The 144,179-nt window shown below is 35.5% G+C and overlaps 1 protein-coding gene across 1 annotated transcript; it reads right to left on the bottom strand.

Annotated features, from left to right (window-relative positions):
* Nucleotides 1-61,989: 61,989 nt before the first annotated feature.
* NETO1 (neuropilin and tolloid like 1) lies at nucleotides 61,990-128,242 on the bottom strand. The gene is made up of 11 exons (XM_085220695.1): nucleotides 127,389-128,242; nucleotides 123,863-123,916; nucleotides 122,209-122,346; nucleotides 113,970-114,218; nucleotides 92,384-92,425; nucleotides 92,150-92,277; nucleotides 80,161-80,389; nucleotides 68,029-68,142; nucleotides 65,264-65,822; nucleotides 64,096-64,170; nucleotides 61,990-62,895 (listed from the first exon to the last, which is right to left on the bottom strand). Exons 1-10 carry the CDS (start codon nucleotides 127,414-127,416, stop codon nucleotides 64,110-64,112), a joined length of 1,602 nt encoding a protein of 533 aa, XP_085076821.1. The 5' UTR covers nucleotides 127,417-128,242; the 3' UTR covers nucleotides 61,990-62,895; nucleotides 64,096-64,109.
* Between the last annotated feature and the right edge of the window lie 15,937 nt (nucleotides 128,243-144,179).

Below are 144,179 nucleotides of genomic sequence, written 5' to 3'. Positions count from 1 at the left end.
CATGTTCAGCTTTCTCACAGCTACTGCCAAGGACATGTTATCTCCAAAAACATTCCAGTGTGGTGATAGTGAATGGGGTTTATTCATGGAAGAACACCAAAATCAATGCGTCAAAGGTAATAGCTCTCCATGGAGTATGTATGGAGTATGTATGCATACAATAGACTTTTTTTTTCTTCTCAGTGGCTTTTCTTTTTCTTTTTTCTGTTTCTTAATATCTGGATGATTGTTTATAATCTACAATATATAGGATTTAATGAACGTGGAGTTTAAGACTACCTCAACACTGTGCATTCAGATCAGATCGTGCTTATGGCTGCTGCACAATGAAAATCTACACCATTCAGTTGCTATTATTAGGGACTTTGTCTGCTCTCTATTACATAGTCTTAGGAACACACTAGTCAGAGCGAAGTCAGCTGCCTGCGCCAGGCAATGGAGAACCATTTTGCCAAACTGGTGAGTCACAGCTGCAAGGCAGAGGTTTCACCTTTTAAAATCAGTCTCAAGAAAACAAGAACTCAAGAAATAATGTAGTCCTAAACCAAAGCCAAAATAAACCATAAATGATTGTTATGATCCAAAACTGTACAAAAGTGGACTATAAAGTCAAAGTAACTGAAAGTAATGTACATCTGTGAGTGTTTTTAAAGAAATAGTTCTTGATGTGTTGAAAACTATGAACCTACACAATCACAGTTCAGTTGATGGCTGGCTGCTTACACAATATGATTGTTTCTTTATTCTCCTAAAGGGATTTTAGGTATAATATAACATACTTAAACTAAACAAATACAAATAACATGCAAGCATCACTCCCCAGGAACTACATGGCAGAGGAATGATTCTGCTACTTCCCGTTTTTGTTTTTGTTTTTTTTTTTTTTTTTTTTTAATTTATTTTACAAACATGGAGTAGAAATTTTAAGAAAATGCACCCAAACCAATACTGTTTTTCAAATCTGGAGAAGCTTAATCTGTTTTTCTGCATTATGCAGTCTTTACACCGGAAGAACTATTGCTGCCAGGCATATCTCCTTTCCAACAGTTTCATTCTAATAGTGTGTATCATCTTTTCATAGATCTTCCCCAGCTATAATCAGGTGAGTTATCTCAGAAAGACTCAACTGTTCTTTACTAACTAGTATCCCATGGACTCTCACAGGGGGAAAACAAAAGAAAAACAAACCAAAATGAAAAAATCCATGGTGAGTTATGCTGGTATGTTGTCATTTTATACAACTGAGTGGAAAAAGACAATTGAATTCCAATTCATTGAATTCATTTCATTCTAAATTTATCCCAAATCCTCAGTTTGTTTTAAAGCCTACATTTTTTGACTGGTGATGACACCTACATCCTTTAATCAATATTTTTCTCAGCAATAAACATAAAATATAAACTGGATAACTGCAGAGCCTATATGCAGAAAATAAGGGCATCACTGTATAAAGACAAACGTGCTTTGGAGTCAAGGCTCTCTGGGTTGCAGTTCACCTCCATCCATCCATCCTATAGCTGGCCCATCTATAACCCCTAGCCACAAAGAAATACTCTAAATCTTCATACACTGCAGCTGATCTCCTATAGGATCTCCCTCCCTATGCACGCACACACAGACACCTACACAGTTTTTGAGTAAAAGTAACACTTTGCTCAATCTCTTCTCACTCTATCCTCCTACAAATATGATCAGACTACAGGTAAAAAAAGTGTTTCACTTGAACCTTGTCATTTGCAGAAACGGAAATATTTCAAGCACCATTTGCATATCTCTTGCAGTGGGTGGAGAATGGTTGGCAGTGCATTAAGTTTCAACATTTGTACATTTTTAATAATAAAAAGGCTATCTCATGCAATGGGAAATAAAGAACAAAGAATCACTGGAAGGTTTTTTGATTTTTTTTTTTCTCCTGAATTTTTATTTTTTCTCATCTCATTTGTAACATGCTATATATTTAAGCAAAGTGAATAGTTGATACTTATGCCTTCTTACGCAGCCTGTGGCAGAGGATAAAACTCATCTTCATGGCTCTCTGATTATGGTTACAGCTAATGGTCCACACTGCTAATAGATTACACTCTCTGTTTGGAACTCTGTGCTCCCATGCAGAAAAAAAAAAATCATTAGGCAGATAATTAAGAACTAAAATGTCAATTTTCAATAGGGGATTATTACAAAGCATTTACTACTCAAATGCATTTCTACAAGCAGAAGCATTTCTGCAGATCAAATGAGATAAAGATAAAAGAAAGCTGTTCCTTAAAATTAGCTAATTTGGATGAACTGCATTTTTTATTCCATTGTTCAATTTTGTGCGCACACATCCTGTAGATAAGTAGCTAGAATACTGTGATTTCTCAACAACCTGATATTAATAAAGAGAAAGAAAAATTAATTTGATGCAACTTAAGACAAAATAGAGTGGAAACTAAGACACATAAGTCTTCATTTACATATATATGAACAGTTTTACAATACTATAGGTTGCCCCCATATGTGGTTTTTGTTAGTCCGTTCTCCTTGAGTAGACGTGGGAGGAGAGTAGTCTTGTACAAACATCTATAAAACATGTAATATCATTCTTGGGATTAATTGCACTCATTTGACTTCACATTGTAATTCCTGTACTGTATCTGGTGATAATGATTCTTCTTGCTTGTAGAAAAGGAGCAAAATGGCAAAGAACTGGTAAGTAAGGTACAGGAAAAGACCTGTTTTTACTTTCCAGATAAAGTTCATTTTCTTTACTTTTATGGAAGATGTATTCCAACCTCAGTTTTTGCTGGTATTGATATCAAGAGGTGCTTCCCTATGAGCAGAGAGCAATTGATGACCATAATTTGCCAAGTAAATTAAATGTATGTGAAAGGTACCAGCTGGCAGCCTCAGGGCTGAAAATATTATTCTGTTACAATTTACAAAGAATTTTCACATTTAAAACTGAAATAAACATCGGAGTTTCAAAAGTTCATTCTCCCTAGTGGAATACACTTTCTTCTCATTTCCCTCTGATTATCTATAGATTAAAAATATATTTTTTTTAGTCTAAAATAATATTATTTTCCAAATATGCAATTTATGTTCTAATATTGCTTTCCCTATAACTGCTCATTACAAAACAAACAAAAAACCCACACTTTTGTAATCAACGAGTCCTCTCATTTAAGACAAGACTCTCAGAGAAAGCAAAGAACGTGAGTTAAAATTTAATACAACTTTTCTTTGCATTTGTGCCACGAGACATTCTGCAAAATTCACTCTCTCTGCGATAGTCATCCATGAAATTAAAACATTTTTACAATCTCCTAGAACTTTGACACCTTACATTTATTTGAGCCTTCACGAATAGCAAACTCATTCTGGAATTGCAAGTACGAAGTGTCCAAATATAAGAGATTATTACTTTACATCATTGTTTCAAAGCTTGCTGGAGACACAGATGAACAAGTTCAAGCAAGTTCTGGGCAAGGGTTGTGAAATCTTTGTCTGAAAGACACAGATGGACAAGGCCAGGGGCAACAAGAGAAAAGTAAGCCGTAGCTTAATGGCCATGAAGCAGCCTTTTGTGTGGGCTTATCTCAAGGAAGAGGGCCACCTCTGGAGGTGCTGCATATGACTCTTACTCTAGCACCCAGGAATACCATGCTGGTAGAAGAAGGATAAAAAGGGAACCTACAACCATGAGGTACAGGTTTTCTGGCAACAGATTGGTCACGAAGAAGAGGTTTCTGACATGAGAAGCCTCATGACCTGCCTCTCTCCCTCCTGGACTTTCTCTGTGCTCTACCACCATGCTGCAGAAGAACAAGGGTGTCTGCCATCAGGTTCGTCACTACAGAAATCCTGCATGCTGGGTCTCTCCTGGGCCTGCTATCCGAGACCTGCTGCTTCCTCCCAGATTGACTCCAAAACTTCTTCCTGGTACCTACTTGCTGCCCAAGGCCGGCCCCCTGCTGCTTTTGCCTCAGACCTTCAAAACATCGTGCAATGGGACTGCTGCTGGATCCTGGTGGTGACTATCCCCACTTTACACAATTCTTGCTTATTTCCTATCTTTTCTATCGTACTCCTTCCCTCCCTCGTCTCCCCAGTTAGGATTTATTATAAAATTGGTTGGACCAACATTTGAACCATTGTTTCTTAATCTCACGCTGGGTATACAGATATTAAAAGAACCTCATGTCCCTCCTATAGATTGGAGCAAGACACTAAGTATGAAGACTACTCTGAAAATAATATACATATATATATATTTTAAATGTTGACTCACAGCAATAGAGGAAAACGTTGGTGGTATGGCAGTAGAGGTTGGATTTTCCTACAAATATCCTACAACGTTTTGTTGCTGTGCAATAGATGGCTGCAAAGGGGCAGTCTGACAAAACAGTGTCTGACATGGAAGATATGTCACTGAATTCCTCCATGCAGAGAAAAATTGTACTCACTGATATTCACAGAAGTTTGCCAAATATTTGTGGAGATCAAACACTGCTGGATGTGAGCACAGTGAAAGTTGGCAATGTTTTCCTAGCAATGACACCATCATAGCATCTGTGAAACAGTGGATCTTCTCTGCTTGTGCATTATTTTTTTTTTTTAATGAGCATAGCATATAGGTTCTTATTCATTGGTGAAGAAAGTGCATAGCTAATGGTGATGACTATGTTGAAAGACAGGGTTTTATAAGCTGAGAATTTGCTCTATCCAAAGTGTTATTTAGTGTTATTGTGCTTGCTGTGACTGTTGCAGGAAGTAAATAGACAGCACTACTTTCAGAGTAATCTACACAGTATCTCTCAGTATCTCAATTTTAGTCCTCTTTTATTTTTTATTTTTTTTAGGGGGAGAGGTTTGCATAATTTACATATATTGCATAGGGCCAAAAAATATATATATATTTTTTAAATGACACTTTAGTCAATTGAAAATAGCAATCTCACTTAAGCAATACACTTAAAATCTATTTTAGAAAAAGTATGTAGGGGTCTTTGTTTTCTCAGCCACTCAGAACCCACGAGTAACAAGTTAACGTTTGGTGACACTTTGTGAACAGATTTCATTAAGTGATACAATGAAGAAATTATTGTTAAAAATATATATAGAAAGAGAAATGTGTCTGACAACTCTCAATATTTTAATTTGGAAAAAAAAAGACTAGGCAGTATTTTTTGTCTACTCTTTGAGTAGAGGTAGATAATGCCAAATAAAGTGCCATTAAAAATTAAGAAATTATATAGGTTTCTAGTGACAGTTAAGTAAATTCCTACCATACTTAATATAGATCTCCTATCTCATAGACAGACAGTAACAACTATGTTCTTCTTTATTGGTAACTCAGACTTAAAGTATAAAACCAGCAAGATGACTCTCAGAAATAGAAAAATTTCTGTGAGAAATAGAAAAATTTAGCCTTCTTTGAAGTAAAATTTCAAAGCTTTTAAGATATTAGGACTTTAAAAGTCATTTAGAAAATGAAAAGAGAATGAAAAAAAAAAATCTAGAACACAAGCTAGAATTTTGTTCTGAGCTTCCACACACCCTAGAGCAGAAGTAATTAAATTCCTATTACATACATTGTTTTCATCAGCTACAAAAAACAACAGATGCACATACAGAGTCAATGAAAGGATAATTGCAAGTATCTTAAATCAAACCCCAAGCATCTGTGGCTGATACTGTCATATGTTATGGCTGGTTGGCTTGGTCTGATTTTGATAGCATATATACTGCTGGTGGGTATTGGAGAGTAGCTCATCTGCACGGGAAGCTTAGACATCTAACTTGAGTATGTATAAGATAGAAGATTGCAAAACCACTTACTGCAGCAGAATCTGTGTCCATTCTGAAATAAAAAGCAATATATTTTTCTATTAATTTCTTTACCCATTCGATCTCAGACCTTTGTTTATATTATTACTAGCCTTCATCTCCCCTTCCCATTCTCCCCCAAGTGAATACTGGCAGGATAGGACATCAAGGCTGCTGTATCAGTATTTAGCAAGGATAATACCAAGGAAATGACATTAAAACTCTTACAAAACTCTCTATATTAAGTGCTTAAATCTGATTGAAAAGATGGCAACTCCTCCTCTTATACACTACTCACTGTTTAAACTCATGATCTAGAGAGGCATTACTTTGCTTTTGAATACAGAGAAATAGCTGCACTTATCTGGATTTGAGCTTTCCAATTCCCGCTAATTTGACTTGTTTAGTATCACACTTTCACAAGCTTCTTCTAAGAATTTTTCATGGCTTTGAAAGGCTCCAAGTTACTGAAAGAGTTCATAAAAAGTTAGCGTGAAGTCCTGCAATGTGAAGTGGAATTAGCCTACAATTAAACTTTCTAGCTTACTGAGGACATATTCAAGAAAGAGTTAATTCTAATTCTGGAAATTATATACTTAGTCCCTGAATTTGTGGATGGAGAGCTTCTCCACAACAAAGATGTTACCATATTCAAAACTCTCTACCAGAAGGACTTTAAAAACACACCGTGACTAAGATGGTTATTATTAATCTTTTTGTCTGGCTTTGCTATGTCTCTGATTTCCTTTTATATTTCTTCTTCCTTGAGATTTGTTTTCCTTTTATAATTCAGTGATGACAGTTCATAACTATAATTACCGTACTCAATTTTTTCCTTTTTTTTTTGGGGGGGGGGGGGGGGGGGGGGGTGTGGGGGGGGTATTACTGTAGCACAGCAGAGATGTGAACTAATAGAAATCTCAAGAAGCAAAAAGATGATGAAAATTGGCCTGCTATTTTTTGTGCTCTATATCTGTACACTTTTAATTTTTAAAACAAATTTACTTAGCATTCAGTAACTTAAAACACCTTTTCTTTTGTAGGACTGCATCCTTTGAAGCTAAATGAAGTGCAATTTATACACTAGGGAAATTTTGGGGGAGGCAAATTTCATTAAATTCCAGATCAGAAAGAATTCAGGGACAGCAGCCCTAGTTTAACAAATATATTTGACTTTTCCAAGGATAATTGAACAAAGTGACAAAGATATAGTTGACATTATTCTGTTTAGACTTCTAAAACACACCTTACATTGCACAACAGAGAAAAGCCATTTTGAAAATAAAGTCTCTTGAGGTTATAGGAGGAACAAGAAAAACTGGAATACGGCTAGAGGAAAGATGATCTGTGATTTATGCAGTAAACGTGGGCTAGAAGACAGTCATTAGACCATATTTGTTATTTATTTATTTATTTTTTACATAGCTCCCAAATCTCTTTTTTAATAGTAAACTGTAGAGTTGGTAAAGAATATTAATTAGTTTTTAATCCATTTAGAATACGTTAAACATTAGTAGCCTTATTCTAGAGCCTGATGAAGCTAAGTAATCAAAGTCAGCATAAATCAATTCACTATCAAGTGTCAATTTATCTCCTTTAAAAATTCTTATTTCATCTGTTATCATAATATTTATGGTGAAAAGTCCCAATATTATACATTTTTACTACCTATCTTTAGCTTCTTAAGTTAAAAAACAACCCAAAAATTAGTGTTAATGACTGATGTAACTGTATAACAGAAGTTAATTCCTTGCCTGATGCCAGCCAGTGTTGAATTACACCGAACTGTCATATTTTCTTGTCTTTACATTAGTGCAGAACTAGAAAAAAATAGACAAAAGTTTAACATGGTAGGAAAAAAAAGAAGCTGGAGCAGGAGTTCCTCTTCTTGAATAGAATCATATTTCAGAGTTCTTACACTGGTTTTAACAATATGCATGGTTTAGTTGAGCATAATTTAATCTTGCTATTTTGACAAACTGGTTTTCAGCCGCCTGTTTTGGAAGGAAGTCTGTGACTGGCTCAAGGAATCTTGAAAATAAATGCTTCATAAAACATTTCAGCCTAACATGCCTAAAACATACTGAAACAGTGTGGGAACAGATGATGGAAAAATGAAAAGGTAGTTAAATTGGGATTTTTTTTTTTTTTTTTTTAACCTTAACAACTAACATTCAGCTACTAAAATGAAAGTTGCAGTGAATTAAAGTAAAAGATTTAATCCAAGGGCTTTCTTTCTTCTACATGATCTAATAAACAAGTAATTTCAAATATTTTTGCAGCCACAGTAATGAAACAGCAGGAATTATTTGGGAAATGAGTTTGTTACACGGGGGTAGTTTGTAGATTAAATGAGTGTGAAAGTTAGATCTGCAGTTTTTTTCTGACAACCAAGTGCCTTGGGTGAATTGTACAAGGATAATCTGAATAAACATCATAAAGTACTTCAACTCAACATTATTTTTTTTTTTCTTCATTATTAGTCAGATAACTTGGCACAATACACTCCTTCAACAGGAACTTCAAGTTTTGAAACTATTAACAGAATATAAGTTATTTATTAATTTACCATATATCAGGAGTAATTTGGCAACTGTCAGGTGTCACTGAACCATAGATTAAAATACCACAGTTGTACCCAATGCCTTCTGAGCAATCTATTTTAGACTAGAATTTTTTTTCCACAGACACTTATTTTATCTCTATTAAAATCAGAAAAGACACTTCAGCTGCTTTACTCATTTGTTATTACTCTGTCTATAAGCATAACTCTGTTTTGTATTGACTCAAAGAGAAGTCTTAGTATGTCCTGACTGATTTTGAAAGCACACTAACATCCAACTATTTTGCATAAGGGATTTTCTCTGTATGTGAAAACCAGCAACAAACCTGGAATGAGATTCTGGAACAATTTTCTCATTTTGTTACTTTTGGGGGGTGGTGGAATCAGAAACAAAGTCACAATAGCAGCAAGATGTGGTTATAGGTGGCAACAGCCTATTTCTTCAGTATGATCTCAACATGGAGACCGTTCCTGTTGAAGAGTAGTGACTTGCTTCTCAAATGTTTGCTAGACAAAGTTTGGTGGGTAAGCAATTTTCATCATGTGTAGAGAACAAAAGATAGGCTTTTCTAGCTTACCCAATGCTGAAATTCCACATTTCAGCTTACAGTTACATGAGATGGAGTAGTAGAGAATTTTAATGCTTCTTCCATTCCTCTTGTTATTCCCCTATAGGATAACACTAATAGCTTAGAAACTTTGAGGTACTTCAGAAAGCAGTATAAACATCAAAGATTATCTGACATTTCGCTATCACTTTTCCCCCTGTCATACCAGGTCAAGTGCTTGAAAGAAATTCTAGGAAAATGTACTCAATTAAAAAAAAAAAAAGCTTCAGCAGAATGTGATTTACCCCAGGAGAGAAAATTCCATTGTGAATTTCACAAAAGGCTATGTCCCTACAGAGTGTCCCAAGTTAACTCAAGCATGAAGAGCAGATGAGGCTATCACAAAAAAGGCTGTTCTCTTTTGGTGAGCTGAAAATTCTAGTATATTTAGTTAGAAATGTTCAGTAATGTGTTTTCATTTGCTTGAAATATTAATGTACAAACATTTTTTCCATGAGAAAATTAAAAGAACTAATCCCCTATGAATACCAAATTCTGAGTAAGATGCAAGTCTTTTGAACTACCATTGAATTTAGAAAGGAATGTTAAATATCACAGAAATTGATTGCATGGAGTTTTCTCAATTAAAAATACAGTTATAATTAATTGTTTTTCACAGAAAAAACACCAGTTATAGACAAATAACAGTCTTTAACAGGAAATACCAACATTAATTTGTATTAACATATAAAAACCACTCAAAACAATTTCTATTCAGTACAATATGATCTTTTTGTTTGTTTTACCTTATAAAAATAAGCAACAACAAAAGTCAACCAAATATCACCGCAGAAATGTGGTATGGCATACTGAAAGTCTAATTAAAATTGACTAAAATAAACGTGAAAAGAAATATTTTTTTAATAGATAGTTTAACCATCTGAACAACCATTTACAATTTTTTTTTCCTTTTTGTAATTTTTTTTTGACAGTGTTGACTCCATCTCACTAAAAAATTGTAGTGTAAGAAAGCATTATTCATGGGGATGGAAGTGAGAAATCAGACAGTTTTATTCAAGCCAGTATATCTTTGTAGCTTACTACATTATTAAGCTTTCAAAAGGCAACTCGCAACAAAACCCAGATCTGAAAGTTCTATGGATGAATAAAACTCACATCCATTTTCTATTGAATCAGCTTGATAAAAAAAAAAAAATTAGAAGTTTAAACAAAAAGGAAACAAGACCAGGAAATATTTCTTCACAAAAATAAAGCCATCACTATATCAGTGTTAGTTGGCATAAACGGTGTTATTCTTGTTTATCATCACCAGTTTTAACTCTTAAAAATATACCTTACTTACGTGCTTGCATAGAGGAAGTTCATTTCTTTTAAATAACTACTCTTGTAAGTATAGAAAGGATAGAGTCAGTTTGTCGAGGAGTTCACATGCATTTGTATAGTTACAATGTCATTTCACTTTTCAAACTAGCAATGTAAAGTTATTAAAGATAGCGATTAAATATCACATTTCAGTGATATCTTAAAAGACTAAAAACCTAACATACATCAGGTCTTCAGTAAATGGGCAAAAAAGCACAGCCAATGTCAACGCATCATCTGTGAGATATATCCAAATGGTAGAGTGCACATTAATAAAAGGTGTAAAACATGAGAGCTTGTGAGAATAGAAGACAGGTTGAATGGGTTAACTATGCAGTGATGACCACACCATCTAGGTGACAGTGAATACCAAGCACGAACCCCGACTGACCCCATAATATACATTTTCTTCATGCGAAAAAAGCAAGCAGGTAGCTCATCATCACTGATATGCAGAACTAAATTCAGAAGTACTTTCTAACATGCTGTGCTCATTAAGGAATCAAGCAATACTAACAGTTTTTGTGTTATTTCATACCACTTCAGTTTACATATCAGCAAACACGGTTTCTGTCAAAAAAAAAATCACAACATTTGAAGACATTAATATTTGTGGGATGAGCTGAATGATCATTCTAAGTCATAAATTTTTGAACAATATCAGAGTAGGACAACTGGACAAGAAATGTCATGCTAAAGGATAAATGCTGAGTTCACACCATAAATACATCTACAGGTATATGCTAATATGCTGGGGAAGCATTAAGAAATGAATCCAGTGAAAGATAGCAGGGTAATTAGTATGTAGAGAACTAGTTATTTTGAGAGTCCTCTTTTTCTCATGCTAAGAAAGTTATTAATATACCAAAGTATGGTAGTATTTCTGATGATGGACAACTCATTTTCTCTATTACATTGCAATGTTTTGTTCCTGTCTTTCACAGTGTTTGGCTGGCTAGTTTTAAGATTTAATATTTGCTGTTATAGAAGCTCTACAGACACACCACAGCTCCAGGGTATGAAATGGTTCGTAAATGTTTGAAAAAGGATTCCCGCCTCATTGGTTTTCATAATGTATCACTACTCCACAAGCAAAAGGTTATCCTCTTCTGGCACTCCCAGAACATATGACTGCTAAGAGGAAGGATAACAGTCTGACAAATGGGCAGATTTAGTTAGGCAAATTTATGTTTCTAGCTCTATTTACAGGAAAAGTTTGTGTAGCTTTTGTTTTCTGTTTTTACTTTTTTTTTTTTTCCCCCCTTTCCATCTCAAAGTATGCCCATCCTGCAGGTGTACTATGGATTTATATTTTCAAAATAACCCCCTTGGAGATCCACAAAGCAAACAGATGGAAAGCTGCCATGTAAAGGAAAGAATAAAGGTACTTCCATATTTTTTTGCTGATGGAAATGATGGCACTTAAAAGCTCTCTGTCTATTTTTATGTCATACTTTATGTTCCTTCTTTTATTTTTTTCTTCCTGTACCCAAATATTATCATTAATAAAATGGCTCAGATTATGGTAATACAAAGAGATTAGTAGGGGAAGAAAATCATCCTTCCATTTAAAGAAATGTACTTAGGAATCCCATAAAGTTGTGTTCACTGCTTTGTATACATCTGATCTGATTTATTGGCCATTCATGTACAACAGAAGACACAACAAGAATTACACTTCTGAAACAGACATTGGCAAAAGAGCTGTGAGTATGGGAATCATAGTGTCTGAAATACTTAAAATTCATGTTAGCATTCACATCCATATTGAAACACATACATTAGAAAACATATAATTGACTGGAAATATAGTTTTTATATATATAAACAACAACAAACACTAGCACAGAAAAAAAAAAAAAAAAGGCTAAATGTCACAGAGTTAAGAAGATCAATCTACACCCGTGACAGGGGGACAGTAGGCTCCTGGGCCACCCTGGCCCCACAAAATGGGAAAGAAAATGGAAAAGGGATAGGGAGATGGGAGCTGATTCAAGGAAAGAAAAAAAAAAAAAAAAAATATAGCAGCAACGATCTATGGAGGAAAACTTATTTTACTAACTGTGATATTGGAATGCAACTTAACACAGTATAATACAATCTCATTGAAATTGAGACTAATAAATCAAATAAAACAGGGGAGAGTTCCCAATACTGAGTCAAGCCTGAAAAGCTTGGAACAGCTAGGAAAGCACCTGTCAGCACCCACTGCAAGACAGTAAAAGACTGCCCCACCCAGAAGGCCAGATCTCAAGACTTACAGGATGTACAGGGACAGGCACCTGGAATTGGAGCATTAATACTTAACTCCCAGCACACTATATGATGCAGAATACCAAAAACCAAAAAACACAAAACCATGACACTAAAGAAAAAGTCTCTGGATGGCGACACACTCCTTGCTATGTAAGGAGGCAGGGAAAAGAATCCCTGGGAAGAAAAGAGAAATAGAAGCATTAGGGCAGGGCCTTAGCTCGACAAGACCATAAAAATAGACTGGAGTGTAGAAATAGAGACCAGAGACATAACACATAAGACGAGAGAGAGGCAGCTCTTGCTCACAAGACACAAGAAGTTAAGGAAAATAACAAATGCTTAACTGCAGTCTTACCGTTTGGTAAGACCAATGACTAGTTATCTAGTTTTTCTGTGTCAGGAAGAAATTAAACGTACAGTTTAATCTGTAATTGAGAAAGATTTTTAAAACCAGCAAAGCCCTGAACCTTCATAGAAGTACATCAGGAAATAGCAACAGTAGTAGAGCTCCATGTTGGATAGGTTACCTGGCAGCTATACTACCTCCAGAATCTAAGACATCTCTTAGTAGCTAACATACTCTGTGCGTACACTCTTTGAAATAAGTTTTTTAAAAAACATTCTTGGAAAGAACAACACATCAAAACATTTTTCTAGTAAAAATATGTTTCTCAGGACAGCTGAATCATTATTTTACTACTAAGTGATGGAGTTACTCAAATTTCATAAGCAGAAAGAGTCATATGGCACATTAATATTACACTATAAACCAGAATTAAAAAGGTAGTAATCCTGATAATTGACTCAACTGAATTATCAGATAAAGTGTTAAGTTAGATAAGGACTGTGAGTAGCAAAATGGACACAATTTTCAAATGTAGATACAAAGTGCAGAGATCTATCTTATAGTATCTGATCTGCAGGTACACTACCACTGAACCATCCACCACCTTTTTCTTGTCCGAACAGTCAAGGGTTTAACTTCGCCATATGACTGAAACCTGAATCATCAGGCTGTGGGTTACAGAACACTGCTATACTTTGTATTATATCCCTTGTTGTTGTCTTCTACATGCCCTACATGTTCCAGAGGCAGAATCCACATTAGTCCAGCACAGATCAATGTGAAGGGCTGATCTTGAAGGCAGAGATCAAAAGAGAAATTATAATGTTCAAAAAGTGATGAAGCACAGGCATGCCAGAATTTTGACTAATTAAAATATTTAAACTAGCCATATTTGATGGATTAAGGAAGATTGGAATTATCTCTGAAAAAATTTCTGGTAGAGGACTAGACACGAAGGTTACGTTCACATCAGCACTTAGGTAACAGTGAATCTACCAGGTGAAACAGACAGTGCTAAGGATTCAATATCCACACTACCTGTGTCACACAGAGGTTTATATTAGACTTGTTTAAGTTTGGTCCTGAGGCTTAATTTCCCAGTAGTTATTGAATGGCATTTAGTGCAGCCCTAAGGCACATCTACCGGATTAGCTTCATCTGAAGGAAATATATCTCATACACTCGCATGATTGCCTCTCTCTGAGAAACCAAACAGTTTGAAAAATAGAACTTTGCTATTCAAACTGAAATGCTAACGTAGATGCATGCAGCAGAAGTAGATTTTTTACAGACAAGTTTACAATCTTAGTATCTTCCTATGACTGAGAATGAAGAGAACTCTGCTTCCTCTGAGATATCCAAGAAGGTTATCCAATACAATTTTCTCCTATTATCTTCATTCATAGACTCCAGCCACATTTAGCTTGAGCCAGATTGAGGAATGTATTGATTTGGCAGCCACAATTTATGATAACAAACATTGTTTTCTCTTACAGGAAGCTGACATGTTTTTCTCTGATGGAAATGGAATTACAGAGAAAAAGATCACTCATAACTCATTACATCTTCACAACAATTAATGTTTCTATAGACCTTGAAGACAAATTCACCATATACACTTCAATATATTTAAACTAATTTTGTTTTACTCCTAAAAATAATATGATTCGTTACCTGCAAGATACCAAGGGCATCATCCGCAAATATATGCCTATTTCCATACACAAACTTTATGTCCTAGAGTAGAACACATGAACTATAAAGACCTAGAGAAATTCATGCTTGTACTCTGTAGGCCTAAATAATAATCCCTTATCTGTAGTTTAATTTGTTCTCTACTATAGCATATATTCAAGGAATTATCTGAATATCTATACTAGATTAAAATTTATCTAAAAGCTGTAGCTGTCTCCTCATCTGCTCTTCAAATATGCATATCCAAGATATATTTTCTCAAACTTAATGGTCTAAGTGCCCCACATAATCCACTACAGTAGTCCATGAATCTACGGTTGCTCTCCTCAACTGCTTTTAATTTCTATTACAGAAGATTTAAAATAAGTTTAAGGATTTAAACCTCACTTTTTGTTAACATCTTCCTAGAATTCAGTTTGCTATCTAGCAAATTTGCACGAAAGGATCAGATTTGATTTGGTTTTATCGGTTCAAGAGTGAAAGCAGACTGAGAGACAAAGTTGTGACACAGTAATCTGTACTATTTTATAGAAACTAATTATCACTTTTGTCACAAATTCACATGCACATCGAACAATGCTTATGTCTATCCCTTTCACAAAGTAAAGACAGGATGAATTGCTCTTGCCCAGGCTTTCTTAATAGGTCTAACAATAGCTTTTAAATCCATTGTAACCTAAAATAATGGTCTCTAAAAGCAGACTGCTCCTAAACATAAAACAACTATTACATTTAAGAATGAATCTTTTCTTTAGAGCTATGCACAAGTGGTTTTATGTTAAGATGTCTGCTTTAGCATGGTTCCTCAAATCTATCTTACTGAAACACACGTATGGCAATAAAACACAATGAATTCTCTGTATATACATGTAGACATTTACATTTACGTCAATAAACAAGGTGTATAAATGCAAGCACTTTAAATACATCTGAAAGCACACAATTACTGAAATGTTTTCTTATTTTTTTTTTTTTAACTTAATCAACAATTTGAAAAGAAATGCATTAGCATTTACTTTCTGATGTTCAGCAACAAAACTTTTGTTTTAAAACAAAATACTGCAGATTAAAACCTTTTTGGAGCTTAATACATTAAGACCTAAAATTTTCCAAATATTTATGACTTTTAGCCCAATAACAAAAAGTTTTACCAAGAAATACCATTCAGTATTTATTTCAGTATTTCCAAATGTGTTTCTGTTTCTACTCTTTATAAATATCAACAAGTAGTTACAAAGAGAAGTTACGATACAAAGCCAGGAAATATTTTAAGAAGCATGTTGACAGTATCTTATAACCACCTGTGCCCTATATTCCTGTGCAAAATTTCTGCACAGTTAGACTAAGTCAAGAACAGAAGTAACATACTTGAAAGCAGTGTATTTTTCCTGATAAAGTGTAAGATCAAATCAATCTTTTTCTTTTATTGCTTTATAATGAAATATAATTGCATAGCTAGAACATTTTAGTTTAAAAGTAGTTCTGAAAAACATTTTGTAGCAATGAGAAAATTCTTCAGTATTTTAACTCCAGGGACAAAATTCCAGTTCCATTATAATCAAATCTTCAATTCATTTTATCAGAGTTGAAGTTGCATTGTTCTTTTTTGCTTATATCAGAAAAGAAGTACACATTTCTTAAATATATACTTAGAATCTTTCTGTAACACGCTGTTGTGATAGTTGTGAATACATACCAGATCACCTTCTAATCAGTTGGAAGGACTGGCCTTTTTGTCAAATAACTATACAGCTAAAATTGTTTCCATTCGCTTATTTTTTTTAATTTTTAAATTGCATATTTCTATGCAATTTAAAGTAAAACACAAGAAAGCTACCCAATTAATCTAGCTTTTCCTTATTATACATTAGCTTTGAATAAATTTTGTCTGTGCAGAACTTGTTCATATCTTAAGAAAGAATTACTTATCATAATTGTTTTTAGGTGTGCTTTTCGTGTCACTGAATTCTAAAAGCCTATGGTATTTTACAAATATCTTAAAAACAACAGCAAAAAAACCTCCAAGAAGTTATGTATACCTTGTATATTACTATGGAATTTATTGCTGATTTTACATGACTCTGTCTTTCCTCTATGATGATTTACAAACCTTAAAAGAACTGATAGGTGTTGCATCTAAGATGACTATACATTTATGATTTGAAACAAACATACTAAGAAAATATATCCATGGAGGGATTTCTATCTTGTGATTAACTTTTGATGCAATAGTACTCAACTGCCTGTCTGATGGGCTTTTATTACTTTCACTTCTTCCTTTCAGAATATCAACATTTCTATAACGAAATAACGTAGTGAAAAAAATGCCAGGGATTTAGGCTTTTTTCTAAATTGTGCTAACTTCCACCTGATTTCAACAGAAAGTAATTTTTTAGCCAGTTGTGTTAAAAATGTAACATCTTTCTTTTACCTTTAAAAAAAAAAAAGAACAAAAACAGAAAAACAACCAAACAGAAAACCATACTCTTTCAGGAAATACATTGTACAAAACAGATCTCAATAGAGAAAACAAGGAAGATGGAATAAGGACTAGCTGAGACTAGCTCTCAGTTCCTTGGGAGTGGTTTGGGAAAGCAAGATATGGACAGTCAGCTGGATTATGCTGAAAGCAAAACAGCCTAGAGAAATCCAAGGAAAAAGATCTGCAGGATGGTGACCATGAGGAAGACGGAGAATTTCTTTTAACAGATCTTCTCCCAGCTGTGTTAAAAGAAAAGGAAGTTTTTGAGTTAAAGAATTGTCTTTTGATAGTTTTCCCTGCTGAACTCAAATGAAGAGTATATTCTCTGAACATTCTCTCTAAATAAGCAGATTTGCACTACCAAAATACTCAGGTGAACATTTTCTAACAAACTATTTTATCTTCATGTGTTTGAATATTATTCACAAAGAAATAGAAAATGTGCTTTAACATATAGCCACCAAATAATTCAGGTTGGAGAGACCTCTGGAGGTTATCTGCTTCAACCCTCTTTGTGGAGCAGGGACAGTTTAAGTAAGGTTGCTCAATACTTACATTGCACTTCATCGTAGCAAAAATTTTCCTAATACGCAAGCATAATTTTATTTGCTATCTCTCATCCTGTCACTGTGCCTTTCAAGGATGAGACTGGCTCCATCATTAATTATATCTTTTATTGGGATATATTTGAATGTAGCGTCTAGGTCTCTCCCCCACCTTCTCTGTTTTAGGATTGAACAGAGCCAGTCTGCTCAGCTTCTCCTTGCATTTTATGTGCTGCAGACCCTTGATGTCCACAGTGCTTCTCTTCTGGATCCACTCCAGTATGTTCATTTTCTTCATATACAGGGAAGCCCCTAACTGGACATCACCACAAGAAATCCATGACAAAAGCTTTCCTGAAAACAAAGTCAGCAACATCTAGGGCTCACCCCTCATACTGCCAGTAATTGTAGTACAGGACACAGCCATATTGGCCAGGCACAGTTTGCCCTTGGTGAACCTCTACTGGGCTTTTCCAGCCATTCTTGTGTTTTCTGAGCTTGGCTATGGCTTCAGCAACTGTATATTAACAAACACACAGGAATAAATCAAGGAGCACAATTTCCTTTCAGCAGGATGGTATCCTTTTACATCTGAGAATGCTTCCCCCCCCTTCTTAATACAAAGTCTGTACATTATTTGGAGAGAAAAAACTCTCCCTATTGCTAGAGCTTTATATTTCTGACACAGATAAAAAATATTTTAAAAGTTCAGCTAAAACTTCGCTCTAGCCTCAACTGCTCTAAGCACTGCTCTCTTAAGATTTTTTTTTTTTTCCCCCTTCACTATAAAAGTCATTATTTCTGAGATCCTGATATCCATTTAATGTTTTTTTTACCTGGAACAAAAAGATGTTCCAGACAAACCCTACTAGCTTGCTCACTAAATCAAACAACAAAGTAGGACACATTATTCTGACATACATTGAGCCTGAAGGGTACTGAAAAGCGCACCTCAGATTTTCCTTTTACCTTCCAATTAAATTAACTGACTGAGGGTGTTTTCTTTCTATCTGACAATAGTGCATATTTTATCTGACAATGTTTGTTTTGAGAAAACCATAGGGAAATTCCAGTTTGGAATTTTTATTTGTTCTATTCATAATGGACTCTGGCTGCTACCTTGCCTCATAATTAAGTAAGCTGTCAACATATATTGTAGTCACTAGAGAAGGATACTCTGTCAATACTTTTCCCAGATAAAAAGCACATTAGAAGCATCTGGTTAAAAAAGATGGATGCAAAGTGAAATTTTCAGTTTCCCGCATGACCATTAACAATGGAAGTTAGTTAGTTAGAATCTTAGTTTTTGCTAAATCTACTTGAGAATTTTGTTACTTTCTTCAAAGCAGATCAGTAACTGAAGAACATTACATTAACTATTAGATAAATTTCATTCTGAAAAGTACAGTCTGGTATCTGTGTTGGGATGGGAAAATGGTTTTGTTTTTTGTAAGGTTTTTATAGGAATTTTTGTTTGGAGAAAAATTAGCAGAAGACCAGATAAACTGAAACATATTATTACAATGATACTTCCTAATTCTTAGCCTAATGTCATAGAATTGGCCATCTCAATATCAGCAAATAAAAACAAAAATGATTAAAATCACCACCTCCAAAGCAAACTTTGTCCCAAAATAAATAAATCAAGTAGCAAAATGAGAAAGTATAAATAAAAAAAGATATTGGAAGCTGAATGCTTCATTCCCTAGTAAATAAATAAACACTGTTTTTGAGTCCAACAAGCAAACTAAAGCAAGATTTATTGGTGTTCTAAAAGGGGTTCTGCCTACAAGGCAATAAGCTGAGTTCAAGAATCACAGCAGGTTAATGTAATTACCACATAATTGCTTATCTTGATTGGTCAACACTTAGAAAAATGCTGTAGCAAAAAAATGAATCTTTCTATTCAGCATTATCAACACTGAAACTTTTTTTTTTTTTAAATAAAAGTATATTTTAATGATCACAAGCACACAAACCAAAGACCTGAGTCTCAGCAAAACTGAATTATCTTCATTAAAGTATACCCTAGAATTATCGCAACGATCTACCACTGCAGAGAAAATGCCTCTAGGAAATGGTATACAAATGAAACAAAACATCCAGTGTCGCTTCTGTAATACTGACATGAAAGAATACAGTCACATTTAGTACTTCCACCACTCACAGTGGGACAATATTTTCCTGTAAATTTTACAGAGTACTTATCAACCAAAACATGTCACACAAGTCCAATTAGAAATACAAATATTCTTTTGCTTCTCTGAATAAGCATCAAAAATACCAGAACTCTGTCTTTTACACTCCGCTTAAACATATGAAAGTCTTCCCTTTGCTAAGCTTTCCAAGACATTGCTGTGTAATATATTCAGTCACTGCAGTATTAGAAAGCCTTCCAAATACTCTATCATTTAGTAAGAGCAGAGGAAATTAGAAATAGATTTTTACCATTCATTGGATTTTTATGAATCCAAAGAAGTCAGTGAGATACTTTAAGTAAATCCTTCTACAGAGTTCTTATTGATAACTAAAAAACGCCTTGGCTGCACCATGCTAAGAATCAAGGTAATAATTCTTGAAGTGAATTTACCAGCTAATATAAGCATATTAAATTGGTTTGAGAAGATACAGATTAAAAATAAATAACCCTACACTCAAACACACACAACACCCAGATATAAGTTTGACCTACAAGATATTTTAGACATTCAAAATCTGAAAAATGAATTATCGTGATTTTATTACTTACACTAGTATCAGATTCATATTTAGCAAATTTAGCACCTCTGCCAATGTACAAAAAAAATCAGCATGAAATTCAGTGTAAGGCAGTTGTACAGTCAATGAATAGACAAACATTATAATTAAGAAATATCCAGGAAAGTTAGGCTAAGTAAGATTATCTCAACAGGAAAATAAGAAATAGAAAACGCTTACCAATGTTGTAAGCTCGCAATATTCTCCACAGGGAGAGATCTCCAAGAAGAGATCCTTCCTCAGTAGCAGTCACACTTAGATGGGATCTAGAAGAGGTGGAACCAGGCTCCACCCATTCCGGTAGCAGAGGTGAATTACCTTCACCTGTGCTCCCGCGGCTGACTCATTGCTTGCCTCAGCTGGTCAGTCAGAGGTTCAGGCCATGATTCAGCAGTTCCCATACAGGCAGTAAAAGGAAAAGGAGCCCGGTGAATCCATAGAGTAAGAGAATGGCTTGGGTTGGAAGGGACATTTAAGTTCAAATAGTTCCAACTCCTCTGCCATGGGCACTTTTGTCATACAGTAGGTCAGTTTACCCAGGAGTAAGGCATTTTTAGGACCTTCTTTAGGTCCTTTAGAATTTACATTAATGGCTGTATTTCTGATGAGTATAGGTGGTAAAGCATCTTCTATGTAGTTTAAAAAATAAAAAGCTTTAGCTGGCTGATGTAATAGAATTTGGAGAGATTTTTATGGACAATTAGCAGCCATTATTAATGGCTGCAAAACAGTGTAACAGTAGACTGCGTACTGAACAAAACATATAATTGTTAGACTTATTTATGCGTGTTTCTTTTCTCTGCAGTGCTCTATGGATCTTAACTGTTTTTTTTCCCCTAATTAGAGCTTGATCCAGAAGAAGTGCTGGAAATTGCATTTTGACATTTTAGATTCAGGTTGATTTGCCTTTCAGAGTATAAGCTCAGTCACAAGGCAATGCAAATTATTCAGTAATAACAGAAAAGCATTACGTTAATTCTTATCTTAAAGGTGTTCACTTTTGAGCTAACTTATTTTCTTTCAGTAACTTCTGACAAAATGATTCATCGTTAAGCTTATATATTATGAAAAAACGATGAAAACAGGAAAATAGCTTACAATTGATTATAATAGAAATATTTATAATTCTGTACTAATTCTTATGAAATACCATTCCATAAGATTCAAGGGAAAAATGTATAAGTGGATGAACATGTATTATAGCAATCCAAGAAAGATCAGAAGTCATTTTTGTTTAGTAGATTCCCTTACAAACCAGGAGACTGAGTAAAGCCAGTACAGTGTATGTGCTTAACATCATCTGAAATAGTCCTTATTCCAAAATGGAGCAATGCCCACCAACCCTTTGATTCAAAAATAAATCTGGTACTGGTTTTCTTCAAAGATCACTTGGTTCCTATAGTCAATATATAGAGGAAATAGAAGACCACTACAAGACTTATAACTTGCAAGAACTGTTAACATAATCCATTGTGTTCTGGTGTTGTTTATCGTAATGTAAGATCTAATTTATACAGGGAATTCTAACTCACCACCTTTAAAGTAGTGAGTTAAGCTGATGCAACACTCCCCCCTTAGTTCAAGTACTTTCCTTTACATCTTTGTACATAGCCTTTCTCTGAGGATTAAAAATTCCAATAATAATATAATGTCACAACACTCCAAAGTCTTTTCCAGAGCAATCTTTAGACATAAACCATCATCTCTTCCTTTGAGTTATTTTCACTATCTCATAAATGCCACAAGTATTCCTGTATATTAAATGAAACGTGTAAGTGAAATCAATAGATTTTTACATTATTAATTTAAAATACTTATCAAAATTGGAGAGTAAGTTCTATAAATAAGCTGAATAGAAAGTTCATATTTCATAATTCATGAATTATAAATAGCCGTTGTAGAACTTAGTAGAGCAACAAAAATGGAATGGACAAGATAGCTATCCTTCATTTCAGGACTAAGCTCCTAAGGAAACCCAGGAGACTGACATTCATGATTCACTCCAACACCTCATTGTAGCAACAATGTTGTTGAGTTTGCCTTCACATTTTGTGGCTTCATATCTTCAGAACAGATTTTATGAAATAGGTAGCAGCTTGCATGTTTCATGACCAAACCATTCAATACTGTTTTCACAGTGTATTTGTAGCACAGTGTGAAGTTGTATATTAGAAAGGCTGACATGGATTTACTTTTAATATACTTTTGGATACCATCTTTAAAGGTGTTGAAAGCAAGAAAACAGAACTTTTAGCTTGCAACATTTCTCCCTCTCTTTTCAATGCAAGTTCAAAGAATGAGAATTTATAAACTCAGTATTACGGTGCTCGATGGAAGCATGAACATAATTATAATTAGATAGTTTTGAGAAGGCTATTTCACACACTTACATCTTTTGGCTCCAGAAAGTACTAAGAACTCACTGGAATGTTATTTTAATAAAACACCTAATTACTATGAATTACAGGGACAATTTTTTTCCCTTTATTTCTTCTGTTTCTTATACTCTAAATAAAAGAACTAACTTTCAGCAATGGTTATAAATGTTGCATTAAGATATTGTAGCAGAAAGCAGCACAGACATCAAATAATGGCAATTTACATACTAAGTTAGGCAAAGATAATGAAAACAAAAGAATGGCCAGGACATTCTGTCATGAAGTGGAAAAATTAAGATCAGCACCCAGATGATCATCTTCTAATGTCCTGTTATGCTTATGACAGAAAAAGAATGAAACCTTATAACAAACATCGTTAGTCTAACTATCAACACTTAAAAGCAATTGTATTAATTAAAGACTCTGTGGATGATGTTTATTGCTTTTTCTATATAAAGCTATATGACAATATATCTCTTCCAACATGACATTGGCAATATGCTCTACATTCCCTTTTATAGTTTTTTCAACTATAATTTTCTTGATCATAAGAGGAGACGTTTTTAATGATGGTATAATAGGATTTTAGACAGCTGTAAGACAAGGCACATTAACCTTGTATCATATAAATGTTAGCATACCCATTACTGTAACAAAAAAGATTAACATTATAGAATTTAAATATATGCATATATATATACTATCTAGACTGATATAAGTCACCCATATTTGCCAGAGAATAAGATTTCAAGATCTCAACTATCTTTGGAGTACCACTATTAAAATTCTATGACAACATCCAAAACATTGTTATTCTCATTTCAATGGCAGATTTCTTTCCTCCCATCCAAAAATTGTCTGTGATATTTTTTCCTAATTAATAATAGTGGCCTTAGCTCTGAAGATGAAATGGAGATTGTAATTATAGAATAAATCTGATCAAGCAAGTTAAGCCATCATTCAGTTTTATTCGGGAACCATACAAATCTGCAAGCTCAAATGTCAAATGAATACTCAGACTAGTCAGATGCTAAAGTCTCAAGGTGCTGTCTATCAAATTTAAGAGTCTATAGAAAGAAGTAAAAGATCACAGACACAGTTTCGGTTTCTTCTAAAATTCATCATGCTTACAATTATTTTTGGATCCCACAGATTATATTTTGGGGAACAACATGAAAAGGTGCAACAAGCAGATTGTAATGTGCACAGAAAATAACAATAAGGTAAAAGGACAAAACCACTCTTTATAATAAGTCCCACGCAGTCAGAAATGTGTCAAAAGACCTCAAGCCTGAATTCAGGAAAACAGATCCACAAAACAGACCTACAAAACTGTTGTCATTTGTTTCTGAATGACTGAAATCACAAGGAATATTTCCTTTGGTCTGGGAAATAGGCAAAGGAATGAAAACAAATACAATACTCAGGGTAGAAATATGGAAATAGTATTGCCATTGCACAAGGATCCCATGGGGCCTCCAGAAAAATGCTCTGCACAGTTATGTATAGACAAGGAGATCAAGTTGGGATAGGAGCTGGGAGGAAAGCCACCACAGACAATCTAATTCATAAGACAAGGTTTTATCTCTGTCTAAGAGAATAAAGCCTGCAGATGAGATAATAAGCCCTGCTGAGATTTTCACTTCCCCTTCAGAAACATTCATGGTATTGCAAAACAAATATAAATTGTTAACAACTAAAAATAACCAGATAGGAACCACCTTTGAACCTCCTTGTGTTCTTAATCAGTTAACTGAAAGACTAATTTAAAAAGTGAGCAAACAAACAAACAAAAAAACAGGAGTTTTTCTGCATGGCATTCCTTGTATTCGAATTAAAATTCCTTATATATAAGTTAAATTCCTATTCCATTGCTGAGACTTTATTACACAGAAAACATAACTTCACTGACTGTAGCAGAGCATTTCGTTCATCTCTTCAGCACAATTACACATAGAGAGCCTCTTGCTTTTCATAGTGGAGACAGAAAAAGAGTGAACACTAGCTACAAAGAAATCTTTGCACGATGGAAACACTTTGGAAGTTAAATGCATTTAAATATAGCTATCCAACATAGACATTAAGCAAAAGTAATGATGTTGAGCAACTTAGCCTTTTTATGAGACAATTTCAAGAAACAGATTCTTAAAATTGTAATAAACCAGGTTTAAGTAATGAGTTAAAGAAATTGCATTTTACACTTTCTTGAAAAACAAGGTTATTCTCAAGTGATTTTGAAAGCAAAAGAATAACTGGTCCCAGAAGTGCCTTCTACTTTTGAGGAACATCTCTTTCTGGGTATGAAAACCTCCCTATATATTTTCATTTAAATGTAGGATCATAAAATATTAGAGTTGGAAGGACCTTTAAAGGTCATCTTGTCCAACTCCCCTGCAATGAATAGGGACACCTACAGATATATGAGGTTGCTCAGAGCCACATCCAGCCTGATCTCGAATGTCTCCATGGATGGAGAATCTACGATCTCTTGGGGCAACTTATTCCAGTGCTTCACCACCTTATCGTAAAAATCATTTCCCTTATACGCAATCTAAATTTCCCGTTTTGTCTTTGTCCTGTCACCACAGACTCTGCTAACGGGTTTGTCCCCTTCTTTCGTTGTAACTTCCTTTTAGATAACCATTGGGTCTCCCCAGTTCCTTCTTTTCTCCAGGCTGAACAGTGCAAGCTCTCTCACCCCGTCCTCACAGAGAAAGTGTTCCATCCCTTACATCATTTTTGTGGCCCTCCTCTGGATGTGCTCCAACAGCTCTCTAACATATTTTGTGTATCAATTACCTAGAAATCTTTCAAAAGGGAAAATTTTCTCTTGCACAATAAAAGAAATGTATTGAGGTGGATATTTGTTTAGCAGATCAGTGATAAAAGTGGTGTCACTCAGCATTCTATACTGGCCCTGGTGCTCTTTAATACTCTGGAACATCTCTGTTTTGAAGAAAAGTTGAGGGAACTGGACCTGTTTAGCTTGGAGAAAAGAAAGCTCCAGGGGAACCTCATTGCATTCTTCCAGTACTTGAGAGGAGCTTATAAACAGAAGAGAGACCAACTTTTTACAATGTCTGATAGTGAAAGGACAAGAGGGATTGGTTTTAAACTAAATAAGGGGAGATTTAGGCTTGATGTTAGACAGAAGTTCCTTACTCAGAGGGTGGTGAGACACTGGCAAAACCACCCGGAGCACCTGTGGATACCCCATTCCTGGAGGTGTTCAAGGCCAGGTTGGATGGGGAACCAGGCAGTCTAATCTAGTGGGTAGCAGCCCTGCCCACAGTAAGAGGGTTGGAACTGGGTAATCTTTAGGGTGCTTTCATCAATGACATCAACAGTGGGATTGAGTGCATCCTCAGCAGGTCAGTAGATGACAATCAGGCTGTAGAGCATGGTTGACACACCAAAGGGATGAGATATCATCCAGAGAGACCTGGACAGGATCCAGCACTTGACCCAGGAGAACCTCATGAACTACAACAAAGGCAAGTGCAAGGTCTTGCACCCCGGTCACAGCAACTCCCATTATCACTACAACTGGGGGGACAAAAGGATGGAGCCCAGTCCTGTTAAAAAGGTGTTGGATAGTAAGCAGAACATGACCCAGCAACATACTCAGAAAACCAATTGTATTCTTGACTGCACCAAAAGAAGCATGGTCAGCAGGTCAAGGGAGGTGAACCTGCCCCTCTGCTCTGGTGAGTTTACATCTGGAGTACTGCATCCAGGTGACAAACTCTTTAGCAGAGTCCATGGTGACAGGACAAAGGGAAATGGTTTCAAGACAAAATGGGAGATTTAGATGGCGGATAAGGGAAAAGATTTTTACAATAATGGTGGTGAAGCACTGGAACATGTTGCCCAGAGAGACTGTAGATGCTCCATCCCTGGAGACATTCAAGGTCAGGCTGGATGTGGCTCTGAGCAAATTCATATATCTGTAGGTGTCCCTCTTTACTACAGGGTTATTGGACAAGATGACTTTTTAAAGTCCCTTCCAACTCCAATGATTCTATGAGTTTATCCCAGCATTTGGCTTCCTCTGTTTTGCAGATATTTTCTCTCTGCAAGATGTTTTCACTCCATATCCATACAAAAGAGGAAATTTTCAAAGCATCCCTTCAAAATCCCTAGTAGCCCTGGGACTAGTACATATAACAAAGCAGATCGTACTCTGCTGTACAGAGCCACTGCATCAATTAATCTCATTCATACACCTTATTTTTGCAGACTTTATTTTCATTATCATCACTTCTATTTGCAAAGTGTTTTGGGAAGCTTAGCTGAATTTACAAAAAGCTCCTATTTTTTTCTTTTTTCCCCCTGAAAATGCTAAATATAAGAGGGGAGAGAAAACTAGAACATCTGCTCTAATTGGGGACATACTTTGTTATCTATTGTCTGTCAAATCTAAAGAAATTTATGAACAATTGCTTTCTCAGGAACACCTTTCTCTATTTGTTTTTATTTTTTCTTCCCTCCAAAAGCTGTTTTTTTTTTTTTTTTTCTCTCGCCATGAAAATAATAGGGAATAAGAACAACCACATACACACAAAAAAAATCCAACCACAGGCTAAGTCTGTTATGCATTAGTTTAAATCAAACTTCAAAATCTTGTAGCCTACAAGTGTTACAGTTTAAGTAAAATTAGATTACTGTCTAAACACTGAATCATTTATGAGCACGTTACGTAAATACATTTACATTTTGTGCTACATTTTTTGCATTCGGCCTAAAATGCAGCACTGGAGTTTGCCAAATTAAATTATCATTTTCTGAAATCAAATTCTTTGGATAATTGAAGTTACTGTTGGATAAGATGAGAATGAACTCTCTAATTTTCTAACTAGTTTCTAGATCTTAAATATTTTTACAATTTATTTCAAAATAAACCATAAAAATTAGTCACATGATAACATAAAATCTCTATACCTATTTTCTCCACAATTAAGTACCTTCAGATAAATGTTATTCTGTAAATTCAGATGAGTAAGGCAGAACTACCTAAACACCTGGAAAGGGATATAAATAAAATATGATAGTAGCTTGTCACTTGATCTGAGATCATATGGATATGAAAACGGAGTTTAAATTTCTTTTCATTCAGGTTCTTAGAAATTATGCCTAGTTTGCACAGCAGGATTACTGTAGCACTTCAAGTTTTCCCTTCATTATATGGGTTTTTGATAAAGGAAGATCATAACTACTAAGAAGAAGTAAATGTAACTGTATATAGAATGCAGTTTTTATGAATTTGTAGACAATTCAATGATAAGTCAGAGAAACAAATAGTATTCCATTAGCTTAAACCTTTGCAACTTACCATAAATTTCAGTTATTAAGTTTCAAGTGCTGATGGTCTTAAAAAAAAAAAATATATATATATATATATATATATAAACCATAAACAACTGGTATCAACTAGATATATGCTGATGAAGTAACTGGCAGTTGTTCTGTAACACTAATAAGAAAAATTTTACAGCTATTTTAAGGAAAGAAAAGGAAGAGAGAATGAAAGCTACAGACAAAACATAGGTAGATGAAGAATTTAGACAACAAAGAGAAAGATCAGAAGCTGCAATTGTTCTAAGAGCCTGTGATGGATACCTTGTGAGAGGTCCAAGATGTTCAGATCCTTTTCTGTAGTGAGCTCCCCAAAAAGACTGAAAGACTTTTAAATTCTGATAGTCCAATTTTATTAGGCTATAAACCAAGGTAATGAACTTCAGCAAAGAAAATTCAAAGTGATTTGGACATGGATAAAAGGGTTCATATCTAATCTCATCCGTTGCCTCACATGTCCTTGCAAGTGAGTCTTGCCTCCAGCAGTTATTTTAATCAATTAATAACTTTCTGAGCTGCACAGCTTCAAGAAGGGGCTTAGAGAAGTCCTTCCTTCTCCACCAAAACTTGCCTCCTCCTGCTCCTTTGAGCAGCCTTACAGTCTTACTGTCTCAACTGCTGATAACCTTCCCTCGTGCTCTTTCCTGCCACCTGCAATCTCCTCTCTCTTCTGTATTTGACGAAAACTTGTAGCCACTAAAAGCAAGCAACAATCTTCCTTTTAAGTGGCTTTAGATCCAGTTTCTAAGGAATTAACACAATAAGGAATAATACTACTATTCCTAGGAATTAACAATAAGGAATAATATTATTATACATAAAAATGGAAAAGTCCAAATAGCATTTCTCGTGACGGCTGTCTTCTTATTAAGTTGTACATTTTATAGCAAAGAGGTATCAGAAATAAGACACCAGATCACTTATTATTTTCTTAGAATATGAAAGTCAGATACTACCTTTAGCCAGTATCCCCATTTTCCAGGAGCACCAGAAGAATTTCATTAACACTGGGGGATGGCATGCTTTACCATGTGCAGTCCTACTCACAGCCAAACTAACAATCAGTCAAATTCAGTTTGCAACTCCTCTCTGTAACATCTCAAACACTCTTGCCAGGTCAGAAATCATAGGCGATCTAATAAAAATTACTTTCCATCCCCAAAAAGACCTTCACGATCTTTATTCCTCATTGACATTAAATACTACTTTTTGGTTCTCTCTGGTCATTCAGATGGCCTTTTTGTCTCCAAGACTCTATAGACAGACACAGGAATGCCATGCAAATCCTGACACAATCTTTCAGATGCATTTCTGGTCTTACCAATGACAATGAGGAAAAGTAAAAAAAAGCCATTTCCACATGCAGTGCAAGTAGTGCCAAACTGATGAAATATAGTTAATTATAAGCATTGACAAAGATGCAGATTTTTAAGAGGGAATCCTCTGCCTACTTAACAGGAAAAAACCAGACCAGCAAGTATCTTTCTGTGCTTACAGATCTAGGTTGTCATATGTTTTCTGATGACATTCCCAATCACAGGCTCCAGAACTGATGGGGTTTTGTAAGGAACTGAGGGATGGATCACATTACAAGGTCAAGGTCTGCAGTACAAACACTTCAGCAAATGCTGATATATTCCTCCTGAGAACAACTGACTCCTTGACTTCCTTGCTAATGGGCACTTAAAATGCTTCTAAGAGACATAAGAGTTAACATTTCCCCACATGCAGACTATTCATTTCTAATGTATTTCCTCCTTCTGCATGATCAGCTTGGAGCAAAGGCAGCTGTGTGGAAACACCTGACACCTTTCCTGAGGCTGGAGGTAGAGGAGAATATGGTATGCAAAATCCTTCCTAGTTTTTTTTGGTTTTGTTTTTGTTTTGACATAGATTTAACAGAGGCATAAACTGAACTTTAAACTTGTAAGGAGACCAAACACAGTGAAAATAGGATATGTTTCACAGTTCCATAGAAGGCAGTGATGAAAATCTTCCCCTGCTGCATTTTGGCTATAGTGAAAACTACTCATCAACAGTCTTGGTAGCCAAAAATGAGATTTCCTACTCACCACAGATATATTTGTTTACCTGCAGCTCTAAACCTTTCTAAAACTAAATCACCAGACAATTAATTGATTTATCAATGTTGTCCGGGAAGAAACTTAATTGCTGGAAAGTAGAAAATATGTCAATAACATTACCTTGGGTCAGACAGTGGCTTCATATGGCATGCAACTGGACAGAAATTAATTTATGCACATACAGATAAAACCCAAAAGTATCTTACAGAGAAACTGTAAAACTAATAAATATATGATAGGATAGAATTGCCTTATACACTACCTTAGAACATAAATCATAGAGTAGCTTAGGTTGGAAGGCACCCCAAGGATCATCAAGCTCCAACTCCTCTGCCACAGGCAGGGCCGCCAACCTCCATATCTAATAGTAGAGCAGGCTGCCCAGTGCCCCATCCAACCTGGCCTTGAACACCTCCAGGGACGGGGCATCCACAACCTCTCTGGGCAGCCTGTTCCAGCATCTCACCACTCTCTCTGTGAAGAACTTCCCCCTGACATCCAATCTAAACCTTCCTTCCTTCAGCTTAAAAACAGTCCCCCTTGTCCCATCAGTACCTGAGAAAAAAGTTGATTCCCCTCTTTTTTATAATCCCCATTTAAATACTGAAAGACTGCAATGGGGCCCTATAAGAAGCTGTTGCCCGTAGAGAGCCCTTGTTGGAGCAGAGGAGTAGTGTGAGGAGCAGCAGCAGAGAGGACAGGAAAGGCTTCTACCCCATTCTCCTTCCACCAGCCCTGTTTGGAGGTAGGGAGGAGGATAAAGAGCTGGGTTTGAAGGAATAAAGTTGATCCTGTAAAGAATGGAGAGGAAAGCGACTTAACTTTGTATCTCACCATCTTACTCTATTCTTGAATGGCAATACATGAAATTAATCTTCCCCCAATTAAGTCTGCTTGGCGTATGCTAGTAATTGAACAGTGATCTCCCTGCCTTTATGCAGACTGGTGAGCTTTTCTTATCTTTTCTGCCTGCTATGAAGGGGTGTGAGAGAGTGACTGGGAGGGCAGCTGATCAATGACAGCTTGTCACATCTTTACTCCCCCTACCCAAAAATAAATAAATAAATAAATAAATAAATAAATCAAAACAGGACCACCACCACTGTATTTTTCTTTTACTCCTTTTATGCATTATATAATTGTTAGGCTCAGAGTAAATCTTATGTAAACAAAACAAAAATACTAACTGTTGGAACACAAAACAGCTTTAATGCTCTATAACTATAGAACTTTAAGACATTACTATCAATTTAAATTGCTCATAATTCATAAATTGTTCCTTCAATGAAATTACCCCCAGACCTGTCTTCCTTTCCCTGTGTCTGCTACCTAATGGCTGGCTTGGCAGCTCAGTTAAGTACTGTCTGTAATGGGAGCATTTGCAGAAGATAACAGCTCCAGCAATAGAGAGGGATGGGCAAAGGAAGATAAGATCCTTATCGTGTATATTGTCTTGTAGCCTGGAAACCTCCCGTGCCATCATACTCCTTTAAATTTCATCCTTGAAGTGGCTAAACACATACAAATATGACCAATCCTGTTGCACATATCACAGTTAAAAAGCTACACTGAGAGTTCACTGCCTACTCTGCAAAGAGACTGGTCCTTATTCATCATTTCATTCTCACACCTTGTTAATCACTCATGCACCTGCAGCTTTCTTGGCTGTGGCACATCACATGCTTTAAAATAGCTCTTACAGGCAGTCATTAAAATCAAACACCTGATCCCATCCATCTCTGCAAACAGGCCCGGAGGCATTCACCACATGGCCCTCAATTGTAGGCCTGTGCACTTCATGCTTCAGTTTAGTGTGAAGAGCTTCAACCCTATGCATACGAGAAACATCACATGGCTTCGGGTGATCAGCAAAACGCCCGGCATAACCTTCAGAATACGTCCATGATGTAGATAATGTAGCATTTACCGACAAGAATATTTCTGGTATCCTGCTTATGAAAGTAATTGGCACCCTCTGGTGGTTTGTCGTTCTTACTGCATGTCATGTAACTCCAGAAGTAAGGTACCAGTTTCTGTCCTAACGGCAAAATCACTCACAGATCCTAGGAAAAATGACAGAAACTCTGAAATTTGAAAATAACTACTCTACATTAAACTACTTAGATTTCAATCACCATGCTCTTCAGAGCCCAAGATGCTTAGAAAAAAGCCATTCCTCTTCTCAGTACTGTTTTTTCAGTACGCTTTTTTTTTTTTTTCCTGAGGATGGCGGAGTGGACATAAAACTTCATGAATTCCCTAATTTTTTTTTTTATTTTATTTTATTAATTTTTGTTTGGTTTTGATATGTTGAAAGTTTACATAACGTGATTGGCAGCTAAAATTAAGTCAAGCAGGAAGATAACTGCAACAAAATCTTCATGGGTGACTTCCTTACCCATGCATCTTTTCCTATTCTACCATTAAGATAGAATTTAAACCCATTTTTAATTTTATTTATTTTTTTGTTTGCTGGGGGAGGGGGAGGGGAGGTGATGTCTTGACAGTAGCAAATATAATTTCAATGACAGGGCTAGTCTAATTCAAATTTCACATTGGTTTGATTGACATGTAGGAGCAAGGAAACCAGGTTTACTGGTGCCTACCCAGTCATGCAGAAGATTATATAAGCTTCCCCAAAGCACTTGTTCATAGAAAGGGCAACACACAGAACAGTACACATCACACGTCATGCTATGAAGGGCAAAAAGGCAAATATTAGCAGACCTGGGGCCACATATGCCCTCATTCTTTTCTTTATGTCAATGGAGCGTTATTACTGACAATACTGAGAATGTCGTGACCATTACAGCACAAGAACTAAAGGACTAAGATGATTGATTTTGCAAAATCATATATTTCACAGCCACTGCTTCTTATCTGTAAAGGTAGGAGATGTAGTTTATTCAGTGCTGTCTCAACATCTATTTCAGCTACTTAGTAATAACTGTGCTGATGTACCGAGCAATTTGTTAAAAATACATAACTTTCCTGTATACAACAAAATTCAGAGGACCTGTTAAGTTGAAAGAATTTTCTTGATATTTTCCCCATTAAAAAAGAAAAAAAATACCATAGTACCAGCCCACTGTTGTAGCTTCTGATGGAAATTCACTATGCCATGCTTTGCCATTTCTTTTAAGAAAGGGAGCAACTGAAGAGAGAGCCATTTACTCCCCAGTAGAGAGATCCAACATATTTTGGATGTTTTCACATATGGACAAATATTTAGTTCTGTCTCTAGTATTTTCATCACAATATTGAATGATCACCTTTAAGAAGAGGTGGTGAAGATTTCTATGAAGAGAAGACTCCTACCTCCACCTCAGAATAAGCAAAACTGATACAAAGGGTCTTGTGCAACGTCACATTACCACATAGCAGTAGGAATTTGATGCAGATAATCTTATTTATTTCCTGTGAACACAATGATCTCCCACTAAATTCTGAAATCTATACTGATAACTAAAGGCCTTAGATACCTACATTAAGAGAAACACTCTCCACTTTGTTTTCTGAAGCTCCATAAAACACACACACACACACACAAAAAAGTCAAAAGGTGTCAATCACATAGGTTAGTTTCCCGATCAAAGCAGAGCCAACTTCAAAGATGTTAAGGATTTGTAGTTGATCAAGATGTATTCAACAGTATATTACAACTTATAAAATTAATGCACTGATTCATAGAAAACTATTCTCTTCCCTCTTCATTAACACATTAACATTGTTCCCTTTGGAAGGTATTTTGCTAAAACAGTATCTGAAAACACACCATGTTTAGCTTTTTTTTTTTTTTTTTTTTTTTTTAAATCACGTTTTAGATAGTAGAGAATTATTTACTTTCTTTTTTCTTGCTCTGTTCCAGTGGTGACACTTTCTTAAGCCACAAAAATGAAAGTTCTGACTAAGGAGCATCTGCAGGGTTACACAGAGCCACAGATTCCAGCAAAGTATGATGCAGCAATAGCACTACTTCCATATCAAATTATTAATGAAGTATTCATTGAATATTTTTAAATAGAGAAAAAAATTCTTGTTTACATGATGATATGATGTGAATATCCCCATTTTTAGTAACACTGTTTTCAGGTGAGCTCTCCAGTTTTTATTCACAAAGATTATGTCAGCCTCCCTGGTGGTTAGTAGTATAGCTGAGATAGGTTTAATCTTGTCACCTTTCACCTCAAGAGGAGGAGAAAAGGGAAAGTAGACCTTGTTTAGCAAGGTAATAATTTAGTTATTGATTTCAACAATTCAAAGATAGTTATGTTTCCACCACAACCTAATTCTAAAAAAATTGATTGGTATTCATTTAAAAATCCATGATATAATTTAATCACTAGCAATGTAAATATGCTATTGCAATATTAACCATATAATTACAACAGTGTTTCTTGGACTGGGAAGCTTTCACTAATTCTGCACTGATGTTTACACTGATGTACAGAAATTTTCTTAAAATATTAGTTTTTGGGGTACTTCACAAAGAATGGGGTACTCAGAGTCAATTAGGTCAACAGGGAACACTGCAGAAATGTAAGTTAAGACTTCCAGTATAGGCAATATTATTTTCTAATGTTTGTCACACATTTTAAAGTCTTTTTCCTGTTTTCTAATGAAAATACATTATTATTTTACTTTAACAAATAAAGAAAATTTAATATACTGTTAGTCATATTTTTTTTGCTATTTCAGACTTTCATCATAATAAATACGCTTAATGCTGACACCATCTGTAGTTATCATAGTTATTTAGAAATGAAACTCTGGTCCATCATTTTTACCTATTACCTACTGAATTTAGATTTGAGTATATAAAAGTGAATGACTCAAAAATAACAATCAACATACACAATACAAAACATAAAATCATTATATTCATAACACTTATAATTCTTTTTTGCAGACATGTTAATAAAGTAACCTTTTATTCAGCTGATAGATGTAGAAGAAAAGAAATGCTAATACAAATATTTAAACATAAGAAATATATGCCATGCTGTCATTTGTCGTATTTGAGGTATTGCATTCTTGCACTATTAAGGAATGGAGATGTAAAACCTATTTTTCAGAAGATCCTCAGTAATGCAAGGACAAGCCACCTTCCCCTGAAAGCCTAGTAATTAGCCTTTTACCTCAGTGTAAAAACAAAATAATCCCAGTCTAGATCATTTTTTCCCCAAATGGGGAGAAGAGGTTATAGAAACTGTCTTTGAACCTAGAGAATCCCATACAGTCTGTAGAATCACAAAATACCCCAAGCCAACAAATTAGGGTTATTTCTAGATGAGAAGAGGTTGTTTGACGTTGTTAATTGTGAGTCTGCTGCTTCCCAGGAAAAAAACAAGAGTTAGGTCCATGTTTTGTTTAGCAGATAACCACACCAGAGCAGTTTCACAAACGGAGAAGAAATTTTGTAAGGCATATTTATATGTTTTAAATGTCACCTGTACAGTACCATTACACACATCAGAGATCTCACTGATTAGTATTACTCTGAAACTGCTAATGACTCCAAATGTAATTAAAGGTAAGATGGGCAAAGAACTGTAAACTACATTAAGGGCTGTGTTTAGAGAGAACAGCTAGTTCAGTAGTGGCGCTGCAAGCAGAAAGGATTGGAAAGCCTGGTCGACAGTGACTGCTATCAACAGCTGCCAGTTTAGAATAGACACTCAAAGCTGTCACCTTGCTAAGTTTGCTCTGAGTTTGTTGATGACAGTTTGGTTGTTTGGACTGACAATCTGGAGAGCCACAGCCTAATATAGGGTCTGCAAGAAAAATAAAAAAAATATTGGAAATCCTCGATGTTGATTTGGTTTCACTGTCTGTTTTTGTTTGTTTGTTTTGTTTCTGGAACTGACAGCAGATACAAAATGAACAACTGTTTCAGATGCCTGATAATTTAGATTGTAGCTGACTGTAGAGGGGGCACTAGCATAAATTCAGCTCAAACATCTGCAGTGCCAGCAAGGTTTGTGCTGGTCTGCAACTGACAGCAGCTATGATTAAAGCCAAGGGTGACGTAGGGATTAAGCATATAGATGATGTCAGTAGACACATCTGGGCACAGGTGGGCCTATAGGTTACAGAGTCTGAAAGCAATATAATTTTAGGATTTATCCAGGCAAAGTTCACTGATCAAGTTTTTATTTCAATTGCCTCTTGGCACAAGTGTTTTCACAGGATGACAGCATAGGTCTTGATCCTGTTTTATATAAATCAGATTTAAAACTGCTCTTGGCAAACTAAAAAAAGGTCACTGTAGAAAGGTGTTGCAAGCTAGTTTGTGGCCAGACCAAACAGAGAATTGCAAGCTGGGATAGATTCCTCAATTGTTAAGTATTTTTTGAGGAGAGAAACGTATGAAGCAAAAATAAATAAATAAATAAAATAATAAAAAAAAAATACACAAGGTTAGCTGTTGTCTCTCCATGAATATGATTTTCACTTGCAGATTCCATGATAAGGAAAATGACTTTTAAAGTGATTGTGACTTGGAAAAATATATGTAGTTCACTGCAGTGAAGATCTTGCTTTTCTCTGCACATTACAAAAATATTTCCCAAAGTTTCTAATTGCTCACATTGAAAGTAAAGAATTAAAAATGTACTTATAGAATGTTTATCTGAAAACATAACGCAGGGATTGGCATACACAAGCAGAAAAGTCTGGAAATATCCTAATTTTGAAGTGTTGTTCAATGAAGAGTTCAAAACTCCCACACATTTTGTGTGTATATACACAAACAGTATAGTAAGAGGGAGATGTGTTACTGAAAGAGAGGAGAAGGGAAACCGGATCCTATATTTTTCCTTAGGCTTCCTCCTTTCTCACTTTTTGTTTGGAAGAGGAAGAATTAACAAACAAAGCCAGATAACACAGGATATTTTTAAAGTATAAGATTGTCTATAGAAAGACAGAAAAATATATATATTCTGAAGCCACTTGTAATGAACAATCTCATATATTTCCTTAGATGAGTCACAGAAAAGCGTTCATTTCACAGGCTAGCCTAGAAAGTCAGTGGTGTGCTACAGCAATTAATCTAAAAGCAGAGAAATCTGAAGAGAATTTTAAGTTTGCAATTTTTTGTGTGTCTTTAAATATTTTATGAGTGAGGTTGATACTTTCACCTTAAGCACTACCATAACCATAATCCAGCCTAATTAAGTAACTGTCTGATGCTCCTAAGGTTGAACAGGTGAGCAGAAGAGGAGTCCCACTTCCCTCATGCTGGTGGCATGAGTAATTTGCAATTATATTTTTCTAACCCTTTGCTCTAGCTGGTGCTTGAGCAAGGAAGAAACCTCACTTACCCTTGTTCTTTGGATGATTAGTAGGAGAAATAACAGCAAACAACCATGTATTTTTCTTCTCATGTATCATCTAATATCCTGAATATCAAGGCTGTCCATACACTACCTTATAATGTGAGAGTTTGCCATCTTTTAAGAAGATCTATGAATCCATGGGACTTGTTATAAGGAGCATAGACTGCTGGTATCTCATGTATCACTATGATTTTGGCAAGCAGATGCCAGCAGAGTAGCATTTGCCTAGGGAGGCAGCTATTCCACATATATTGAGTTTCAGGTACTGTCTATATCTAATGCCTTTGATTGCTTTGCCTGCACAAGGCCTGGTGAAACCAGATTTTCAATTCTCACTTCATTTATGTTTCCACCACAGTTTTAGAAAGGAGACAGAGAAGGGATGTAGATCCTTTTCAGCTGTTGGCTTTTCTTTTTAAGAAAAAAATAAAGCAAATTCCTTTGTATTCTATTGTTTGAGGTTGGATTAAAAATCCTATTCAATGAAGTTTTGTCAAATGAATGAAATTTTGTCAAAGTACTACATTCTGATGAATGCTCTTTTTGAAAGGGAAGATAAATATATAATCCTCTTATGACTAGCAGAGCATTTTTGTAGTGATATTTGCTCGGAAGAAGGTTTTTGAAAATTAGAATTATTTGTAGGTGAGAACTTTGAACCAAAGAAATTGTCAGGTAATGACTATCACTATTTTTCCAAGTATATAAATATATCCTTTCTGCACCCATCTATGTGGGTGTACAATTGTACAACTAGACCAGAATATAAAAAGGAAGATTTCCTTTGGAGCACAGCACCTTTTACTTCAAAATTCCCTGAAAGAAATGTTGTGTTCAGAATTAGTTTTAAAACAAGTTCTAGTTCTTTGCCATTAGGTGTCTCTGTTATCCTTTGCAAAACACCAATGTGGCATGATTTTTTTTTTTTCAGTGTTTCCTAATCATGCTTAAAGAAGTCTGTTTATCCCTCTTGCTTATGTTTTTATTAGTGAGAGAGCGCTTGCATATTACTGTTTTCAAAGGTGTTACTGTTAAAATACATAGCTCAATTAATGAGATGGGTGAATTTAGCTAAAAATTTGCTTCCCAACAAAGAGAAAGAATTTCCTTAATACTAATTTGTTGTAGTCAAAATAAAGTTCAAGCCATCACTAAAAGTAACTGTGAAAATGTTGTTTTCCCTCCCCCCCCTCAGGAATTTTATGGATGTCTTCCCTCAGTCTTTCTTGAGTGGAGCAAAAGTGGGAGATAAGGTCTTACAGTGATAAGATATTAATTGTCTCTTGAATCTCTATACCCTAACTGCCTCTGAGCTATCATTTAACTGTGGACTGGTCTTCTAACTAGAATGTAGAAAATTCAAATTTTCTCCACTTTGTAGACTTCCAAACTTTCTGAATTTTTCTAGAATACAAACTCCTCATAACTCTATGCCAGATGTCCCCACACTAGCACGTGCTTCAGAGAATAAGAGTTAAGAAAATAAATGAGAAACAAAGAGATAGTTAAAAACACTCAGCAATGTCTGTTATCTTACATCAAGAGCTTCATCAAAGCTACACAATCAAAAGAGAAACCTTTGAAAATACCACTGTCACAGGGAGACAGCAGACACCAGAATTTTCTATAGTGATTTGTACTATCCAGGTAGTAAGGAAGCCTTATCTGCCTAATTAGCCAAAGACACATGAACTGCCAAAGCATTATATACTTAGCATATGCCAGCAATCTACAGTACTTTCAGAAGTGCTTATCTCGAAGAGAAGGATGAATTACATACTGTCCTACATATATTTATTTCAGTCCTCCTTGTTTGGTAGGGTTAATACAGATCTTTGTAGTCAACATTGACACTGGGATCAAGTGCACCCTCAGCAAGTTTGCAAGTGATACCAAGCTGACATACTAGAGGGAAAGGATGCCATCCAGAGAGACCTGGACAGGCTTGAGAGGTGGGCCCATGTCAAACTCATGAAGTACAACAAGGCCAAATGCAAGGTCCTTCATCAGGATAATGGTAGTCTTAAGCACAGATACAAATTGGAAAAAGAATGTCTTGAGAACAGCCTGAAGAAAAGCACTAGAGAGTATCAACTCATGAGAGATTCAACATGAATTGGCAATGTGTGCTTGCAACCCAGAAGGCCACCATATCCTGCATCAGCAGGTTGAGGGAGGTGATTCTGCCCCTCTATTCTGCTTTTATGAGATTCCACCTGGAGTACTGTGTCCAGTTCTGGAGCTCCAACACAAGAAGGATATGAAATTGTCGGAGCAGGTCCAGAAGAGGGACATGAAGTTGATCAGAGGGCTGGAGCACATCCCCTCTGAGTACAGGCTGATAGAACTGGGTTCTTCAGCCTGGAGAAGAGAAGGCTCCAGGATCTTCCAGTAGCCTTCCAGTACCTAAAATGGTACTTTTCCCTAAAGGAAAGCTGGGGAGAAACTTTTAATAAGGGCAGGTAGTGACAGGACAAGGGAAAATAGTTTTTAAACTGAAAGAAGGTAGATTTAGACTAGATATCATGAAGAAATTCTTTGCTCTGAGGGTGGTGAGATACTGAGACAGGTTGCACAGGGTGACCGTGGATGCCCCCTGCCTGGAAGCATTCAAGGCCAGGCTGGATGGGGCTTCGAGCAACCTGGTCTAGAGGGAGATGTTTCTGTCTATACAAGGGGGTTGGAACTAGGTGATCTTAAAGGTCCCTTCCAATCCAAACCATTCCATGATTTGAGGATTGAGCTAAAATCTTTACCTATCTCAGATAACATGAACAAGATTGATACTTGAATAGACTTTGCAAAGTCTTTTTCTCAATTGATTCTGGTACAATTAAAAACAGCTTTCCCCTCTTCCCCTCCCCCCCCCCCAAAAAAAAAAACACCACCAAAACAACACACAAACTTACAAGCATCTAGAAAATCCAATTTCTAATTTGTAAAATAAAAATCACATTCAGTGATAACCGAGAAATAATACATATAGAATTCACAAGATATGTTTTTATGAAAACCACATCTCCAGGCTGAATCACATTTTAATGTCAAATGAGTGCATGGTTTACGTTGAAGACAAACAGCTTAGTGTGCCATCTGTTACTTTTAATAGCAAACAAACAAGACTAGTTGTAGTTAATACTGTTGATGTAAAATATATGAGAGAGATGTTAAAAACTGCTCAATGACAGATATAAACATGCTTTGAAATACGAATTAGTTCAAGCAATCCAATGTGCAGCATTTACCAGCCAGCTGTTCTTAAAAGATAAGGCAACATCAGAATTTTAACAAAACTTGCACCAGTCAAATGCAAGCTCACTTCACCAACCCACAAGATGATGGAAGAGGTATTTCCTATGTAAAACACATGTTGGACGACAAATTCATTTCTTTAAAAACCTCAAATTTAAGGGTAATAATTACATCTTATACAGATTTGTTGCACCTGACAAGTGTGAAAAAATCCTCATGAGTGTATATATCTTTAGAAGAGACTCCAGTGAAAAGTTGATGACACTTTTCATGGAGATGTCCAGAAAAATCCTCATAGCACTTCTCATTTTATGCCTAATATAAGATCATAGAACCGTAGAATCAAAGAATGGATTGATTTGAAAGAGACTTTAAAGATAATTTTGTTCTAACATCCCTACCACGAGTGAGAAGACTTCCCACTAGCTCAGGTTTTCCAAGGCCCCATCCAACCTGGCCCTGAACTTCTCCAAAGATGGAGCATCCACAGCTTCTCTGGGTAGTCTGTTCCAATGCTTCACCACCCTGTGCAAAGTTTCTTCCTAGTGTCTAATCTGAACCTAACTTTTTTCAGTTTAAAGCCATTCCACCTTGTCTTATTACAACACTTCCCAATAAAGAGTCCCTTTCCATTTTTTTTTTTTTTTTTAATTTTTTATTTTTTAGGCTCCCCCTTCGGTATAGGAAGGCCACTATAGGGTCTCCTTGGAGCCTCCAGGAGGAAGAACTCCCACTGTCAGCACATCTTCACACGAGAGATTCTCCAGCCATCTGATCACCTCTGTGGCCCTCCACAAGATCTGCTGTTACTGAGTTACTTCTCAGTACCTACGCTGAATACTGGTCAGTAATAGATGTAAGCTACATGTTTAAGTTCACGTAGATCCATTCATGCTTTGTCCAATCTTGCCTTATTTTAATGGAGTTCTGAGTTCCTAAAGTATTGAGTAAATTGATCTTCCCTAAATAAAACAGCAAAGAGCTCTGTAATGCCCTCAGCAGATATGCTGCAAATAAAATTCTTTCTGTTCATTTGGCAAGGGCTAACTTGAAATTCTTGGTGGGAGGCATAAGGTAAATAATAAAATGGAATTCAGTAATACTTGTTTTTCTTTTTTTTCTATATCCATAGATAGAAAGTTACAGAGACAATAACCTCAAACAATTAACAACAGGATGGTATTTTATGCACAAATGTATCATCATAAATCCTGCTGTCAGCAACGACAGTGACCATAGCCCATTAGCTCCTTGCAGTTTTTTATTACTATAGCATGACCACACTATATCAAAAGGAACACAAATAAAATAACCTTGTAGAAAACCAATCTGCCCAGAATTCTATTTGTGTTATCTGGATTCTATGTTTGTTTAAAAAATCATACATATGGATGTCTTCCAGGAGCTGCTGCTTTAGATAATAAAAAGTTGATGCATTATGCTTCTGATCAAAGGTAATTTCTTTACTCTTTACCTGGTTATCTTTAGCTGATAACCAGGAATGAATACTGTGTTTAGCACAGATAAAATTTCTCAGGCGTAAGTGAATTAGAAATAGTAATTTCAGTGTTAGCATTGCGTTCAAAGAGGTTTTAAAAAGTGATTAGCAGAGGGCTTTTCATAGACTTACAGTTTTCAGAAATGCACGGGGTTTTCTTGGTCTTTTTTCCAGGCCAGAGGTTTGTACCAAGACATATCTCACTGAAGTAGTAACTATGAAAAAACTACAGAGATGTTCTGCAACTGTACTAGTTTAAATATCTATGCACGGACATGCATTCTGCTGGGACATAACTCTTTAAAGAGAATGCAGTCATCCTTTACCTTTGAAAGAGTCATTGAGTTTAGTGAACAATGCTATAAAATATTTATTTCTTTAATTATCTAAGATAGTGGCAACTGCTTTTGATGCAAAGGAAGTCCAGAAGTAAATGGCATTTGAATGAGTAAGTGGATTATTCTGTGGTCTGCTTGTTGGTTAATTTATACACCAGACATAGCTTTTTATACTTCATTTAGACATATTTCTTAGTTAATTATAGAAAAAGATGTAATATTGTTCTGCTGGCTAGCAGAAATTGCCAGAGTTTTGAAAGCATTAACTGATGAATAGGAAAAATGACTATGTAGAAAAAACAGGTTCAGATAGATTGACATAATAAAAGTGAAATGAACAGATTCAGCTGATAACACTGTTCCACCAGCTTGTTTTAGAATACCTAAATCCTTCTAGTAAATGCAATTTTCTTTCTTTCTTTCTTTTTTTTAAATACACCAGGGTGCTTGATATTAGAGGATTGAAGAATGATTGCCATTTTATTTGCAAAGAAATGCAGAAGAATGGCTCAGCTGACACATGCATTTATTTTTTTTTATATATATTTTTTAAACTCTAATTTCTAAAGAGTAGGCAAGGCAGAAAACTTGCCATCCAGTAAATGTCTGCAAACCATTTATGGCTCTAAACATCCTAATGTTCCTTGGTTGCTCTCACAGGTTAGTCCAACTCTAGGAGGAAGACAGAAATGAAGGCAGAAAAATCAGCCTGCATTGTAGGAACCACTTTATGCAAGAAACAAAAAAGTAAAATATTTTCACCCTTCTCAGCTTAGAAACTGTTGATCACAATTTGTCATTAAAGGAAAACATGGATATACTGGAAGGACTCCAGTGGAGGACCATCAAGAGAAAGGACTGGACCACCCTCCTATGAGGCTGATAGTGCTAGGACTTTTCAGGTCAATACCTGAAGGGAGGGTGCAAAGAGGATGGGGCCAGTCTTTTTCCAGTAGTAGCAAGTAGCGGGACAAGAAGAAGTGGGCACCAAGTGCAGCACAGGAGGTGTCCTCTGAGCACCAGGAAGTTCTGTGCTGCATGACTGATGGAGCATTGATGCAGGTTGCCCAGGATCTGTGGACTTTCATCCTTGGAGATCCTCAGAACTCACATGGCCATAGGCCTGGGCACCCTGGCTGGAGCAGAGGTTAAAACAAACAGACCCAGAGATCCATTCTAGCCATTCTAGCCTCAGTCATGATGCAGTTCTATGAGTGTGGATCTAGAATTTTAAACATTTTTAAAGTGTTTAGTTATGTCAAGATCTTTAAAAAAAAAAAAAAACACATTTCAAAGAACACACTTACTAGTGTCATCAGAATACTTGAATACTTGACTGGTCTATATTAGTCATGTCATTCATTTCCTTCCAAGTAAGTGGAGAGAAATAACTCAGGTGAATCATCCTCCATGCATTTCTTCACACTTGCTTTTGAATGAAATTACTCAGCCTCCAGAGAGGCCTATTCTTTTCTACTGATTGCAAAGGGAACTCAAAAAGAATGCAGGTAAACAATATGCAGAACCAAAAGTCCATTCCAGACTGATATGGAAATCAAAGAAAAGATTTCTGCTGGTGTAAGTTGTATTGGGCCTCCAGCTGTCAGCTGTAGAACTGCTGCCAACGATTAGCCAGTAATAATACGCCTCAGCAAAGTACATATTTCTTTTAAAGCTACAGTTTCTAGAAATTCTAGAAGCAGAATTTCCTGATCAAGAATATGACTTGTGCTCATTCACTCAAGAAAACATTCCTGTCTGGAATCATATCTGGCTAATTCCACTCTGAATTAAAAAAAAAACAAAACAAAAACCACACAAAACCAACCACACTCAAAAAACAGAACTACACTGAAGAACTTTTACGTTTATTTCAGTCTAAAGTGAGTGTAAATATCAGAGGTGAAATCTGGCCTAGTTGAGCTCAGGGAGTCCTTTGACAATGAGTAGAAGAGATGTTTTGCCTTAGAAAAGGCCCTCTTTTTATGAGTTAAAATCTCAAATTACAAAGAATAAATGGAATAACAATACATCACATACAAACAGTTACCCGCCCATCTTATAATTCCTTCAACATCAACATGGACTTTCAGTTAGGTTCAAGGTGTAGAAAATGCATTTTGCAGGCATTGCAGTTGTTCAACAGCAACCAGAGGTAAACCTGCTATAGCAATATAAAAAGATGCATTGAGCAATCAGTGAAACGGAAATTCAGAAGAGCTTGCAAAAGTTAATGCACACCACTAGCTGATATGATGGAACAATCCGAATTTAGTATTTTTCTCTTTATGAGTTCTAATCATAAGCTTAAATACTTTTTAAAGTGTAACGCAAACAAGTAAAACTTCTGAATATGGAAAAATTATATGGATTTTTTTTGAGCATTTATCTTGAAGACATAGTCACATGTCTCTTAATAGACAACTTGCCACCTTCATTAATTTTCAGAAATCAATTCTCATCTATAGAGGATTTGCAAGCAGCAGAAAAGAGTTGTTGCTTTTGAAGCAAAGCTCAGTTTTGTAAATGATTTATTTCTGAACTTCTTTGCAGATGATATGCAGTAAACAGTCTACAGTGACAACACTATGATGAAAGCTTTACATAAAGAAAATGAATTTATTTTCCTGTTTCAAAGTGAAGGGAAGATTCTCTGGCACAGTACCTTTCATACTTGGAAGTCATTCACTTCATTAGGGAAATTCATATTAGCTCTGAAAAAATTGTAATGAAATGTGTAAGAGGTTGTCTGAAGAGTATTTTACGTTAAAGATAGAAGTTCAGTTATCATACAAGAAGACTGCTCTGAATAATAAAGTAACAGGTAACTACTCATCACGTTACAGGCACAGATCTTCACCTCAAGCAGAACTACACATTTTCTAGACAGGTAACAAGGTGGTACCTATTTCAGTGTACCCATTGCATGGAACTGGAGCATAGAATTGCGTCTCTACTGACACCATATTCAGAAGTTATTAGGTACATCTGAGAACCATTTAAATGCAAATAGGATGTGAGCTGTTTGTCAGTGACTAAAAATAGTCTTCCAGGCAACTGCCTTAGTAATTAAAAACCATCTGGTATCATGAAAGTATATAATACTGTCAGTAAATCCGCAGGCCAGAAGGATGCATTTGCTCTCTTAGAACAGTAGAAACACCTATGTTATGTTAGAGCTCTGACAATTTATATGGAAGATCAGACCCATCTTACTATTTTTTTCCCCAAGTTGCTCCTGGAAAATAAATAAATGAGAAGTGTAGAAGAAAGACTGACATAAACAAACAAACAAAAAAAAAAAAAAAGGAATTTAAGAACATAGATAAACAGATAAGTACCTGAGAGAGGGAAGGAGCCTTTTTGAAACCTTTATCTCCTTTTTTACCTGGTAAAACTATGAAAGAGGTAAAGGAAAATGTAAGATTGGTACCTTACCGCTTAAATCCAATAGAATTACACTCTTGATTTTTAATGTGAAGTACGTAGAAGTGGATATAAAGTAAAGTAACTTACCTAAAACCTCTCTCTTCTCTGGCTCATTTTAGGATTTTATGTTTGCAGACACTAAAATGAAAGTATTCTAGTCTGTTAATCTAAACCTGAAGTTTTTTTCCAAGCTAATATATCCTAGAGAATAACTGATAAGGTTGTTCTTTATGAAAAACTGTAATAAGAATATCATAGCTTCAGTGCTCGTCAGGAGTGATTAAGATATTTCACATTGATAGTTTCAATAGTTACAGGAATAATAGGAGCTACTTATTATGATTCACAGGAGGCAGTCCTTATGCACAGTGAAATTCTTTTAACAATCAGATTTGTGTTTTTTATGCATCAAAATAAAGAAGTAGTAGTAGATCTACTGCAAATCTGATCAACCTGCATAGGACAGAAGTTTAACAGAGTCAACAATGCAGGCTATCAGGCTAGTTTTACATCATCTGCAAGTGATGTTGGATCCTATACCATTACACAGCTTTTTCTGGGGCTTCAGAAACTGAAACTATTCCATATCTAATTTTTAGATGTGTCAAAATTATCTCTCTAATTGCTGTTTGTGTAATTTATCAAGTATCTTCTTTCAAAAAACTTTTCTTAAAAAAGAATGTGCCAGAAATACTAAAGCTAAGTCATTCAAACAATGAATAGCAAGAGAATCAACTGTGTGTGGGAGTGTGTGCCTTTCTATCTGTATATCTCTGTGTATCACATTTCCACAGCTCAATTAAGGAGAGGTATTTCTTCTTGCATATTTAGGTGAGCATGGCAACTGAAATTTTCCTCCAGGCTGTCAAGACTCAGAATCTCCTGCATGCATAGTTTGGGATATACCAGCTCTGAAAAATGAAACTAATTTAAGGTTTGAGACTATCACATGTGAATCATGATTATTCTTTTTAACCTGGTGTCTTACATGAAAGAAGAAGCCTAGATTTGGCTTCTCTTTTAAGTTGCACCCCTGTGTGAATAAACAACCTTGTCACTCTCTAGTGCTCAAAGATGCATCTTCACATGAATGTTCTATAGCCTTATTTTAAATATACGTAGCAATACAGAGAAATCAGTAATGTTTGACAATATCTACGCTTCATATAATACTCCTCCACGTAATGATTACTTAAGAAATTAATTTCCCTGTCAGCACCCATTTTTTCTTCTTCTTGTACATGAATTATTTTCCTACATGTTTGAATTATTTTCATGACTAAACTTTAATCAACGGAATAACAAACCCCTATAATCATTCAGTTCTTTGTAGTTTAATTGAATTTATTTGCTCACTTATCATCTATAATGATTTTCTAGTATTCAACCATTTAATCTCTATTCTCAGAGAACACTAAAACATGAATTTCATACACGAAAAAAAGCAGCAAGATATTCCTGATGCATCTGAAACAGTCATGGTTTTATAAACATGCACAGCTAACTTCCAAAGACACTTAAAAATAAGAATGTGACAACTTTCTGGCAGTCTCTACGAAGAAACCACGAAATGCCAGATAACATGCAAAGTTTCTGTAGAACTCTCCATCTAACCTGGAACAATATGCTATGTACCACACCATCAACAGCATTTGACTGTCCTATGGAGCTACAAAACTGCTTCAGAGAAGTTCTTTCCAACCCCAGGCAAAATATCCTTTGAAATACCAATAAGCATAAAAAGGAGAAAAGTTGACTCACTATGTTGTTGATGAAGTTCTCTAACAGTAGAACACTCCTTTTCATAAAGCAACCTTCATCCAAGGGACATTCTCCCTTCAAAGGCTAGCCTCTAAATGATCAAGGCAGGAGTGGACCCTGGCTCTACCCCTTCTGGTTGTTTGAGAAGCACAGTAAATTACTTGCACCTGTGCTTCCTGGGCCAGCCATCCCCTTCACCAGGTGCTCAATCATCAGTTCAGGCAGTGACAAAACAGATTCCCTATGGTATACTTGAGTGAATTACAGCATTTCATATTTGTATGTTACCTCAAAAAAAAAAAAAAAAAGGGAGGGAAAAGGGAGAAGGAGAAAAGGGAAGGTGGAAGATGGAAATGATCAGGTTGGATGGGGCCCTTGGCAGCCTGGTCTAGTATTAAATGTGGAGGTTGGTGGCCCTGCCTGTAGTGGGGGTGTTGGAGATTCATGATCCTTAATGTCCCTTCCAACCCGTGTCACTCTGTGATTCTGTGGGAAAAACAAAAAGAAGAAGAGGAAAAACAATATAGGAAAGAGAAGAGGAAGTAAGGCAAGAAAAATTGATTTGTTTTAGGAAGGCTTCAAAAAAAAAAAAAAAAGGGAAGTTTATTGACATCCCTATGATTTGGTCACTATTGAATTATTGCACTATGTAAAAAATACGCAGATTCTTTTTTTAAGCTGAAGATGCAAGTCATAATATATAATTTTTAATACAACCCTTCTTTTATAATGTCATTCACATAAATGATCCTCCTAATCCCCATTCTTGCTTGTAAAAATGGTTTCCTTGCATAACTTCTTGCCAAAGCTGATGAAAAGCTGTACTCTCCATATTTTAACCTGGCTTTACTTAATTAAAATATATTTATATGTATGCCAGAAATAATTTTACATCGTAACAATGGAAAATATCCAAAAATATATAAATATATATTTTTAATATTAAATACTGTTTATTTATGTATTAATATTTATACATAAAATAATGTTAACAGTATAAATGGGATCAAATATTGCCACATCAACAGAGAGATGAAATATCACAAAGAAATCAAGTTATATCAATGATGCCAATTAAGATACATTATTTGACTATAAAGTTTTCTGTGAACTTTGTGTTAAATGGTAAGATTAACATATTCTGTTTTTAATAGGAAAAGACAAGAATTATTTCAGGGTTCCTCTGTATAATTCTCTTTCCAAGACAAGTATTTCAAACAGCTTCATTTCCCTTAAAGTCACACTGTAGTCAGAGGACTCCCACTTTATGAAAGGATTGTGGAGAATGCAACTACCCCATATGTACCAAGAATCCACCCTTTAAAAATCCATTTGCCATAAATTTTGAATATTGTCAAAGATTATACTACTCAAGCGTTATTCCTTTCAGAGGTGCCAGACAGAATAAGAATTTCAGAGACATGTTATTCCTTTCTCTGCATTTCAACATGTCTAGGAGAAAAATACTGAACTTTCTGTTAAAAAAAGACAAATTTTGTTTGACTTTTCTGAAAAGTACCAGAAAGTGATTGGTTCAGGCTATTGGCCAGAAACTCCTGTGGAAGGACAAAAATCAGAAGTGTCTGGGTTTGGGACAGATCTAGCAGAAATCTTGTGGGCTCCCTCTTCCTGTCTTTGCAACTGACTTATTTTGCAGCCATGTTAATTGTAAACAGACAGTGTCCAAGCCCTCTCACTGTTACAATGACTTTTGTAAGTCCAAAGACTTTCTCAACCACATGGCTCTTGAACTTCCAGCCTTCAGTACAGGATTTTGTTGTTCCTAGTATCATACGGAGACAGAGACAGATGTAAATTATATGCTCATATGTAAACATGTATTTTTCAATTGTCATACTTTCACAATCAGTAGAGAGAGAATGTGGTTTTGGGGCACAGTTCAACACATCTACTTTAAACAACTGAAAAGTTTGTTAGATTTTTTCCACAAAAGTGCCTATAACATCTGTAGGGAAAATCTTGAGCAACTAGCTCAGATGTTAAGACTGTTCTGCAGATGTATAAATGAGACATTATATAACTAAACAACAATAAGAAGCCAAAAGCCCTGAATCCATTACCCCAGTCTTTCATCTGAGGATTTTATTCAGGATTTCACACATTTACATGGTTTGAAAGAGATTTTGTTTTTCCTTTGAATATATATCTGTTCAAGAGGTAGGGGAAGATTTAATTTCTCTTCACACCAGGAAAATTCTTTAAACTTATTCAAGAAAAAAAAAAGAGAACTCCATAATATTGTTTTTAAGAAAATCCTTAATTGTCCTTCAGTTTTGTAGCATGCCTAGATCCTTTTCATAGAGATAAGCATTTTGAAAAGAGTGACTGAGATTTTATAGTAGTGATCCGTGATTTTACATTAGTACTCATAATGGTTACTTTAGTTTTCATTGCAGCGCTTGTGAAAGAAAGTAAAATCTCTAGTGATATCATAGCTTTTTATTTCAGAATATCAAGGATTCACAAACTAGATTTCTGAGAATTTTAAAATTAAATTCTCCCCTCCCCCTTGGGAAATACTTAGAAATGTATCTTCATTGTTTCTCATAATTTATCAATTTATTATATGAACATAAATTCAGTGTTCTTAATGTAAATAGCAAAGCTTAGAATTTAAGATACACTTGCCCGTAAGCAATGAGCCATACCCATAGCCAGTTACAACTGTTAGGTCTTCAGCATCTTAGAATGCCTCTTGATTACAGCAGACTTTTCCTGGGAGTCTATCCTTTCAGGAAGTAAAGGCCTGATCCAAACCCCGCTGAAGTCAATGGAAAAAGACTCCCATTGACTACAATGGGCTCTGGATCATGCCCTAAGTCCAATCTCTTCATTAATGCAGGATTAATAATAAGATGGCTTTCTAGTACCATGGAGTACCTAAAGTCCCGGCAATTTCAGCTGAACAATTTCACTTTAGACTGCAGTCCACTAAAATTTGAAAGATGAAGCTGAAGTCTTTTTTGGGTGATAAGAAAACATTAACTGCGGTATTTTGATTTCCTAGTTGTAGTCAAATTCATCAGTTCAGTCAAAATCCTTAGGCATCCTGAAAAAATAAGTGAAGTCAAAGAAAAATATATTTTTCAAACCATATTTGTTTCAGAAACATAGTATAGACATTGATTTGATCAAGGAATGGATGTAAGGAGAGATCAGTAGAGTCATATAATAAAAAACCTATTGTACAGTTAACTACATACGAGTTTTAGTTTCATTTCTTTTTAAATTAACAGACAATACATGATACAAAGATTGTCATAGTGTTTTCTCAGTTTGTACAACAAAGCAGAATCAGTTCACAATGAGATGAGCAGAAAAATATTATCATTACAAAAAGTAATAACACCTTTAAGTTCTCTGAGCTTGCAGATGTGCATTGTGAAATGTTATATTAATACAGGCTTTGACAAACAGTAAATGAACAGAATTACTACAGAACCATTAAATTAGATACAAATATACGTCTACATTAGGATCAGTTTTATAGAAAATAAATATCTGAAACAAAGGTCTTTTGTGCTTTTCCTGCTTAAAATTTATTTTTCTGATAAATCACTGGATGAATCAGACATTCCAAAGGAACCCTAGTTACCCATTGCTAGCATTTCACTAAGTTTCTACTAGCAGTATTTATTAATTTACCTTGCTTATGCATACAGACAGGAATGACTCAGAAGTTGAAATATTTTCATTTTTTAATCAGTTGGTAATGGTACTGCTAAAATATACACAGGAGACAACTACTCATCTTTTTGGCCTTGCACACAAAGTCTAAGTCATTAATTGTAGTGTAAAATCTTCACATAGACCAAAGTTATTATTTTCATCTATGTACTTAAAATGAAGGCAATACACATTAATTCATATATAACCCAGGCATTACTACTGGTACAAGGCACAAGAACCTTGCAAGTACACAGTCACTAGAACAAATCCAAATGAATGTACAAAATTTTTCCCTTCCCTTTTTTCATTCCATCATTCAGGTAGATATCTATCTTATTCATTCAAGAATGTTTTCAGAAGTATTGCTTGCCCCACATCTCCTCCTTCACTCTCTTACCTGAGTCTATAGTCCCTTCTATCACATCCTTTTCACCTATATTGTCACTCACAGCAACAATGCCACAAATTGGATCAAAAGTCATTACTTATAGTTGACATTGATGTAAAATAATAAGCACTAATCGCACAGGTTTATAAAGAAGAATGAAATGATAAAAATGTAATGAGGCTTCAGAAATAAACTTGAGTATCAGTACTATTAATCTTGCTTTCACAATGGGAAGAGAAAGAGCCTTTTTTTTTTCCCCCCTCTGGGGAGCATTGGGGAGAAACAGAATTTTTATTTACTAAATGTGTTTTATTTTATTTTTTAATTAAAAGAGTAGAGAGAATGCACTCTTGTTCTCATATTCCTTACTTTTCCAGTTCATCCTCAGGCAAAACACATTTGGTAGATTAAACCTCCACTAGAAAAGTAATGTTCACAGTTGTGTTTTTCTCTCTTTAGAAAACAATCAACACTGAATCATACCCTGAAAAGTTTTAAAATAAAATTACCTCCTTCTACATACAAACAAAGGAAATATTAATTAAAACTTAATGAAGGACAGAAGAAAAAGCAATAACAATATTAAAAGGAGAACAGAAGGAAACATTCACCCTGAGATACTTAATATTTTAATTGGTTATTTGGAAGAAATAAGAAATGTTATGATTCTTATTCTAACCTTATTAAAGTGAGAGGCAAAAAGCCAGTGAGTTCAACTGGGCCAAGATGAAAATCTAACTGAATGAAGAAATTACTTCAAATGAAATGTTACTTTATTCCCTCTGTATTCAAATTCTAGAAGAAAAAAAAAAAAAAATTGTTGAGACCTGGATTGAAGGAAATAATTACTTTGGGGGAGAGTAACTTTTGAGTACGAATTTATTGGCAGTGCTAGAAACTGTTGAAATTGGCTGCTCTATAGAAGTATCAAAAACCTGCCCTGATCTGAGCTGTCCACATTGGAAGTCCTATTTAAGGAAATATAAATATAAATAATAGGAAGTCCTATTTAAACACAATAAACATTGAACCTTTCTCTGAGAAATACATAGGTTTAGTTGAGGACAAAGGGCACATCCACTCGTGCTTATGGTGCCTTCTGCCAAGTGGAATTTTTTGTAAATTCACAAAAGGAGGACCTGCTCAAAGAAACATTTACTCCCTTTTCCTCTATGCATGAGAACTTATTAGCTCTTCATGCTGAAGCACCAGTAATAATAGACAGAGATAGAACCTATTTTTCTCTTACCATCAACAGCACCTCCAGGTCTCCTTCCTCCAGCTGCCACTGGGTGTTGACAAGCATTTGACCTTTTTTACCTGTGGGAGTGACTAAGCTGGTAAGGGGAATGGCTACCTAAGGCTGTTCAATTTATTGGGGAACAGTCCATTTTCTGTCGTGACTATGTTCCATGGCTCAGAAGCAGGAGCTTCCAAATTCAATTACAATAGCAGAACTGAAACATGGAAGGATGCAATATGTGAGCTTCCTTTCAACCAGAGGGTTTCAGATATAGTTACCTAAAGCTGCCAATTCAAATAACAGGAATAATGAATTATTCTTCAGTTCCAGGAGAGACTGACTTATAAAAACTAATGCAGTCAGATAAACATTTGAGAAAGCAAAGGAATGTCAAAGAGAGAATGCCAGTCTGCCTCATATTGATGCCAATAAAAGAAGTACTTCTACAGAAGAGGGGCTTTATTTTAAATGCTTAGCTTTCCAGTATATAGTGGAATTAAAGAGTACAACAGATATGTAGAAACTTTTAGACAAGGCCATTCCCTTCACTACTGTCACTGCAGTAGCACTAATTTGGAGCACTTCCAAGTACCCATAGCTCCCTTTCATTCTACTCTACTTATCCCAGTGAGTATTCAACCCATATTAGATCTTCTTGAAGCAAGATTCACCTTCAAAATATTACATATATTTGACTAACCGCTTTTGACATTCATCTAGAACGATTAAAAGGCATAAAAAATTTAGCAAAACACAAATAAAATGATTTAGTTATGATCTGGTAGAACAGATGTTTTCTAAGAACCATGGCATTTTATCTACTTATTTTTTTCCCCCAGAATAAAACACTAGAAGCATCCTCAGCAAGCTAACAAATAAATCTTTTAAATTTATGTTCATCCTCATAGGATTTCAAATACATTTTGTAATGCCAAGCATGAAATGTTCTGGAAATGGATGAAAGCCTTCCTTTCTATTTCTCAGTCCAAATTCTGTGTACAATATCAGTCCAAACACTTACAGCATTAACTTGGGAACATTTGCAGTTTTCAGCAATCTGATCACTGTTTATTGCTATCTGGGGACACATAAGCCCTTGTGTTCATTCTGAAGTATCCACATACCTGTGAGGTATGCATACTAAATGATGGAAATTATCCCATATTATAAAACTTACTGTATATGTCAGCATATGCTCTGCATTTTACAAATTAGTCTGTATTAAGCTCCACTACATGCATGATATAGGGGAAATTCATGCCTTTTCTTCAAACTTGACATTCTTGAAAATTTTTAATCTGGAATTTATTTCCTGTTGAAAACAGAAAAGGCAAAATGTTGTAATATTCTCACGCCACGTTCATTGAATTTAGGAATTTGATAAAATTTAAATAACAAGCTTGGCAGAGACTTACATAAGCATCGTTATACATCACGATCACAAGCTTGTATCAGCACAAAATTCTCCCCTAAAAACACATCACCCAAGCAGCAGATTTTGCTATATTCATTACTATTACCATGGAAGAAACAATCTAGATTATGCTTTGTTTTTTCCTTTCGCCTTCACAATGTATTTTATCACTTTAGACATCCCTGCTCTTCAGAACTGATTGTACACTGCCTTTTCACTTAAAGGTCCTTTTCAGAGTTCTGTGGATTAGGTCCTTGAATGTGACCTTGTATTATGTCATCGCATTTTTCTCCTTCAAACAATGTATCATGTCAACAGTACTGGCTAGATGCCATAGTGCAATTTTTTTGCTTGGCACAACAGGCATTCCATTGCGTAGTTTCCTTTTCTAAAGGATTTACTAAAAAATGTAGAGCAGAAACTGAGCTCTCGGAATGAGCTTTCAAGTGTACCTGGGAAATGAAGAGAGTTTATAATTCTTAGAACTGTATGAAACAAACATAGTTAAAAAGTTAGCAGCCAATGCCAGTCAAAATCTAAAATAAAAAAAGTAAATGCATTAGAGGATTTGCAAACTGTTCAACAGAAATAGAAGCATCTCCATTTTATGGTATAACACATTAACCGTAAGCATAATGTACAATTATTTATTTACTTACCACAGTTGGATTTTTTTATGCTTTTTTTCTTGGAAACCGTCTTTGTTTTCCACTTCTCCTGTCTCTACTTTGCAAATGAGGATAATTTGCACTACATTCAAATGCAGGAAATATAACTGTAGTGTAAACCTTGGTGATTAGAAAATTAGGTTTTTTTTTTTATCCCCTAGTATTAGGAGGAGCCATGCAGCTACAGTACTGATGTTGTTCTTCACACTGAGAAAATATTTTAACAATGTTCACATGCAAAATTTGTACTCTGTTTTAACCCAGGTGATCTCATCACTGAAAAGTCAGTCCCAAACAGTATAGCAGTTACTGAGAGAGCCTTAAAATATTCCTAAATCTTAGGGGAAAAAAAATAATTTCTCCTTAGAGCTTCATGCTCAATTTCAGTGTCCTTTGAATCAATGGCATTTAGAAAGTAATAGTTGAGATATAAATGTTTCTGAAGAATGCAGCCAACAGGGTGTCAGAATGTAATATGAATTTATTTTTTTTAAGTATTAGAAATATATTAACTTAAAATAGAGATAAAATTAAAAAAATAAAAATATTTCATTTTAAATTTAATTAGCTATTTCCAATTTAACTGTTAAATTATACAGACAAATGCAGACAACGTAAATATCTTTATAGATGAAGCTTAACTAGACCAAGTTCTCCAGTGCTCACTAACTTCTGTTATTATGACCATAACTAGAGGTAGGATTTACACTGCTACCAAAATCGGCAACAAAGACCACCATATCTGTATCATTACCCCATTTAGAGTCATCAGCAACGAAGAGTCATGAGCTCACCATCACAGATTGTATGACAAGATCCTGATTCAGAAATTAGCCAAGAAGTCAAGAACTTTGTTAGTAACTTTACTGGATACATCCTCCTCAGTGCGTAGCAGTTTGAAACCATATTGCTTACAGTTAAAAAAAAATAACCTCATGTTTAGATACATTTTTCATCCTAATGCAACCAATTGAACAGGAAGAGCCTGTGAAAAGTCTGTTCAACTAATTCTGAGAGGTAGAAGAAACATTCATTTTCTCAAACCAGCAAAAATTTCCTAAATGTTCTCTTTTTTTTCTCCATATACTCCAAACAGATGTGTGTTTAAAACAACATGCTGTATAAAGTTTATGTTTTTCAGAGATTTCCATAAAAGCTTGTGCTGTTGAGATTTGTCTTTTGATCAAAGCTAGTTGAATAATAAAATCTGAGAGAAGTAAAATCATGAAGATTTTCTAGAGTATTTTCTTATGTTTGTTTTTATGCACCTTGGATCTAATCATTTTCCAGCAGTACATTAAGTGACTCAGCTAAACTCTAATGAAATCTGATAGCACTTCTTAAAAAAGCCATGTATTATATCATATCACAACAAATATTTTTTTTCATTTGAATCATCCATTTGACAGAAGCATGTTTGCATTAAAAAAGAGGAAGAGAAGTAAAACTAGGAATTCTAGCTAAATTTTGAGAGAAAAAAAGCAGATTTGAACAAACAAGCTCTTATAACATTAAGGTCACATTAACTTTTCTCCCTTCTGAGGAGAACTGAAAGTTTTCCCAGTTACTCCCTTTTTAGTCTCCAATGTGATGATGAACTTTGTAATAGTACTCTTTATTACCAACTAAGTCAAAATGCTCAATATTTGCCGATGCTGTTGTAGACTTTTCACCAATAGACTAGAAGTTAACAAGACTTGTTATGTTACTAAAGTTACACTCTAATGATAACACAAGTGTCTGGGCTTGGAACACTACCATGAAACTTAGGCCACAGTTGAATACATTCCTCATTCCAAGAAAGCTGTAACATACCATTTCATTACGAAGAAGATCAAACCACGTCATCCCACAGATGTTTTTTTATACCAAAACATTCAGCAGAATGTGGGAGTGAAAAAGTTGTAAAGGAATTAAAAATTTTTCCATTGGGAAGGAATACTCAAAATACAAGAACCTACCTTTGAATCAAAGAAAACCATTGTTCCTTCTGGTTAAATTTATTATATGGCTGGGGGGTTAGGATTGTATTTGCATGGTAATGAAATACTCCATCTCTTAGTCTTGTAACTGTTAAACTTGTCATTGCTGCATTGGTCATTGGGAAAATCACTTGCTTTTGTTTATTATGCTCTCTTTCAATGTTTTACTTTATTTTCTAACTTACAATGGTCAATTACTCATAGAGGATTCTTTGAATTACTGATTTGTTAAAGTGCAGCTCACCTATATCTTCACTGACTTTGAAAAGTCCTTTAACACTTAGCAAAAATTTGAGGACTGAAGTTGTTTATCCCTAATGTAAATTGCATTTCACTGCAATCACTAAAGGCAGTGAAAGCCATTCACTTCCAACAAATTGATTTTTTGTAATTAAAATTTTGATTGAACAAAGTGAAGAGTTATAATGTGGATAAGGCATGAATTAGAGCCTGCAGTTGTATTAGCAATACCACATATGCAAAGTATCTTCATTTGCTGATGCAGCTGTTACGGCTGGACGTTCATTTAACCAGATATCATTATTGAGGACTTGTGCAACCTCTCTTCCCCCCAAATTTTTTGTTTTACAATCAGTTCAGCAAGCACCATTGCTCCATTTCACATCCAGTAACTGCTAAATTCCAAAGAACCACTTTCCAGTGAAACCATCTCTTTATAAATAGTAGAATATGTTTACTCTATCTCTCACTGGAGCTGAGGAGGATGTACTGAAGAAAAGTAAGCCTAAAAGGACAGAATAATAAGATACTGAAGAACATTCTGCATATGGCAGCATGAGAATTTTCCTATAGATCCAGTAAGTTCTTGTCTTCCTATACTTGTGTAAGCAGCTACTAAGTCCTTTCCAGAGCACTGCAGTCAGTACTCACAGTTGTGGTGCTCCGCTGCTTGGAATAAAACAGGATTGCACTGCAGTCTTCCATTATCTGAGAATGAAGAGATGCAATATTTCTACATGGTGTTGGTCTGGCCTGTTACTTTGAAATCAGAATAGTGTTGTTCCCATTTTTTATCATGAGCAGCTGGATTGTTCTCATTGTGGTTTGTTGTTTGGAGGAGTTGGTAGCTTCCCTATACTGACACACTGATGACACTGAGAGATTCCAGATCAATGGGACTCCTTTTTCTGAGAAAGAAAACGAAGGGGAAGCAGCAGTTCCTGTTTCTCCTGGTAGCTGATGTTCGTGCCTCACTGCTGACAGCTCCGCTATGCCACATGCTTGCACCGCTATGCAGCACAAATGTGTTTTCCTATACATGTGAAGGAAACTAGGATGGTGATTCATGTTGTGTGGAGGAACATACTCTTACAAACCCAGCAAACATAGAAGTGCTTTAAGCAAAATCTGGTTCAACAATGGTACAGATGTCTTTGGAAGAAGAAAATGGGTGGAGATGAGATTCTTTTTCCCAGTACACTGAAGTATGCCTTTTGCAGAAGCATGCATGCCAGCCCAGAGGTATATGGCCCAGACAACACTGATGCATAATCATTAAGGAAAAAAAACAGTATTCCTAATAAAACTTTACCCCAGTCCTTCCCAGTACATCTTAACAGATTCTGTTGCTCTGTACAGGGTAATGGTAATTAAGATATGCTATGATCACGTTTTCATTTTGCTGCTTCTGGACAAAAGAAGGTTAAAATGGCTCTGGATGAGATAAATGGGGATGAGTCAGCTGGATGAATGAATAAAGTAAATCCAATGAGCTAACACAGGATTTCAGCATTTTCAGTGAATTTGGAGGAGAGAAGGGATCAAATTAAATGAGAACAGAAGTGAAACATCATAGTGAGAAAGGTAAAATGACCATCAGAGTAAAGAGATGATACTAATGAAAAGGAAGAGAAGTGGAGACCTGAGTCAAAAACTTCACATCAAATGCTAAGTCAGGAGTAAGGAGGTAAGAGACTCCAAGATCAAATAGAAACTTTAATATTTAAAACATTTTTGAATGGTCCAGTTTTCCATCTTTTTATCATTCAGGTCTTCATCTCTGCTCCCTTAACTCAAGTGCCTCTCTGTGGTAGCCAGGAGACTCCACATAAAGAAAGTAGAAGACAAGAAAATTATTAAGTATTATTAAGTATTACAGTTCCCTTTTGGATTTGAACACGGACAGTATATTTACTGGGTGGCAATACAATTTATCTGTGTTGTCTGCAAATTTGTGATAGGTTGTGAATTACAACACTTCATTTGCATTCCTTGCTCTGTTATTTTTCCTTGTTTCTTACTTAATTGAGTGCCAGTAATCTCTTTTGAGGAAGAAAATTTTTCCAAAAGGAAATCATATCTACTTGGTTCAAAAGAGCATCTCCAGAAGAAAAATTGGATAAAAACAGAAGAGTAAGCTACATAAACTTTTCATATATATATATATATTTCCAGCTGTTGTTAAGATTAGGAAAAGAATGAACAGGTTTACATTGGGATGGTTTATGAAAAGGAATTCTTGGGATTTTTTAATATTGATGCAGGGATGTATTTGCAGACTAAAAAAACCGTATTTCCTGCATTGGAGAAAAATGAGTAGGAGTAGTTCACACATCATCTAAAAAGAAAAGTAAATACATAACTCTACAGGCTTGGAAAGTCAGAACAGAAAAAGATAAATGTAATGTGGCAATGCACCATAATTACAAAAACTCGTCTTTAAGACAAATATGTAAGGAATGAGCATACCATGAGCATGACTATACATCACACATATTGCATCCACCAATCAAATCAAAATGTTCTAGTGACTTTTGGTCTTGGTTTTAGCATTAGGCAAACATGAAGTAAAATGCATGAAGCTATAATTCCCAACTTATCTAATCCACGGTTTTTTATTAAAAAAACTTTTTATTATTAAGTTTACTAGTTAACTGAGTTGTCAGACAAAGCATATTAGCTGTGTTAATTCAACAAGACAAGCCTTTCCATAGAATGGAGAAGGTATGGAGCTGGTAAAACTTTTCTTGTAATCTGTGTTCAAATACCAGTTGAGAGCATTCATTTTATGTGAAATTGAAAATCTTGAACTGCTTTCTGTTCTTTAAAGAACTGGCTTTGTGATAGTAAAAAATACTTATAGGAAAGGCAAACTGTTTATTTTCAGCAACAATCCCCTTTGTTTTAATGTGATGAGTTTTATATATATCAGATTAAGATATCTCACTGTTATGTAACACCAAACAAAATCTATCATTATTGCTTGCAATATAGTGGATATTATTTACAGAGACTATGCACAGAATAAAATCTCTGAAAAACAAGTCTTTCTATTTAAATATTTAAACTGGGTTTGAAATCAGAATTGTTTATTTCTTTAGTAAATAATTTTATAATTTGACTGTTTCCTCTATATAGACATATTCTGTAATTTATAAAGGTATTATTGTTAAAATATATTCCTAGCTCTTAGAAAACAAATTTGTGATGGAGTTTTTAAGATCAAGTAAGGGAGTTATCATTACCATTCTGTTTGCTTGAACTGCTGCATTATCACAGATTTTAACATTTTGCATTCATATTCCTTGATGCAACTAATTTTTCCTTAAGAAAGTAGAGATGTGCTTGCTACATAAACATTAATACCCATGTCTTCTCCAGTTATGTTCTCTCAGTCAGCACTTCACTAAATAATCATAAATTGGATTTTCCTGTGTTCATAGTGGAGAGTAGACCAGCTCTGTGTTTCAGTGGGAGTTAGACACTTAATTGTATAGCAGCTTTGAAATCCAAGGCTTCAATATTTTTCTAGGTGGCAGACATAATTCATTCAAAGCTAAATTCACATATTTAGATTTCTCCTTATGTATTTATTTATACATTGTCAGATTAGCAAATATTTATAAATATACAAAAATGTGTGTGCATGTATATACATTTTTTCAGCAAGTCTTCCCTATTTCCATGGTTTTACAATGGATGCATAGTTGCATCCATTTTAAGCACAAAACTGACAAAAAAGCATTATCATGAAATAGAGTTTGGAAGATTAGGAAAAAAATAATTAAAAAAACCAAAGTGTATGAACTTGGAAATGGATACTCAAAATGTACTATTAACACATGCTCAGGATCTATGCCATTTACAAATGGCTCAGTGACTCTCAATGAGTGGAGAGGGAGTGTTTTTCACAGCTAATATACGATAACAAACAAATAAATCAGGCTAAAATTAGATTCTGTATAACATGCTGAATATACATAAAATATAGGCAATGTTCTTCATCATATGTAATTCCTAAAATATATCTGTAGAAAAAAATCTGTTTTGAAGAAAACAAATTTTCTATGTTGACTGTTATGTAAAGTACGGAGCATACATATAAATAGATGACACAAAAAAAAAAATTTTTTTTTTTTTTGTCAGCCTCAGGTTTTCTTTTTCCCATCCTTTTGTACGTCAGGAAGACCCAAGGAATTCTTCACAGTTAAAAATAAAATAAAATAAAACCCAGCAGAAATATTTATCAGAAATACATAACAGCAGTAATAAAACCTAGCAAACCACTATGAATGACAAAATGTTTAAGAAGGAAATGAGATTTCCTTTTAGATAGAATTCAGAAGGCAACTATTTAAATTGGTAATTGTACTATGATTTTATGCATGGTTATTGAGTTCTTAAACAGAGAATTTTTTTTCAAGTGTACCTAATTTTGAATTTTCAGCCTACAACATTTCTTTAATCAATTAGCCTCAAAGGTTCAATTCCAGTGTTGCTTATTAATGTTTATGGCTTGAATTAAAGACAGCACTTTGTTTTGTATGAGAATGGAGCGTATGTCTGCATCTCTAAAATTGAAGTGCAGCCATAATATTTGCATAACTGGTAAAAATCACCTGCTATCCTGCACTGAGGCAAACTCCCCATTAACAGCCAGAAAAATAAATTAGTTAAAAGTGCAGAACTGAACAAAATGTTGTCACAAACCTTTTCATTTTTATATATTCTGAATGCTCAAATCTGAAGAGGTTGATGCAAAATAAATAAGGGATGAGAGGCAGCTGATTCTGATGTATTGGGGTTTCATGTTCCTAAGAGCTAAGCTTTGAGTTTAAACTTGTGAATGCTAAAAGATTTGTAAATTTAGTAAAAAAAAAAAAAAAAAAAAAAAAAAAAAAAAGCCATTAAACTCAAGGTAGGAAATTATTATACATTTTTTTATGTATCTTTATATAAAAAGTTACAAGTAGCAAGCATATGACACAGAAATGGAACAGTAACAGCAACAGTTGTGAATGCATGCTTTTTACAATGTGTCTAATAAAGAGATTTTTGCCAACTCAAATATTCAGTAACATACATGCAGATTATTTTCTCAATGTCAAATTCAGCCATATTGCTAGATGCTTATCCAACAAACATTTCTATTGAAGTGATTATGAGCTGCTAAATACCTGATTTTAGTAAATTGTTCCTGAAATTGGGAATTTTACTTGCAATGAAAAGAAGAGAGAAATAGAAAAAGAGAAAGGACTGGTAAGCATAATGATGAAAGTCTTATTGCCATCTAGTGATTTTACTCAACACTGTTTGCTGAATTTTGTCATGATATGAGAATAGCTGGTCAGAGAGTCCATAAAACCTCTAGCTGGTGTTTCCAAGGTCCATAGTTTCACATTTCATTGTAGCATGTTCAAAATCATCCAGGTGCGCACTATTCTCAAGAACTCTATATAATGAAAACAACGTACATACAACAAAAGTTCAGTGTAACTCTTCTTCCATATATCACACAACATACATGTAGATAACAGACAAAAAATATATCAAACAAAATAAATCTAAGAAAAAAAAATAAAGTAGGAACAATCTCCGCCAGGAGCTAACTTCTTCTTCAAGTTTGCAGCAAATCTTAAAATGTATTAAAAACTAAGGAGCACTTGGTGGCCAGCAACCAAACTAGAAAAGAAACATATTATTGTGGAATGGGAATCTTTTGCTAAAGAAGTAAGAAATGTCTTAGGTTTGGATAAATGCAGTGAAATGAAATTTCTGACAGCTGAAGTAATTCACTATAGATTTTTCCATTCAGTTCACACAACTGTATAAATATTCCTTCTCTGAAAGCAAAAAAAAAGGTTAAAATATGTTTTCTTTAGGTTTACTTAAACTATTAGAATTAAAAAAAAAAAAAAAAGCATTAAAGGAATCTCTCAGTGAAATTGTTGCATAGATGTACATATATGGAAATATGTATATACATATATTTGTCTATACGTATATACATACCTAAATTGGCAGACTAACAACTATTGATAACTTTAATATACAAAAATGAGATGGTGTTTTTTAAGTGTTGATAAGAAATTACATAAAATTAAATTCCTAGGAAAAGACTCAGAAATAAAATTTAATTTCCAACATTAACATTAATTCTACAGAATTTCTAAATTTATCTGCACTCCCATATTTTTTTCCCCTGACACTTAACAAAATTTAAGAGTAAAATACACTGAAAACAAGTTCTTTCCTATCTTCATGGCTTGGGTTAGACTAATAAATTTCACACAGTTTCACGTATCAAGACTCTAAATTTTATTTTCATAAACAAAAAATTAATCAAACACTGGAGCCATGCTAAGCATCTCTTTTTATGATGTGTTTAGAATGCAAGTTATATTTAGATCAAAGGTTATACTTAGCCGACTCTACAATCCAGCATAAGAATTTAATAGATATTGTTTTAGTTCACAGTGCTAAACTAATCATTTATCTGATGCTTAGTTTTCTCTGTATTTAAACTGACATGTCTTTCTATGATTTCTATGAGGTGGTGTATAAACTGGGAACTAACAGACATTTTAACAATATAACAAATAAAATGAAATGCAACAGATGGTTCATTTGTTGTACAGGTATGTTTACTTACCTCAGGTTTGTCTCTTAGACCCTAGTTGTGTTGTACTCAGACTCATGTTTGCTTAGAGACCCAATGAGGCAGAACCTGGAATGTTATGGCTATTTCATTCAAAATAATAATGTTTGCATAGAAAAAAAGAAATATATGCATATAGATAATAGAGAGTACATATTGATTAGCTGTTCAATATTCATGAAGTAATTTACATTGGCATGCAATTAGATTAAGATAAATAACTTCTTTTTAAGAGAAAGAAATGCATTAATGTGCAAAGAAAATATGGAGAGCATGTAAACAGTCACAAGTGCATAAACAATGCATGCAAGAGAAAACACAAATATTTATAAAAAGTTTCTGCTTGCTTTTCCAAATAAGTTCGTATCTCTTTTTCCTTTTTTCTCTACTTGTAAACTTTTAATCATTTATATTTACAGTCATTTAGAGTGCAATATACAATAAACTAGCTTTTCTATTAAAAATATCATGCTCGACATTTTCACTGATTAAAAAGATTTTTTCAAACTACATTCTTATATGTAAATATATGAGCATTCTCTATTCACTGCACTGTCTCATAATTAATATGTTTATATAAAAAAACACATAGTGATAGTGAAACACATACATTAATGTTATGCAAATATTGTCACTCACTCATAAAAGATACTATTTCATGGGTTTCCTTACTTCGTGTCCCCTTGTTCTGTCATGTGTCACAATGAATAGATGTATTTTTGTTGTTGATGCACTGATATAGAAATATTAGACCAACAGTGGACAAAATTCAAGGCCACCTCAGTTTCAAGGAAACCATATGCATGTGGCTATTTCAAAAGCTAAATTTAGACAAAATCTTTGGTTTTTTTTTTTAAATGTACCTGTTCTCTGTTGGCTTGTGTGTGCATGCGTGTGGGCACGTAAATAAATCAGTGAAAGGGAGATATTGGATAGAAAGGTGAAACTGAGATGCAGAAGCCTCCAGGAAACTGGAGCAGAGATGAGAGACAGAGAGTGATAATAAAATGGCATGTGCCGTCAAGAAACAGAAATTTAAGCAATAAACAGAGAAAGAAAAGAATATGTCTTTACTGGGAAAAAAAAAAAAAAAAAAAGTGAATATGTTTGGGAAATCAAGTCCTTACACAACAGTCTTCATCAAAAATCTATTGATACTGACCGCTGAACAGCTTTATCATGTCTTGACAGCCTGTGGCTTGTGGTTGGTACCTCTTCAATTTCATCTATCTCACACGCATCTGCAGCATCTTGTGAGTAGCTATGCTTCATGACAAGGATATTTCTCCTGTTCACGGGTTGAATGAGGGGTTTTACAGGCTGGGGTTGTATTTCTGTCAAGACAGAAGCATCTCTTGTGCTGAGGTTACTACGGCTGCCCTTAGTGCTAGACAGTTGTGATCCACAGTGATGGTCATGAATGCATTTTGAAGATGATCTCCGCAGTTTATGATAATTTTCAAAGTCATCTGCAACATCAGCAAGGTCAGCTGTAGTCCCTGTCCCTCTGAGGGTGCATAACTCATAATGAGGAGGCTCAAACACCTCCTGGAACACTGTTTGATCAAAGTCTGTTTTCCTTTGGACAAATTTTTTACGAGGCTGCTTGATCTGTACTATCACAGAGATAACAATGAGGATGATGACAATGCAAGAGGTCACCCCAATTATAGTCCCACTGGTGTTGGTGAGTTGGTCCAATAGGTTAGCTTTTCTTTTTTCTGTGTGCAATGAAAAAAAGAAATAAAACACAGAATTAATTTCACATCAAGATTAAAAACAGCCATGATGCGTTCACAGATCACTGCAAAGCCATGTCTAGTCTATGTCTAAGTTCACATAATTGGTCTTATTGGGGAAAAGTGAAAAGGAAGAAATCAGGTACTCGTGGAAACCAAATAAATAACATGTAGGTCCTCTAATTGGCTCCACACTTGGTTAGTGCTTTATTCGGGGTATATTATAATCTTAATTAGCTGAAATATTTATATGTTTGTTTAATAAAAAAAGCAAACAATAAGAATTAGATGGATTTAGTGCCACCTCTGAACCCACATCAGATGCAAAATTTCTCTGTTATTTACTGTCTATTCCAGTAAATACATGCAGGTGGAACATTAAGATTAATGAAACAGCAAGACTTTACAGGTTCTAGAAATAAATTCTTTGCATTGGGAACTTTTTTGAACTACTGTTACTTATGAGCTAACTGGGACTGTTGATATTCAATGAAAAGCTAAGTCAGGAGAAAATAGAAAAGCTATTCAAACTGAGCTTCCAGAAAGGGGGGGGGGAAGAAGAAAAGAAAAAAAAAAAAGTGCAGGGTATTTATTTTGTTTGTGACCTATTAATTTCCAGAACTTTACAAAAGATGTATAAATACTCAAAGCTGATCAGAGCTACGATGCTTTACTCAAGGTCTGCCAAGAAGCTGGCCAGAAAATTCAGTGCTGAGAATGAAGAAAAATATGCAATAAAATAATACAGAGAAAAAAAAATCACTCTAGTGTTCTGTATGTTCTTCCATGATTTAATTTCAAATGGCTGACGACACCAAAGACAGTGATGGAGCCAAGCTGAAAGCAGTCACATCAGCTTCTCACAGGCACATCAAAATTGACAACTATGATTAAGTTTCAACACCCAATCTGGTGTTATTTTTCTGTCAACTTAATACATACCAAAGAACATAATAAAAAGCTTTTGAAATGAAAGTCACTGGCCCCAAAATGATAAAATCCAGCTCTTTATAATCTTCTTGATACCCAAAATGAACTTTTCAGTACTCTCCATTGCCTAATGTTATAGACCCATTTGGCATTTCTCTAACTGACTGACAAAGTCTATAGGGAAAGAACAGATTTAGAAAAAGGAACAGAGCAGCAAACAGTTGTTTTTTTCAGGAACAGGATGGGATACAAGCACAAGGCCCAACAAAAAAGTATTTGGCATGTGAAAGATGAAAATCATTCCGGAAATTAGAGAGGGGAAGGTTTTCTATTTTCATCTGTGCTGAAGAAGCAGAGTTTTTCCCTGGTTGTTTATTTCTTTGAAGAATATTTTTTCATGTCACAATTTTGTTGTGTTCCTTTGAAACATGATTTCATTTATTTTTTACCCTGCTGCACTGCTTGTTCAGGCTTTTAGAGACTTCAGCAGACTCACAAGCTGATGGCTAATCCCCACCATTCTGAATTTTTTCTTGATTGGTTCCTAAATTTGCATTACCCATGTTTTCAGGAACAAATCTGCTGTAGCAGAGGAGGGAAAAAAAACAACCAGCAGACCATATCCTGGGTCTACAATGCAAGTTAGTTAAGCTCTTTCTTATGAAGACAACACAGATGCTGGCTTCTATAGAAATATAGAGCAATATTTAGAAACTTTGTCAACACCTGATTGGGAATATCAGTTCCTGCCTATGAAACAGACATGATGTCTGTGCTTATCCTTGCACTTCAATTTCACTAGGCGATGATAAATGGATCTGGATGCTTTTTTAATGGTACTAGTTTTAGTTCAGCTGTGCTGTTTGCTTTTCGCCCACCTGGGCTATTGTTGGCATGACATGCAACTAGCAGACACCTGCTATGCATGTGCTACTCCACTGCATAGGTAACGATACCAAAGGAACCAAAAGATTACTATTAATTAACTTTTATATTGTACAGAAACCAAATGGTCAGAAAGCCAGCCAGGAGGATATAATGAACACAAACAAGCACCAAGCAAAACAAATGCAAACACCGAAAGCAAAATCCATGAAGATTTTCACCTCTGCATTTTAATCTGTTGTCTGATGCATACTGCCCTTGAATTACATTTCATGAGCCTTGATCAATCTGATACATACTTAACAAGAAACTAAGGATAATATGCTGTATTCCATGTGTTTGATAAACTGACAGTTTCAATCCTACACATTACCTTTGCAGTGGTTTTCATCCCAAGGATACACACAGTTCTGAAGTCCGTTGCAGACCAATGTATTATTAATACACATATTACTGTGGCAAAAGAAAGTGTTGGCTTCACAAGGGGCTAAAAACAAAAATAAAAGCTGATATTAAATAGTAAATCATTCAGTTCTTTACAACAAATACATCAAGGCGGTATTGTAACCACCTGTAGTAGGAGAAAGCTGTGCAACACAGGTTCTTTAAGCATATTTAATAACTGTCATACACTATGAGCAGCACTCAAGTCACACCATTTATTACTCTGGAGCAACAGATTTTCACTTTTGTCTAAGACAGATGGACTTCTTCACCACAGTTTAACTCTGATGGCTGCAGCGGGTTGACACGTCATATATTGGTGGGGGGTCATTGGTGTGTAATCAACCTAGTTTTAGCCAGATAGATCCAAAACACAGCGCTTTATGACCTGATAAGGAGAATGTTGACTGTATCATAGCTAGATAAAGTACACATCAAAGAATTCATTTCAAAGTTTGTTGCTGAAACTCCAAATTCAGAAGAAACCTTGCATGACTGAATGAAGATACATACTTTAGTGCTTGTATGAATGATATCTGAACACTTATATCCAGACAAAATAAAATTATTAAAAAAGAAGCTAAAAAGAAAGATTGCAGTAAAAAAAAAGTATCCTATTAAACACGTGAAGATTAAAAACAGCAACAGTCATCAGTGTCCCTAGAGCTCATAATTTAAGAGAATCATGCAGGATTAAAGCTTTACTGAAGAATAAACTTTTACAATGTTGGCAGCTTCGAGGTCATAAATAGGAATTGGACCTGCTTCCCAGGTATTAGGGTTATAAAGATAGTATTCCAAAATCATTTAATATAGTAAAGATAACTCACTTCTCATATTTCTTTTAATTAAAAAAAAAAAAAAAGTCAAAGATCTTCCTCATTATGGAAAAAAGCTACACAATTTATCAGTGTGAAATCAACAAAAATGAACTCTTTATGCAATTGTATTTTAGCTCAACCCCAAACCATTATTATATTTCCTAAAGAAAAGTTTAAAAAAAAAAAAAAACTAAGAACCGACTAATCAAAAAGCAGTTACGATGTTGACATTAATTCAATTTTCGTACTTAAAATTTGATGCCTCATGGCAATTTTTCCTCTGCTGCACTTTTAAAAGCACTTCCTATAGTAAGATATATTCACACCGTGGAGACTGGTTGAAAGCAGAAGACTGCTTCAGTGGTTTGCTAAGGACAATGCAAAGGCTTTGTGTTTTAGAACTTAATGACTTCATATATTATATCAAGAAATTCCCTTTTCAGTAACTGTGTAAGTTCAGATATGCATAACTGACTATAATAGCTTCTCCAGATCAGTTACATTCTTTTGAACAAATAATAAAAGCCATCAAAACTTGTATATGTCCCTAGATATGAGGCTGCTCTGAAAGTAATTCTCAGATACACAATACTGTTTTTTGACACAGTCACCACCACTAGCTATGCAATTTCACCACCGAGGAACAAGAGTCTGAATGCTGAGCTTGTAAATATCTGTACCAGCAGAGGTGATCCACTGTTTCACAGTTGCTGTGATGGCACCACTAGTGGGAAAATGTTGCCCACACAGTTCATCTTTCATAAGCCCAAACAGATGGAAGTCAGAACGTGTGAAATCCAGATATACAGTGGGTGTGGCAGGACAGTCCAGCTCAGATTGGCAGTGTGCTGCACAGTTTTCAAACTGGTAGGGAGCATGGTGCTATCGCGTTGCAAGAGAAAGGCTGTCTTCTTCTCTGGACTGATTCTGGAAATTCGAGCCATCAGCTCAGTCAGCGTCACAGTGCAGCAGAGTTGATGGCTTGTCCAGGTTTCAAGAAATCCAGAAGAATCGCTCCTTTCCTATCCCAAAAGCCAGTGTACATCACTTTAACCTCTGAGGGCTTCATCTGGTATTTTTTACAGTATGAGGAATTCACATGTCACCACCCCACGGACTGCTGTTTTGACTCTGGCTCATAGTGGTAACACCATGTCTCATCAACGGTAATGATGTGATCCATGAAACTGTCAACTTCAGCCTTGTGTTTGTTCAATAGGTCCTGATAAACTTGCACAGTGTTCTTTCGGTTCCTGCATGAGAATTCACGGGACTGATCTGTTGCAAACTTTGCAATATTCCAATGTTGCAACCATCATTTCCAATACAATGAAGTTGATATTCAGCTCTATACACAGTTCCCTGGATGAAATCCACCAATTCACACAAATTAGCTGATTGAGATGCCCGTCTTCTGATGGAGTAACAGCTGTGCATGACCATCTAGCCTTGTCTATCATGTCGCTGTCTCCACTGCCATACTGTGGTCATATCCACTGTTTAGTCTCCATAAACACTCAGAAAGTGTCAATGAATATCAGTGGGTGCTTTTTTTTTTTTTTTTTTTTTTTTTTTTTTTTTTTCCATGTGGAAGAATTCAGCAGCATATCTTTACTTTATACACACATCCATGTCAGACACCATTTTGTCTGACTGCCCCTCTGCTGCAATCTGTCACACAGCAACAACATGTAATGGAATATCAGTGGGAAGATTCAACCCCTACTACCATACTACCATCATCTACCTCTAATATCATGGGCCACTATAGTACAACAGGCATTGTTTTCAGAGCAGCCCTTGTACAGATCTATCCAATCACATACTATAGTATAAGTACATTTATCTATGGTATATATAAAGGTTTGCATCTTCAAATAGCATATATTTTCTGATCTACACTTCTGTTGACTTCACAGAAGTCCAGTACTGTCAGAGGCTTAGAGAGTTATTGATCTATTACATAAATAACACATTTTTTAAAACAGATATTTACGTAAAATAATGTACATAAAAATTTTAGTTTGGGAGGCTTTATAAGTTGGCTTTATGTGTTTTTGAAATATGAAGCATAACAGCTCTTTTGTTTCCATCATTTACATTGCTTTTAAAAAGTAGAAAATAGTACTAAAATATATATAATACATCATAATATCCCTTAGTAGCAATAGTTACAGTTCCATAGCATAAGATCTATTTTAATGCTTACAGCTTTATATTTTCCTTCTGCCCAAATGACAGCTCGAGTTTCATGGCTGCACAGTACCTGGAAACAAGACTTGGGGAAGCTACACTGCAGAAAAAGTAGGGGAAGAGTTGAGTGCATTTACAGAAGGCACATTGGCCAAACTGATTCTGCCAATTAGCAGTGTTCAGTTTTGGAAACACCCATATACCATCTCTCCAGCCTGCAGAGAGCCTAATCAGTATTAAGTTTGTTAAAGGAAGGCTTTTACTTTAAAGCGGGTAGAAAAGCAGAACAACACACATACATATTTGAAAATGAGAGTACTTTGGAACAGTCCTTATTTGGAGACAGTGTCACATCATGATGTAGTAGAGAACCTGCCAGAGGTACCATCACTCTTTCACAACCTAGCTGCAATCCTTTTTTTCTGGTCAGTGTGGAGATAATTTGGCACTCTAACTGCCTGCTCTAAGCAAAAAATTAAATAGAAAGAGAAAGAACATACAAAAGGGAAATCTAAGAATACCTAACTAGCTACCAATCAAAATAAATGGTAAGGCATAAGAAGTGCACAAGAAAAGAATACTGAAATGCTAATAAAGACATAAAGAGAACAAACAAACACAATACACAAACTGGTGTGAAAGTAATTAGAAGTGGTGAGGATGAAGTGCTGTTTCAGCAGGCAGAACTTAAAATGTCTATGACTTGCCCTTGCCACTTTAAATTCAGTCTGATCTAACTCTGAATGTGACAGCAAAGAAAGGATTCATAGCGGGAAAACAGCTCCCCAAAACATTAGAGAACAATTTAAACAAAACAAGGAAATACGGGAATTTAGAAGTGTAAGTATGGTAAATAGAAAAGAGAATAGCTGGAGGAAAGTAGTAAAGGAAATGAACAGTAAAGAATGAAAGACATGGAAATAGAGGAAATATAAGACATTCTATGCTGAAAGTAATTAGAAAATATCAAATTAAAAATATCAGGAAATGTTCCAGTAATAAGAGAGAAAAAAGGAAGAACAATTCTTTCGATCTTTTTTTTTTTTTTTTTTTAGATTTTAGAAGACACAATATTTATGCAAAATGATGGCAAGAAGAACTGGAAACAAAAGTCAGGAGAAATGAAGGAAAAAGGAAGAGTTTCTGCCTCTCTAAGTCAACAGCACCTTGAACTATGGAAGAAAGAAAGGCTATATGAATAAACTTCAAGACTAGATGGACAGAGAGGAAGGAAATCTCAGAATAACTACAGCAAACTTAGCATGAGAGATACCCAAGCACAATATATTTCTAGACATAACAATGAAGAGTACTTCTCTGTTTATGTTTGTAAAATTAATATTTCAAATATTAATATGTCAAATATTCTCTGGCTGCTTAAACTCAGAGTGATTAGAGTGATTATTTTGGACAAGAAATCAATATTGTTCCCCACTCTGAGTTGTCCACCCCCCCGCCCCCCCCCCCTTTTTTTTTTTTTTTTTGTGGAGTGAATGAAATCATCAAGGGAAACTGAAAACTTGCCAGTCTGAACGTACATTGAAAGAATTAGCTCTTTTGTCTTTGAAGAAGTATAGCAAAAGGTTCTTGGGATGCAGTATCAAGGACATTCCAGTAACAACAACAACAAAAAAAAAACTATTTGGAACTGAACAAGATGTTTTTACAGCAAGATGAAGCTGGTCCAACACTTACCTGAGGCTGCTACAGAACTCTGGATGGGAGGGGAATCAAGCAGACATGGTTTGTGGCTGCACCACTGGATAGCTCAACCTTTGCTATCTTCTACGACAATGCCACAACATGTAAAAGTTTAACAATTAGGAAAAACTGTGAATGTATGTTTTTACAAAAGGAAGTAGCCACTATCACTAGCTTCAAATAGAAAGCCTCTGCAGTCAACAGGAGTCCCATCAGTCTACAGTCTTCTCCACGGCTACTTAAATGTCCTTACATGAGTGAGCAGCAGGACTGAGCAGAGCTCTTCCTTGGATTGTGTTAACTCCTGGTTTTAGGCCCAGGATTAGTGAGCAGACAAATGTGAACTACAGAGCAATACTGCATTAAGCGTCTGCCTGCTACAGTCCACCTGAACAGAAAGAAGTGGATGACATCTTTAGACAACTAGAAGTAGCCACATATTCACAGGCTTAGCAGGATTTTAACCGCCTGTGGAGGGCTGCACTGTAGGGCACAACAGGAATAATCCCATGTTCTGGGGAATGGACAGCAGACTGGAAAGCAAGTTTGCAGAAAAGGTGCTGCTGCAGGATGATAACGAACCAACACTTTGCCCTTGTGTCAAGGAAAGTCAATCATGTCCTAGGTTGCATTAGAAAGAACACTGCTAGCAGCTGAAGAGAAGTGACCCTCTGCCCAGCAGCTATGATTCACATCTACTGTACTGTGTCCAGTTCTGGGCTCTCTCGCTTAAGAAAGACATGAACATTCTGGACTGAGTCCAACAGAAGGCCACAAAGATGATTAAAGGCTTGTGTAATCTGACGTATGAGGGAAGTCTGGGAGAGCTGGAACTGAATCAGTCTGGAAAAAGGAAGGCTCAGAGGAAATACTGTCAGTATGTACAAATAATTAATGGGGCAGAGTAAAGAAGACAGATCTAGGACCTTCTCAGTAGTGCCTAGTAGACACAATGAGCACTAAATGAAACACAACACATCCCTCCTAAACACAAGAACAACGTTTTTACTTTGTGACTTGTCATACACTGGGCAAGATTTATTTTTCCACAAGTTTCTGCAGTTTCCTTCATAGAGGATATCAAAAACCCAACTGGACACTGCCCCACCACCCCCTGTAATCAGCTGTTGACCCTGTTTTGAGCAGCTCTCAGGCAGAATTCAAACTCCAAAGTCTCTTCCAGCCTCAATGAGGCTGAAAAGACATGGCTTGATAATAAGATTAAAAATTACAGCTTAGATCACAAAGTTGCATTTATTTTTACTGTATCCCAATGCAACCTTGAATCAAAATCAGCCAAGGTACTGGCCTAGAAATGAGTAACATATTCAGCACAATGACCAATTCATAATGTTGACAGTACAAGTAAACAAATTGTAATTATTCATATAATTCAACTTGATCTATTTTAATAACTGAAAGTCTTTCCTAAAACACTGAATTTGTAAAGTACAAAAATACTGTAATTTAAGAATTCAATGAAAAAAAAAATTACTTAAAGGTCTTTTTCTGTTTTAGAGTTGAACCATGCATTATTTTTATGGGAAATTATATATATATACATATATATGTGTGTATATATAAACCTTCAAACAATTTCCTTTTAAGATGTAAAACGTTCTTAAAAAATGTTCTACGTTATGTGTAGGTGTGCCTTGCATTTCAATACAGAAACAAATTTTGTAGTCATGGAACAAAGCTTAATGTAGTGTCTTCTCTTTTCAACAAGTATTTACTCTGAACACAAGATGGAGCACTTACCCTAGAAGATACATAAGCAAGTGTTTTAAAAAGCTAGAGAGATGGTATATGAGAGACTTTTTTTGGTTTATGAAACATAAACTTTAAAAAACTGTAAAATAATAAACCTATTACTGTTAACCGACTAATAAATATAATTTATTCCTAGTAGAGACAAGTTAGAAGATTAGAAGTTTGTTACAACCATCATATTTCCAGAAGGTTACCATCCCGGTACTTAGGAAAGCCAAGTTTAGAATTTGAAGCATAATTTCAAAAGTTATGACAATTGAGCCAATGGAATTGTCTACATCTTTTTACTGTTAAAAGGTTCTTGGAATGCACATGGAGCCAATAATTCATACATTTTCATTTACTAATGCAAACCGATCACAAATTCTTTTAATCCTGAATAGCCCTAAGGCAGAGAAATATAAAGAGCATTAGCAGTTCTTCCATACGCCATGTTTACAAAGTAAATGAAATAAAAGTAGTCATATTTCATATTTTTTTCCAAAAAATATTGCTTTCATTTGGGTAGCAAAATAAATAATCACGAATAATATTCATCCATTTATTCTATATAAAAAAAAATATATATATATAGGACTATAACATATTCTTTGTGCTATTAATAACTATGATAGTATAGAGTAATAGTAGTAAAAGTACTATATATAATAGTACACTATGGAGATATAATAGTAAAAGTAACAAAATACGTTATCTGTGTGTTGAGCATGATTTTTATAGGGGTTACAGGATACTTTGGGTATAAAATGCAGACATAGTGGGGTCAAAGTACTTTTACATGATGAAATCAAAAGCTGACTTCTTACATATCTGGTGTAATGCCTGCCTGGTCCAGTGCAGCACTTTCCCCAGTGTATTTACACTATTTCTCAGCACCGTATGGAGCTAGTTTTAACTCCATTATTTCTACGTTCTGCAGTAGCTCTGAGCAAGCTATCTTGGGTGTCTACATCTTATTTAATTGAAACTTAAGAATTTATCCTTTGAGTCTGCTTCAGGATAGGGTTTTCAATCCAGGACTCTGTAATCTTAGATGAATGCCTTATCCTACTTACTATTTACAGGCTTCCCCTCTTCCATTTCTGTCATAACATTTGTTAGAGGTCTTGCCATCTCCTGAGGGCAAATGACAAAATTCTGAAATCTGAATAATGGTTAGATGTGAAAAATATTTTCCGCTGAACTCATTACACATTTCACACCTACTCTTAATGTTCTCAAGATAGCTCATTGCATCATGCTCTGCACATCAATTCTTTAGGCATAGATCATTTAGAATTTCCTATTGCTCCTTACTGAAAAACAGAGCTTTCTTTTCCTCACAAGAGAAAGAAAAAAGAAATTCTTCAGATGTTCCTCAAATCATCCTGGAAACAGAGGAACTTGTCTCCCAGCAACCCCAGGGAAAAGTCCATCAACCATATTGATAGATGGGTTCACTTATTTTATTATAATTATAAAATTCAGATGACTTTAGAAGTGTACATTGAAGTGTTTAAAAATTACTTTTTTCATTTCCCACAAATGAAAAAAAAAAAGACAATTTATTAAAATGCATCTATTAGGGGCTTGAATATGAATGAAATGCCTTTAATTCTGAATTTCCTTTCTCAGCCAGCTTCAGGCAGCTCTGCTCTAAATAAATATAACCTTTTCTGAGAATTAATATCAGATACATGTCAATATGAGTCCATTAGAGACTGGCAGCTCAGAAGCATGTGCTCAGAGCTCCATTCAGCACAGTTACACACTGTAGGCACCACAAACACCTGTTTTGTTCAGAGGCAGAAAACCATTGGGAAGCTTAACCGGCAGGGGCTAGTGACTACAGACAGTTTAAGATAGCATAGAGGGGCTGAAAATCACAGATGAGTGCTCATTGTTAAGGAGGCAATCCCAGTGATTTCTTTTTTCTATATATCAGTGTGGAAGCAGGGAGAAAACCAGCAAGGCTGTAATCTATTTACACCTCTAAGTCCTCCCAAGTGGAAACTATTTCTTTGCATGCATTGCACTTATTGTATTTCTGTTCCCTTTCTCAGTGTTCCTTTTGCATTATCACAATAAACACAGCCATTAATACCAACTACCTGCAGTGCCCTCTCCCCATTAGAGAATTGTTCATGCTGGGATGATCGTACTCAAGGATTCTGTCTGCAAATAAGGACTTGACCGCTCTTACTCTATAAATCTGTGCAGTACTCTTCTAAAGATGGCTCTAGATTTCTACATAAATACGGATTTTGTTAATAAAGTTTTAATGATAGTTTGTGCTCCTTTAAGAAAGTTACATGTGACAGAGCCTTTAAAACTGTCTTAAAGCTCTAAGCAGCAAGAAAATAAGATAAATGATATTTTTTCTGATGTGAGGTTTCTGAAGCAGAGTTATGGATGTAGAGACAAGCAATGCTACCAAACAGCTGCGAGAGGTGAGAGAATAAGCAATTTGTTCTGCATATAAAAGGATTTTCTTTTATCCCTTATGCCCTGGTTTTACAAATCTGCTTTTAGGTTAAAGAGTAGGTGTGTCTGCTCAGGAGCATCTCTTTGAAGAAGCTGTAGGTGTAGCATGTCTGTCATTAATCTACATCACAGTAATGGAAAATGAAATGAACAGCTAGTAGATGAAAAAACAAAGATTCATTTTTCTAGTCTTCTTACCAGATGAACATATAGAATCATAGAATCATTAAGATTGGAAAACATCACTAAGATTATCTAGCCCAAACGTCAACCCATCACCCCTACGTCCACTAAACCATCACCCCTATGTCCACTAAACCATGTCACTCAATGCCACCATAAGCCAAAGGCCATAAACCTTTTGATGATACAAGTTTTTTTTGTTGTTGTTCCTCCCCTTCTCCCCCATCCTTTTTCTGCCTCTTAACTTAGTTTGATATTTGAAATCTATTTTAGGCCATTAAAAAAAAACATGACGTAAATGTATGTGCTAATAGGGCATATAAAAGACTGAAAAGGTAAGAACTTAAACAGATAAAATCCAATGATATTTGGAATAGCTGATAATACTGATCATAAACTATTAGATCTTCGCTCTACAATATTAGCTATATTTTTTATTAAATGTTACTTAGAGCTCTACTAAAATTTTTATGATGTGAGAATCATTACTGATTTTCTGGAGTAGTAAACTTCACATACAAATTATTGCATCTCATGCCTGTTCTTCCTTGAAACATATTAATAGCACTGCTGTTTTGCAGAGCATCACCATTAAGGGTTTGAAACTTGTAAGAACCACTTTTCAGAAGCCAAAAAAAGCAGACTAGTATATATTTACAATGTAATTGGAGCAGACTGATGAAACAGTCTGAAAATAATCATTTAAGAAATCTCTTTAAGATTTTTTCTTTCTGCACAAACGTAAATTCCCCCAAAACAGCACTGTTAACAAGAACTAACAATGAACAGACTCAGAAAGAAAGCATTCATGGAGCCTTGCCTAACAGAGAGTTCACAGTCTCAACAACTTAACTCTACAATCAGCAACTCCACACACTGGAGAACTCGAGGAGTAGCATATAACAGCATCACTTGGTCATTCCCACAGGAACAGTCACTTAGTCACTTTTTTACATGCAAGTTAACTACAATAAAAAGTCATCCTCTATTTTTTATTTTTTTCCCCAGCTCTAAGTAAACAAAAAGCTGGGTTTTTTTCTTCTTTTCTGAAGAGACACAGGTGACTGTTTTCTGATACTTATCTCCCTGAATGAGATCTGACATTCCTCCTCTTCCATGCAGATGATCTAATTATTCCCACACACTATGGAAGACTTAGACTACGTGCTGCATCACACCACGCACAGACTGGGCATCTGCTCGATCTAACTTTGCCAGTGCTTTTGCCAGTTTTGCCAGTACAAATCTGCAGTATGGGGCAGCAATATGCACAACTAACATGGCACAAAGGGTACAGTCAGTGTCACCTTTATATCTTTTAAGTCAGCTTCCAGCATTAAAAACACAGATGCATTTTCTTCTAATATTTATGATCAGGCTGTGTACACATATCTCAAAGCACAATTTAGCCCTCCATAAATTTTCAGTTTTGTGTCTGCAACACCTGTTCAGAATAAATTTACGGTAGGCACATCATGTTATTATTTTCAATCTCCCAGTCAGAATATCATCCATTATAAAACATTAGCTGTTTACAAGAACAGAGGAATTTATAATATGTAGTATTAGGAATGTTAATGGAGGAAAACAAAACAAAAATAAAAACTAACAAAATCTTTCCTTATTTTCGTTTAGAATGAGGAAATCTTGCAAACCCACACTTATTCAAACCCTCATCCCAAGTTAGTCATCACAGTGCTTCACTCTTTACTTCTCTTTATGCTCTGAACCTCTAGTGTCTATGCAGTTGTTTCTAAGGTAACAGATCAGGATGTCTTGTGAAAAAAAATAAAAATGAATCAGATCTTGAATATTCAAGACATCTCCAGTTGCTGAAATGAGAAAAGGGCAGTGTCATCTCAACTGAGGCCTCTTTTAGACCATGGTCTGATTTAGATACAAAAAAAATATAATCTACCCTAAGGCTGCAGTGTGCAAGTACAGTGGCATATGCAGTTTCAAGCATGTAAACTGCCAGAAATTTTTAATCAGTGCCATAATTAAAGAATTATGGAGGCCGCTCTCAACAGTCTCATTGTGGGGTACACACACACAGAATACAGATGAACAACATGCTTGGTAGGATTTCACCTTCATTTCAATCACTGACAGTGACATAGAAATCTTCCTGCGAAAAATGTGAAACACAAGCCAAAAAATAAGTTAAAAATGAACATGAATCAGAACAAGAAAACAAATACACACACTCCTTCCTCGAGGGACCATACGTGCATTTTTACATTAAAGAAAACAAAGCAATATCTTTCACAGGTGATTAACTGAATTAATCGTTTTCAGTGAATGGGATCATTGGGTTTTCTGTTTTTCAGACTGGCAAGAATTACCTTTTGTTTCTTTCACAGGCTTTCTTTCCTACTACATGAGCTCAGAAATCATATAGATGTATGAATGAAAGCTGCATAGAGAGAATATTAAAACCATCAAATCCTTCATTATTTGCTTAACACTGTCTGATACACGTTTGTTGAAATTCTGGTATATGAACAAATGTACCCATCATCTATTATAAAATAATCATACAGTGTTTTTCAAGTACCATCATTGTAAGATCTAAAAAATCACATTAAAAAAAAACATGAGACTTAATAAAAACATTCAGAGTTGTACTGTTTTCCAGTTGTGTAAGAGAAAACTGACAGAGCAGCCCAGTAGGTAGGGAGTAAGGAAAAAGTTATGTTTATAGTGACAAGATGTACATCCTGCCTCTGAATCCTGTGCTCTACCTATTGTGTTACAAATTACTGTGCAGTATAAAAAAAACGTAGAATTAAATCTGTTCTGTTGGTTCACAGAGCTTGTTCAGAAGCATCCTTTGGTGTATACTCTGCATGAAGAAAGCATTAGCATTTTGTGGGACTGGTATCGTTTAACAAATTGAAAGGCAGACACATTGATTAAGATCTTACGTTCTTGGAAAGATGTGAAGAGCATCTGGAATCGGCTGCTTCGACTACCTTCATCTGCCCACATACGGATTACTCCAAGACCTGTCCGCAGCATTACATCATTTGCAACAGTGCTGCAGAACTTTGCTTTTAAATCCTCCACAGAACTGCTTCCATCATAGACAGCAACAAAATTTCTTTTGCATTCATTGGAATTCTGCATCTCGTAGTCCAAGAATCGCAAGTATATCTGTAAAACAAACAAGAGAAAAAAAGGCAACATAGAAACATTTTAGAATGACTGAAAAAGCATTAAGCAACAGTGCTCTATCTTGTGGGAGAAAGGCTACACAACAGCGTCAAAATAATTTTTCTGGAGCTGGTGATTCACAGATAACTTCCCTGAGTGGGCTTTAATACAGAAAGCGCAAACTATTTATACTTCCCTGTATTTTGTCTTGCTCCGAAATAGAACACTGAGATTTTTATTCTTTGCAGCAAGGTCCTAATTTCCAAATATATGCCCCTCCAGTAGAAGTACGTACAACAGTCCATGAAGCTGAAGGATAGACAAGCTGGAAATTTCTTCTTTTAACTGGCACAGTATTGTGCTATTATTGCCTGACATGGAAAGTAACAAGGCAAATAATTGCTACTCTCTCCCCACAGTCAATACGTGTCATCTTTGTGATATGTCTCAGCTACACTGATCAGGAAGTGAGAATCCAGGAGCCAGGCAGAACTCAATCATTAATCTTTTCATGTTTCCTCAAGCGATTTGGCCACAATCTCAGCTTTTCTAAACAAAGCTCTTACAGTACTTGTCTTCATAATTTAGCAGGGATGAAATCAAGATTATTCCATGGAAACTGCTAGAAACCTTGAAATTTTCCTTCAAGAATATCACTTGCATACAAGTTCTCTTACAAATGTAATGTATGTCTTACCCTTTACAAAGATGTCTATAAACCTACCCAACAGAAGAAGTGAGGAAAAAATGCTATTTTCTGATACTCAACTTTATACTGTCTTGAACAGGGAAACAATCTCATTTCAAAGGCAACTGCTAAAACAAGGAACATCAAATATTCCAGCAACAGAAACTAAGTAAAATTTCCATTTGATAGATGATACATAATCAAACAGCTAAGGGTACCTGGGAGACTCAAGAGAACGATACAGAAAGGTGGAGTAGGACAGAGACTGCATAAAAAGTCAGAGAACATACTCAGCATTTGGCTGTATGCATCTTGAAAGAACCCCCCAAAAAACTCTACTGTATTAGACATCAGATTAACTTTACAAATAGTCTTATTAACATCAGATAGGTATTTACATACACAGAACAGTTCACTAAAAGCCTTCTATGGATTTGCACAAAGTACACAAACAGTATATTCTAGAAGCATACAGCACTCAACACATCTGCTCACTGATATACTAGAACTCATAAGGTTTCAGAAGTATTACTAAGAAGTCTGACACCGCTTAATTATAACTCAGATTTTTTTTTATTTTTTTTTTAAGATATTGTATTACAGCACATTTCCTCTCCTTGCTATTCTTTGCAACTGGTCTCTTCAAAGCAAATTTTTTGCTAGACATTTTTTACTTGCACATGAAATTCAGTATATGAATTTCATTTCGTTTTTTCCACTGTCATTTCTTTCCCTAACTCTGTTCCAACATAGCCATCCTCCCGAAGAACTGTGAAGAGCATATTTCAGTTAAACTGCAGATAAATCTTTCTTTCAGCATCTTTTTATATTATTATTTTTGAAGACTACACATTGAAGAAGCTGTACCGATCTCTACAGAACTGAACATTTAACAGCAACAAAAAAGTAATAATTTTCAGATGGCAATATCATATGTGAAGAAATTGTTTTCATAGTGTTGGTCTTCTTGATAATTTTGGTTTTAATTTCATTTGCCCTTGTTCCATTTCTGTAGTGAAATGAAAAATTACTTGAGTTCAGTCATCCACCAATTATTAATATTGTCTGGAATTGTCCTGTAATTTCCTCTTGTATTAGGAGCATAGAGTTTCCATTTCAGTTAAAATGGGTCACCAACTTCCTTGGCAAAGTCATACTTATAGACTTGTTTTGAACTCTTAAATCTCTTGAGTACAGGAAATGTATTTCTGAAGTTTCTCTGCACTGGCTGTATCACTTTGCAAGTCTTTTTAATTCCCTCCAATCTTTCTCCCTTCACCATGTGCCAAGGCACCTGACCCTTTTCTTCTTCTCTCCAAAACCTTGCTCTTGCTGTTCTCCATCCATTTAGAGCATTTAAGTCTTGCTGATGCCAGGCAACTTTAACTCCTCAGGGTAATTCCAGTTTCAGTGTATCTCCTGCCCTTTTCAGCCTCTTCTGTGGCCACTAAGCAGATGAAGGTTCAGACTGGGTATTACGAAGAACATCTCATAAAGAGCAGGGAGACAGTGGCACAGGCTGCCCAGTGAGGTGAGGTAAGGTGAGTAGGGTCATCATCCCTGGAGGTGTTCAAGAAATGTGTGGATGTGGCACTGAGGGATGTGGTCAGTGGCCATGATGGGGATGAGTTTGTGGTTGGACTAGATAATAATCTTAGTGGTCTTTTCCAACCCTAATGATTCTACAATTCCATAGCTGGAGTTCACTTTCATCTACTTCCTAGAACCTGTTACACCTCTAAAAGGGAAGGTGTGAAAACATGCAGAAGTCAACTGGAAAACCAACTTGAATGAGCAACAAAAGTCCAGTAAGAGAGGTTTAGGCACAAGTTTTGGACCAGCGAAAGATTCAAATGCAGTCATGTAGAACTCAGATGGGTGGGATGGGCTCCTCACTCCAGTGGTTTGACAAGGCCCTCCTGTATTAGCAGCTCCTAGGGTCACCACTCTACTGCCAGAACAAGATTTGGAAGATGAAGGGAAGTATGGCAGGTGGCAAAACTAGAATACCCACATCTGAAAATAGTCATAACTGGGACAAGTCTGAAGAGCAGCTTCCTGTGGCCTAGAGACCAGTCAATGTTCAAACACAAGCCTAAGAGGCACTGTGAAACCCTGGCACTCAGCCTCCCTGCAAAGCTGCTGAAATAGTCCATGTCTGCGCAATGTTTCACTTATCACTATACATATATATATATATATATATATATATATATATATAAAATAGATCATATATAGACATAGTAAGACTATACAGATATAATGCAAAATGCATAGATTATATTTTTGTCTTACTGCAGTCTTCAGGAAAACTCTTACCTACTCCAGAAGAAAAATATCTTAGTCTCACTGCAGAACATCAATAAAACTATAACTAACTTAATGGGGCAAGGATCACTCACATTTGTTTTCGTCTTCTCTTCCTACCCTGATGTCTTATATATGTATATTTATATATATCCATTCACATATATATTTAAGCACATACATATGTCTGTACTGGGTCTGTACAGGGTACACTATTTCAGAACTGAACTGAAATTTAAGATTTTTAATTCTTACAATAAATTCTCACTATTATTATTAAAAAAATATCTCTCACAGCAATTTCCAGCATTCATCCATTATTCTTGATCTGTTCAAAGAGACTACTCATAAACTGTATGGCCAAAATCTTTTTTCTATAAGCTTATCATTTGACATTCTCTAGTTTCTGATACCATGCTAGCCTTCTAAAATGGTAAAATATATCTCAGAGTAAGCAGTTATAAATGCTGAGAAGGAAACAGGAGAACAACAGTTTAGCATTCTGCTTTGATTCTTTCAGTAAGGAAGCCACTATAAACTTTTTTCCAAGATTGAATTCTGCTTTTGGTCACTTCAGTTAATTCCTGTATGTGATAAATTCAGCTAAGGTGTATATATATAATAATATACATATATATGAGAGAGATTTGGTGCTGGCACCACTGGAAATAAATATTTGGCTTAAAAAAATCTATGCCCATCCTTCAGAAGAAAGATGGCACTTTCTACAATCGCATGAAGTTACATAAACTAGAAAAAATAAATTTACTATATTCTGAGCTGGAATTTAGTTCTTATATTCTTTTTTGGAGACAGCTATGTCTAGAACTTCATATAAAGCAATGAGGACTTGATCCAAAGCTACCTAAAATCTATTTACTTAAGTTTATTTGGATCATATCTATGGATTAAGACTAGAGTAAATTATTTAATATTGGAAACTGTTTGTACAAACTGACAATCTAATATTGAATCTGATTTTATTTTAAAGAGATGAAAGTAATTTAATTGCATCTGCATACTTCTGCCAATTTTTACAGTCTTATTCAATACATTTGCCATTGCTGCTGTCATTGGGTATAAGGTCCACACTGGCAAAAAAAAAAAAAAAAAAAGACTAATAAATTGAGATCCCCAAGGAAAGAATAAATCTGACTATACAACAAATCATTATTTAATGCAAAACGTTTCAGATACATCGCTTTCTGAAATCAGTGGCAAGATTACTTTCACTGATATGTAGATCTCACTATGATAAATTAAGCAGATGGAGAGAAAAATTATAAATATTTCTGGTTGTTTTATTTGCTGTGATCTCAGTCATTACTTCCACCAACAGTAGATAAGAACTTGTCCCTTCAGAAGCAATCAAATGAAGAAAAAGGAGGTCGCAAACTGAAATACCATGTTCTGTCTTCATTAAGCCTTCTTCCATTGATACCAATGGAAGCTTTTGGAATGTTACTATTTCTGTATGTACTGACATATCATTTTAGCATAATGAGGACTTCGTTGTTGAAGAGAACACTGTATCCAAAAGAAGCATATCTGCCGTATTTCGTCCTTTTGTATTTTTCTTGTAAAATTTTTATGACATTTTCCTCACATAATCAGATCCATATTATTTAGAAAAACAGGCTGCTAGTACACAAGTATTAGCTTTTACCGAGCTTGGAGATGTCACTACAAATACTAATGTCATTAGAAACAAAACTGATAAACCTTCACTGTATTGTGGTATATATAATTAATGCTCAGTCACATTACAGTTTAAATAATTGTCTTGCCACTGTTAAGGTTCCTATTGCCATCATAATAATGAAAAAGGAAATGTTGGACAAGTTTTACTTTATTTAAATTTGAAAACAACAGAAATCTTTTACTTCATATATTAAAAAAAAGAACGATTGTCAACTATTAATAATATATCACTTCAGTAAAATAGTCAGATTATAATCTCTTCATAGTGAATCACTTTTGATGAGTTCTGCTTTTTAATCAATCACTGAAGGTTAGTGCTGACAACATGATTGATCAGACCAGTCATGAAAACCTTCAAACCATATCCTAGCATATCAGACTTAATATATGTGCACAGACATTCAGTCCCTTATAATGCGTCAGAAAAAAAAACAACAACAAAAACTACCAAACGATAGAAAAGAATAAAAAGCCATCATTCAACTGCCAAAAATACTTCAGATGTGAGAGAAAAACCTCCTCTTCATCAGGTCCTAAATTCCAAATTTTGCATATTCAGCTTCTAGGTTCAGTCAATTCTCTAGCAAGCACTACACTGGGGTAGAGTCCCGTGTCTTTCCCCACTGCTTACTGATCATTTATGTTTGCTTAATTCTGCATCTTCTTCAGCTCTATGCAATTAGCAATGGAGTTTTTACATAATAGCTCAATTATTTTGGCATAGCAAGCTCAGTTTTTTTAAAGCAGATTTTTGCAACATTACTTATTCTCCTTCAAGGCAAAAAGATGACAAACATAACAGCCAAAACAGCCTCATATTACTAAAATACTGATTTTTTTTCTTCTAAAAATCTTCCATCTTTTTGCTTGGATTCTAAACATTTCTCTCAATAATCATAAACCAAAAAGAATTAACGGTGGTTCCTGTCTGGGATGATACTATGGAAAGACAGAACTCCATATCTCTCTCCTTGCACTTGAGAAATACTTGCTGTTTTTTTCCCAGAGAAGTGAAGCTCTTTAGAATCCTGTATTTTGTCCTGTTTGTTTCTTCAGACTTCCACAAGTTCTCAGTAATAGACATTTATTCTAGCCATCATCACTTGTATTTGCTCTCTTGTTCAATGGAAAAATAATGGCAAGTGGGAGCTAACGTCCCTTGATACTGTTCTGTTTTTTAACAGTGAAAGCCATAGATAGATTCTGATTCTGCTGTTCTCTTACGCAGATTTTTTATTACCTTCATCAGTACCTTTTAAAATTGTATTTCCTAACAATTATTTGGATTGAGGATGCTAAGGCTAGTTATATTTCTATACCTGAACAGAATATTTTCATGCTAACTTAACAGTATCTTTCTGCTAGTGCTACTCTGGCATGTGTATTATCACATCTGCTAGAAAATGTTATACACACACACTGTTGTCTTGCAATGTCATCTGAAAAAACTGTTTCAGAAAAGTGATTTTAATATTTTAATATAGGTAAACAACATTTTCTACTTGTTCAAACAGAATTTGCCCCTCTTGTTCCAGGGAGAAAACTTTTAACATGCTAGCAAAATGCACAAGATTTTTCATTCACAATATTATTTGCATACTATCAGGCTTCAGAGTTTTCCCCACCTGAAGTCATTAATGATGCATCTGTTCCTTAAGTTTTTCAAACTCTGAATTCTTTTTCTCTTTAACTTTTCAAGAATCACTATTAAAATGCTTGTTAACTTAATATTATTATTATTAGAAAATGTTTCTTCTCCAAAAGAGTGGTGAGGGACTGGAACGGGCTGCCCAGGGAAGTGGTGAAGTCACCATCACTGGAGGTGTTCAAGAAACATTTAGATGTTGTACTAAGGGACATGGTTTAGTGGGGGAAATATTGGTGGTAGGTGGATGATTGGACTAGATGATCTTAGAGGTCTTTTCCAACCTTGATGATTCTACGATTCTATAATTTTAGTGTGCTGGTAAAGAATCCTTCAAAAAATCGGGATTATGCTGGTATATTACAGTTTAAACTGTCACTCTTGTAGGTCTTATCTCAGAGTATAAATTGCCATTTGTGAATGAGAACAGAAAATGTTTTCAGTCAGATTGTAGCTCCAGAGTTTGTTTCACTGCCTACTTCTTCCTACGGGTACAGGAAACACGTGGGCAACAACCAAATTTCCTCTCAAGACTGCAATCAATCTGAAATCAGGCTCTGGAACTGAAAGCATCATCTGTTTTTGATTAGGTATGTGGATTCAGCGTTCATTGTGAAAACAGTGAGAAGGGATTTAAATCTTTCTTTCTAAATGTATTAGTGTCTTGAAGATACCTTCTTTCCCACAGTAATATTTTGATGGCATGCCTGAATGATCAAGCTATAGTGTCCTGCTCTGATTATTCCCACCAGGACCCTGGGTATAAGGGCAGGATTGGCTTGGATTTATTTTTTCCATGCTCGCTCAGATGAACATAGCAGAGCAGTGTGTCATGCTTCTAGTCAGGTGGCTCTGACTGAGCACGGACCCTCCGAAGTCTGCGCAGGATATTTTAGCTCATGACCAACCACACTGCCCTGGTCTAATCGTATCAAGCAGCCACCCTGGATCAAGCTGAGTCAGATTCTGTTACCATCACCAACTGAACCATAACAGAAGAGTTAAGGTTGAAAGGGATCTTAAAAGACCATATCATTCCACAACCACTCCGCCAAAGGCATGGACACCTTCCACCAGACCAGGTTGCTCCAATCTAAAAGGTTGTGCATTCAACCTTACCTTGAACTACTTGGAAAAACCTGTTGTTCCAGTGCTTCTCCACACTTTGAGTAGCTTCTTCCTAATGCCTAATCCAAATCTCTCCTCTTTTAGTTTAAAGCTATTACCTCTTGTCCTGTCACAACACTCCTTGATAAAACATCTCTCTCCATCTTTTTTGTCGGCCTTCTCTAGGTAATGGAAAGCTGCACCAAGATCTCCCTGGATCTTTCTCCAAGCTCAAAAACCCCTGACTCTGTCAGCCTTTCTTCACAGGAGAGGTGTTTCAGACCTCTGAATATCCATGTGGTCCCCATGTGGATTCACTCCAATATATCTTTATGTTCAGGTCCCCAGAGCTGAACATGGTATACTAGGTATGGTCTCATGAGAGCACTGGGGGAGACCCACTTCCTTCAGTCTGCTACCTACTTTTAGCCCTGGCTTTCTGGGCTGCAAGTACAGGTTGGCTCATGTTGAGTTTCTCATCCACTTGTACTCATACACATAGTTTAGAACCCTCAGTATTTCTGAATTTCAGATTCATAGCTATTCCTCAACAGGAATAGTCTCCAAATGATTACACAAATGACATACTTTGCAAAAAGTAAAAAACAAGACTTCAGTTGTATTTCTCCTGTCTTCTGGACTTTCAGAAAGCTCCAGTTCTGCATTCATTTTCAGCATTCTACTTTTCATGCTACAAGGTAATCAGCGATGACTCAGTACTTTAAGTCTGTGAAAGAAATTGAGTGCTCTCTGTCATTTTACTTAGTGAGGACAGCAGCAGCATTACATCCAAACTGTTAGGTTGAAGCTCAGGCTTAATGCTCTCAAGTTCATACACCACAATTGATCTCATTGCATATATGTTGAGTTCAGACTTGGCTTGAATTTGGAATTGCAAACTGTGGCAGAGACTTGCATCTTGCTAGATTGGATGAGTTTAAGCCAAATGAAAATGCCCACAAACTGGCAAAGATTAAGAAACTAAAGATGTAAAGATCCAACTCAAAATCCATCTGAGAAACTCCGGCCTTTTAGGCATAGTTCCCAGTAACAAACTGTGCAGCCCAGAACACATGAGCATATAGATTTAAAGACAGCTGTTGAGTTCTTACTGTTCCTAGCTGGAAAGCCTGTTTTCATAGGTGCAACCTGCCATAAATTAGAATGATGTCACTGACACTGTACTGAGTATGTCATTAATTCAAGGTTAGATAAGCACAACGGAAGCTGACTGTAAAATATGGACAACAGAATCCTGGTCCAAAAACAATATTACCATAGATCTTACTTCATACAATACCTTTTTAAAGTTTATCCACCAATTCCTTCTTCAATATTTGAAAATTTTCCAGAGTTTCCCAATATGGTAATACCATGACTATAGACACATGAATATAAATGCATATGCACACATGCACATTTATACATGTGTGTATGTAATAAAAAGGCCAGAATAAAGCCCTTTAGGCTCAAAAATGTTTTTTTTCCTTGCTTGCTGAAAAATCATTCACCTTAAGAAACACTGATTTAAATGCCTCTGTACAGTCCCCTCTCTTCAGCCAGATAATTCTATAAGATGGGAGCAACATGATTCATCAAGAGATAAGCTAGTCCACTTCTCTGACAAAACATAAGATTAGTGATGTTTCTCACATTTTCCTTTTTTTTTTTTTATTTGTTTTGCCTTACTTGCACTTTAAGGTTGCTAGCAACGTCAACTGAACAAACTTCCTTCAGCCAATAATTCATGCGTTTGAATTTTTCTTCCCTAAATCTTTTGTTTGCCCATGCAATACTGTGACTTATCCAATAGACACAGAATCATAGAATCACCAAGACTAGAAAAGATCAGCAAGATCATCCAGTCCAACCATTCCCCTATCACAACTATTTCCCACTAAACCATGTCCCTCACTACAACATCTAAATGTTTCTTGAACACCTCCTTGGACAACGACTCCACTATCTCCCTAGGCAGCCCCATTCCACTGCCTGATCACTCTCCTGGAGAAGTAGTATTTCCTAACATCCAACCTGAACCTGCCCCTGAAGCAACTTGAGGCCATTCCCTCTAGTCCTATCACTGGTCGCACGGAAGAAGAGGCCTACCCCCACTTCACCACAGCCTCCTTGCAGGTAGTTGTAGAGAGTGATGAGGTCACATCTGAGCCTCCTCTTCTCCAGACTTAACAATCCCAGCTGCCTCAGCAGCTCCCCATAAGACTTGTGCTCCAGACCCGTCACCAGCTTTGTTGCCCTTCGCTGAGCATACTGCAAGGCTTCAATATATTTCTTGCAGTGAGGGGCCCAAAACTGAACACAGTAATTGAGGTGCAGCCTCACCAGGACTGGGTACAGAGGGATGATCATTTCCCTGCATCTGCTGGCTGCACTGTTTCTGATATAAGCCAGGATGCCATTGGTCTTCTTGGCCACCTGGGCACACTGCTGGCTCATGTTCAGCTGAGCATCAATCAACACCGCCATGTATGTTTCCTCTACACAGTCTTCTCTGCCCCAAGCTTGTAGTGTTGCCTGGTACTGTTGTGGCCAAAGTGCAGGACTAGCACTTGGCCTTGTTGAACACCATCCCATTGGCCTCAGCCCAGCTCCAGCCTCCCCAGATCTCTCTGTAAGGCCTTCCTATCCCCAGGCAGACTGACATTTCCTGCCAACTTGGTGTCTTCTGCAAATGAGTTGACATCTGAGCACCCTCTCTTCCTCACTAGAGACTTAGGGATACTGTCTCGTAACACCCTCCTTCACAAAAACCTCTATGTAACATAATATAATTTCCAGTCTTTTATCACATTTTATAATATTTTCTCATTGCTCTCTCTTTCAATCTTCAGCTGGTCTACACTTTATGAAATGAAGCAAAGCTAAATCCAGGTATAAAAATTCACAAATAACTAATATATTTTTTATCCTCTAACAACATGTTTTGGCATACTTCTGTTATACACTGTTATTACAGTTATGTGACTGCAAAATTAGTATTTTTAAATCAGGACTGAATTCTGGATAAATCCTACAGATAACTAATTATGGGATCTTCAGAAGCACTTCGAATCGTGGCACTTTAGAGCTGGATTAGTTTAGAATATCATGATGATATTATCTTACAAACTAAGCAGTAACTAGATATAAAACTGTAGGGCAACTTTTATCTTATTTAACCAGGCTAAGTCTTTAATTGTGTTTACCTGTTTTCTTACCTACTAAGTATATAACATGCAATAATTAATTAGTCTGGTCATTTCACATCAATAGCTACTTACTCTTGTGAAGTGAAAATTTCATCTACTTAATTGGAAACTTCTATGAATACTGAATTTTGCAAATGTAAGAAAATATGAAATTGAAGTATATTCTAGAAATAATTTATCTGTAGTCTTATGTGCTAACTATTCAACTCCTGAACTTTCAAAATAAAAAAAAAAAAAATCTTGATACTAAATAATTTTTCTCTCCAGGAAAACCTGCCTGCTGCTTATTCAGTACTGGGTGCTGGAACAGTCAGATATATACAGTATAGTCTGCCCTGAGCTTACAAAAAAAGAAAAAAAAAGCCTCCTAAAAACAAACCCGCTAATAAAAATATGTGGAGAACTTGTCTTCAGCAGAAGGAATGAAAGTAGGTTGGAGGTATGGAGATGCCTGAACTCAGAGAAAAGAAACAGTAGGGTAGCCAGCAAAAATTAATTTGAATAATAATATATAAGCCATTGACAAGAGAGGATCAGAATCCAAGAAAAGAATCATTAATTAATTGTATCCCTCTCCTGTTTGTTGCAAAGACACGGTTTGCTGTGTATGGTGGGAGAGGGAAAGGAGAACACTATCTCTTTTTGTCAATGGCTCTACAATAATAGAAAAAGGCTTTATACATAAGAATGTTAATTCACCTTGGCTCCATTTTCACTGTTCCCAGATGAGAAACAATAATGATCACAGGAATCCAGCAGTGTTCCCTTAATAGTCCCTGCGTTAGATAAGATTGCCTCCCACTTAACTAAACAAACTGATGCCTTAAAAGTATGATCAAAATTAAAGATGAATTTAAGAAAATTACTTATGGCACAAAAAGCACATTAATGCTGCCCACATTATTATTTATAGAGAAAGAAGGTTATTTTGATTGAGGTGATAAATTACCTTTCTACAGCAGGAGAAAAAAAAAAAAACAGTTTACAGGTTCAAGCTGTAAAGTTATTAAACAAGGTCTGTCTGTACTAAGCAATGCACAGCATATTAGAAAAGTCAATTTCTTAAATTAAGTGGCAAATTAGCAAGTGGATGATGGACTGACCTTGGATCGGGGTGGTGCTCGGATGTACCATTTACAGTCTACTGCTTCAGTTTCAGAAGCTTTTCCTTCTTTGACAATTTGTACAGATTCCACAATTCCTTCAGGTCCTCCCATTTCAAACTCACAAACTAAATAACAAAACACCAGAAAAATGAATCCTGAACAGCAAACAAAAATATTTTCTACAGCACAGCACAAAGGCCTCCAAAACTTAGGAAAAACCAACATACCAACCTGGCAATGGTTTCAAAACTCCAAGGTCCTTAAAATCTGGATCTTAAAAATTGAGAAAGAGAAAATTAGTTTTGTTCAATATCTTAGCTGTAATGTCAGTGTGCTAAATTTTAACTGGAGTGATATACTTATACATACATGTATAGGATCATGACTCACTTATACAAAAAGTTAAAAACCTATGACAACATAGTAATTATTAATGCAGACAGTATTGATACTATTGTGCAAAGTTCTTATTCTATTTCTTCTTTAGTCAAAATTTCCTCTATCTCACTCACTGTTTCATGAGTGAGAGTTAAAAAAAATTCTGCAGATCCAGGCGTGCAAGAACATTACACAGTTAACCCCAAGATATTTGAATACAGGCTAATGAAATACGATAAATTTACAAATCCTTTCAGAATCCCTTTGCCTATTCTGCATTTTCAGTGTAATTATAACACCCAACTTAACTTGATTCTGCATTTATGAATACTCTACCACCCCTATCAACAGTGAAGATTCCCTTTCTTTCTCAGAGGCACCCACCTACTATTACACAAATAAATATAATAAGAATTTATTGTGGAATTCATCACATTAATAAGGTAATAGGTCTAATACGCCTGCTATTTTTTACCTGATAAACATAATATTTGCTAAGATACTTTATACCATCCCTTAACAGCCTGACAACACTTAAATAAGTTTGATCATAGATCTATGTCTCAAGAAACAGATATCCATAGGCAAGCAGCATTTCACAAGATTTTTCCACAGTTTGAAGACATTGTCCTTTGAAACACTTTAGCCCCTTTTACATTTCTGGTTCTGGACAACTATTTCTTCAGAACAGACTAGTCTGTAGTTTTTCTCTCTTGCATTATTGTTCTACCTAACATGAATAATCTGTACTGTTTTGCTCATCTTCAGGGGAAATATAACAAGAAAGAACTTCACTGTTCTTTACTCTTTTTTCCACAAAATTTGATAGGATCTGCTCTTCCAAAACCAATTATGAACATCTACGTACAAACACTCTGCATCAAGATTCTCCTGGCCACATTCTACCCAGGCCTCTGAAGGACTGCACAAAAGGAAAACCAAGTCAGAGTCTGAGCTACGTAGCCTACTCAGAACACATTACTGCTTTGATTCAATGTATCAAAAGTTATATAAACAAGGAGGACAAAATTTGGCAAATAACATGAAAAACAAAATCCAGTGCTCTATGAGCAAGAACAGCCATTTTAATCTGAACAGTGAGGATATGCTGTCAGAACTGGAGTTGTAAAATCACCTTTTAACACTGTCTTGTTATAACCAGGTTGCCATTGTTCTTCCCAGTTTTCTTTTACAGTGGTACAATATAAATCTTGATTAAATACTCATGAACTTAAGAGACTGCAAATATAATTGAGTAGGAAATTAATATTAATCGTTAAGCTGTTTTATAGATCAGCACATAGATATGATAACAAACAACAGTAAACTTAATTAAACATTTCAATTAACGTACTCAGATGTTGATATCCACTGCTGAAAGCAAGACACTTAAAGGAAATATAATTTAACTGCTGGTTTAAATTAACATCCAAACCATGCCTAGTGTAACCATCACATTTTTCTGAGTTTACAAGGACTGGTCTGCAAACACTCCAACGCATTTACAAAGTACAGAGAAGCAAAGAGGAAGAAACAGATCTTGATAGAACTTCTTTCTATGAAAATCCCTTCAGATGAGAGGAGTCATGGTAGCAAGAATCCAAGTGTCTTGCTGCATTAGCTGACCATACTAAAAACAGGTGGAGACAGTTGGACACAGACCGCATGTCAGATTGTGAAAAACTTTTGCTCTTCAGGTTTCAAAGTCTAATCACATCCTATAGTAAGCACACATTAACCTTTCTCCAAGCTGTGAAGGACAGACAGCTCTGAAAACTTGGGGCACAAGAGAAAGACCTGACTTATTATGCAGCGCTTCAGGAGAGAAAATGTCTGTTCAGTCATGCCCCCCAGGTAGTTGATATGCTTTTTGTTAGAAGGCTTCTATGTCCAGTTTTGGTAGTTCATGACAGAATTAGAAAGACAAATTATCTGCTCTCCGTAAGTATTAATATTATGGTAATAAAATTAAATTTTTCAAAATGATAGTAAAGTGAAGATTAAAAAAATCATACATTTTTATTAAAAAAACCCTTTGTTTTCCAGATGTAAAACTCATTCTACCTGCTGTTTCAGTGTTTATTATCAATTTTCAAAGCATCTTACTTGAGTAAACTTAATAAAGCTGAAGTGTAATCTAGACCACACATTTTAATGCATAAAAAACTCCAGTCATACCTCCCATTTTTTAGCAATACAGTTATTACAAAGTCACACCAAAGTACAAAATCTGTTAAAATTCTAGAGATATGTTAGATCTCGAATTGGACAGGCTGTGAAAAATTACCTTTCTGCAGCTTAAGAGTGAGAGTGAAATAAAGTCTGTGACACTTGAAGTAATATATTAATAGTATATTGGCCGATACAACAATCTGGAAATAAGGCATTATCAGAGATCCTGAAATTCCAATGATGTTGAAGCATATTTACCCAGCAAAATTTTGTTTTTAAAATAATCTACCATTACATAGATTATACTTCAACAGCTCTTCTGTATGCAATTCAATTAAATTGTTATTATCTGTCTGGCTGAGTCAGAACTCTTTTAATGATATCTAAACACTGACTGACTAGATCTTCTGATAGCCAGGTAGTCATTTCTTTTGCAACTAATGAAAATCAAATTCCATTAGGGAAAATTCCCAAGTCAGGAAAAAAAAAAAAACAAAAAAAAAACACACACTGAAAAACAAGATTGATCACCTACAACTAGAGAGAAAAACGTGCAATATGTCTTGAGAGTACTGCATTACATTGACTTCTTGTTTTATTTCTTACGGGGAACTCTCTCATAAACTGAAATATGAGAAACATGGTATTTACATAGGAAATGTGAAAATATGTAAAGTGTATGTAAATAGAAGACCTTACAGCCAAAATAATTTTGATGCTTCTTGGATATGGAATGTCTCCTTTAAAAACAAACAAACAAAAAAGGGTATCAAAAAATTTCCTTAGGTGATATATTACAATCAGTTTCATAAATAACAGATTGTTGTTTTGTTAACACAAGCTTTACTGCGAAATCCCTGTAAAGCACAGAACTACATTTGAAAAATATTATGAGATATAAAATATGTACCAGGTTATTTGGAGTTACCAGCAAACAAACAGAATGAGATAATTTAGAGTAGTCCAGGAAGAAAGTGATGATATCTGTAGGTTTTCTTAACCTGTAAGAAATAGGTTGGAAAATGAGACAGTGGTGGCTGAACAGATGAGGCCAAGATCTAGTCGGAGAACATTAACTGTTGGTGTACTACAGAGGTACATGCTGGCTGCAGTTATATTCAGTATCTTCATTAATGATCTGGATGATGCAGCAGAATGCTCCCTCAGCAAGTTTGCAAAGAACACAAAACTGGGAGTAGTAGACACACCAAAGAGACTTGCTGCCATCTTGAGGAATCCTAAGTTGGAAAAATGGACTAGCAGGAACCTTGTGATGCCCAGATACAAAGCTTGGGAAGGAAAACTCCAAGCAGCAGGACATGCTGGAAGCTACTCAACTAGAAAGCAGATCTGCAGAAAAGGACCTAGGCACTAAGTGGAACATGAGTCAGCAATATGCCCTTGCAGCTCAGAGGGCTAACAAGACCTGGGTTACATTAGGCAAAGTATCACCAACAGCTGATCTTTCATTGGTGAGGCCTCATCTGGAGTGCACTGCCCACTATAGTGGAATTTGCTTCAAAACATGGTACAACTGGCATTTCCTAGAATATCTTAGATCTAGAATCCATCTAATTTCTCATTATCATTTATACGTGAATAAAGTATACATACTGAAGAATATGAACAATTAATGTATGATTAGAAGACGTAAGCTATAAAACCCTAGCGCATGCATGAGACCTATTTTACAGTTAATTTGATTTTTTTCCCTATTATTTAGAAATGAAGGAATTATTTGATTAAACTATGCAGTATAGATGGTTGATTTTTGAAACAAATGTTTATGCTTTTTTATACAGAAAAATACATTTTATGTATATAAGCAAGAATCACAGCATGTAGAAGCTAAATATGCTAATGATAAAAAATGCAGGTTCCATTTCATTACAAATATATCTTTTTATTTTCCTGTATTTGAATAACTAGAAATCATTCAAGTTTTAAACTATGAATATCTAAGGTATTCTAGTATATGCACATCTATCTATGTCACAGAATTTATCAGAGAACTGATTTCACGTAAATACTCGTGGAAAAGTAAACAGAATTGCAATATTCAGCATACCATCAGCTATTTATTTTCAAGTTAGGTATCTTTTACAGATACTTATGGGAGTCTAAACTAGTCCTGCATTTTCTAAGGGTGAACTGTAATACTTCTCCATAAAAGCAGTGCTTGCAGAACTCTGTACAAAACAAGATTTTTTTATGGTTTTCTCCTAGTATTTGATGATACAACGAGCAAACAGGAAAATGACCAAAATATTTTAAAAGCATGAAAATGTGTTAAAGAATCACAAAAACAAATCTAAAATGAAGGGGAAAAGGGTTCTAAAAATAACTATTTTTTGATGGGTATGAGCAAGGGGACTTAGCTACTCCACTAGAAGAGCAATGGAAAAGTGCCAAGGAACAAAAAAGTTCTAAGTGAACCAGATGCACAAAAATATAGGAATTATTGTCTTGTTAGCCAAAAGGAAATTTGTTCAATGAATCTCTATGGCCCTGAAGTCTTACTGACACTCCAATCAATATTTCTGTATCTGTACAACAGGATCTTCAAATAAAAATGTAGTTTACTAGACACCCTGAAAAACAGTTCTATAATAATTATAGCTAGCAAAAGCTATATTTAGCCTTGGTATTTTACATACTGACTTTTAAAGAAAACATTGTGAGCAACAACAGATATTTTTGAGGCTACACATAAAACAACGCTTCCAAATTGTTCGTGTCTCAACGCAGTCAGAAAAGAAGTTAGCTGCAGTAAGTGCAAACAGAAGTGAGTACAACTCAGCATTTCACCTTGACATTCTAGATCAACAGGGATTTATGTGAAGGAAACTCAGTTACAGGGATTTAACTCAGCAGCAGCCCAGCACCATAAAGCCATTATTTCACTTAACCAATAACCCTCTACCAATAAATCCCACCCAACACCCAGCACTCCTCCAAGAAAACACCTACCTCCTAGCCAGCTCCCCCACAGCTTTATAGCTTTTCGCAGGTCACAGGGTGTGGAATAACACCTTAGAAATCCAGGCCACCTGTTCTGGCCCCACCCCACCCTCTACTACTGGAACATAATGGCTGTGGCTCTCCCCCCTTAAGTGGCTCTGCTCTGGCTGTGCTCCCATTGCTTGTCAACAACCAAGATGCTGGTTATGCTATTAATGCTGTTTCATCTGAACCAGGGCCTAACTGAACTGAATGCCCTAAAGAAGTTTGAGAAATTCTGTTTTTGAAAATGTAGGCCTACAAGGAGACACTACTCTGCCTTGTACTTGTGATCAATGTCCCAGTAAAGTATGCAGCTTCTATTTTTCTTAAGAAGAAATTTTATAAATGAACGATGCAAGTAGTAAGGAAAGTAAAATCATATTAAGAAAAAACAAACAAAAAAATCATAGAAATATACAGTCTACTTACTCCAGCTACTTTAACTAGATTCCATATAGTATTGCTGAAATAACAAAGAGTGCTTCCCAGAAGTTGGATTTCTAATCGTTACTACTTTAACTAGATTCCATATAGTATTGCTGAAATAACAAAGAGTGCTTCCCAGAAGTTGGATTTCTAATCGTTACTATTGTTTTTTTAATTCTTATGTCACGTTTACTGTTCTCAGCTCATTCACAATCAAATTATCTGCATGCTGTAATTGGTAAGTTACACCAGTGTTCAACCTGCACAGCTGTGGTGACATCAGTGAGATGAGATATACTGCATACATTAGCAAGAGACAGGTATTTGTGTGCCAAAAATTAGTATTTGTTTCTTTGACATAATTTTGGAAATGTAAGGGCAGTGTCATCAGAAGAAAAAAATCCAATCTCAGCTACTTATTCAGCTTGGTGAAACTATGTAGATAAGAAGTGGCTTGAATAAACTCTGCTGGAACAGGATATATGAATACAGAGTTTGTGTCTAGATTTCTCTGTATGTACGCAATGGCGGACTTTAGGATCTTCTGTTTCTGTTTTAATCTATCATCTCTTCAGAGTAAGTTATTTCTCCAATATAAATTTTGTATGTGCGGGAATCAAGCCATCCTGAAATACGTCCTCAAAGAGTGTTTGGATTATTTGATATCTGTACCTAAATCTCAAAAGTGTGATGTACTTCTTGGTACTGCAATATAGACTTAGAAAGGAGAGCAGGAATGTCAACACTTACTGTTTAGTGAACACATCAATTCTGGAAGCCTTGATGATTTGGATGAGATTGTTTGGCAGATAATTGTTATTATGTTAAATATTTATATTAGATGCAGGATGCCCCAATTAGGAATCAGATTCCTCTCATGCAGCACAATGTGTCTAGAAATATGGGGAAAAGATCATTCTATGAGAAATATCTCAGAGCCTGCATATACCTTTGTCTGCCAGTTGCCCAGAAATGTGTGAAAAAAAACTGAACGAGCTCAGGAGCACACTCTATTTGCAGCCAAGCAATCTCTGATGCGACAGTGCAGTTGATTTGGCTACCAGGACTGGCTGTCAATTACCAAGGGCAGTATTGCATATGTGTCCCCAAGATAATATCTTAGTGGTTTCTTGTGATTGATTAATGGTACCTAAACCTCACCAGAGAGAAAGATGTGCAACATAAAGGTGCTATAGAGACTTTCCTGAATGATGTTGAATACTAAGTATGGCCTAGTTATGTAACTTCAGTATAATATTACTAAGGCTCAGGATTTGTCTTATTGATTTGTTAGAGATGACTGGTAGCCTAGTCCAAGGAAATAATACTTTCAGTTCACTATAGAAGTACAGGGGAAAATGACTCAGTGGGTTTAGCCACAAACGGTTGCTAGGCGTTCCTTCAGAGTGAATCAATTTACACATGGTTTTTGCTTGCTACTGTTGTGTGAAAACTCACGTTGTCTTTTCAGAGAGGCTGTTCGTGATATATTAGTCCATAGAGTGGATTTACCAGGATGGAAGAAATGTATGGGAATAATTTGGCAATGTAAAGTAACTGTTGTGATTTTATTGTAGTGGAAAGGCTTTCTCTTATTTGTATTTTGGATATAATATTTATTTTTAAAAAATTAACCAGAACATTCAAGAGAACTCTCAATTCTGTTGAAGTGCTACTTCGTTTTCAGCTATTATATTCAAATGAAATTATTAATTGTGCTAGTTCATGTTGTACCGAATGACCTTTAGCTGACCACACATTAAAACATATTTTCAATACGAATAGAAATGTCAGCATAGTGTTTACATCAACTGACATCCCTCTGCTGTAGCTGGCAATGTTATGTAGACTGTATCACTGTCCTGAAGGTAACTTCATTTTACATGAGAAATCATTGAATCATAGATTCATAAAACTGCTCAGGTTGGAAAAGACCTTAAAGATCAAGTCCAACCGCAACCTAGACATACCTCCCCAACTCTGAACAACCTTCTGCTAAATCATGTCCCTGAGCACCACATCCAAATGGTTTTTAAGCAGATCCTAATTCTCATACATGACCAGTTCATCTTCCACTTTAAGAGCAGATGTCTTGCCTTTTTCAAATATTTTTCTCTTACCACCTAGCAGAGAACCAGGTGTACTTTTCTAAAGTGAATAACCTTGTAAGAAAATAAATCTAGCTATATTTGCAAAAACAACTGATTGGTTAATCATCTGTCTGTATAAGATACTAGGAAGATAAAACAGACATAATGCTCTTGAATATGCGATCCTTAGGGTGGAAAGAAGTGAAGTAATCATAGAAAAAGAGCTTTTCATTATTTTACTCTGCAGCTGCTAGACTTCTGAAAGTTAATGGATAAAGCATATTGTAGAGCTGTAGGATGTTTTTAAAATGTACTTAGTATGCAGTAGAAATCTGTATTTTTTTCAGCACCAGAGGGAGAATTTTAGAGCTTCACGCACTCTCACTGTAGCTTGAATTTCCACTGTTTCCAAAGGAGGGAAAAAAAAAAGTAAGAAAATTAAACCAGATTGTTAACTCCAATTATGCGTGCGTACTACAAGAGATGTGGCAGCTTAAATATTCACTTACAGTAAGCAAGAAGACGAGCTGTAAAACTGCAAGTCAATGAAACATCTGCAGGGAAAGTCAGTCATCTGTCCTCTCCTTCCAGCCCTATAACTCTCAGTCATACCAATTTTCTTTTTCTTTCTGCTACTTTTTGGAGTTTTCTTGGTTAAAAATCACGTTCCTTTGAGTGCACTGAGCTGCTGACCACAGCAGTTTTCTCAAATGTATTATGGCCTATGAAGGTGGGTTTATATTAGCTTGAGATGTAGACTATACTGTGAAGCTGCGTTGGAGATAGTCTTACTTTCACTCTCCTTTTTTCCTTCATCTTTTAACAGCAGGGGGTAGAAGGTTTTCCTATGGGGAAGAGTTTCAATATATTCCAGAACTCAAAAGACTGACTCCCGTGAGTTTCTACTTAAATTTCACATATACTTATGAGTTTTATATTTCATTATACAGGATAAAATCAAGATATAAAGAGGATACATGTAATATATAAGAAGGGAGCAATAACACTTCCCTACTTACTGATGGAACTTCTGAGATTTTGGGACAAAAACACTTAGACAAAGTTCAAGCCCCACATAGACCCTTTATTGACTTTTGATCAGGTGGCAGATGCCATGATGCAAATGCAAGAGAAGAAGAATGTTGGAAAGGTCACTCTGGTTCCTGAAGCACTTAAGGAAGAATCAAAAAACATGAAGGGATGAAGGAGGATATATGTGCAGATTGTGAATTCATGTTTTACCTAAGGATTTACAGCTAGTTTTCTGCCTTACAGTTCCGTTGCTTCCTGTTGGCTACAACTTCATGAAAGTAACATTTCCTTTTCTTTGAGTTGACAGTTTTGCTCCAATTAAAAGTGACAAAGTAAAATCCAAACCACAATTAATTGCTAATACCAATATAGACAATCTGTTAGAAACAAGACACTGCCATCTGGGACTTCCATTATTTTGATGAGGAAATCCCTACTATATCCATACATATGTCTAAAATAATCATAGTTCATACTAATCCTAGTCCCAAATGATTTCCACTTAAGTTAAACACTAAAAAAGTGTTAATCAGGATAGTAAGATGTTTTGTTACATACCCATTTTAAAAAAAAAAAAAAAATCAATGGGATGATAAATTCTAAATCAGAAGGTCTTCAACTTTTCAAACTTTTTCTTTAACTAGAACATTTTAACCAATTGACAGTAATTTTATGTATCATTCATGCCACATGCTCAGTATTCATTAAATGATTCTGAAACTGGTTTATCACGGAAATTAGAAAAATATAGATCAGTGTAGAGCTGGAGATCTTTAATCCAGAGCTTGAATAGATTTAAACTGACGTCTACTAGCAGCATAGTTACATCTACTTTTCCCTGAGATACACTACCCAGAGAGGTTGTGGAGTCTCCTTCTCAAGAGATATTCAAACCCCACTTGAATGGTTTCCTGTGCAACCTACTGTAGGGAACTTTAGCAGGGTGTTGGACTAGATGAGCTCCAGAGTTCCCTTCCAACTATGCTTTTGTGATTCTGTAATTTAAAAGATCTGCACGTTTTTTGCTCTATTCAAAAACTACCAATCCAAAGCAACAATATGACTTCCACTGGATTTGCTGGCATTCTTAATATTATTCAAGTAATTAATCAATACAGATAATTATGTCCACAATCTGACCTAAATTTAGCAATTTATGTATTGAATGCTACAGCAATTTTCTAGCTCAGTGTCTTAGAAAGAGTGAAAATTGGTCAGTCACAGTACCCAGGATTTTTATGTATAGGTCAGCTGCTTATCCAACAGGCAGGCAATAATTAAATTTCATTTGACTAGACCAGATTTCTGGCTGCCAAACAGCAGGATTTTTCCTAGCTTGATTTGAAAGAGTCATCTAAAGCTGTAGTGATAAAAAAAAACCCTCAACATGAATAAAACTTTACACAAACAACTATATTACTGCTAAGAATGATCATTGTAAAGATCGAGCAAGCACAGAGGAGCAAAGAGATTCAAAGTTACCTGAATCTTGATTTTTTTTAAACTGCTGCACCAGTATGTATTTAAAAAAAAAAAAAAATTACTTATTTTAAATGATTCCATCATGAACTTTGTAGTTGGTGGCAGTTAATGACCAAGTTTTTAATCCATAAAATTAAGTCAGCATTAAAGAGCAAAACAACTTTGTGAATAATTTGTTGCGTTCCCATTTAATATTAATTTTGACTTAGAGCTTAGAAATGAACTGCATGAAAGAAAGGAAAAGAAAAAAATCAAAAGCAAACCGGAAGTGGTATCATACAATCTTTTATTAACCCACATACCGCAACCAGCAGATTTGATAACATTGTCTCTTGAGCTTCAACTATCAGATAACATCTGGCAAATTATGTTTGTAAGTCCGGTTACACAACAACTTCTGGCTTCTCACTGTCATCTAGGGGATTGATATGTGACTAGAATAGCACATTTCATGCTGCCTGCTTTTGTCATGCTACCACAGATTTTTTAATAATGGATGTTCCATGGCATTAATTTATTTGAATCTGAATTCTCAAAAAAATATTTGGCAATTCTGTTCTCATCATCTTTCTCATTATTTGAGCAGTCTTTCTTAATACAAAACACAAAGTAGTCTTTTGATATCAAAGGTCAAATAACCTTTTTGTATATCTAGCATAACATCTCTGAAGTAACATTTTTTGAGTGTTATTGAAAAGCATTTGCTTACTTATTTCTAGAAATCTGCCATTATTTTCCTTCCTTCCAGATAGTATTTTCATTTATCTGATAGAATTCAAATATCAAAAATTTTCTGTAAATAAAGTCCATTTTAGACTGTGTAGCACAGACTAAAACATTTTTGCTTACTGAAGTTAAATTGTCTACAAATCTATTTGAGGAAACGCTAATGTCAGGCCCCCATTTGCCTAGTGAGTTGTAGACTAAGCTGTTACCGTTCAAAAAAGTGCATTTGACATAACTAAGTAGAGCCTTTAGAGCAAAAAGAAAACTGAGGGAACTGAATTTCTTTATTTCAAAAGGTTTTTGTGAAGTTGAGTATTTATGATATTTATTATACTGCGCATTTTTCTGTAAGAAACTGAAGATGTAGACAAATGTAATTTAGCTCATAGTAATGTTACTTGACAGGGTTATGAATAATCAGTATATTAAAAATTCTCAATTAAACTTTATGTCCTTAAAATTGCAAAGCACTTAGGTTAGATTAGGAATGGATTTCCATTAGCAGAATGGAAAACTAGACAATCTAATGTCTCTGACCATGCAAATAATATCACTGATATGATTACAGTCCCATCTTTACACTGGAGAAGAATTTGTTCTGTTTAGATGAAATCTTCTCAGTATTGTATAAAGTTGTAGATAATGCTTTTGTGAATAAGATTGCACTAATTAAATCAACATTGGACTGCAGTGAAATCACTTTGAAAAATAAGATACACTTTTTAGGAATACATGAAGGATTAAGGAATTCTGTTTTCATTTAATAATATGGAAGATTTGAAAGTAGTTTTAAGTATCACCTTTTATTAATAAACATATAACCTCTTAACAGAATGAAATTTCTAGAAAACAAATTTTCTTTTGCTTTGTATTTAAAGGGGAAAGAAAATGCACAGTGCAAACACAAAATGTAATTGGAAGATAATTAATTGCCAGACCCATAAAGAGAATAATCTTTTAATTTACATCTTCCTAAATCCAATTTTATTTAAATTCTGTTTCTTTCGATAGACATCTTAGCATCAAGATGTCTTTATTCTAGCTCCTTAATGAATTGAGAAAAAAATAAACAGATATTTTAAGTGTCTGCAAAGTGCTGGATAAATGGATGAGGTGACTAAGGAATAAATAACTTAATGATATGCAATCACAGCTGCCAGCTTCCACTATATAATGTGGAAGATAGACACCACTCTATGGAAAATCTGTAGCTAAGCTAGCTCAGACTCAAAAAATTTGTTTCTTCATTTTTGGAAGGCATAAAATATACATAACTTCTCAATTCTGACTTCTACTGAATTCCAACACCAGATAGGGTGAGGAGATAAGATTTTGTAAACAGCTCAAGACACTGAAGATCATCATGGCTTTTGCTTGGTACCTCTTGTTAGTGAAGATTTTGTCTGGAACTTAATTTCCAATTTTAGAGAAAGGAACACATACTAACATAAACACAAAATAATTAAAAAATTGAAAGCAAAAAAATCACAGGCCTCTTTTGTTATCAATAATTGTTCCTTTCAAAAACATTCTCAGACACTTTCATTTCAGAAAGCCCAATTGGCAGTAGTGAAAATGTAGCAAAAATCTACTTGTTTTATATTCAAAACATAAAATACAAGGAGAGGAACCAGTAATCATTGCAAGTGATTGCAGAATTTCTATCACTTCATTTTACAAGCAGTATAACTGATTGACAAATGGAACTGAAATAAAAAAAAGTGTATTTGAACTAATAACCACAGTTGAAAAAAAATGACGCACTTTTACATAGAGAAAGTGCTTCATTTCAGATTTTCAGGAAGACAAAACACTAATTGTGGTGTTCTGACACCAACAAAACTCAATTTATTGTATCAGAAAAAAAGGTGTGAGAGAACTGAGATTCAGTGAATAAACTTAGCATTCTTCAGTTTATATTAGACTTGTGGTAATTATTAAATTGACAGTCACCAAATTGACATGTATCTACCACATATTTTGAGTAGAAGTGGAGAACTACTACTGAGCCCTGCAGTATCCTATATTTGGTGATGGAACTTTTTGTCAGCCTTGCACTTTGGACCTAGAGAATATGCTATACATGAGATTGTAAAGGAGCACCAGTGCAGGGAATTAACATTAGAAGAAATAACATTTTTAACCTAGTCAGCATACACAAATATTGAACAGGTCTCACAATAATCAAATGACTCTTGCATCAACCTACTATTATCATCATATACATATTCCCTATAAAATTTCAGATTTAAAAGTTTAGATTCTTTTAAGATTTCACTTTAAAAAGTTCAACTTTTCCACTGTTTTTCATGATGATTTTTAGAACAGTATGTCTACTTTTACTATATGTCTAAGTTACTGAGATGGAGTTTGTTCATAAACCCTTAGTATAGGTAAAGATGAATACAGTAAAAAGATCTTGTCAGCAGCTTAAGTTAGTAATTCTGATTTGTCAGAGCTTCATAATTATAAAGAGTTTGGGAGAGAAAAAGGGAAAAGACAGCTGAGAATAATCTCTGTGTTTAGAAACTTAATTCAAGCTCTTTTTTTTTCCCCACTTGTTTGATGTGCAGCCATAAAAGTTGTAATCTAAATCCCACAGAAATCTTTGTATTTCCATTCCTTTCATAGAAAATATTCTATGAATATTAGTACATTAGTAGCATAAGAGTACTTTATCTCATAAGATTAGTATGACAGTACATATACTGAAGATCGCAAGGACTTCAGTCTTGCATAAGAGAGAAAGAGAAGACTGGTCAAATGCATAGGCATTCTAACAGATTACTTAAAAACGTATTTATAAAAAAAAAAGATAGGATAAAATTTCTATCCAAGTTCAAGAAGGCACAATCTTATTTTGGGACAGAATCCAAAGAAGGGCAAATGTGGTACTTAAGGCAAAAGAATTACACTATCTGCAATTTTCTACAACCAATAGACAAAGCAACATTAATCATACCCACCAATATCACAGAAGCTATATTGAGGTGATAATACGTAGCCAGTATATTTAATAGTACACAAAACAGTATTCGGTAGCAGTCACCTCAATACGTGTGAGAAAAAGGGAGTATAGATTGATCTCTTGATGAAACAATATAAATACTACCCAAGAAAATGAACTGAGCACCAAACAACTGCTGATTATATCAAAGGCTGATAGATGGTGTATTTGAATTTGATGCATTTACTAATTTACTATTCATACTGCAGAAATACTCAATTCTAGAAACAGAAACATGACTAACTTTTTCAAAGACTACACTATGCAGAATAAGAACTCCTAGTTATTAGATAAGAACACTTTTTCTCAGTTATAGCGCATAGAGAACTTTACAAAGGTTTGTGTCAATTTCTTTAAGGAGAGTTAGGCAGAGAAACGATACAAAGAAAGCAAAAACCTGTTAAGAAAAGCTGAATATATTAATAATAATAATAAGAACAACAATAAGCAGCCTTAATTATTACTGTTAGATTTGAGAAATACTTCAGTAAATAACAGTTGATAAAAAAATCACCCATGCAGATGTCAAATTAACAACAAATGATAACTGACAAACGAAAACAAGTGATATAAACATGTTCTTGTACCTACCATGAAAGTATAGTTTTCAATATGGACAGATAAAGAATCAGACCACTCGCAGGTCTGTGGCTAGAACAGGAAATAGATTCTCTGCCTAACAGTAGAGTCACAGTCATGCTGATTATTCTAAAGGACAGAGATCATTGTCAAGATTTACTGGCCATACACCTCAGAAACTTGTAGATACAATACATAAAGATGAAAATTCAATCACTTAAGGAATGGATAAGTAAAGAGGAATTGAACATCCGCATTGCCAAGAGAAAAATATTACAGACAGAAGTGTTTCCAGGGTGGGGTCACAACACAATCATCCAGAATTGCATCGCAGTAAAAATAGCCCAAAAATTTGACAGATAAGGAAGTCAGATGAGCTATAATGAACTAAAATAGCTTGAATACTTATTTATTACATATTAGGTAAGAAGTTTCTCATTTTTTTTTACCTGATGAAATAGGTGTGAAAATATTTGAAGGAGAATTGTGAAGTAAGATGTCTTATAAATTTTGGAGGTAATACGCTGAATATATATACTAATAGTGAAAATGCTCATAGTAGACTACTTGTTCCAAAGCACTTCTGGAAGAAGACTACCCAGGCTTCTGTTCAGTAAAAATTCCTTATTATCTCCCTTATTCTATCATTTCCAAGTGCTTCACAAAGATTACAGTCAGATTAAGCATTAAAAAGGAAAATAAATGTCTAGGGCTCACTGGTTATTTCACATTTTAAAGCAGAGGATGACCTCTCTAAATCAGACCTGAGGCTTACCAACTCAGTGTAGTAACTAGTGGAAAAGCATAACAAAGACAATACTTAAAGAAAATTCTACTCTGCCTCTGAAATCTCATTTTAATTGTTCTCTATCAAGTAATAATATAAGCTATTTTAAGATGGTGTTGTAAAAATACAGGTCAATATTAAAAAAAAGAGTTTGTTTGGATTATTTTTGAACATACATATAAGTTTGTTAAAGTTTCCTCCTGGGTGATCCTGAAAAGGCAAATTATTTGTCAGGGAAACATGGTTCCTCAGTTAAAAGTATTTAGCAATGCAAAACCATAATCACCTTTATTAGTAAGATCACATACATATCAAGCATATATGGAGAAGTTTTTCCAGTGGAGATAAAGAACAATTATTTGCTCATATGCTACTGTAAAATGTCCTGCTTAACCTCCTCTAGTATTCTGTGTCGAGTAGTTGTGGAACTGACACAGAGAAGAGACTCGTGGAGGGAGGTGGGATGGTAGTGATGTCAAAACAAATGTGGCATTAAGGAAGAAGAATTTAGCTTTTGTAACTAAGAAAACTGTACAATCAATGAATATACAGATGATATAGTTGTACAATTGTACAATCAATAAATATACAGATAATATAGCATATCCAGGAGTTTGGCTGATGTAATTATTATACCAGAGTAGGAAAAAAAGGACACTCACCCTATCCTGAGCTCATGTGATAAACTCCAGTAGAGCAGATCTCCAGAAGAGATCCTTCTCCACTGGCAGTCAGCTCTTAAATGGGTCTAGGAGAGGTGGAGCCAGACTCCACCCCTTCCTGCAGCACAAGTGAATTGCCTTCACCTGTGCTCCCGTGGCTGACTCACTGCTCACCTCAGGTGATTAATCAGAGGTTCAGGCTGTAATTCAGCAGCTCCAAACAGAAAACCGACATCTTAAAAAGTATATTGGATATGGTGCTCAGGGACATGATTTAGCGATGGGTTGTTAGAGTTAAGGTAATATGGTCAGGTTGCAGTTAGACTTGATGATCTTTAAGGTCTTTTCCAACCTGAGTATTTCTATGATTCTATATGACTACCATCTCTAAGCTTCAATAGGACTTCCATAGGAGTGTCTGAGGCAGAAAATACCCAAATAAAATAAAACACTGAGTTAGAAAGATATTGCTTTCAGTCCTGGTGTTAGACAACACTACACATCTTGGAAAGTCTCTTCACTCCTATGTATGCATAGTCAACGCAAATGCAATTCTTATGCCTCCAGTTAATGCAGTTGTTACCAAACTCTGCAATAGGTTTTTCATCATTTCAACATTTTTCATCATTCCTAAAATACAGACCTACCCTGATCAAGAAGACTTTTTTTTTTGTTGCTCTTCTTGGGTTTACTTTTTGTTTTCTCTAGGATAGATGATGTTATCATTGTATTCTTCGTCTTTCTACAGCTACTCTTACCAGTGCAAAGTGGATGTAAAAGTATCATTGTTCTGAATAGACAGAGTTTTACAGTCCATTTTTGGGGAATAAGAGTATAAAGCTGTTTTAATTTTCCGTTATCAGGCAGCTGAACAGAAAACATTACTGTCTGACCTTTATATTAACAAGACTAAATAAAAACACAGATGGTTTCTACTAAGTGATGGAACTGAAAGTAATGATGTGCTATGTTAAGCCACTGTCCTGCAAAATCAGAGACCAGGATAAACAAAAATCTGATTATTCTAGCTGAGTAGCAGGGATGGAATAAATATGTCCACTCTCTATCTGAATCCTTGTCTACACTGAAAAATTGAGTCATATTAAAGAACGGTTGTCAAGAATAAGTCCCTTTGCTTGAAACAGCAAGATTAGACTAGACAAAAAATTTAACATCATTTGAGAAAATGCTCTTGAGACATAATTTTTTTGGGAGAAAGGAGGACAAGAGATGGAGTACAAGACCCAGAGATGTGATGTGTTTGAAACCTGTAGGTGTTTCAGTGGTCCAGAGAATAATGAAACAAGAGCAAGGGACATTTTGAGTCCTTCACTAACCAATATGTTTTACATTCAGAATGAACCAAAGACCAACTTCAAAATATTGTAGACCCAGGTGTCATTTTCTTCATATTTCAGATTTGAAAATAAAAATAAAAGGTTATATATGTATTTGGAAAGATTTAATAGGTTCAGATAGTTTCACTTAGAAATGATTGAAGTTGATCTTTGTTTGATAGTAATTCTACTTAACAATAAATATAAAATCAAACTAGTACGAAATGAATGACTAAACTTTGTTTTACTTTTAAAAACATAAGAACATAAAACATGTTTGATATGCTATTTTATATCCAAATTGCATCTGGTTGTTACTGATACTTAGATATAACAAAATAAAAAGCTCTTTCCTTTAACCCAGAGTTTTAACATTAAAAAAATCAAGAATTATACCATTCAACCTAATCTTGCTTCACCCTATAGCTTATAAAGTCACAAAAACAGAAGCCTACTTTTTTGCAGTTTTCAGTAGTTTTATGGAATCACAGAATCATAGAATCATACAATCACTCAGTTTGGAAAAGACCTTAAAGATCATTGAGTCCAACCATGACTTAACCATACTACCCTAACTCTAACAACCCTCCGATAAATCATGTCCCTGAGCAGCACATCCAAACGGTTTTTAAACACACTGAGGGATGGTGACTCAACCATCTCCCCAGTGAGCCTATTCCAGTGCTTAACAACCCTTTCCATAACGAAGTGTTTCCTGATATCCAACCTAAGCCTCCCCTGGCACAACCTGTGGCTATATCCCCTCGTCCTGTCACCTGTAACCAGTGAGGCCAATCCCACTCTCACTGTAAGCACCTTTCAGATACTGGAAAAGAGCAATAAGGTATCCCCTCAGCCTCTTTTTCCCCAGACTAAACAGCCCCAGTTCCTTCAGTCTCTTCTCATGGAGCATATTCTCCAAGTCCTTCAAAATCCTTGTTGCCCTTTTCTGGACCTGCTCCAACAGCTTAGTTCCTTTTGTACTGAGGTGCCCAAAACTGAACACTGTACTTGAGTTAAGGCCTCACCAATGTCAAATACAGGGGCAGGATGACTTCCATAGTCCTGCTCACCACTCCATTCTTTATACAAATCAAGATGCCATTGGCCTTCTTGGCCACCTGGGCACACTGCTGGCTCATATTCAGCCAAGTGTCCATCAGTACACCAAGGTCCCTTTCCATCAGGCAGCGTTCCAGCCACTCCTCCCTAAGCCTATAGGGCTGTCTGGGGTTGTTGTGACCAAAATGCAGGACCTGACACTTATTATCACTTATTTGGTATGATTATGTTGTTTTTATATGGACTTCTGGAATTTTTTGCCATAAAAGTCATTTGTCCTCCTAGAGCTCATCTTTCAGTATGCTGAAAAAAAGAATGAAAGTACAGTCTCACTTAAATAGAGTATATGACGAGACAACGATGTTTGTTTCAAGATGCCTGAAACTCCAATCTGTTGAGAAACTGCTGAAATTAGACTGACATTTTGCTTTGGTGGAAGATCTATCTATGTACACAGTTTGGGGCTCCAATCATTTCAAATCCAAAAAGTGAAAGAAATTATTAAACAGGAAAGGTTTAGTAAATGCAAAATACTACTCTATTCCTTAAGATTCTTCTACACAAATTATTTTTTTTTTGGGACTTAATCTAAACTAGTTTTAAAATGCCTCAGAGCTTTTTCCTTTTACACAGACCAATAGATCTTCATTGGAACATTTGTCTAGATACCCTTATTGATATTTTTTCAACTTCATCTATTTAGCTGTTTCTGTACACCCTGGAGACAAAGTAAATAATCTCTTTCTCTACTTTTCCATGTACTAGTCAAATAATAATAAATGGTTACAGCTTCAATTTAGCCAAATTTGCTTACTTATTTTTTAAATCTTATCATACACACCCCCACAAACACCCACACACTCAGCACTATGTTTCTTTTATCAACAAACCAAGACATCCATCAGACACCAACAGCAGAGATGGCAACTGAGGAAGTTTTTGGGAGTTTTGGGGGACAACTCAGGGGGAAACATCAAAGAGTGCTGCTACAAAAGAGACAACTGTGTAGTGCTTACCACAAGAGTGGAGGAAGCCTCCTACACAGGGCTGCAAGTGTGTACTTTTTGCACCCATACAGGTAGAGGTAACAAACTATCACTCCTGAGCATTCAGCTGCTCCAGGTACCAACAATTGCCAAATTACTTTCAATCATATTCTTGAGGTTCTTTAAAAATAAGTCAGCTGTAATTTTTCCTTCTGATCTTTCCTTTGTAAATTGTTTAATTGCAGATATAGTCAGAGATGGATTTAGATGATACTTTCTAGAGGCAATGCCTCTCTTTTACACCCTCTTGAAAGCTGTCAGTCTTTGATGAGTTGACATCTTGAACTGCAAATATTTGGACAGCACATCTCAAAATATGAGGCCTAATCCTTAGGCCTTCACAAAGAACTGGTCAAGCAATTCGTCCAGAATGTGAACTGGATCCTGTTACTGAGGACTAACGAGGCAGCAGTGCTGCTTTGCACTTGTAAAATTAATCATATTCTCATTTTGGCCAATATTCATAGAAACCCTTTATCATTTGCAAAAAAAAAAAAAAAAAAAAAGAGAAAAAAAAAAGACAGCTTTTCCATCTGAAGTCTGGAATAATTTATGCTGTTACAGAAATTTAACAGCATTGATCTCCATGTAGAAATCCATCTTACATCAGAAGAAAAGAAATGAGAACAAAACATTGTCCATGAAATAATCACTTGAGAATTTTTTTAGACAAACTAAGCTGCAGGTCATGCTATGAACATATTTTCAACCATAACACAAATCCCTTTGAAAAAGAAGGAAATGAAATCTGAGGCAAAGAACTTTGGGGGAAGAGGGAAAGGAAAATGGCAAAAGTCCAGAGAGCCATGGTAACTGAGACATACAAATTTAACTCACTTTTCAGAGACAAGTGTGTAAGGATATAATGAATTTCATGTATTATCTTGCATTTACAATGTATACGTCTACCTGTTTATTAGGTTATTTCCTACAGAAATTCTATGTTCTGTTGCTCTTTGAATTATCTAAGTATGCTTTCCCTCTCGAAGCCAGAATCTTTGACTTTAAAGAAGATTGAACTACTCTGATTAATTTTATAACTATTTTCTTTGCATTAGAGAAATAAAGCCACATAGTGGAACACTCAAGTAGCCCTGGTATTTTCTGTGATGCTGCTGGAATAATTAAGCAAGCAGAATCTGAGGCTCTTTATTTTTAGAAGATATATATATCTATAAAAGAATATTTTTCCACTTAATACAACAATTTAATTGAAACAATGGTGACATAATTGATAAAATTACATAATTATTATAGTGCTTTTGAGCAAGCTATATTAAAGTATGACTCATCACTCAATACATAAGAAGGTACAGAAGTACGTCAAATCCAGCAGTTCAGTGCAATTTACTGTAGCTTCAGCCAAAAATGAAATTTAAAAGCAGAAATCTTTTGTTGATAAGTGGGAGAAGAAACAGTTGGAAAGTATAACCATGAATTTTATTTTACTTTGATGAATTAAGTTTTAAAAGTGATGAATGAATAGCTGTACAATTACAATTAAGATTTACTTATACTATTTAGTATTTGTATACTTCTCCGGCAAAACATATGAATTTACTTTATTGAAAAGGGAGAACTAGTCCACTCCTCAACTGGTGAAATAATTGGTGAAATGCAAAGATGGAATTTCCTGAGGTAATTAGTTTTTTTTTATTAGAATACTTTATCAGTAATAATTTTGAAGGATATGATGTATGGTATAACAATCAGGCATAAAGCACATTTCCCATGAAATATTTTGAATGATAATAGAATTCTATTGAAAACAATTCTTATAAAAACTGCAGAGCCAGAGTATATGTATATTGGATAGAACTGTATTGAAAATTTCTTCCTTGAATAAGCCCTACTTATTACATGAAATATATGTATCTTGTATTATTTCCTATCTATTAATATTTTCTTTGATATAAAAGATAGACCCCTTTAAAGATATTAAATAACATATCATTATACATTATACATCATAAGCAAAGTTAATATACTTAGCTTTCTCTATCAATAATTGTGATGTTTTATACTTACCAGGTGTAAAATTATATTGAGCAGAAAACCCCATAGATTCCAGCTCACCATCAGCAAAAAATTTAATCCACAGAAATCTGCCACTGGATTTTATCATAGGTGGATTTTGCTGTCCACAGAAACGTCCAATAATTGGAGAAAAGCCAAAAGGTCCATCTCGTACTTCAATGTGGTCAAATTTACATTCCCAAGAAGGCTCTATGGAATATTTTTCATCAAAGTGTAGTTCAATGCATTGTCTAGGGGCAGCTGGAGATGGAAAGAAAATTATCGTATTATTTTCTAAAGCAAAATCCTTCAAATTTGATACAAAATTAAGAGAATTAAATAAACAATTTTATACACCTTAACGTATGAATCTTAGCATTGTCCATAAGACAAAACAAAACAAAACAAAAATTTCTATGTTTGAAAACTATTACTTTTTTTTTTTTTTTTAGATTTTACACCATTGTTTTACTCATCTATTCACAGAAAAATGTGTAATTTTTTAGTAAAATTAAAGGAGATATCTATGACGTAAAGCAAAATACAATTTAGGAACAATTAAGTCAAACACAACAGCTTACTAAGAATCTTATGTATCTGAAAAAAAAAAACAGCCTTGTCTTTTATTTGAGGGGAAATATGAGTCAGAATACTTTTAAAATTAAAACAAAGATGAAGAAAAGTCTGTTCATAACTGTAGTATAGCACTAAGCACAAATTCTGTTCCCATACATACAGTAGTCAATTGCAGACCTGAGTACAATTCATACCAATTATCTCATTAAAACATGGAAAGATAAAGTTAATTCACATTTAAGAATAAAGATGAAGCAAAAGTAATTTACTAAAGAGCAAAAAAATGTTATTTAGAATAACCTTGAAGAAACTCTATAGTTTTTTGTCATTTTAGACAAAAAACAAACAAACAAACAAACAAAACAAACACTTCAGTGATAGGTACTAAAACTAGAAGCAATCACAGTGATCTCAGATACAAAATTTCCCTGTCATCTCCTATGGAACAAAATACAGTCACTGGTTCAACTATCAACTTTCTTTGTTAGAAGAAAAATATTCATAGTTTTTAATAGTTTTATATTTTTTAAAGATGCAGAATCCCTGAGATGTGCTTCTTCTATACTTAACCAGATTGGTAGTTAAAAAGATATACTGGATTAATGTGTTTAGGTCTTGGTGTAGTAGTAAAATTTTTTGCTATAAAGTCTTCTGCAAAGACAGAGATTCATTGTCACTGCATCTATGCCTCTCATGGGATCATGTCCTACATTTACATGCTAGTAGAGAAACTTGCCCAATTTTTACCATTCTTTTCACATTAAAATATGTAAGATCAAAGTCCAAGTCTAGGACACATGCTTAACAAGGCAAATGCTGCCACTCTGGCAGTCAATATCTTTCCGTTTATTTCTTTAGGAATAATAAGACAACTATCGGTGTGACCAGAAGCTAGATCATGTGTGTGTTTTGAAATCTGAAACAGGAACTTTTGGGATAAGCTCATTACTTATTTAAGAACTGAGAATAACTAAAATAAGCTAAAGATGTAGACATAAATCTTATACACTTTACATAAGTTCACAGAAATAAAACCCATTTACAACTACCTCATGTAAATAAGCATGGGTTCATTTTGTAAGACTCTGAAGAAGTAAGTTAATAACAGATTATTTGAGAAGAAAGAGTATTTTAATAGCTTTACTTTTTAATATATTGGAATTATTTATATTTAATGAAATATTTAAAGCAGAAAAAACCCTACTAATTAATACACATTTGAAGGAATTCAAGATTGGGAAAGTATTTATTATTGGCTCATTATTATTTACATAAAGTTGTAGGAAATTAACTTGCATGTATTCTCTGCAATACTTTCATCATATGATCTCTGTGCCCCAAAAAATTCAATAGTGAAATCAAAACTTAAGACTTTACATAGAATTGCATGAAATTCAGAACTCCTGAAAATGAAACTATTTTGAAAATAAGAAAAAAAATAAAATCAAGAAAAAAAATACTTGGGATGACAATTAATGCTATTCTGAGTCAAGTTTGAAAACAGAAGAAGGTCTTTTAGGTTATAATGATAGGCTGAATTACTGGAAGACATCGTCATTGATTCTTTTATCCAGATTTTTCAACCCTTATCTTCTTATGTTTACAACAAATTTAATTTAAACTTAACTAAATAAGACTTGGGAAGAAGAAAGCAAACATTGTTTTTCAATCTACAATCATCTTTTGTATGTTTATTCCATTTAAGGAGATTTGCTGAGAACTATTCATTTCTCATCTAAGGACTGAAGAGTCAAGTATCAGGAACTCAATGGCAACATTGTGGTTGATCTTGGGAATGTTCTGTAAGACTTACATACTGACTAACAAAATACAGTGCAATCAACATACAAAAAGCTTTATTTTAATGTTTTATGTTGTTGCAAAATCTATTTCATATTAAGGGTTGGCAGTTCCAAAGTTAACTATTCAGCAGACTTCATTGAATCTAAGACTCATTTCCCACACGGTAAAAATGAGCATAAACTCCCCTCTAAGTTCATTCTTATTATTTTTGACATTGAAAAGGTAGTTTCAAGTCAGTTATATCCTTACTGCAACATGAGACCTTGGAGGTAATTGAGTGTGAGGCCTACAGACTTGCATATTGTATCAACTGGCTCAGTGGGAGTATGGCCTGAGAAAAGACCGCGCCATTTTCACTGTCTCCGTACAGCACTCTGAATTTCACATGGCAAACTAGTTTTAGGATCAAAATGTTGCTGTGGTTTACTCTCCTCTGCTTTTGTTTATTTTCCAACAAGGCTTTTTTTAGTCAAGCTCAGTTCTTCCTAAAGAATCAAAGAAAATCACATTAGCTTAGGGAGTGCCCAGGGAAGAGTCTCCATCTTTCCACCAGGTCTCCCATGCTTAGAGGCTGCTCTGCTTTAAGAATGGAACACTGACCATACATCAGCACTGCTTCTCCACTGCTAAATAAAAGAAGGCCAGGGAGTGAGTCTAGAAGCTGGCAACTGACATTTCTCACTCCATAACCATTAAAATCACCTGCTAGAATGATTTTGGCCCGTGCCAGTCAGAATTCCAAAAAAGCCATCTTAGGCATGATGTGGTTTTCTTCATCAGCCAAGGACCATTCACAACAAATGGTTTGTATCTGTACTGGTCACTGGGAAGATGAAAGGAGCTTTTCTGTTCTTGCAGAATTGCACCAATCAGTCTTAAACCCAATGAATGCTTCCCAATTTATTTTGGTCTTTGTCACAAACTTGAGCATTAGCTCAAAGGAGAACTGCTCTTTTCTCTTAACTCTTTTCAGGAATGCAACACTTTCTGTTTCCATAATTACAGTGACTATGGTGATTACAGAAGACTGAGCAGAGATTGAAAGGGATACTAAGTAAGCATTCATGCTACCTTTTCTCTACATGCTTTTATATCCACTTCCCTACTTCATCTTAGAGCAAAAGGTTAAACATTTTGCTGCAATAATCTACCAAACAAAGTGATCCAGACCTTCCTGAAAATGATAACAAGAGATAAAAACACAATTCAAACTCCCAACTTTATCTACACTTTAGCAAAAAAAAAACCACCTATATACTAGATTGGAATCCACTGTCTAATCAAAGGAGAAGGGATGAAATGGTCCTCATTCACAGGTAAATCACATTCACATCTTACATCTTCAAAGCTTATTTTGTAACAACAGTGTCACAGGAAAAGTTTCTGCTGTGTCCAAATGAAATATATTGAAGCTAACTCAGAAATTGATTGAATTTCAAATCATAAGTTCTTCCGTAGTTAGCTTCCAATTATGTTTCTTCAAACACATTTAATATGGCAGAAAAGTTATTTAATGCTTATGTCTGTCATCTTTTTCATCTAATTATCTTTTACAAGAGCTATACTAAGATTTTACATTCAGCGAACAAAAAAGTCATTTGGATTCCAGCTACAGAAGAAGAACATTTGCAGCAAAACACACAATTAGGATTTAGATTCTGATCTCAGAGACGGAGACCATAAGTGACAGTGGAAGTTAAGCAAAAAACGTTTCAATTTACCAGACAGCATAGAAATGAAAAATCAAACATCATTTATCTGGGATATTACAGTACTAATAGTTTTGAATGACCCTAAGTATTTCTGGTTGTACAGCTATTATTGATAGGAAAGACACTTACAATCTCCTTTGAAAGAGGAATTTTTCTTTGTTTTGATGAATATTTTTGAACATAAAAAATCAACCTGAACTATGAAAGGACTTTGAGAGGAGATAATTTTTATGCAGGTAAATATCTAGGAGTAAAGAGTTTAATCTCTTTAGGAAAAAACATGGAAGATTTTCAAAAATGCTTACTCTGAATTTCCACAAGGATATAAAGTGTAAGATTTACTTCATAAGTGAAGCAATAGTTTTCTTCATAAGCAATTCTGGTCCATAACTGTATTTATATACAAGCATTTATTTAGTAAAAACTGAAGAGCTGATAACGACATGTAAGTATTAAGATTATTTATTTCCAAAACAGCTCTTAAAATATAAGATATTAATATAATATATATATAATATATATTAATATTAATATAATAAATATAAGATATTTTAATATCTTAAAATATGTGTAAAGTATGACGGTCCTGCTGTCCACATATTTTTAACACCTACAAAAGATTGCTTCTAAAAAACTATTTGGTTTCCCTCTAGAGTATGTGCGCCCAATTTTCTGCAGTCTGGCAAAGTCTAATGCTGCTCCTGTGTTTGTTCCAAGCAGCTGTGAATTTTGCCAGGTACGAGTCATGAACATGTGAAACAAGGGTAAAATTAGTCCCAACGGAGAACTTAATGTGTACATTCAGCTATTTCCTATGTTCTCTATATGCCCAATAGGACTGAACAAAAAACAACAACAGCAACAACAACAAAGAAGAAAAAAATCTTGATTCATATTGAAAGGTAGATGGGACTCATCAGAAGCTGCTTTATAGCATAAAATTTTTTGTACTGAGTCCATGATTTCTGGATGACCTAAAGCACTTCTTTTAGAAAGGCATCCAACCTGGACTTCAAAAAATTCTGGTTGTTCCAAAAGTTAATTGTCATTACAACCAAAAGAGAAGTGAAAAAAAAAAAAAAAAAAGAAAAAAAAAGGAAAAAAAAAAAGGAAAAATAAAAAAGAAAGTTCTAGCTGTTTGATCTGTTTACAACTTTGACTGCTAGTATAGACTCTATAATCAAAAATCCTCTTCACTTTTAAAAGCTCACAGTGTATGATCATGGCAATTTTCGTCAGCTCTTTTACTTCACCAATATAATTCTGAAATGATAAAAGGCTTGCATACGCTTAAGATGACCTAAAATACGGGGGAAAAATTGCATTGTGAGATGAAAATCAATTTTATTATAACAGACTATCTGCTGCAGTGCTCACTTGAATCCTTTAAAATCAGTCAGAATTGTATTTGTGGAAAGCCGTCAGAATCTACCCTTGATAGTGTTTGATAGAAAAAATTGAAGGAAAGAAAGAACGCATGCAGGAAAGAACCTGCTGAGCCATATGCATATGTATAGTTGGGTTACACAGTAGATAAAACTCTATGGTACTGGCACACTGAGCTAAGATATACAAAGAGGAAATCTCAGTATAGGAATGCTAGTCTGGATCATATCAACAGTCCCTGTAGTTTGATACTTGGTATATAACAGCAGACAGAAGCTATTCCAAGCATGCTAGAAACTCAATAATAAATATAGGAATAAGATGTAAAGAGAGATGTTTATAGATATTTATGTCTTGGATTAGAAAATATTACAGTGTACAAAAGACATGCAAGAAAATCTTCATTGGCTAGCTTTCTTTGTCATTTTATGCTGTCTTTATCCGTTGTAAAAAGAACTGGAACAGATACATTACTTTAAGTACAAAAGATTACTTTTCGTACTTCACTGTGTCTCCTTTTAACCTTTTCCAAAACTGATACTTCTGGAAGTATGGATTCTCAGACATCTCTACACTTTGGTGATTTTTTAAAAACATTCTACTCTTGACCATTTTGGAAGACAGAAATAGGCAGAGACGAATGTGTTGTGCAGTATGCATGGTTCCCATGAAATTACATATGATATAGCTGACATCGTCATAGGTTTTAAACTACCCAGTTGGAATCCAGACTGCTCAACACAGTTGGACAAGAAGCAAAAAGTCTAAAATCGATTTATCCCGTAGAATATAAAGATGTCTGTTGAATTCAGATTATTTCCTGTACTGCATGGATATTACTACGAAATTGTCAACATTGAATTTTATCATCTAGAACACAGATGTTTGATTAAATATTTCCTTCCTATACTTCGATATTTCCAATTTCAATATTCTAAAGCAGTATATTTCAATAGCAGATTTTACCACTTTTCATTTTATTAATTATCTTTTCATAAGTACTTAAAATAATAAAGACAGGTCCTTACAATAAATATATTTCAGGCACCTTCTTACTAACAGGAGGAATTCCTCATGGCTTAAGTGACTGGATTAGGGTTTACAGAATTGATGTTTTTTTGTTGTCGTTATTGTTGGTTTTGTTTTGTTTTGTTTTGTTTTTTTTCCTATCACCTTTCTCTTTGTGCCTCAGTTCCTAGAAAATAAAACAAGCATGTTTCCTCCCCTCCTTAGGAGAATGTTGAGATCATTTCACTTCAGTGTGCAAAAAGACCTGGATTTGTCAACATAAATGATACAAAAATATCACAATATAATACTAAGTAGAACGTGCGGAACCTATATACTCATTATTATTATTGATTTTCATTGCTGTTTTAAAAGTATTTTTAAACTATGAAAGAACTGACATATTTAACACACATCTGTTTAAATTCCAGACTTATATTGGAAGAATTCTGGAAGACTGGAGAAGCATAAATTTATCTCAAAGGGCTTGCTGACTCCCTGATTTATAACTATCTCTTTACTTCTGATTTCAGTCACTAAAGTGTAATTCAGATATCTCTCTTATCTATCTATCTATCTATCTATCTATCTTTTATTTTCTTCTCAAACTATGCATACAACATTTACAATCCATCATTTCCCTGAAAATTTTTTATGAAATATGTTTCTATTAGTAACCTAGCACCAATAGTGTGGGACACTTGGAAAGACAAACTCTAAGTGTTTTTTGGAGGGTTCTAAAGCAGCTAATTTAGTTAGAATGATCTATACAGCTTTCAAAATCTCTCTTGGAACATCAGCATCGTTTTTTTTAAAAAAAAAAAAAAAAAAGTATTTCTACAATTCCTGGTTTCAGCATATGAAATTAATATTCTGTCCAACTCAGCATGGATAGAGCAATCATCAGTGTTGTATTTTGCATGTAATCACAACTCATACATTAATCTTTTTTTGTTTCAGGGCCTTACCACTTCTGTTCCTGATTCATCTTTTCTGTTACAAATTTCCAACAGTATCTAATCTTTTGTTACCTTCAGCAGATTCCTTTTTACAAGAATCCCTTCACATCCGTTTTGCTAAGATTCATGAAAAGAAATTACGGATATGTAACAAGCCTTTTTTACATCAACTCCAGACCTTCAACTATCTACTTATTGAGAACTGGATCTTACATCTACTATTTTCTGTGTTGTTGTTTCTTGTTGTTTCATTTTGTTAATCTCCTTATTTTCATTTCTTATGAACACTTGGGTAGAAAATATTTTTATGCTCACTGTATGGATGTTTTCTGCATAACCTTCTTAACTGTACTTCACCTAGCTGTGCTTATCATCCCTGATTCAGTTATGACAAGTTTAAAAAATTGATATGAGGAGTCAAAAGCATTTTAGTTTCCTGTGTTCATGCCTTTTATTCATTTTAAATATTCTGGTTTCTGTTGTATTACAGCTTTTTAGGTTCTATCCATTCTCTAAAATAAATAATACTGTTTATTCCTAAGTGATTCATGTATACTTGACACCTAAACTATTTTATTAGTCTGTTAGGAAATCTAGCATTTTCCAGTATTTCCTAGTATGCTTTCTAATGTATTTTAATTTTTTTATTAAAAAATATATATATATATGCTGAAATAGAACTTTTGTAAATCTTGCTTCTTAAAAAGATTTATCATGGACTTAGAAGCTTTATCTACTCTTCATATACAGCAAAGTAAAATACTTTTTTGATAGTTGATAGACTACAAAGATTCATTGGCTGGTCACCTTCTATAATGTAGACACACTCTCTGTCAGGAGGATACTTGTTGGGATAATTGGGAGAAGTGAAGATGCCTCCTTCTGCATATTTTGTCCAAGTTCCGCACTGCACTGGTTTCTGTCCTTCGGCAGTAGTCTGCTTTTCTGTGAAATGATCACATTAAAAATCATATGGTTAGTTTACAAATTATGATGTCTATTTGACACTTTGAACTCCTTTACAGAACAAAACAGTTCCATTTGATGGTGGTATTTATCAGCTTTTTCCTGTTGAGTCTAAGTATGATCACTGACCTGGAGGAAAATTAGACTGTTCTTTATGGATATTCTCACTCAAACTATTTTTTCAAAGTAGAGAAGAGTCTTGAATATCTGAGGGATGTCATCCTTACATCGCCTTTTAAATTACATGCTCAAGAATAAAAGAGAGAAGTTTCTCAGTTGCGTACTTAAAAAATTCAAGTGTGTGCCTTCTCAACAAGACACAAAATCAAGGAAATAAACAAGCAAAAAAAAAAACCAACCAACCAACAAACAAACAAACAAAAACAAAAAGAACAAACACCACTCCAGAATTCTAATAGAACTGTTTTTAATTCACAGTGCTGTGAATCTAGATTCACCTGACAGAGACGGGCTCACAAACCACAGCCCAGAACTTTCCTCCTCCAAAGTGAGTCATCAGAGAGCAGGGTCAGTCCTTGTTTGCTAGCCCTGAAACTCCTGTGTTCCCTTTCTGCACATTGGCAGGGAGCTTGAAGACAAAGATTTTAATCTTTTCAGACTGAAAAAGATGAAGAATCGCTTCCTGGGCATTGTGCTTTAACTAGTAGGCCAAAATAAGATGGATTTATTGGAGGAAAAAAAATTTAGACTTGAAGGGACAACAGGTTCTAGGAAAAGCACCTATTTTTAGAGTTCACAAAAATCACAAATGGCCTCCTATGCTTAGCTCCCAGCCAGGTGCCTATATCCAAGTCTGTCCCACCAAGTCTCTCATGTTCAGAGCTGAGTTGTTTGAGGTTCTTAATATCAATGAAGGGAGACGGGCACCTTCCAAGGATGATTTTAACCATCTGAGATCTGCCTTAGACTCTGCATGCATTCCTCTTTCTTCGTGGTCCATATCCAAGCTAAGAATGAAATGGATCCTGATCTCCTGAAATGAATTCAGGTTTGCAGGGAATGAACATTCAGACATACGTTCAGACACACACTGTGCTGAGCATCCCTCCCTGCTTGGCCATCACCTCACTTAGTATGCAGACTTTTGAAGACTATTTTTCTATCCCCACACTGCACAGGGAGCCAGGACGCCTAATTTCACATTTTGAATTCTACTTCAGCAATCAAAAAGATTTTGAGACAAAATTGCTTGGTACCAAATATAAGCATCTAGTCTGAAAGAGAGGGCACTTTGCAGCCACTAGATAAGGTCAGGCTGAGCCTTTAGTTAGATTTAGCCATGGATAAGGTCACTAACTTGTTAAAAAAATCACCACTGGATTTTTGGCAGTGTACAGACTGAAAACAAATGAACAAACAACAGACACTGGAAGTAGGTGGACTACAAACGACTTCCAGACCTACACTAACAACTCGCATCCAAACTTAAGACTGTAATATGATATCTGAAATAACAAGTCTGAAGTTGACGTACCTGTTCCTTTTTTGGTTGCCCCAGACAAATGTAGGATGATTAGACTTGCTACGACTGAAAGAGAGATTTGCATTAGATATAATAATGTAACAGTGTCTGCAATTAAATCAAATGTAAACATCTGAAAAGAACACAAATTAAATAGAATTACTGTAAAAAAATCAGTATTTCATGTTTACTTGTATCCTTAAGTTTCACTTTTTATGTGAACTCATTTGCTTGTAACCTGCCCACGTAAGTGTTTATCTTTGTAAATGTATTCAAACAAAGAGGAGAACTATGTGGCTTAAAATGCAATTTCCAAGCGTTAATGTTTGCCTCTTATTTTATTTTCCCTTTTTTAATATTAAAACAAAACATTTTAGCAATATTTATTTATATAATCATAGCTTGGGCCAGTAATACAAAAAAAAAAAAGCTGTATTCAACCAAAGTAGACAAAGACCTATTAAGTTTCAGTGCCACTGAATCACTTTGGTTTCTTACCAAGGCATAGTAAAATTAAAAAATAAGTACTGGGACTATGAAAGAAGTGAGGACTGATGTTTTCATATGCAAATCCTTAGTGAAATAAATTTTTCTGTATGTTTAATAGTCTCATTAACCTAGTTTGTTTGACTTGACCAGAGTATGTCACTTTATGCAGCAGTTAAGCTTCAGTCTGTTTTATAAATCATCTCCAACCATGTAGGACAGATGTGGCTCTTGGGAACAAATACAGAATTCAACTTGGAGACAATTCTTGAGTTTTGGGTGTTACAGAATATAATGTTTCAACTAGAAAAAGCTAAGAGGGAATTGTTCAGATCAATAGTAGTTCAGATAATTTTGCTTTAGAAGACCAAAGTAACTAGCCAACTCTTTGATGAAGAAATCATGGAATGATGATGGTAGTGTTGAGGCACTGGCACAGCTGCCCAGAGAAGCTGTGGTGCCCCATCCCTGAAGGTGCTCAAGGCGAGGTTGGTTGGGGCCCTGGGCAGCTGAACTGGTGGGGGGCAGCCCTGCCCATGGAACAGGGTGGGGCTGAGTGGGCTTTGAGGGCCCTTCCAACCTAAGCCCTTCCATAGTTCTATATTTTTTTCCCACCTCCCTGGTCTTCTCCAGCTATTTCCAGGAGAAAGTGGGATAGTAAGAGCATGAGTTCCTGGGGCACTCAGGATTTTGACCCCAATGAGTTTGGCATAAAGATCAGATTTAGTGCTCAGGCAACACTAAAGTTAAAGTGGAGATGAACTTGTCTGTTTATCCTGAGTATTTTGGATCCATCAGCTTCTGTTTGTATCATTGACTATACGGAGGAATTGGTGGTCTTTAACACATATAACTGAATGGTGTGCTTTCAATCTTCTTACCCCCAGTGGTCCTTCTGAAAATAGCTTAGCTTCGAGATCTATTTCTATGCCTTTGACCCTTCCTCTGTGACAGAGGGCTTTAGGTGTGCATGACGGCTACCTTATTAAGCAGGGAAAGATTGAAGTGCAGGGAAAATGAAGTCTTGGCAGCACATTCTCTATTTCTTGGTCAGGCTCACAGTCCCTGTGTCTTTCTGAATCTCCCAGCTAACAGAGACGGATGTTGGCAGGGCTGGTAGTTAAAAACTCTTCTGTGTCATGGGCATTCAGTGAGAACATTGCATCTTCTGCTCAGATCTGGATGCTACCCAACCATTCATGCCCTTACGCTCCTCAGGGATGGATTCTGGAAATGCATTCTTGCTGGGATTCTGACCATGGGCTATGTCAGAATCTGGAGGCAATGAAGGTTTTGCGCATTCAGTAAGTTGCTCATTCACTTAGTTGGGTTTCATGCAGAGAACGCACTGCATCTATGCCCATAATTCTCACCAGCTGAAACAAAATTTCTCCATATTTAAGGAGGTTTGGTGCTAGAATATGGAGACAGCATTCTTTATGAAAGCTAGAATAGACAGAACAGTAGCTAAACAAACCCTACATGAGAAATGTTTCTTCTTAGGCTATTAATCACAATTCATGTCTTTTTCTTACAGGGTCCCTTCAGTCACCTTTATCTATCAATTCTCCTTTTCTAAATGTTAAAAATTGAAGTCCAGAAAATTAAAGAGACTTGGTCCAACTCACTGAGATATAATTACAGATATGATAGAAAAACACAGGTCTTTTCAATTCCAGCTAACTGTTAGAAAGAGCACTTCCAAGTTGCAGAGCTGTGTTATTCCAAAGCAGGGAACTACACTGACTTATCATCACAGGGAGTCAAAATAAATTTGATAATAAAATGTAAAATGTAACAACAACAAAAAAAAAAAAAAAAAAGAGAGAGAGAGAGAGAGATGCAAAGATTTTTCTGCACATATCATATCCATCACTTGGAGTGAAATATTTCTCTCATGTTTAAAAAAAATAAAAAATAAAAAAGAGATTTTTTCTTGATACAATGGCATTAACACCAGCATTTGCAGGTGTTAATACATGTGGTGCCAGAAAGTAATTAAAATTTTGGGGTCGACAGGGAAAGATAACGATACCTTTCACTCAAGCAGTCATGATAGTCCATTCTGTGCTATGATCTCTTGCATTTTTCTTTTTCAAACCATCAGAAAAGAACATTTTCACAGGAAAAAAAAAAAAAAAAAAAAAAAAGACCCCTCCAAAGAGACCAATCACACTGTCTTTACACATTCAAAGCTGTCCCTTGGGAAGCTTTAGCAGTACACCAACAATATTGGCATTATCTGGGTTTGGGAATTATTTAAAAGAGTTTCCACCAAATTTCTTGTTGCATTCTCTCTGCCTTCTTCCTCTCTTTCCTCTCCTAATCATCAGTGTAATTATAATCACACTTTCTACTTCCACTGATTGCGCATCTTTGAATCTTTATGGATTTGTGCATTTTCCCATTGCAATCCTCACATTAACAGGTTAATCTCTCTGCCAGGAAGCTTTTTGGAGGCTATGATTTGGCATGAACGTGGTTTAGCCTAGCAAAGAGTTTTTGGAAAAGCCATACCCAGCCGTAGCACTGCTGTTTTACAGGTGTGGGCAAATAGCGAGGCGGTGAAAGAAATTGTGCCCCTCCAGCAGTGAGGATCCTCTCCAAAACTGTGTCAGGAGGAGAGGGTCCTACCACGCAGCCCGTGGTCGTGGTGCATTTCGGTGCCCCCCGCTGTTCGCGGAGGACGCCTCTGGGGAAGGGGGGGAACTGCCGCCGCGGAGCCCACGGGCGGTGGGCGCAGCCCTTCTGGAGCCTCGCACCCCATGGCCGCCCCTGGGACAGTCGGTTCTAGTCCCGAGTGGGGCAGCAGGGGGGCCGCTTCCCTTCTCCCCCATAGTACGCCGAAAACCATTTAGACGCGTCGCACCCAGGTGAAAACCAGCAGACAGCCCGAGCGGGAGCGCAGCGTTGAGACACAGACCTCCCCCCACCGCACCGCAGGGGGCTACTGGGGAAGGGGCTGTTTTGTAGGGGGGAGTTTGCCATGGGGTCCCGTTGGACGAGTTGTGGGGGCAGCGGAAGGTAAGGCTGGGCGGGAGGAGATACTCACTGTGAAGGAAGCTGCGCCCATGGGTCATGTCTGTGCCTTACACAAGGGGCTTCGGTCTCCACTAATTCCATTTAGATAAGGGAGGACTTCCAGTGGCAGGGAGAGGATGGAAGTAGGGAAAAAAAAAAAAAAAAAAAAGAAAAAAAAAAAAAAGGAAAAGGAAAAAAAACACCAAAACGCGGAGCCCACACACAGCGGAGCGGAGCAGCCCTTCCTCCCGCTCTCTCTCTCCCTCGCCGCCTTCCACCGATCACGGCCGGCTCGATCCCATCACGGCGAACTCCCGGCAGCACTGCCGGCAGCGGAGCATCGCGGCAGCGGGCACGGCGGCGACCCGCGCCTCCGGGTGCCGGCGGGCGGCGGCGGGGCGAGCCGAGCCTTAGTCCCCAGCTTCATACAGAACCCAGAGCGGAGGGAAACATCTCCTGCAGGACTCCGCGCCCAGCGACTTCCAGCCCTTCGGCTTCTTTTGATGCATTGAAGAAGGGATTAATGGGTCCGTCATCAGCTCCCCGTGCTTGCTCCTCTGAAGGGGTGGGGGTGGGCGGGAGGGAACCCAAAGAGGAGGGGTGGGGGAAGAAAGATTTACCAAATAGGGGATTTAGTCATATTTGTGTGCAATGCGATCCTTATTAGAGAAGAAATCCTTTAAAATCAAACAAATCCATTTTGCAAAAGCCTCTCTCTCCCTGCGCGTTGCGTGGTATCAAGTGGTTGCAGCGGCGAGAGGCTGAAAACACATGGCACCGTCTGAAGTCCTCTCGGGAACGGATGGAGCGAGACGGAGAGACGGAGACGGATGAGGGTTAGTGATGTCCCCTCACTGCTCCGGTCGGGGGCGAGGAGCAGGAGGAAACCCTGGAGACTCTTCCATTCATCCAGAGCAGGGGAAGGGAAGGGGAGGGGAGGAACAGGGAGGCGGCAGTGGCGGGGAAGGAACGATTTCAGAACTGGAGAAGGAAGAGTGAAAGAAGAGGGGTCGTTTCCCCTCGCCCCTCAGCTCACGGGTGAGGGAAATGCTCTCAGTCCCTCCCTGAGCTGCACCTGATGCCAACCGAAAGGATACTCCCCTTGGAGAAGAGACTTCTCCATTTGCACGCACTCACAAAAGGGAGCAATAAAAGTTTCTCCGCTAATCCTCCGACCGCAGATACAATGATTGCCTCTTCCAATCAGCCCTTAGACAACAGCAAAATCTCTCCCATTCTCTTCCCCCCTCCCTCTCCCAGGCTTATCCGCTTCCTCGGCTATATACCCCCCATCCCTAGGCCCCCATCCCTCTGGCTGCGGAGGGAGAAGAATGGGGCAAACATACTGACAGTACTGAGACAAGGGGAAAGGATTTCAGCAAGAAAAAGCGGGGCGGGCAGAGCAGACGCCCTCAGGAGACGGCGGAGGATGGAGGGGGCATGCAGCACGAGGGCGTGAGGGGAAGGGGGATCTGTGCCATCGGGGTGCGGGGGAAGCGGGCGGCCGCTGCTCCACATCCGCATCTGATGCTCTGTGCTCTACGGGAAAAGTGCGTCTGGGGGCGGGGAGCTGCCAGGGAAGGAGCTGCGAAGGGAGAGAAGCTAAAATCCGACCCGGGATCCGCATCTGCTCGCAGCAAGCAGACGGCACGGTGCGTGCCCGCAGCCGGGCGCGGAGGGGCGATGCGCGCCCGCGGAGCGGGAATGCCGCTGCCTGGGGGAGGGGAGAGTACCAGCTGCGGGACCACTGTGTGAGCCGAGGAATTATTTGCCGCCTTTGGGACAGCACTGAATCGAGGAGGGGAACCATATGAAACCCTCAGGTTGTTTTGTTGTTGTTTTCCCATTAAATCGCCATACTATAACAAAGAACATCGCTTTTATTCTCACGCTGCGGATTATCTGCTCTGTACTCTGAAATCAAGGAAATATTTTCCATCGGTGCTTGTGAATGCAGGCAGTCAGTGCAGTGGAGTGCACCTGGCGGTGAAGCAGAGGGGATCCTGGCTGGCAGAACTAATTGCTAGTGTGACCATCAGCCATTACACCTTCAGCCTGGCCTTGAGCCTTCGCAAATGATATAGGGTGAGAAGGGCACAGCCACAGGATTCTCCAGAAAGCTCCCTACAATAAGGAGTGTAGCAAAAATAAGACTGTGAAAAGATTCACCTGTGTTTTGTGCAATCCATCTTGCCATTAGCAACATCAAGCCTGCAGCTGTTAATCTTAATAAACTGTCCTGCTCTGCTTTCCAGCCCTCTCAGCGCTTTCTCTGACCTTCCCTCTTCTCTCCCACCTCAAGTTAAAGAACTTCATTTGTTCTGTAATTGAGAGTCTTCTGATTTAGCCATAGGATAAACTTCTGTACTACAGATGTGCAGTGTGCCTTAGTCAAGCAACAGTAGAATAACTGAAAAAGGATAATGCTGAGAACAGTCAGAGAAGCGTTTATAGGCAGTCAGATGTTTTTTTGGCAGGGAGATGCAGCCATCCATATGGCTAAGTTTCAAGTTATAGTTATTTAAAAGAAGGTTATAGAACAAGTAGGCACAAAACCGCTGATTTTGCTCTTCTGAGGAAATGTGCTGTGTCACACTGTACAACAGCAAGTCTCAGTATTTTTTTCTTTTCTGAGTTGGGGGCTTATATCTTCAAATATCTCAGATCTCTTTTGGTTGGCACTCTTCATTTGAAGGATACCACTGCAATAGTATTGAGAAATACTGACTGCTACATTGCAGGAACGCTTAAATTATACCAAAATGTAATCAGCAATTGTCATGACAGAGTAAGACATCCACAGAAAAGCTGAGGAATGGTCACAGTGACCATTACCTGTTCTACTAAAGATGCATCATGGAGACATGTCGGGATCTACATAACTGGATGCGAAAAAGCTTGTTCAAATGCATTTATAGAATCATAGAACTTTGCAAGTTAGAGACTGACCAGAACCACTAGAGCTCTTTCTTACACAGAGTACAAAATTTTGAACTTCATACAACCAGTATAGTCTTCACCAGCACATTCTGTAGGGCTTTACATTTCATTTTGTCACAGAATCTGTTTGTATCAGCTTTGATAAATACTCTTCCTGAAAAAGTGGCAGCTCATCAACCAGCATACATTTTTCACTACACTGATTTTGTGTAGGTAAATATTCATATAATTAGTGTGGACTCTTTTTTCAGTCTTTAATGAGCCAGTAACCATATCCTACATTTCTACTGAGCAATAAACTAATAATAATAATAATAATAAAGGAATAAAGGTATTCACCTTTAATAAAGGATTACCTATTTAAAGATTTATTTTTAAATGGGAAAGAATAAGCATACTTTCTCAAATGACATCTTATTATTTTTTGGAATTCTTTGGATTTTGTTTGGTAAAACTGCAATTGATTTTTAATTGGTTTTAAGATGTTGGGTGTTGTTTTTTTTTCAAGTTTGAAGTTTTGTATTTTCCTTAGACAATGAACATCACCTTATTTTATTACAAAAAATGACAGCTTCATCTTTTATTAGCTCTTTATTGGCTGTCAGTTGAAGTCTTATTCTTAAAAAGAAGCAAAGCACTCAAACACAATTGTGTTTCTTGATTCAGTATGTACAGTGCAATATCATTTTTTTCCAGTTTTAACCATCCATGGCAATCTCTCTATATAGCACATTCTGCCAGCCTCCTCCTTTCACTTTCACAGTTGAGTTTTTCTATTGATTTTTATGAGGGTCTGTTTGGGCTCAAAAGATTTTATTCAGCAAGATATGGAGCAATTCCTTTCTGAAGTCCTGTAGTCCCTTAGGCACTGATCACTGTGAGGATGGATAGCATGGTGTACAGTCAATGAATATACAGATGATATAGTAAATTCAAGAGCTTAGCTTACATAATTATTACACTTGAGCAGAAAATGTCACTCACCCTATCCTGGGCTTGCATAGGAAACTTCAGTGGAGTGGATCTCCAGAAGAAATCCTTCCCCACTGGCAGTCAGCTCTTAAATGGGTCTAGGAGAGGTGCAGCCAGGCTCCAGCCCTTCCTGCAGCACAGGTGAATTGCCTTCACCTGTGCTCCCGTGGCTGACTCATTGCTCGCCTCAGGTGATTAATCAGAGGTTCAGGCCATGATTCAGCAGCCCCATACAGATGGTAGATGAAGACCAACCATATGGACACGAATTTAGGCAATGTGAAGGATTTTTTAGCTGAGATCTACAAAGTGAAAGAAAAGACAAACAAGTATGAAAATATTTGTAACAGTTCTGTCAGAAGCACTAGTGTGTAGTCTCTCATTTAGAGCTAAGTCAAGGATTGGACACTTAATAGATAAAAATCTTTTCCTCTCGAACTGCGTTAGTGGTGTTTCAATCACAAGAAAAGAAAAAATTAAGATTTCTGTTTTGCTTTCTCCTTCTGTAGTTAATCTCTTTGTTTATACAATAAATAGAATTAAGCACTGGGGAAGAAGAAGCATGAGGAAAGGGATAAAGAGGACTTTACCCTTTTTATCATAAAGGAGAAGAAGAATCTCTTTAAATATCAGCATTGAAATAGCTTGCTTTCACTTGTAACATGTAGTAGAATTAGACTATATATGTGAATGATTTTCTCTTTGAACCAGAGGATATATTTCGGAAAATTACCCAGTCTCAGTCAAAAATTTCCCAACGTGGAGGTACTTGAGGTGAATTGCCCCTGTAAATTTATCAGTTAAAATCTTTCTTATTTTCTGGGCCATTTCAGGTTGTCTCATCCTAGCCCTACTTCACCACTGATTACTATGTCCTTTAAGAACTAAGTGAATTAATTCCTCTTGGTGTAGATAAAAAAAACTTAAAGGATTCCAAGTAGACATGAGTCACTCCCACACTCTTATACAGAAAATGCCTCGAACTGCAAGAAACAGCTAAGTTCTGAAGTGGAGGAGAATTTGTTTTACAGTTTTATGGATAGCAGTCTACCCTTCTGAGGGTGGGAAAGAAGAAATAAGAATGATATTTCACTTCTCTACACTTAAAAAAAATAGTGTGAATTCTATGCTGGTGTATGTAATCGTAAATGTACTTTTTGTTATGATCTCTTCGTAAATGTTTTTTGTTGCTAGAATCCAAACTACGGGCTCATTATAATACAACTATACACAACCTGACATTTGGAAATGCTAAAATGAATCACCAAGCCAATCAGCACATCTACATTCATGCTTTGGTTCTGATCAGGAGGGTGTTTTTGAAGTGAATCTCCCAATTGCCTGCACTTACCGCAGTTTGGATTGCAAATTGGAGCTATTTATTAGTGTGTGAGTTGTATTATTTATGGATGAAACTAAACTGAAAGATGTTTCAGGAGCAGTCTTATTTGCCAGTCCCTGAAGGGAATGCAGTACACAAGAAAGTTATGCTAACCTTAAGTAACTCCCCTCAAAACAGATACTGATAAGAGGTGAAGATCTCAGCAACATCTGTTTCACCTTTTGAGTAAGATCTTTTTGCACAGAATTACTCATTAGCCCGGAGTTGCCCAATATTTCTTTCAATTAGGACAGAAGTTGAAAGAATGGAAACTGGTCCCTCTTTGATGTCAGGATAATGGCATCTTCTGATCACTTAAAACCTATTCTCTTATTACCCATTTTCTGGGCATTCACAGACCTCTCTCCTGTAAGCGCAAAAGGACTCTGGGGCTCCATGCCTCCAACCAAATGCCCTCAACACAGCAGGGTTAGAGCATCTCTTTTCACTAGCTTTTCTTGGAAACTTTTTTGATTCTTGTTGCTCTTACAGGCAGCCTGGATTATAACACTTAAATATCAGAAAAAAGCAACTCAATCTAAACAAGGAAAGAGGAGAGATTGGTGCTTTTTATCTGCAGAGTTGCTCATAATTAGCCCAGGATCTACTAAGTGCTAATTGGTCTATGCATCTCATATACATGACAGCTCATGATTTCAGTGAGGTAACAGATATCTTTCTGCAGGATTCTTAATTCAGCAGTAGTAGTAATGATGGTGGTGGTAATGGTAGTAGTAGTATTCCCATCTGATTTAGTCTCACTCAGAAACTGAATTAATTAAAAGGTATTCGTTGTGTGACACAGGAATTGACAAGGCTGCTTTTACACTCGGTCTTTGCTTTAATTAGAATGGTTGTCTTAAAGTGGGATGCACCCTTACAGGTGCATGAGACAATTCATTGGAGAGGAGGAAGAAGAAAATAATTTTTGTATCACTAGAAAATGAAACTAAATAAATTAAACATTAATTTAAAAAATGTGTTTCTTTTAGGTTTATTTCATCTTTTTATTTCTTTTTTTAACATATGTTTCATAATGTACATAATATACTAGTACAGTGGTATATGTGTATAACGTATAAGTAAAATGTACATGTATTGGAAGGTACATACTCAAAATTTTAGAGATTCATGAGCAAAAACTTTTGGGGACTGCTGACCTAGAAAACCACTGCCAACTGTTATGTCTGAAGTAATGATAGTTGCAAAAGTGCTGGCCAGGATTCAATTATTATTTTATTCTTGTTTATTTGCTTTTCCATTTTGGTGGGGTTTTTTGTTTGTTTCGGTAATTCACATATTCACGTTTGTGAATTGTTTTATCATTAAGCATAGATATATTGGTATACGAAAGAACTCTTGAAATTCCATGCTTATTATTGGCAGAATCTGGAAGAAAGTTGTTAAACAGAAAGCTTCCTTTCCAATTCATTTTGCAGGAGTTTTGTGATTACCACTGTGATCAAAATGAAGTTTAAAAAAAAAAAAAAGTGAAAATGAAAAAAACATATACATAATCAGTTTCCAAATAAGACATTTTAAGAGTATAGAAATCTCACGTCAAAACTTTCCCAAGATTATATTCTGAGTCATCTATCACAGACTAAGAATTTGAAGAAATCTGTTGAATATAAACCATAGGAATGTGCTTAATGGAAACCAAAATTCCAGAAGATAAAATTAATTTTAAAATATATATTTTCCTCCTCAAAAAATCTACATCTTTAACTTACAACACAATGAAAACTTAATTTAAAACTGCTACTTGCATTTTTTCCCCCAAATATTTTTTTTCTAGCTGGTTGCCAAACAACAGACATATTATATGCTTGTGAAAATCTCTTTTACAAAGATCAGTCTTACTCATATGGCATTTAAAACATTTTACTAGATTTTGGGACCACACCACATTAATTGGCTTATTAGTTAACATTAACATTGACTCTTTAAACCTAATAACAACCATATAACCAAAAATTTGTTTTGTAAGTAAAGACCAACTGCAAAATCACATCCAACATTATTTTATGCATTTACAGCAAAAAAGTTATGTTGGATAAATGCATTAAGGAACTATAACTATTTGATTTTTATTATGAAGTAATAAATTACAAATATATTATTACATATTATTTGCAAATATGTTATCAGTGCTTCTCTAATTACTTTATTATTAAAACTAGTATTTAATACTAAGAAAGACTGCTAGATTCAAGGACAATATGAGGTACTAGAGGATTTAGGATCCTATAGTAAAGAATAATTCAGGGTCATACAAAATATTTAGATAGATACAGACCCATTTTTAAATATATAAAATAATCCTTTGACTGGGAAAATATGCTCTTCTGTGATTCATATTTACACACAGAAAAAAAATATTCCAGGAGTTTTTCAAACTTGCAAACTATGTAGGCCATCTTTCATTTTACATCCTAAACTGTGTTTCAGATTTCTAAATCTTGCTAAAATCAAATGCTACGTATCTGCATAAATGCAGTCACATGCATATGCAGAATTTTGGAATTAGGTATTCCTAGTAGAACTTCTTTATCTTGTATAATGAGGATTACAAGTAAGTTAACTTTGAGTTTCTGACTTCATTTTATTTGAACTATGCTAATTCAAATATTAACATTCATACAAGGCAGAACATACTTAAATATTTCATTTCCATATTTCCATGAATTAAAATGAATCCTTTCTGAAATCTTTCTCAATCTTAACATTAAAAAAAAAAATAAAAATAAAAAAATGGGAGGGAGAAGTGCAGGGATAAATGGTGGGAGTCTGAGGGGAAGAATCCTCATAAGATACCAGCTGTGGAAAATGTTAATCCAAAATGAAAACAATGAAATGTAAACTGTAGGATGGTCTTCTCAATAAAATCAAGTGACTTCATCCTCGTGAGGTCTCCAATGCCCTCAGGCAGCCAATAGAAGCTGCTGATGGACTTTAGGAACTTTCTACTAGTGTAAGTGAAATAGTTCTGGACATTGCTTCTATTGGTGTTCTGAAATATAACCCTCCCTATCAATTCACAGAGGAACAGAAAATTTCTCCTACATCAATCATCTTTAACTAATTATGTGCAAATGCTCTAACAGTATTCATTTGCCTTTTGGTTTGCCATGTGTGAATGGAAAATGTCCAGAGATAACTAGTGTGGTAATGAATTATAGCCTACTGATCAATGCCATTGGGATCTTGGCACAATGTACAGGTAAAGTAGACTATGCACCACAGTGAATATCCTTGTTTCAGTGGTTTATTAGATATTAGCTGATTCATCTTAGTTAACTCTGAGCCATCTCATTACAGCTTTGTCTGAACTATTCTTCCTACAACTGCATTTAGGAGAAATATATGCAATAGAAAATGTATGTCCCACCTGAAAATTTTTATTTAAAAATAATGATTTACATAAAGATTGTGTGAAGAAATGTAAGAAAGTACTTGCTCTCTACTGTATGTTATAACAAAGTTTAATTTTGTTATGAAGATACTTGGATTTTTCAAGTTTTGTTAAATATTCTCTTTGCCAATGACAATGGAAATTAAGTCTTTGCTAAGACTGAACAGCATGGTTTCTCCTACTGGACAGTATAGAATCTTAAAAGAATTAATCGGAAAGTTAAACTAATTATTATTTCATTAATGTTCAATTGGAAGAACTTTAGTTCATTTTTCCAGGGAATTGTTAATAGGACTCAATTTACATTTAAAGACAAATACTCCTTTTTTACACTAGGGACGCAGAGTGGCTCTATTTTATTATTTAAATGGAATGCTAGTAATCTCATGCAGTGGAAAGAAGAGCATGAATCTTGCTGTCTAGTCAAACATTTTATACTTGTGAGAGAATAAGGGAAGTAGTGGCAGGTCACACATTTCAGACAGAAATACATTATAGTTAGATTGCATGAAAATGCTCATTACTGTAAACCTCATTCAAAAAAAGACTTAATTATAATGTCTTAGAGGAAAAGAATTGGAATGTTGCATGTTATTTTTTCACTGCCAAGACAGCGTCTTTGTGATATCCATCACAAGGTTTATATATGTAGCATATACAGCAGAGCTACAAGTAAATAAATGATGTACTGGTAACTAGATTGAGATGACAGTAAAAAGAGGAAGATTTATACGGGAACACTGAATTAGAATTAGATGTCCAGCTGGGTCAGCAAGTGTAAATCAAAAAAATTTCATTGAAGATGTTGGAAACACGTTTATCAGTCTAAATTAAGTTCAATTTTAATTACTAGCTTCTAGATTAACACATAGTTTAGACTGGCATTGTACTTTTCTGCTCTTAATCTTGAGGTGGGGAGAAGAGGGAAGGTTGGCAGGGTTTGGAAAGCGTGGATATGTAGTGATAAGCAGAACGTGCTCCTAATGTGTACCATTGCAGACAAATCTTCTCAGGTAACATTGCTTCATTACAAATATATCAGAATACAGGAAGCTTCACTATTAAATGTTAAACCAACATCTAGCAGTGAAAATTAAATACTTCTGAGGATCTGAATTCATGTACTCACCAGCGACCTCTAATGGATTTATTCAGGATCATCTCATCCAGTTACACCACTCAGCAGTTTTCTGAGGTTTAAACACAATGAGCATGAGTAAAAACAGAATCATGCCGAAGCAAATCCAAGATGTAGTTGACCTAGGAAGAACAGGAAAAGCACTCCAGAGAGCCACTGACACATCATCACCTACAAGTGGGACTGGCAACTGGATGAAACTGTTTTATAATTTTATATACCACGTGTGAATCACACTACCAGTCTCTGCCAGTAACTGACACACTAATGCCACATTTGTCCATCCTTGGGTCTTTTTATTGTTTCCAAATTTATTGCCTTATGAAACCTATTAATTAATGCCTAAAGTTGTCTGGGGAGTATTTCTTGTTCTGCATAACTGGAGGTTTTGCTTTTAGGAGACTGGCATCAAAATACTCTAAATGAAGCATAATGTTTGTAGGTATCAAGGTAGTCATTTTTGCAAGCTAATTATAAATACAGAATCCTTCCTTGACTACTTTTTATATCAGCACATTGTTAACAGGTGAAAACATTTCTCAATTTCTACTTTAAAATGCATGTCTTGTTATTTAATTTCTGTAATAGTTCTCCACAGTTAAATATGGTAAAAAACAGTATTACAGTATTTGTAGTACGCATTTCTTGCAAAATGTACTGTTTCTTTCCAAGGGCAAAGCTTGTGGAAAGGTAATCATCTTTGTTTAAAATCCTCAGTAGGGCAACATTTCATGTCATTAGGTCAATAATGCTACAATTGGCTTTGATTTCCATTTTCTGAACAGCTTTTCATTCACAGTTCACATATGCAGTTTTTCACAGAGGTCTTCATGGTTAAATTAATTGTATGAACTTGCACATGACAGTTTTTTTTAATTACAGTTCTGCTTATCCAATGTATTCTGCATCAGCTTTCTTAAATGAATAGCCTCAAGTTTAGCTACTCGATTTTAAAACTGCCAAACATTATTAGCAAAGCAGAGAAGCAGTTCAAAAAGTAATTAATTCCAGGGCTTAGAGTAAACTGCTATTTTAATTAAAAGCACACTAAATACTAATGTCCTGCTTCTTTGTACTTAGAAGATAAAAAAAAAAACAACAGTCTAAATCAGTAATGTTTAATGCATTTTAAATGTAAGTTGAAATATGTTAAAGATATATGTCACATTCCTGATATTTATAAACTGACCCAAAAGAAAAAAACCCCAAAAGTTAGAAGACTATACACCATATTTCTTGGCTATGCTATTTTTCTTCTTGATTTTCTTCCAACTCATTCTAAATAGGAAAAACGACTGGTATGTAGTAGATCTCCTCACCATATTAATTTTGCATAAAATAACAGATCTCAGTTGTGAAGTTATGGCAATAGCCATGTGTAGGTAAAAAAAAAAAAATTAAGGTCCACAACATTTTTCATGTGAAGCTATGGAATTTCTATTCTCTTTAAACTTACAGCTTCTCCAGGTTAGCCATCATTTGTGTTATACACAAGGGAGGCACTCTACCTCTGAAGAAACATGAGTTTTAGGCAATTCAATTTGTGCTACAATTTTGCTGTGTCTTTTTTGGTGATTTCATCTCCTTGTGGAGAGCAATGAAAGCCTCAGCATGTTGTCCGCAGTGCGTCAAGAAGCATAGCATGGCAGCTCCCAAACTAGCTTTGATTCCACTTGCAGCCAGATGAGAACTTTCATCAAGATAATGACCATGGCCTAAAGGAGCTTAAGCTACAAGCCATTCATGGGAAATGTATTCTATTTTCTAGAACAGAGTGCTCACTTTGCCCTATGATTGTGTGACCACTGCTTGGTGCTAGCTCAGGTATGTATGCACATTGACATTAAAAATTTCACTTTGAGAAGCTTTTTTTTCTATGGGAAAAAAAAAAAAAAAATCTTCCATAAGTCTCTTCCCTGGAAAAAAAAAAAAGACCTTCTAAAATACATCAAACACTTGAATGGTGCTAGATACACTGGCTGCTGATTGAATAAAACTGTTTCGGACAGTTCATGAGGCTTCTGCAGCTCAAGTGCCAAATTCCAATTTCTGTGGAATTTAGAGAGACTGAATCTCCAAATTTAAGCATAAATATCCATAGCATTAATATTATTGAACTCGGCTCCTAAATTTACAGTACCAGCATAAATATCCAGAAAGGGATGTTCAATCATTCATTCTCTGGAGTTTAACCATTCACTTCTTTGACCATTCAGTGATCCAGGATTAGTGAAACTTTTTTTTTGGTGTGCTACACACTTGAAAACCCAGTCTTTGCCTACAGATAAAATTTTATGTGTTTCTTTTTCCTTTTTTCTTTTTTTTTCCCCCAGAGAAAACTTTATCAGGGCTATCATGGTATTATCTAACTAAGCTACATTATCATGTGACATGTTAGTACTGGCCCAATGTTACTGATATGAGCATATATCCTATATAGTGTATCAAGGCTTATCTTGAGTTTTCAGCGTTTTCAATTTTAAGGTCCAATCTCAGTTTCTTATAATTTTCTAAGCTTTATCCCTTCTGCCAAGTATCTGATTCTATCTCTGTACTTTAGAAAAATGCCAAGAATGGATCAGCCATTTCTCAGTCTGATGCACAGAAAAAATGTTCTCTTCATTAATTCTTTATTATAATTATTTCACTGAAAAGTTTTACAGAAATCTCATTTTACATAGAGGAATATGAATTTACATTAAGTTTCTAATGCCTTGCACAAATTAATAAATGTCCACACAAATTTGACTAAATTAAAAGACTTAGAATTAATTTCAGAAGCTTATTAGAGTTATCTTCCATCCAGAAGGAAAAAGAGATGGAAACAATAGGTTCAAAGCGACCAACATATAACTGAAACAATACTTCTTCTAGATGGTGCTATTGCTTAGCTCTTGTTGAAAAAATCTTTTTAGAAAAATATTAGATTGTGATAAATTAAAATCCACACAACTTATACAAATAAGGTATCGTAATAAGATAATAAAATAATTCACATATAGCATTACCTAACTTTTGAATGTACTTTATAATGACATTTCCATATACGTTTTAAAGCAATTTTCAAAAATTTAAAACACAAATTTTTACATCTTTACATCTGCATGTGCTTGTAATTGATCAGATGACCCACACAGAGATCAGAGGTCAAGAAGATCTCTGTAGGTGAAAGGGGAAATTGATTAAATCAGAGAAACATCCTCTATAGAGGTATGTATTTGCATTTATTAGCACTTGCAGCATACTAATCAATTCCCAACAATCTGAGTGTGCTCCCTTCTGTTCAGATGCCTAATTTATTTATATGGATTTAAGAATAAAGTCTTCACTAGAGATAAATTGAGGGATTCAGCAGTATAAGTATTCAGGAAAGCCGTAGTTCAAAATCCTTTAGCTGGCAAAAGTCCCAGGAACATAACACTTGTGTCATCTATTCAAAACATTATATGGCTCCAATATTGAAGTCTGTGAGCATCTCAAAGCTTTTATTATATTTATTTTCAAATCTTCATAGAATCATAGGAAAATAAAGCTGAAAGGTACTTCAAGAGGTCACTGAGTTCTCTGGCACAAAGCAGGAACAACTACTATATCTTTATCATTCCTGATGCCCTTTGTGAAGCCAACCCTTAAAAATACCTAGTGTAGGAGATAACAAAGTCTAGATGGGCAATTTCTTTCTATGCTTCAGTGACCTTATTATTAGAATAGTTATGCTAATATCTGACCTGAATCTCTGGATGCAAATTAACCATATATTGACAAAGTGCACCATCCAACAGAACACGTCTAAGCATTACAAGAATATGAGCTTATACTGATCTGAATATCATGGTGTTACTCATTGGAAGCTTACTCCCCCCCATTAAGGGAGCTAGATTTTGCACTTAAACTTTAGTTTAGTCTTTGGCTCAAACAGAATTCGCAAGAGGATATCAAAACGAGGTACATCAAAGCATAAACCACAGGTTTAGCACTTATAATCCCTCCAGATGGGCTGCAGAGCAGCTCCTTGCCAAATTTCTACTGCTCCTGCAAGCTATATGTGGAACTTTTCAAGTGATTTCTCAGTGGTTTATGGAAAGCATTGCAGTTTTAGTTTTGTTACCCCATTTAAACACTATGTGGTATGGATATAATGTGACACCACATGCCTGAGACATTTGGGATGCCAAATATTCCTCCCTCGTTTCTCTCCCCTCTACTTAATGCAGTACATGGAACAAGTCCATCACTACTGTTCAACTTGCTTGTTTTGGCTGATGCTACAAATCACAATTTGGTTTATCACAGCCCGTTTCTGCATAAGCCTTTCAGAACCAAGAAAAGAAACAAATGGTAAAGTCCTTATGCTTTATCCACAATACATAATGTCAAGGCAGAGCCTCACACTAGACCATGCTTGCTGGAATATAAGTAATTCCCAGATAATCCCTAGGTTTTCTAATAAATCTCAACGGCAAGCAGATAACTGCATTTGTGAAAATAATAAAGTAGTAATCGTCATTAATCATACCAGGGTCTTTTCAAAATATTCAGAAATCAGCTGCCATACAGAAAGTGAGAAATTACAGGTAATAACATTTATAAGATCATTCAAAAATGCTCTTACGAGTTACATACTCTTGATTTTATAAAGTGACTTAGTGTGTTACAAAAATTCTATATCCTTAACTTTTTTTGCAGTGTAATTTAGAAAAATGACCACGAATTTCTCATAACTGCACTGTTTGCAAGGGTCTTTACCTCTGCAAAATAAATCATTTAAAAAACAAACAAAAAAATGCCCCAACCCTATTGATCAGGCTTAATAAGTGAATTTTCATAACAGATTTGAACCAAATAAACATATCACTCTGTGTTTTATTTAATGAAATGCTGTATTTGCTACAGTCCACCACAAACCACATTCACTTTCTGAGTCACAAAATGAAAACTTTAATAGGATTAGCACTGGATTTTGTGATACCTTTCAGAATCAGAAATACACGATACAGCAAAAAATAGAATGCAATCATTTGGTATCCATTACTTCAAAGTTAATGAAAATCTGTCAGGGTAGATACTTAAATCAGATATATAAGGCAGGTAAAGACATTATACATATAATATGCAAGAAAGATGAAGTTCTATCAGAAAAATAAAAAAGAAGGTAAATTCTGTATTGTTTTTTCATCATAGAGGTGAGGATATTTTTTCTTTGAATCTATTTCTTATGGATGAGTATATAGTATTCCTTAAATTGAAACTGTTGATAGAGGAATAAAAGGTGAAAGTAATAATGTCTGCTTGTGAAAGAAAACCAGGTAATGATCTGGATAACCACAGATCAGTCTGAGCTTAAAAGCAGGCAAAATGGTAGAAATGAGAGTTAAGGGTCACCTAAGGATAAATATGCCATGGCACAAAGTATCAACACAGCTTTTGCAGAAGAAAGTAATTTTTTGACATATTTGTCAGAGTTCTATAAGGTACTAATGAACATGTGAGAAAGTGAAAGGCTATTTGGCTAACAGACCATTCTTGGCTCTTGTGTATAATGTGCACAAACATTCAGTGACAACAGGGATGATTCCACTGTGGTAAGAAACAAAACATTGAAATAAATGGGTAGTTTTCACAGCTGCAGGGACTTTTCAAAGAAATAGTTTCAAGTCTTTGTTGTTAAGTACATTTTTATATCTAAATCTGAAAATTATAAGGAAAACAATGCAATATAAATTGCTGAAAATACAAAATAATGCAGAACAGTCAAAGCTGAATGTATTACAGAGCTTTATAATATTTTGTGATGTATCAAAAATAGAAGATAAAGTGGCAGATTAACTCAAAGATGTAATACCAAGTAACATTTAAAAAAGAAATCACCCAGTGACATGCAGTAATGAACTGTACTTTACTATGATGCATTAAAGAGGTCTTGAATTTTTGTGGGGAGGTCTTAGATGATATCAATTAGAATTTTCAGCAAGCAAAAAGACAAAATGAGTATTATCAATGATTAGGAATGAAGAAAGAACAAAATAGACAACTTGGTTAGAACTTGGACTCTTACATGTATTTTGCAGAACTTTACAAAAAAGTTAGCAGTTCATTTAAATAAAAGCTGCATTTGTGGAAAAATTTTCTCCTATCTGTTTCCCAGTCATGAGTGAAATAATTTGTTCAACTTTTGTCCGTTTTCATAGTACTATATAGAGAGGTCATCTTTCAAAGAGAAAAAAATGAAATTCACTTTCACCATATGACTCGAGATACAGATGGAAAGAAATCAATTTTTTTTCAGAAGTTTTGGTTGTTCTTAACATGATTAACATGATTTCAGGTGTTTTGAAAGCATTGCAGGAATGACATCCTGAAAATCTTGATGTATCCACAATATATAATGTTATGTTCCTACCTAAACATTAGGAAAAAGCTATTTGTCCTGGTTTAAAAGATACCCTTTCATCCTTAATCATCATCTGAATTTCCTTTTTTTTCTTGATTTAACATGAACTGATATTTGCAGTTTCCCTTCCGATTTGCTACAGACCTAATGGAAAAGAAACCAATTTAAGGTTTGAACAGTGTTTGGTTTGAGAGCAAATGTTCTGTTCATGTGATTTGACTAAATGAAGGGAAAACAGAACAGAAACAGAAATAGAAACACGATGATGCCAGCTAGTTGGTTAACTTTGTTATACACCTTAAAGATGTCATAAATGAAAGGAAGTGCTTGTTTTGTTGTGAATCTGAATTATTTTAGAACAGCTTTAATAATATTTGGTCATATTTCAGAATATGGAGCATCACAATTCTCCTATATGATGGTGTTACATGATTTTCCCACAGAGAGAAGATCCTTCTCTCCTGAAAATCGAATATGTTCATCCTTTCTACCCTTCTTGAAATATAATAATAATATGGTAGCAGACTATCTGACTAGAATCACATGGCAAGGTCAGAAGAGTTGTCTTACTTTTACAAGTAAGAT

Source organism: Meleagris gallopavo, chromosome 3 (genome assembly GCF_905368555.1).
Source record: "Meleagris gallopavo chromosome 3, MGAL_WU_HG_1.1, whole genome shotgun sequence".
Taxonomy (NCBI): Eukaryota; Metazoa; Chordata; class Aves; order Galliformes; family Phasianidae; genus Meleagris; species Meleagris gallopavo.
This window is presented reverse-complemented; position numbering and strand designations above follow the sequence as displayed.

Coding starts and splice junctions, on each gene's coding strand:
- NETO1 (XM_085220695.1), bottom strand. CDS start 127,416: ATGACCCATGGGCGCAGCTTCCTTCACA. Junction 122,347..123,862: donor GGCAACCAAAAAAGGAACAG/GTACGTCAACTT, acceptor ATCATTTCACAG/AAAAGCAGACTACTGCCGAA. Junction 68,143..80,160: donor CTTCACATCTTTCCAAGAAC/GTAAGATCTTAA, acceptor TTTTGTTTTTAG/CCCCTTGTGAAGCCAACACT.